Source organism: Amblyraja radiata, unplaced genomic scaffold, assembly GCF_010909765.2.
Source record: "Amblyraja radiata isolate CabotCenter1 unplaced genomic scaffold, sAmbRad1.1.pri S47, whole genome shotgun sequence".
Lineage (NCBI taxonomy): Eukaryota > Metazoa > Chordata > Chondrichthyes > Rajiformes > Rajidae > Amblyraja > Amblyraja radiata.
The window spans coordinates 375936-520114 of NW_022630153.1; the positions used below are offsets into that span (position 1 = coordinate 375936).

General features: G+C 48.0%; 1 protein-coding gene across 3 annotated transcripts; it reads right to left on the minus strand.

The window, feature by feature from the left end:
- Positions 1–68317: 68317 nt before the first annotated feature.
- On the minus strand, positions 68318–109007 carry LOC116969464 (myelin-associated glycoprotein-like). Of its 3 annotated transcripts, XM_033016358.1 has the most exons (6): positions 108924–109007; positions 87237–87596; positions 85893–86183; positions 77933–78193; positions 69545–69641; positions 68319–68546 (listed from the first exon to the last, which is right to left on the minus strand). In XM_033016358.1, exons 1-5 carry the CDS (start codon positions 108961–108963, stop codon positions 69556–69558), a joined length of 1038 nt encoding a protein of 345 aa, XP_032872249.1. In that variant the 5' UTR covers positions 108964–109007; the 3' UTR covers positions 68319–68546; positions 69545–69555. The 3 variants fall into 3 exon arrangements, with proteins under 3 accessions (XP_032872250.1, XP_032872249.1, XP_032872248.1); XM_033016359.1 differs by lacking the exon at positions 69545–69641 and having other exon boundaries at positions 68318–68546; XM_033016357.1 differs by lacking the exons at positions 68319–68546; positions 69545–69641 and adding an exon at positions 69682–69888.
- Positions 109008–144179: the final 35172 nt, after the last annotated feature.

The following is a 144179-nucleotide window of genomic DNA, read 5'->3' on the forward strand; positions in this document are numbered from 1 at the left end:
GAGTACTTAAATCGGGCGCGGGGCTTGCTTTCACAGAGGCCCGGGACCGTTGGAGACAGTGGAGGAGGGTCAGGGCGGTGAGTACTTAAATCGGGCGCGGGGCTTGCTTTCACAGAGGCCCGGGACCGTTGGAGACAGTGGAGGAGGGTCAGGGCGGTGAGTACTTAAATCGGGCGCGGGGCTTGCTTTCACAGAGGCCCGGGACCGTTGGAGACAGTGGAGGAGGGTCAGGGCGGTGAGTACTTAAATCGGGCGCGGGGCTTGCTTTCACAGAGGCCCGGGACCGTTGGAGACAGTGGAGGAGGGTCAGGGCGGTGAGTACTTAAATCGGGCGCGGGGCTTGCTTTCACAGAGGCCCGGGACCGTTGGAGACAGTGGAGGAGGGTCAGGGCGGTGAGTACTTAAATCGGGCGCGGGGCTTGCTTTCACAGAGGCCCGGGACCGTTGGAGACAGTGGAGGAGGGTCAGGGCGGTGAGTACTTAAATCGGGCGCGGGGCTTGCTTTCACAGAGGCCCGGGACCGTTGGAGACAGTGGAGGAGGGTCAGGGCGGTGAGTACTTAAATCGGGCGCGGGGCTTGCTTTCACAGAGGCCCGGGACCGTTGGAGACAGTGGAGGAGGGTCAGGGCGGTGAGTACTTAAATCGGGCGCGGGGCTTGCTTTCACAGAGGCCCGGGACCGTTGGAGACAGTGGAGGAGGGTCAGGGCGGTGAGTACTTAAATCGGGCGCGGGGCTTGCTTTCACAGAGGCCCGGGACCGTTGGAGACAGTGGAGGAGGGTCAGGGCGGTGAGTACTTAAATCGGGCGCGGGGCTTGCTTTCACAGAGGCCCGGGACCGTTGGAGACAGTGGAGGAGGGTCAGGGCGGTGAGTACTTAAATCGGGCGCGGGGCTTGCTTTCACAGAGGCCCGGGACCGTTGGAGACAGTGGAGGAGGGTCAGGGCGGTGAGTACTTAAATCGGGCGCGGGGCTTGCTTTCACAGAGGCCCGGGACCGTTGGAGACAGTGGAGGAGGGTCAGGGCGGTGAGTACTTAAATCGGGCGCGGGGCTTGCTTTCACAGAGGCCCGGGACCGTTGGAGACAGTGGAGGAGGGTCAGGGCGGTGAGTACTTAAATCGGGCGCGGGGCTTGCTTTCACAGAGGCCCGGGACCGTTGGAGACAGTGGAGGAGGGTCAGGGCGGTGAGTACTTAAATCGGGCGCGGGGCTTGCTTTCACAGAGGCCCGGGACCGTTGGAGACAGTGGAGGAGGGTCAGGGCGGTGAGTACTTAAATCGGGCGCGGGGCTTGCTTTCACAGAGGCCCGGGACCGTTGGAGACAGTGGAGGAGGGTCAGGGCGGTGAGTACTTAAATCGGGCGCGGGGCTTGCTTTCACAGAGGCCCGGGACCGTTGGAGACAGTGGAGGAGGGTCAGGGCGGTGAGTACTTAAATCGGGCGCGGGGCTTGCTTTCACAGAGGCCCGGGACCGTTGGAGACAGTGGAGGAGGGTCAGGGCGGTGAGTACTTAAATCGGGCGCGGGGCTTGCTTTCACAGAGGCCCGGGACCGTTGGAGACAGTGGAGGAGGGTCAGGGCGGTGAGTACTTAAATCGGGCGCGGGGCTTGCTTTCACAGAGGCCCGGGACCGTTGGAGACAGTGGAGGAGGGTCAGGGCGGTGAGTACTTAAATCGGGCGCGGGGCTTGCTTTCACAGAGGCCCGGGACCGTTGGAGACAGTGGAGGAGGGTCAGGGCGGTGAGTACTTAAATCGGGCGCGGGGCTTGCTTTCACAGAGGCCCGGGACCGTTGGAGACAGTGGAGGAGGGTCAGGGCGGTGAGTACTTAAATCGGGCGCGGGGCTTGCTTTCACAGAGGCCCGGGACCGTTGGAGACAGTGGAGGAGGGTCAGGGCGGTGAGTACTTAAATCGGGCGCGGGGCTTGCTTTCACAGAGGCCCGGGACCGTTGGAGACAGTGGAGGAGGGTCAGGGCGGTGAGTACTTAAATCGGGCGCGGGGCTTGCTTTCACAGAGGCCCGGGACCGTTGGAGACAGTGGAGGAGGGTCAGGGCGGTGAGTACTTAAATCGGGCGCGGGGCTTGCTTTCACAGAGGCCCGGGACCGTTGGAGACAGTGGAGGAGGGTCAGGGCGGTGAGTACTTAAATCGGGCGCGGGGCTTGCTTTCACAGAGGCCCGGGACCGTTGGAGACAGTGGAGGAGGGTCAGGGCGGTGAGTACTTAAATCGGGCGCGGGGCTTGCTTTCACAGAGGCCCGGGACCGTTGGAGACAGTGGAGGAGGGTCAGGGCGGTGAGTACTTAAATCGGGCGCGGGGCTTGCTTTCACAGAGGCCCGGGACCGTTGGAGACAGTGGAGGAGGGTCAGGGCGGTGAGTACTTAAATCGGGCGCGGGGCTTGCTTTCACAGAGGCCCGGGACCGTTGGAGACAGTGGAGGAGGGTCAGGGCGGTGAGTACTTAAATCGGGCGCGGGGCTTGCTTTCACAGAGGCCCGGGACCGTTGGAGACAGTGGAGGAGGGTCAGGGCGGTGAGTACTTAAATCGGGCGCGGGGCTTGCTTTCACAGAGGCCCGGGACCGTTGGAGACAGTGGAGGAGGGTCAGGGCGGTGAGTACTTAAATCGGGCGCGGGGCTTGCTTTCACAGAGGCCCGGGACCGTTGGAGACAGTGGAGGAGGGTCAGGGCGGTGAGTACTTAAATCGGGCGCGGGGCTTGCTTTCACAGAGGCCCGGGACCGTTGGAGACAGTGGAGGAGGGTCAGGGCGGTGAGTACTTAAATCGGGCGCGGGGCTTGCTTTCACAGAGGCCCGGGACCGTTGGAGACAGTGGAGGAGGGTCAGGGCGGTGAGTACTTAAATCGGGCGCGGGGCTTGCTTTCACAGAGGCCCGGGACCGTTGGAGACAGTGGAGGAGGGTCAGGGCGGTGAGTACTTAAATCGGGCGCGGGGCTTGCTTTCACAGAGGCCCGGGACCGTTGGAGACAGTGGAGGAGGGTCAGGGCGGTGAGTACTTAAATCGGGCGCGGGGCTTGCTTTCACAGAGGCCCGGGACCGTTGGAGACAGTGGAGGAGGGTCAGGGCGGTGAGTACTTAAATCGGGCGCGGGGCTTGCTTTCACAGAGGCCCGGGACCGTTGGAGACAGTGGAGGAGGGTCAGGGCGGTGAGTACTTAAATCGGGCGCGGGGCTTGCTTTCACAGAGGCCCGGGACCGTTGGAGACAGTGGAGGAGGGTCAGGGCGGTGAGTACTTAAATCGGGCGCGGGGCTTGCTTTCACAGAGGCCCGGGACCGTTGGAGACAGTGGAGGAGGGTCAGGGCGGTGAGTACTTAAATCGGGCGCGGGGCTTGCTTTCACAGAGGCCCGGGACCGTTGGAGACAGTGGAGGAGGGTCAGGGCGGTGAGTACTTAAATCGGGCGCGGGGCTTGCTTTCACAGAGGCCCGGGACCGTTGGAGACAGTGGAGGAGGGTCAGGGCGGTGAGTACTTAAATCGGGCGCGGGGCTTGCTTTCACAGAGGCCCGGGACCGTTGGAGACAGTGGAGGAGGGTCAGGGCGGTGAGTACTTAAATCGGGCGCGGGGCTTGCTTTCACAGAGGCCCGGGACCGTTGGAGACAGTGGAGGAGGGTCAGGGCGGTGAGTACTTAAATCGGGCGCGGGGCTTGCTTTCACAGAGGCCCGGGACCGTTGGAGACAGTGGAGGAGGGTCAGGGCGGTGAGTACTTAAATCGGGCGCGGGGCTTGCTTTCACAGAGGCCCGGGACCGTTGGAGACAGTGGAGGAGGGTCAGGGCGGTGAGTACTTAAATCGGGCGCGGGGCTTGCTTTCACAGAGGCCCGGGACCGTTGGAGACAGTGGAGGAGGGTCAGGGCGGTGAGTACTTAAATCGGGCGCGGGGCTTGCTTTCACAGAGGCCCGGGACCGTTGGAGACAGTGGAGGAGGGTCAGGGCGGTGAGTACTTAAATCGGGCGCGGGGCTTGCTTTCACAGAGGCCCGGGACCGTTGGAGACAGTGGAGGAGGGTCAGGGCGGTGAGTACTTAAATCGGGCGCGGGGCTTGCTTTCACAGAGGCCCGGGACCGTTGGAGACAGTGGAGGAGGGTCAGGGCGGTGAGTACTTAAATCGGGCGCGGGGCTTGCTTTCACAGAGGCCCGGGACCGTTGGAGACAGTGGAGGAGGGTCAGGGCGGTGAGTACTTAAATCGGGCGCGGGGCTTGCTTTCACAGAGGCCCGGGACCGTTGGAGACAGTGGAGGAGGGTCAGGGCGGTGAGTACTTAAATCGGGCGCGGGGCTTGCTTTCACAGAGGCCCGGGACCGTTGGAGACAGTGGAGGAGGGTCAGGGCGGTGAGTACTTAAATCGGGCGCGGGGCTTGCTTTCACAGAGGCCCGGGACCGTTGGAGACAGTGGAGGAGGGTCAGGGCGGTGAGTACTTAAATCGGGCGCGGGGCTTGCTTTCACAGAGGCCCGGGACCGTTGGAGACAGTGGAGGAGGGTCAGGGCGGTGAGTACTTAAATCGGGCGCGGGGCTTGCTTTCACAGAGGCCCGGGACCGTTGGAGACAGTGGAGGAGGGTCAGGGCGGTGAGTACTTAAATCGGGCGCGGGGCTTGCTTTCACAGAGGCCCGGGACCGTTGGAGACAGTGGAGGAGGGTCAGGGCGGTGAGTACTTAAATCGGGCGCGGGGCTTGCTTTCACAGAGGCCCGGGACCGTTGGAGACAGTGGAGGAGGGTCAGGGCGGTGAGTACTTAAATCGGGCGCGGGGCTTGCTTTCACAGAGGCCCGGGACCGTTGGAGACAGTGGAGGAGGGTCAGGGCGGTGAGTACTTAAATCGGGCGCGGGGCTTGCTTTCACAGAGGCCCGGGACCGTTGGAGACAGTGGAGGAGGGTCAGGGCGGTGAGTACTTAAATCGGGCGCGGGGCTTGCTTTCACAGAGGCCCGGGACCGTTGGAGACAGTGGAGGAGGGTCAGGGCGGTGAGTACTTAAATCGGGCGCGGGGCTTGCTTTCACAGAGGCCCGGGACCGTTGGAGACAGTGGAGGAGGGTCAGGGCGGTGAGTACTTAAATCGGGCGCGGGGCTTGCTTTCACAGAGGCCCGGGACCGTTGGAGACAGTGGAGGAGGGTCAGGGCGGTGAGTACTTAAATCGGGCGCGGGGCTTGCTTTCACAGAGGCCCGGGACCGTTGGAGACAGTGGAGGAGGGTCAGGGCGGTGAGTACTTAAATCGGGCGCGGGGCTTGCTTTCACAGAGGCCCGGGACCGTTGGAGACAGTGGAGGAGGGTCAGGGCGGTGAGTACTTAAATCGGGCGCGGGGCTTGCTTTCACAGAGGCCCGGGACCGTTGGAGACAGTGGAGGAGGGTCAGGGCGGTGAGTACTTAAATCGGGCGCGGGGCTTGCTTTCACAGAGGCCCGGGACCGTTGGAGACAGTGGAGGAGGGTCAGGGCGGTGAGTACTTAAATCGGGCGCGGGGCTTGCTTTCACAGAGGCCCGGGACCGTTGGAGACAGTGGAGGAGGGTCAGGGCGGTGAGTACTTAAATCGGGCGCGGGGCTTGCTTTCACAGAGGCCCGGGACCGTTGGAGACAGTGGAGGAGGGTCAGGGCGGTGAGTACTTAAATCGGGCGCGGGGCTTGCTTTCACAGAGGCCCGGGACCGTTGGAGACAGTGGAGGAGGGTCAGGGCGGTGAGTACTTAAATCGGGCGCGGGGCTTGCTTTCACAGAGGCCCGGGACCGTTGGAGACAGTGGAGGAGGGTCAGGGCGGTGAGTACTTAAATCGGGCGCGGGGCTTGCTTTCACAGAGGCCCGGGACCGTTGGAGACAGTGGAGGAGGGTCAGGGCGGTGAGTACTTAAATCGGGCGCGGGGCTTGCTTTCACAGAGGCCCGGGACCGTTGGAGACAGTGGAGGAGGGTCAGGGCGGTGAGTACTTAAATCGGGCGCGGGGCTTGCTTTCACAGAGGCCCGGGACCGTTGGAGACAGTGGAGGAGGGTCAGGGCGGTGAGTACTTAAATCGGGCGCGGGGCTTGCTTTCACAGAGGCCCGGGACCGTTGGAGACAGTGGAGGAGGGTCAGGGCGGTGAGTACTTAAATCGGGCGCGGGGCTTGCTTTCACAGAGGCCCGGGACCGTTGGAGACAGTGGAGGAGGGTCAGGGCGGTGAGTACTTAAATCGGGCGCGGGGCTTGCTTTCACAGAGGCCCGGGACCGTTGGAGACAGTGGAGGAGGGTCAGGGCGGTGAGTACTTAAATCGGGCGCGGGGCTTGCTTTCACAGAGGCCCGGGACCGTTGGAGACAGTGGAGGAGGGTCAGGGCGGTGAGTACTTAAATCGGGCGCGGGGCTTGCTTTCACAGAGGCCCGGGACCGTTGGAGACAGTGGAGGAGGGTCAGGGCGGTGAGTACTTAAATCGGGCGCGGGGCTTGCTTTCACAGAGGCCCGGGACCGTTGGAGACAGTGGAGGAGGGTCAGGGCGGTGAGTACTTAAATCGGGCGCGGGGCTTGCTTTCACAGAGGCCCGGGACCGTTGGAGACAGTGGAGGAGGGTCAGGGCGGTGAGTACTTAAATCGGGCGCGGGGCTTGCTTTCACAGAGGCCCGGGACCGTTGGAGACAGTGGAGGAGGGTCAGGGCGGTGAGTACTTAAATCGGGCGCGGGGCTTGCTTTCACAGAGGCCCGGGACCGTTGGAGACAGTGGAGGAGGGTCAGGGCGGTGAGTACTTAAATCGGGCGCGGGGCTTGCTTTCACAGAGGCCCGGGACCGTTGGAGACAGTGGAGGAGGGTCAGGGCGGTGAGTACTTAAATCGGGCGCGGGGCTTGCTTTCACAGAGGCCCGGGACCGTTGGAGACAGTGGAGGAGGGTCAGGGCGGTGAGTACTTAAATCGGGCGCGGGGCTTGCTTTCACAGAGGCCCGGGACCGTTGGAGACAGTGGAGGAGGGTCAGGGCGGTGAGTACTTAAATCGGGCGCGGGGCTTGCTTTCACAGAGGCCCGGGACCGTTGGAGACAGTGGAGGAGGGTCAGGGCGGTGAGTACTTAAATCGGGCGCGGGGCTTGCTTTCACAGAGGCCCGGGACCGTTGGAGACAGTGGAGGAGGGTCAGGGCGGTGAGTACTTAAATCGGGCGCGGGGCTTGCTTTCACAGAGGCCCGGGACCGTTGGAGACAGTGGAGGAGGGTCAGGGCGGTGAGTACTTAAATCGGGCGCGGGGCTTGCTTTCACAGAGGCCCGGGACCGTTGGAGACAGTGGAGGAGGGTCAGGGCGGTGAGTACTTAAATCGGGCGCGGGGCTTGCTTTCACAGAGGCCCGGGACCGTTGGAGACAGTGGAGGAGGGTCAGGGCGGTGAGTACTTAAATCGGGCGCGGGGCTTGCTTTCACAGAGGCCCGGGACCGTTGGAGACAGTGGAGGAGGGTCAGGGCGGTGAGTACTTAAATCGGGCGCGGGGCTTGCTTTCACAGAGGCCCGGGACCGTTGGAGACAGTGGAGGAGGGTCAGGGCGGTGAGTACTTAAATCGGGCGCGGGGCTTGCTTTCACAGAGGCCCGGGACCGTTGGAGACAGTGGAGGAGGGTCAGGGCGGTGAGTACTTAAATCGGGCGCGGGGCTTGCTTTCACAGAGGCCCGGGACCGTTGGAGACAGTGGAGGAGGGTCAGGGCGGTGAGTACTTAAATCGGGCGCGGGGCTTGCTTTCACAGAGGCCCGGGACCGTTGGAGACAGTGGAGGAGGGTCAGGGCGGTGAGTACTTAAATCGGGCGCGGGGCTTGCTTTCACAGAGGCCCGGGACCGTTGGAGACAGTGGAGGAGGGTCAGGGCGGTGAGTACTTAAATCGGGCGCGGGGCTTGCTTTCACAGAGGCCCGGGACCGTTGGAGACAGTGGAGGAGGGTCAGGGCGGTGAGTACTTAAATCGGGCGCGGGGCTTGCTTTCACAGAGGCCCGGGACCGTTGGAGACAGTGGAGGAGGGTCAGGGCGGTGAGTACTTAAATCGGGCGCGGGGCTTGCTTTCACAGAGGCCCGGGACCGTTGGAGACAGTGGAGGAGGGTCAGGGCGGTGAGTACTTAAATCGGGCGCGGGGCTTGCTTTCACAGAGGCCCGGGACCGTTGGAGACAGTGGAGGAGGGTCAGGGCGGTGAGTACTTAAATCGGGCGCGGGGCTTGCTTTCACAGAGGCCCGGGACCGTTGGAGACAGTGGAGGAGGGTCAGGGCGGTGAGTACTTAAATCGGGCGCGGGGCTTGCTTTCACAGAGGCCCGGGACCGTTGGAGACAGTGGAGGAGGGTCAGGGCGGTGAGTACTTAAATCGGGCGCGGGGCTTGCTTTCACAGAGGCCCGGGACCGTTGGAGACAGTGGAGGAGGGTCAGGGCGGTGAGTACTTAAATCGGGCGCGGGGCTTGCTTTCACAGAGGCCCGGGACCGTTGGAGACAGTGGAGGAGGGTCAGGGCGGTGAGTACTTAAATCGGGCGCGGGGCTTGCTTTCACAGAGGCCCGGGACCGTTGGAGACAGTGGAGGAGGGTCAGGGCGGTGAGTACTTAAATCGGGCGCGGGGCTTGCTTTCACAGAGGCCCGGGACCGTTGGAGACAGTGGAGGAGGGTCAGGGCGGTGAGTACTTAAATCGGGCGCGGGGCTTGCTTTCACAGAGGCCCGGGACCGTTGGAGACAGTGGAGGAGGGTCAGGGCGGTGAGTACTTAAATCGGGCGCGGGGCTTGCTTTCACAGAGGCCCGGGACCGTTGGAGACAGTGGAGGAGGGTCAGGGCGGTGAGTACTTAAATCGGGCGCGGGGCTTGCTTTCACAGAGGCCCGGGACCGTTGGAGACAGTGGAGGAGGGTCAGGGCGGTGAGTACTTAAATCGGGCGCGGGGCTTGCTTTCACAGAGGCCCGGGACCGTTGGAGACAGTGGAGGAGGGTCAGGGCGGTGAGTACTTAAATCGGGCGCGGGGCTTGCTTTCACAGAGGCCCGGGACCGTTGGAGACAGTGGAGGAGGGTCAGGGCGGTGAGTACTTAAATCGGGCGCGGGGCTTGCTTTCACAGAGGCCCGGGACCGTTGGAGACAGTGGAGGAGGGTCAGGGCGGTGAGTACTTAAATCGGGCGCGGGGCTTGCTTTCACAGAGGCCCGGGACCGTTGGAGACAGTGGAGGAGGGTCAGGGCGGTGAGTACTTAAATCGGGCGCGGGGCTTGCTTTCACAGAGGCCCGGGACCGTTGGAGACAGTGGAGGAGGGTCAGGGCGGTGAGTACTTAAATCGGGCGCGGGGCTTGCTTTCACAGAGGCCCGGGACCGTTGGAGACAGTGGAGGAGGGTCAGGGCGGTGAGTACTTAAATCGGGCGCGGGGCTTGCTTTCACAGAGGCCCGGGACCGTTGGAGACAGTGGAGGAGGGTCAGGGCGGTGAGTACTTAAATCGGGCGCGGGGCTTGCTTTCACAGAGGCCCGGGACCGTTGGAGACAGTGGAGGAGGGTCAGGGCGGTGAGTACTTAAATCGGGCGCGGGGCTTGCTTTCACAGAGGCCCGGGACCGTTGGAGACAGTGGAGGAGGGTCAGGGCGGTGAGTACTTAAATCGGGCGCGGGGCTTGCTTTCACAGAGGCCCGGGACCGTTGGAGACAGTGGAGGAGGGTCAGGGCGGTGAGTACTTAAATCGGGCGCGGGGCTTGCTTTCACAGAGGCCCGGGACCGTTGGAGACAGTGGAGGAGGGTCAGGGCGGTGAGTACTTAAATCGGGCGCGGGGCTTGCTTTCACAGAGGCCCGGGACCGTTGGAGACAGTGGAGGAGGGTCAGGGCGGTGAGTACTTAAATCGGGCGCGGGGCTTGCTTTCACAGAGGCCCGGGACCGTTGGAGACAGTGGAGGAGGGTCAGGGCGGTGAGTACTTAAATCGGGCGCGGGGCTTGCTTTCACAGAGGCCCGGGACCGTTGGAGACAGTGGAGGAGGGTCAGGGCGGTGAGTACTTAAATCGGGCGCGGGGCTTGCTTTCACAGAGGCCCGGGACCGTTGGAGACAGTGGAGGAGGGTCAGGGCGGTGAGTACTTAAATCGGGCGCGGGGCTTGCTTTCACAGAGGCCCGGGACCGTTGGAGACAGTGGAGGAGGGTCAGGGCGGTGAGTACTTAAATCGGGCGCGGGGCTTGCTTTCACAGAGGCCCGGGACCGTTGGAGACAGTGGAGGAGGGTCAGGGCGGTGAGTACTTAAATCGGGCGCGGGGCTTGCTTTCACAGAGGCCCGGGACCGTTGGAGACAGTGGAGGAGGGTCAGGGCGGTGAGTACTTAAATCGGGCGCGGGGCTTGCTTTCACAGAGGCCCGGGACCGTTGGAGACAGTGGAGGAGGGTCAGGGCGGTGAGTACTTAAATCGGGCGCGGGGCTTGCTTTCACAGAGGCCCGGGACCGTTGGAGACAGTGGAGGAGGGTCAGGGCGGTGAGTACTTAAATCGGGCGCGGGGCTTGCTTTCACAGAGGCCCGGGACCGTTGGAGACAGTGGAGGAGGGTCAGGGCGGTGAGTACTTAAATCGGGCGCGGGGCTTGCTTTCACAGAGGCCCGGGACCGTTGGAGACAGTGGAGGAGGGTCAGGGCGGTGAGTACTTAAATCGGGCGCGGGGCTTGCTTTCACAGAGGCCCGGGACCGTTGGAGACAGTGGAGGAGGGTCAGGGCGGTGAGTACTTAAATCGGGCGCGGGGCTTGCTTTCACAGAGGCCCGGGACCGTTGGAGACAGTGGAGGAGGGTCAGGGCGGTGAGTACTTAAATCGGGCGCGGGGCTTGCTTTCACAGAGGCCCGGGACCGTTGGAGACAGTGGAGGAGGGTCAGGGCGGTGAGTACTTAAATCGGGCGCGGGGCTTGCTTTCACAGAGGCCCGGGACCGTTGGAGACAGTGGAGGAGGGTCAGGGCGGTGAGTACTTAAATCGGGCGCGGGGCTTGCTTTCACAGAGGCCCGGGACCGTTGGAGACAGTGGAGGAGGGTCAGGGCGGTGAGTACTTAAATCGGGCGCGGGGCTTGCTTTCACAGAGGCCCGGGACCGTTGGAGACAGTGGAGGAGGGTCAGGGCGGTGAGTACTTAAATCGGGCGCGGGGCTTGCTTTCACAGAGGCCCGGGACCGTTGGAGACAGTGGAGGAGGGTCAGGGCGGTGAGTACTTAAATCGGGCGCGGGGCTTGCTTTCACAGAGGCCCGGGACCGTTGGAGACAGTGGAGGAGGGTCAGGGCGGTGAGTACTTAAATCGGGCGCGGGGCTTGCTTTCACAGAGGCCCGGGACCGTTGGAGACAGTGGAGGAGGGTCAGGGCGGTGAGTACTTAAATCGGGCGCGGGGCTTGCTTTCACAGAGGCCCGGGACCGTTGGAGACAGTGGAGGAGGGTCAGGGCGGTGAGTACTTAAATCGGGCGCGGGGCTTGCTTTCACAGAGGCCCGGGACCGTTGGAGACAGTGGAGGAGGGTCAGGGCGGTGAGTACTTAAATCGGGCGCGGGGCTTGCTTTCACAGAGGCCCGGGACCGTTGGAGACAGTGGAGGAGGGTCAGGGCGGTGAGTACTTAAATCGGGCGCGGGGCTTGCTTTCACAGAGGCCCGGGACCGTTGGAGACAGTGGAGGAGGGTCAGGGCGGTGAGTACTTAAATCGGGCGCGGGGCTTGCTTTCACAGAGGCCCGGGACCGTTGGAGACAGTGGAGGAGGGTCAGGGCGGTGAGTACTTAAATCGGGCGCGGGGCTTGCTTTCACAGAGGCCCGGGACCGTTGGAGACAGTGGAGGAGGGTCAGGGCGGTGAGTACTTAAATCGGGCGCGGGGCTTGCTTTCACAGAGGCCCGGGACCGTTGGAGACAGTGGAGGAGGGTCAGGGCGGTGAGTACTTAAATCGGGCGCGGGGCTTGCTTTCACAGAGGCCCGGGACCGTTGGAGACAGTGGAGGAGGGTCAGGGCGGTGAGTACTTAAATCGGGCGCGGGGCTTGCTTTCACAGAGGCCCGGGACCGTTGGAGACAGTGGAGGAGGGTCAGGGCGGTGAGTACTTAAATCGGGCGCGGGGCTTGCTTTCACAGAGGCCCGGGACCGTTGGAGACAGTGGAGGAGGGTCAGGGCGGTGAGTACTTAAATCGGGCGCGGGGCTTGCTTTCACAGAGGCCCGGGACCGTTGGAGACAGTGGAGGAGGGTCAGGGCGGTGAGTACTTAAATCGGGCGCGGGGCTTGCTTTCACAGAGGCCCGGGACCGTTGGAGACAGTGGAGGAGGGTCAGGGCGGTGAGTACTTAAATCGGGCGCGGGGCTTGCTTTCACAGAGGCCCGGGACCGTTGGAGACAGTGGAGGAGGGTCAGGGCGGTGAGTACTTAAATCGGGCGCGGGGCTTGCTTTCACAGAGGCCCGGGACCGTTGGAGACAGTGGAGGAGGGTCAGGGCGGTGAGTACTTAAATCGGGCGCGGGGCTTGCTTTCACAGAGGCCCGGGACCGTTGGAGACAGTGGAGGAGGGTCAGGGCGGTGAGTACTTAAATCGGGCGCGGGGCTTGCTTTCACAGAGGCCCGGGACCGTTGGAGACAGTGGAGGAGGGTCAGGGCGGTGAGTACTTAAATCGGGCGCGGGGCTTGCTTTCACAGAGGCCCGGGACCGTTGGAGACAGTGGAGGAGGGTCAGGGCGGTGAGTACTTAAATCGGGCGCGGGGCTTGCTTTCACAGAGGCCCGGGACCGTTGGAGACAGTGGAGGAGGGTCAGGGCGGTGAGTACTTAAATCGGGCGCGGGGCTTGCTTTCACAGAGGCCCGGGACCGTTGGAGACAGTGGAGGAGGGTCAGGGCGGTGAGTACTTAAATCGGGCGCGGGGCTTGCTTTCACAGAGGCCCGGGACCGTTGGAGACAGTGGAGGAGGGTCAGGGCGGTGAGTACTTAAATCGGGCGCGGGGCTTGCTTTCACAGAGGCCCGGGACCGTTGGAGACAGTGGAGGAGGGTCAGGGCGGTGAGTACTTAAATCGGGCGCGGGGCTTGCTTTCACAGAGGCCCGGGACCGTTGGAGACAGTGGAGGAGGGTCAGGGCGGTGAGTACTTAAATCGGGCGCGGGGCTTGCTTTCACAGAGGCCCGGGACCGTTGGAGACAGTGGAGGAGGGTCAGGGCGGTGAGTACTTAAATCGGGCGCGGGGCTTGCTTTCACAGAGGCCCGGGACCGTTGGAGACAGTGGAGGAGGGTCAGGGCGGTGAGTACTTAAATCGGGCGCGGGGCTTGCTTTCACAGAGGCCCGGGACCGTTGGAGACAGTGGAGGAGGGTCAGGGCGGTGAGTACTTAAATCGGGCGCGGGGCTTGCTTTCACAGAGGCCCGGGACCGTTGGAGACAGTGGAGGAGGGTCAGGGCGGTGAGTACTTAAATCGGGCGCGGGGCTTGCTTTCACAGAGGCCCGGGACCGTTGGAGACAGTGGAGGAGGGTCAGGGCGGTGAGTACTTAAATCGGGCGCGGGGCTTGCTTTCACAGAGGCCCGGGACCGTTGGAGACAGTGGAGGAGGGTCAGGGCGGTGAGTACTTAAATCGGGCGCGGGGCTTGCTTTCACAGAGGCCCGGGACCGTTGGAGACAGTGGAGGAGGGTCAGGGCGGTGAGTACTTAAATCGGGCGCGGGGCTTGCTTTCACAGAGGCCCGGGACCGTTGGAGACAGTGGAGGAGGGTCAGGGCGGTGAGTACTTAAATCGGGCGCGGGGCTTGCTTTCACAGAGGCCCGGGACCGTTGGAGACAGTGGAGGAGGGTCAGGGCGGTGAGTACTTAAATCGGGCGCGGGGCTTGCTTTCACAGAGGCCCGGGACCGTTGGAGACAGTGGAGGAGGGTCAGGGCGGTGAGTACTTAAATCGGGCGCGGGGCTTGCTTTCACAGAGGCCCGGGACCGTTGGAGACAGTGGAGGAGGGTCAGGGCGGTGAGTACTTAAATCGGGCGCGGGGCTTGCTTTCACAGAGGCCCGGGACCGTTGGAGACAGTGGAGGAGGGTCAGGGCGGTGAGTACTTAAATCGGGCGCGGGGCTTGCTTTCACAGAGGCCCGGGACCGTTGGAGACAGTGGAGGAGGGTCAGGGCGGTGAGTACTTAAATCGGGCGCGGGGCTTGCTTTCACAGAGGCCCGGGACCGTTGGAGACAGTGGAGGAGGGTCAGGGCGGTGAGTACTTAAATCGGGCGCGGGGCTTGCTTTCACAGAGGCCCGGGACCGTTGGAGACAGTGGAGGAGGGTCAGGGCGGTGAGTACTTAAATCGGGCGCGGGGCTTGCTTTCACAGAGGCCCGGGACCGTTGGAGACAGTGGAGGAGGGTCAGGGCGGTGAGTACTTAAATCGGGCGCGGGGCTTGCTTTCACAGAGGCCCGGGACCGTTGGAGACAGTGGAGGAGGGTCAGGGCGGTGAGTACTTAAATCGGGCGCGGGGCTTGCTTTCACAGAGGCCCGGGACCGTTGGAGACAGTGGAGGAGGGTCAGGGCGGTGAGTACTTAAATCGGGCGCGGGGCTTGCTTTCACAGAGGCCCGGGACCGTTGGAGACAGTGGAGGAGGGTCAGGGCGGTGAGTACTTAAATCGGGCGCGGGGCTTGCTTTCACAGAGGCCCGGGACCGTTGGAGACAGTGGAGGAGGGTCAGGGCGGTGAGTACTTAAATCGGGCGCGGGGCTTGCTTTCACAGAGGCCCGGGACCGTTGGAGACAGTGGAGGAGGGTCAGGGCGGTGAGTACTTAAATCGGGCGCGGGGCTTGCTTTCACAGAGGCCCGGGACCGTTGGAGACAGTGGAGGAGGGTCAGGGCGGTGAGTACTTAAATCGGGCGCGGGGCTTGCTTTCACAGAGGCCCGGGACCGTTGGAGACAGTGGAGGAGGGTCAGGGCGGTGAGTACTTAAATCGGGCGCGGGGCTTGCTTTCACAGAGGCCCGGGACCGTTGGAGACAGTGGAGGAGGGTCAGGGCGGTGAGTACTTAAATCGGGCGCGGGGCTTGCTTTCACAGAGGCCCGGGACCGTTGGAGACAGTGGAGGAGGGTCAGGGCGGTGAGTACTTAAATCGGGCGCGGGGCTTGCTTTCACAGAGGCCCGGGACCGTTGGAGACAGTGGAGGAGGGTCAGGGCGGTGAGTACTTAAATCGGGCGCGGGGCTTGCTTTCACAGAGGCCCGGGACCGTTGGAGACAGTGGAGGAGGGTCAGGGCGGTGAGTACTTAAATCGGGCGCGGGGCTTGCTTTCACAGAGGCCCGGGACCGTTGGAGACAGTGGAGGAGGGTCAGGGCGGTGAGTACTTAAATCGGGCGCGGGGCTTGCTTTCACAGAGGCCCGGGACCGTTGGAGACAGTGGAGGAGGGTCAGGGCGGTGAGTACTTAAATCGGGCGCGGGGCTTGCTTTCACAGAGGCCCGGGACCGTTGGAGACAGTGGAGGAGGGTCAGGGCGGTGAGTACTTAAATCGGGCGCGGGGCTTGCTTTCACAGAGGCCCGGGACCGTTGGAGACAGTGGAGGAGGGTCAGGGCGGTGAGTACTTAAATCGGGCGCGGGGCTTGCTTTCACAGAGGCCCGGGACCGTTGGAGACAGTGGAGGAGGGTCAGGGCGGTGAGTACTTAAATCGGGCGCGGGGCTTGCTTTCACAGAGGCCCGGGACCGTTGGAGACAGTGGAGGAGGGTCAGGGCGGTGAGTACTTAAATCGGGCGCGGGGCTTGCTTTCACAGAGGCCCGGGACCGTTGGAGACAGTGGAGGAGGGTCAGGGCGGTGAGTACTTAAATCGGGCGCGGGGCTTGCTTTCACAGAGGCCCGGGACCGTTGGAGACAGTGGAGGAGGGTCAGGGCGGTGAGTACTTAAATCGGGCGCGGGGCTTGCTTTCACAGAGGCCCGGGACCGTTGGAGACAGTGGAGGAGGGTCAGGGCGGTGAGTACTTAAATCGGGCGCGGGGCTTGCTTTCACAGAGGCCCGGGACCGTTGGAGACAGTGGAGGAGGGTCAGGGCGGTGAGTACTTAAATCGGGCGCGGGGCTTGCTTTCACAGAGGCCCGGGACCGTTGGAGACAGTGGAGGAGGGTCAGGGCGGTGAGTACTTAAATCGGGCGCGGGGCTTGCTTTCACAGAGGCCCGGGACCGTTGGAGACAGTGGAGGAGGGTCAGGGCGGTGAGTACTTAAATCGGGCGCGGGGCTTGCTTTCACAGAGGCCCGGGACCGTTGGAGACAGTGGAGGAGGGTCAGGGCGGTGAGTACTTAAATCGGGCGCGGGGCTTGCTTTCACAGAGGCCCGGGACCGTTGGAGACAGTGGAGGAGGGTCAGGGCGGTGAGTACTTAAATCGGGCGCGGGGCTTGCTTTCACAGAGGCCCGGGACCGTTGGAGACAGTGGAGGAGGGTCAGGGCGGTGAGTACTTAAATCGGGCGCGGGGCTTGCTTTCACAGAGGCCCGGGACCGTTGGAGACAGTGGAGGAGGGTCAGGGCGGTGAGTACTTAAATCGGGCGCGGGGCTTGCTTTCACAGAGGCCCGGGACCGTTGGAGACAGTGGAGGAGGGTCAGGGCGGTGAGTACTTAAATCGGGCGCGGGGCTTGCTTTCACAGAGGCCCGGGACCGTTGGAGACAGTGGAGGAGGGTCAGGGCGGTGAGTACTTAAATCGGGCGCGGGGCTTGCTTTCACAGAGGCCCGGGACCGTTGGAGACAGTGGAGGAGGGTCAGGGCGGTGAGTACTTAAATCGGGCGCGGGGCTTGCTTTCACAGAGGCCCGGGACCGTTGGAGACAGTGGAGGAGGGTCAGGGCGGTGAGTACTTAAATCGGGCGCGGGGCTTGCTTTCACAGAGGCCCGGGACCGTTGGAGACAGTGGAGGAGGGTCAGGGCGGTGAGTACTTAAATCGGGCGCGGGGCTTGCTTTCACAGAGGCCCGGGACCGTTGGAGACAGTGGAGGAGGGTCAGGGCGGTGAGTACTTAAATCGGGCGCGGGGCTTGCTTTCACAGAGGCCCGGGACCGTTGGAGACAGTGGAGGAGGGTCAGGGCGGTGAGTACTTAAATCGGGCGCGGGGCTTGCTTTCACAGAGGCCCGGGACCGTTGGAGACAGTGGAGGAGGGTCAGGGCGGTGAGTACTTAAATCGGGCGCGGGGCTTGCTTTCACAGAGGCCCGGGACCGTTGGAGACAGTGGAGGAGGGTCAGGGCGGTGAGTACTTAAATCGGGCGCGGGGCTTGCTTTCACAGAGGCCCGGGACCGTTGGAGACAGTGGAGGAGGGTCAGGGCGGTGAGTACTTAAATCGGGCGCGGGGCTTGCTTTCACAGAGGCCCGGGACCGTTGGAGACAGTGGAGGAGGGTCAGGGCGGTGAGTACTTAAATCGGGCGCGGGGCTTGCTTTCACAGAGGCCCGGGACCGTTGGAGACAGTGGAGGAGGGTCAGGGCGGTGAGTACTTAAATCGGGCGCGGGGCTTGCTTTCACAGAGGCCCGGGACCGTTGGAGACAGTGGAGGAGGGTCAGGGCGGTGAGTACTTAAATCGGGCGCGGGGCTTGCTTTCACAGAGGCCCGGGACCGTTGGAGACAGTGGAGGAGGGTCAGGGCGGTGAGTACTTAAATCGGGCGCGGGGCTTGCTTTCACAGAGGCCCGGGACCGTTGGAGACAGTGGAGGAGGGTCAGGGCGGTGAGTACTTAAATCGGGCGCGGGGCTTGCTTTCACAGAGGCCCGGGACCGTTGGAGACAGTGGAGGAGGGTCAGGGCGGTGAGTACTTAAATCGGGCGCGGGGCTTGCTTTCACAGAGGCCCGGGACCGTTGGAGACAGTGGAGGAGGGTCAGGGCGGTGAGTACTTAAATCGGGCGCGGGGCTTGCTTTCACAGAGGCCCGGGACCGTTGGAGACAGTGGAGGAGGGTCAGGGCGGTGAGTACTTAAATCGGGCGCGGGGCTTGCTTTCACAGAGGCCCGGGACCGTTGGAGACAGTGGAGGAGGGTCAGGGCGGTGAGTACTTAAATCGGGCGCGGGGCTTGCTTTCACAGAGGCCCGGGACCGTTGGAGACAGTGGAGGAGGGTCAGGGCGGTGAGTACTTAAATCGGGCGCGGGGCTTGCTTTCACAGAGGCCCGGGACCGTTGGAGACAGTGGAGGAGGGTCAGGGCGGTGAGTACTTAAATCGGGCGCGGGGCTTGCTTTCACAGAGGCCCGGGACCGTTGGAGACAGTGGAGGAGGGTCAGGGCGGTGAGTACTTAAATCGGGCGCGGGGCTTGCTTTCACAGAGGCCCGGGACCGTTGGAGACAGTGGAGGAGGGTCAGGGCGGTGAGTACTTAAATCGGGCGCGGGGCTTGCTTTCACAGAGGCCCGGGACCGTTGGAGACAGTGGAGGAGGGTCAGGGCGGTGAGTACTTAAATCGGGCGCGGGGCTTGCTTTCACAGAGGCCCGGGACCGTTGGAGACAGTGGAGGAGGGTCAGGGCGGTGAGTACTTAAATCGGGCGCGGGGCTTGCTTTCACAGAGGCCCGGGACCGTTGGAGACAGTGGAGGAGGGTCAGGGCGGTGAGTACTTAAATCGGGCGCGGGGCTTGCTTTCACAGAGGCCCGGGACCGTTGGAGACAGTGGAGGAGGGTCAGGGCGGTGAGTACTTAAATCGGGCGCGGGGCTTGCTTTCACAGAGGCCCGGGACCGTTGGAGACAGTGGAGGAGGGTCAGGGCGGTGAGTACTTAAATCGGGCGCGGGGCTTGCTTTCACAGAGGCCCGGGACCGTTGGAGACAGTGGAGGAGGGTCAGGGCGGTGAGTACTTAAATCGGGCGCGGGGCTTGCTTTCACAGAGGCCCGGGACCGTTGGAGACAGTGGAGGAGGGTCAGGGCGGTGAGTACTTAAATCGGGCGCGGGGCTTGCTTTCACAGAGGCCCGGGACCGTTGGAGACAGTGGAGGAGGGTCAGGGCGGTGAGTACTTAAATCGGGCGCGGGGCTTGCTTTCACAGAGGCCCGGGACCGTTGGAGACAGTGGAGGAGGGTCAGGGCGGTGAGTACTTAAATCGGGCGCGGGGCTTGCTTTCACAGAGGCCCGGGACCGTTGGAGACAGTGGAGGAGGGTCAGGGCGGTGAGTACTTAAATCGGGCGCGGGGCTTGCTTTCACAGAGGCCCGGGACCGTTGGAGACAGTGGAGGAGGGTCAGGGCGGTGAGTACTTAAATCGGGCGCGGGGCTTGCTTTCACAGAGGCCCGGGACCGTTGGAGACAGTGGAGGAGGGTCAGGGCGGTGAGTACTTAAATCGGGCGCGGGGCTTGCTTTCACAGAGGCCCGGGACCGTTGGAGACAGTGGAGGAGGGTCAGGGCGGTGAGTACTTAAATCGGGCGCGGGGCTTGCTTTCACAGAGGCCCGGGACCGTTGGAGACAGTGGAGGAGGGTCAGGGCGGTGAGTACTTAAATCGGGCGCGGGGCTTGCTTTCACAGAGGCCCGGGACCGTTGGAGACAGTGGAGGAGGGTCAGGGCGGTGAGTACTTAAATCGGGCGCGGGGCTTGCTTTCACAGAGGCCCGGGACCGTTGGAGACAGTGGAGGAGGGTCAGGGCGGTGAGTACTTAAATCGGGCGCGGGGCTTGCTTTCACAGAGGCCCGGGACCGTTGGAGACAGTGGAGGAGGGTCAGGGCGGTGAGTACTTAAATCGGGCGCGGGGCTTGCTTTCACAGAGGCCCGGGACCGTTGGAGACAGTGGAGGAGGGTCAGGGCGGTGAGTACTTAAATCGGGCGCGGGGCTTGCTTTCACAGAGGCCCGGGACCGTTGGAGACAGTGGAGGAGGGTCAGGGCGGTGAGTACTTAAATCGGGCGCGGGGCTTGCTTTCACAGAGGCCCGGGACCGTTGGAGACAGTGGAGGAGGGTCAGGGCGGTGAGTACTTAAATCGGGCGCGGGGCTTGCTTTCACAGAGGCCCGGGACCGTTGGAGACAGTGGAGGAGGGTCAGGGCGGTGAGTACTTAAATCGGGCGCGGGGCTTGCTTTCACAGAGGCCCGGGACCGTTGGAGACAGTGGAGGAGGGTCAGGGCGGTGAGTACTTAAATCGGGCGCGGGGCTTGCTTTCACAGAGGCCCGGGACCGTTGGAGACAGTGGAGGAGGGTCAGGGCGGTGAGTACTTAAATCGGGCGCGGGGCTTGCTTTCACAGAGGCCCGGGACCGTTGGAGACAGTGGAGGAGGGTCAGGGCGGTGAGTACTTAAATCGGGCGCGGGGCTTGCTTTCACAGAGGCCCGGGACCGTTGGAGACAGTGGAGGAGGGTCAGGGCGGTGAGTACTTAAATCGGGCGCGGGGCTTGCTTTCACAGAGGCCCGGGACCGTTGGAGACAGTGGAGGAGGGTCAGGGCGGTGAGTACTTAAATCGGGCGCGGGGCTTGCTTTCACAGAGGCCCGGGACCGTTGGAGACAGTGGAGGAGGGTCAGGGCGGTGAGTACTTAAATCGGGCGCGGGGCTTGCTTTCACAGAGGCCCGGGACCGTTGGAGACAGTGGAGGAGGGTCAGGGCGGTGAGTACTTAAATCGGGCGCGGGGCTTGCTTTCACAGAGGCCCGGGACCGTTGGAGACAGTGGAGGAGGGTCAGGGCGGTGAGTACTTAAATCGGGCGCGGGGCTTGCTTTCACAGAGGCCCGGGACCGTTGGAGACAGTGGAGGAGGGTCAGGGCGGTGAGTACTTAAATCGGGCGCGGGGCTTGCTTTCACAGAGGCCCGGGACCGTTGGAGACAGTGGAGGAGGGTCAGGGCGGTGAGTACTTAAATCGGGCTCGGGGCTTGTTTCACAGAGGCCCGGGACCGTTGGAGACAGTGGAGGAGGGTCAGGGCGGTGAGTACTTAAATCGGGCGCGGGGCTTGCTTTCACAGAGGCCCGGGACCGTTGGAGACAGTGGAGGAGGGTCAGGGCGGTGAGTACTTAAATGGGGCGCGGGGCTTGCTTTCACAGAGGCCCGGGACCGTTGGAGACAGTGGAGGAGGGTCAGGGCGGTGAGTACTTAAATCGGGCGCGGGGCTTGCTTTCACAGAGGCCCGGGACCGTTGGAGACAGTGGAGGAGGGTCAGGGCGGTGAGTACTTAAATCGGGCGCGGGGCTTGCTTTCACAGAGGCCCGGGACCGTTGGAGACAGTGGAGGAGGGTCAGGGCGGTGAGTACTTAAATCGGGCGCGGGGCTTGCTTTCACAGAGGCCCGGGACCGTTGGAGACAGTGGAGGAGGGTCAGGGCGGTGAGTACTTAAATCGGGCGCGGGGCTTGCTTTCACAGAGGCCCGGGACCGTTGGAGACAGTGGAGGAGGGTCAGGGCGGTGAGTACTTAAATCGGGCGCGGGGCTTGCTTTCACAGAGGCCCGGGACCGTTGGAGACAGTGGAGGAGGGTCAGGGCGGTGAGTACTTAAATCGGGCGCGGGGCTTGCTTTCACAGAGGCCCGGGACCGTTGGAGACAGTGGAGGACGGTCAGGGCGGTGAGTACTTAAATCGGGCGCGGGGCTTGCTTTCACAGAGGCCCGGGACCGTTGGAGACAGTGGAGGAGGGTCAGGGCGGTGAGTACTTAAATCGGGCGCGGGGCTTGCTTTCACAGAGGCCCGGGACCGTTGGTGACAGTGGAGGAGGGTCAGGGCGGTGAGTACTTAAATCGGGCGCGGGGCTTGCTTTCACAGAGGCCCGGGACCGTTGGAGACAGTGGAGGAGGGTCAGGGCGGTGAGTACTTAAATCGGGCGCGGGGCTTGCTTTCACAGAGGCCCGGGACCGTTGGAGACAGTGGAGGAGGGTCAGGGCGGTGAGTACTTAAATCGGGCGCGGGGCTTGCTTTCACAGAGGCCCGGGACCGTTGGAGACAGTGGAGGAGGGTCAGGGCGGTGAGTATATAAATCGGGCGCGGGGCTTTCTTTCACAGAGGCCCGGGACCGTTGGAGACAGTGGAGGAGGGTCAGGGCGGTGAGTACTTAAATCGGGCGCGGGGCTTGCTTTCACAGAGGCCCGGGACCGTTGGAGACAGTGGAGGAGGGTCAGGGCGGTGAGTACTTAAATCGGGCGCGGGGCTTGCTTTCACAGAGGCCCGGGACCGTTGGAGACAGTGGAGGAGGGTCAGGGCGGTGAATACTTAATTCGGGCGCGGGGCTTGCTTTCACAGAGGCCCGGGACCGTTGGAGACAGTGGAGGAGGGTCAGGGCGGTGAGTACTTAAATCGGGCGCGGGGCTTGCTTTCACAGAGGCCCGGGACCGTTGGAGACAGTGGAGGAGGGTCAGGGCGGTGAGTACTATAATCGGGCGCGGGGCTTGCTTTCACAGAGGCCCGGGACCGTTGGAGACAGTGGAGGAGGGTCAGGGCGGTGAGTACTTAAATCGGGCGCGGGGCTTGCTTTCACAGAGGCCCGGGACCGTTGGAGACAGTGGAGGAGGGTCAGGGCGGTGAGTACTTAAATCGGGCGCGGGGCTTGCTTTCACAGACGCCCGGGACCGTTGGAGACAGTGGAGGAGGGTCAGGGCGGTGAGTACTTAAATCGGGCGCGGGGCTTGCTTTCACAGAGGCCCGGGACCGTTGGTGACAGTGGAGGAGGGTCAGGGCGGTGAGTACTTAAATCGGGCGCGGGGCTTGCTTTCACAGAGGCCCGGGACCGTTGGAGACAGTGGAGGAGGGTCAGGGCGGTGAGTACTTAATTCGGGCGCGGGGCTTGCTTTCACAGAGGCCCGGGACCGTTGGAGACAGTGGAGGAGGGTCAGGGCGGTGAGTACTTAATTCGGGCGCGGGGCTTGCTTTCACAGAGGCCCGGGACCGTTGGAGACAGTGGAGGAGGGTCAGGGCGGTGAGTACATAAATCGGGCGCGGGGCTTGCTTTCACAGAGGCCCGGGACCGTTGGAAACAGTGGAGGAGGGTCAGGGCGGTGAGTACTTAAATCGGGCGCGGGGCTTGCTTTCACAGAGGCCCGGGACCGTTGGAGACAGTGGAGGAGGGTCAGGGCGGTGAGTACTTAAATCGGGCGCGGGGCTTGCTTTCACAGAGGCCCGGGACCGTTGGAGACAGTGGAGGAGGGTCAGGGCGGTGATTACTTAAATCGGGCGCGGGGCTTGCTTTCACAGAGGCCCGGGACCGTTGGAGACAGTGGAGGAGGGTCAGGGCGGTGAGTACTTCAATCCGGCGCGGGGCTTGCTTTCACAGAGGCCCGAGACCGTTGGAGACAGTGGAGGATGGTCAGGACGTTGAGTACTTAAATCGGGCGCGGGGCTTGCTTACACAGAGGCCCGGGACCGTTGGAGACAGTGGAGGAGGGTCAGGGCGGTGAGTACTTAAATCGGGCGCGGTGCTTGCTTTCACAGAGGCCCGGGACCGTTGGAGACAGTGGAGGAGGGTCAGGGCGGTGAGTACTTAAATCGGGCGCGGGGCTTGCTTTCACAGAGGCCCGGGACCGTTGGAGACAGTGGAGGAGGGTCAGGGCGGTGAGTACTTAAATCGGGCGCGGGGCTTTCTTTCACAGAGGCCCGGGACCGTTGGAGACAGTGGAGGAGGGTCAGAGCGGTGAGTATATAAATCTGGCGCGGGGCTTGCTTTCACAGAGGCCCGGGACCGTTGGAGACAGTGGAGGAGGGTCAGGGCGGTGACTACTTAAATCGGGCGCGGGGCTTGCTTTCACAGAGGCCCGGGACCGTTGTAGACAGTGGAGGAGGGTCAGGGCGGTGAGTACTTAAATCGGGCGCGGGGCTTGCTTTCGCAGAGGGCCGGGACCGTTGGAGACAGTGGAGGAGGTTCAGGGCGGTGAATACTTAAATCGGGCGTGGGGCTTGCTTTCACTGAGGCCCGGGACCGCTGGAGACAATGGAGGAGGGTCAGGGCGGTGAGTACTTAAATCGGGCGCGGGGCTTGCTTTCACAGAGGCCCGGGACCGTTGGAGACAGTGTAGGAGGGTCAGGGCGGTGAGTACTTAAATCGGGCGCGGGGCTTGCTTTCACAGAGGCCCGGGACCGTTGGAGACAGTGGAGGAGGGTCAGGGCGGTGAGTACTTAAATCGGGCGCGGGGCCTTGCTTTCACAGAGGCCCGGGACCGTTGGAGACAGTGGATGAGGGTCAGGGCGGTGAGTACTTAAATCGGGCGCGGGGCTTGCTTTCACAGAGGCCCGGGACCGTTGGAGACAGTGGAGGAGGGTCAGGGCGGTGAGTATATAAATCGGGTGCGGGGCTTTCTTTCACAGAGGCCCGGGACCGTTGGAGACAGTGGAGGAGGGTCAGGGCGGTGAGTACTTAAATCGGGCGCGGGGCTTGCTTTCACAGAGTCCCGGGACCGTTGGAGACAGTGGAGGAGGGTCAGGGCGGTGAGTACTTAAATCGGGCGCGGGGCTTGCTTTCACAGAGGCCCGGGACCGTTGGAGACAGTGGAGGAGGGTCAGGGCGGTGAGTACTTAAATAGGGCGCGGGGCTTGCTTTCACAGAGGCCCGGGACCATTGGAGACAGTGGAGGAGGGTCAGGGCGGTGAGTACTTAAATCGGGCGCGGGGCTTGCTTTCACAGAGGCCCGGGACCGTTGGAGACAGTGGAGGAGGGTCAGGGCGGTGAGTACTTAAATCGGGCGCGGGGCTTCCTTTCACAGAGGCCCGGGACCGTTGGAGACAGTGGAGGAGGGTCAGGGCTTTTACCAAAACTCGTGACGTTCCACACTTCATAGGCAGGGTTCTGGTGGAAGCCGCTGATTGGCGGAAGCAGACTAGAGGAAGCAGCTGGTTGGGTGCAACCTCAGGTTAGCATTTCTGCTTTCTGGTTAAAGGTACAGTGCTTTAGTAAAGGTACAGTGGGCTAAAGGTACAGTGCTTTTCGTTTATATAATAAAGGTGCAGTTTAAAGGGCAAGAGGGAGCAGCTGTTTGTGTCAGATACCTGCTGATTTCTCCCAGCAGTTTCTATTGTATTATACTGGTATCGGATCCAGGGTAAGGCGAGAAAATGACAGTCAGAGCAGTGTACTGTTCTGGATGTCAGATGTGGGAGGTCATGGTGTCGGATGGCCCTCCAGACGTCCACATCTGCACCAGGTGCAGAGAGATGGGGCTCCTAAGGGACCGTATTAGGTTCCTGGAGCAGCAGCTCGATGACCTCTGTCTGGTCAGGGAGAGTGACGAGGTCATAGAGGGGAGTTATAGGGAGGTGGTCACTCCAAAACCACGGGACAGAGACACGTGGGTCATGCTAAGGAAGGGCAAGGGGCAGAAGCAGGAACGAGGGAGTACTCCAATGTCGGTACACCTTGCAAATAAGTACTCCTGTTTGAGTACGGATGGGGGTGACAGCCTACCCGGTGGTAGCAACAGCGGACGGGCCTCCAGCACAGAGACCGGCCCTGTTGCTCCGAAAGGTAGGGAAAAAAAGAAGAGGGCAATTGTAATAGGGGACTCTATTGTTAGGGGGTCGCATAGACGTTTCTGTGGACGCAGTCGGGAGACCAGGATGGTGGTCTGCCTCCCTGGTGCCAAGGTCTCGGATGTGTCTGAACGCATCCAAGATATCATGAAATCAGAGGGAGAGGAGCCTGAGGTCGTGGTACATATTGGTACAAATGACATAGGTAAAAAAAGTGAAGAGGTCCTGAAGGGAGGATTTAGGGAGTTGGGAGGAGAGTTAAGGAAAAGGACCAAAAAGGTAACAATCTCAGGATTACTGCCTGTACCACGCGACAGTGAGAGTAGGAATGGAGCGAGGGGGAGGATAAATGCGTGGCTGAAAGACTGGTGCAGAGGGCAGGGATTCAAGTATCTGGATCATTGGGACTTCTTTCGGGGAAGGTGGGACCTGTACAGAAAGGATGGGTTGCACTTGAACACGCGGGGGACCAATATCCTGGCGGGGAAATTTGCAAAGGTCACTGGGGAGACTTTAAACTAGAATGGTTGGGGCGAGGGACTCAAATAGAGAAAGGTAGTAGACAGAATGGGAGGCAGGAAGCAGAAAATGGTAGCACTCGGACACAAGAGGAGAAAGGAAAAAAAGGAAATAAACAGAGAAGAAGAGACGGGGGGTTTCTTAAATGTGCATATTTTAATGCTAGGAGCATTGTAAGAAAGGTGGATGAGCTTAGAGTCTGGATAGACACCTGGAAGTATGATGTTGTGGCGATCAGTGAAACATGGTTGCAGGAGGGCTGTGATTGGAAACTAAATATTCCAGGATTTCGTTGCTTCAGGTGTGATAGAATTGGAGGGGAAGAGGTGGATGTGTTGCATTGCTAGTCAGGGAAGATATTACAGCAGTGCTTTGGCAGGATAGATTGGAGGGCTCATCTGGGGAGGCTATTTGGGTGGAACTGAGAAGTGGGAAAGGTGTAGCAACACTTATAGGGGTGTATTATAGACCGCCAAATGGGGAACGAGAATTGGAAGAGCAAATATGTAAGGAGATAGCAGATATTAGTAGTAAGCACAAGGTAGTGATTGTGGGAGATTTCAACTTTCCACACATAGACTGGGAAACACTTTCTGTAAATGGGCTGGATGGTTTGGAGTTTGTAAAATGTGTGCATGATAGTTTTTTGCAGCAATACATAGAGGTACCTACTAGAGGAGGGGCAGTGCTGGACCTCCTGTTAGGAAATGAGACGGGACAGGTGGCGGAAGTATGCGTTGGGGAGCACTTCGGGTCCAGTGATCACAATACCATTAGTTTCAATATAATTATGGAGAACGTCAGAACTGGACCTAGGGTTGAGATTTTTGATTGGAGAAAGGCTAACTTTGATGAGATGCGAGATGATTTAAAAGGAGTGGTCTGGGACATTTTGTTTTATGGGAAAGATGTAGAAGAGAAATGGTGGACATTTAAAGGGGAAATTTTAAGAGTACAGAATCTTTATGTTCCTGTTCGGTTGAAAGGAAACAGTAAAAATCGGAAAGAGCCCTGGTTTTCAAGGGAAATTGGACATCTTGTTCGGAAAAAGAGGGAGATCTACAATAATTATAGGCAGCATGAAGTAAATGAGGTGCTTGTGGAGTATAAGGAATGTAAAAAGAATCTTAAGAAAGAAATTAGAAAAGCTAAAAGAAGATATGAGGTTGCTTTGGCAAGTAAGGTGAAAATAAATCCAAAGGGTTTCTACAGCTATATTAATAGCAAAAGGATAACGAGGGATAACATTGGTCCATTGGAGAAACAGAGTGGGCAGCTATCTGCAGAGCCAAAAGAGATGGGAGAGATATTGAACAATTTCTTTTCTTCGGTATTCACCAAGGAGAAGGATATTGAATTATGTGAGGTAAGGGAAACGAGTAGAGTAGTTATGGATACTATGAGTTTCAAAGTAAAATAAGTACTGACACTTTTGAAAAATATAAAAGTGGATAACTCCAGGTCCTGACAGGATATTCCCTAGGACATTGAGGGAAGTTAGTGTAGAAATAGCCGGGGCTATGACAGAAATATTTCAAATGTCATTAGAAACGGGAATAGTCCCCGAGGATTGGCGTACTGCGCATGTTGTTCCATTGTTTAAGAAGGGTTCTAAGAGTAAACCTAGCAATTATAGACCTGTTAGTTTGACTTCAGTGGTGGGCAAATTAGTGGAAAAGATACTTAGAGATAATATATATAAGCATCTGGATAAACAGGGGCTGATTAGGAACAGTCACCATGGATTTGTGCCTGGAAGGTCATGTTTGACTAATCTTCTTGAATTTTTTGAAGAGATCAGGGATCTGTGTTGGTTCCTTAGTTGTTTGTCATGTACATCAATGATCTGGATGAAGTGGTGGTAAATTGAATTAGTAAGTATGCAGATGATACCAAGATAGGGGGTGTTGTGGATAATGAAGAGGATTTCCAAAGCCTGCAGAGTGATTTAGGCCATTTGGAAAAATGGGCTGAAAGATGGCAGATGGAGTTTAATGCTGATAAATGTGAGGTGTTACACCTTGGCAGGACAAATCAAAATAGGACGTACATGATAAATGGTAGGGAATTGAAGAATACAGTTGAACAGAGGGATCTGGGAATAACCGTGCATAGTTCCTTGAAGGTGGAATCTCATATAGATAGGGTGGTAAAGAAAGCTTTTGGTATGCTAGCCTTTATAAATCAGAGCATTGAGTATAGAAGCTGGGATGTAATGTTAAAATTGTACAAGGCATTGGTGAGACCAAATCTGGCGAATGGTGTACAATTTTGGTCGCCCAATTATAGGAAGGATGTCAACAAAATAGAGAGAGTACAGAGGAGATTTACTAGAATGTTGCCTGGGTTTCAACAACTAAGTTACAGAGATAGGTTGAATACGTTAGGTCTTTATTCTCTGGAGCGCAGAAGGTTAAGGCGGGACTTGATAGAGGTCTTTAAAATGATGAGAGGGATAGACAGAGTTGATGTGATCAAGCTTTTCCCTTTGAGAATAGGGAAGATTCAAACAAGAGGACATGACTTCAGAATTAAGGGACAGAGTTTAGGGGTAACATGAGGGGGAACTTCTTTACTCAGAGAGTGGTAGCGGTGTGGAATGAGCTTCCAGTGGAAGTGGTGGCGGCAGGTTCGTTGGTATCATTTAAAAATAAATTGGATAGGCATATGGATGAGAAGAGAATGGAGGGTTATGGTATGAGTGCAGGCAGGTGGGACTAAGGGAAAAAGTTGTTCGGCACGGACTTGTAGGGCCGAGATGGCCTGTTTCCGTGCTGTAATTATTATATGGTTATATGGTTATATGAGGCTCTCACTAGGGTCCTCGATATGCCGCAGCTGCGCATTTGCTCCCCCTTTACTCCCCCTTTACCCCTCCCCCCCACAGAATCCTCCGTGTCCTCATCTTCCACCCCATGCCGTCACGTACGGCATTTAATTCACCAACATTTTTACCACCTCCAACGCGATCCCACTAGTGGCCACACCTTCCCAGCTACACCCCTTTATGCTTTTTACAGACACCGTTCCCTGCGCAACTCCCTGGTTAACTCGTCCCTACCCACGCAAAACCACCTCTTCCCCAAGTACTTTCACCGGCAACCGCAGGAGATGCAACACCTGTCCATTTACCGACCCCCTCGACTCCATCCAAGGACCCCGACAGTCTTTTCAGATGAGGCAGAGGTTCACTTGCACCTCCTCCAACCTCATCTACCGTATCCGCTGTTCCAGGTGTCAACGTGTGGACATCCGTGAGACCAAGCGCAGGGTTGGCGGTCGTTTCGCTGAACATCTCCTCTCAGTCCGCGTTAACCTGCACAATCTCCCGGTTGCTCAGCATTTTAACTATCCCTCCCATTCCAAATCTCACTCTGACAATGGAGGAGGCCCAGCGCAAATTGAAGGAATAGCACCTCATATTTCGCTTAGGTAGCCTACGGCCCAGCGGTATATGGACCTCGCTAACTTCAAATAGCCATTGCTTCCCCACTCTCTACATCCCCTCGCCCTTCCCAGTTATCCCCCCAGTCTTACTGTCTCCGACTACATTCTATCATTGCCCCGCCCACGCCCGTGAAATCAGTCTGAAGAAGGGCCTTTTTTTAAAAATACATTTTTATTAAAGGCAACTGCATATCATAATCTAAACCAGTACAGACTGTGTTTAACAGTTACATATTAAATATCCAGGTTTCCAGGGACCCAGTTACCAAAGTAGCTGGGATCCTCCTTTATCGGTTACCTATTAACATTGCCTCTAATTATTTATTTATATTTATAGATAGGAAAAATAAAGGAAAAAAAGAAAGAAATTAGAAAAACAGGATAAACTATCAATAATACAACTTGGGAGATAGGCCCGTAGGTCAGAGAACATAACTATGCATCTAGTCCTGGGTTCAGGCTTCAGTCCGGCCTGCGCGTCGGTCCAATCTACCCCTTCAAGTAATCTATAAATGGAGACCATATTCTAATAAATAATTCTGGTTTATCAATTAAGACATATCTATTTTTGTCCAAATGTAAGGTCGCCGACATCTCCATAATCCACATCTTGTTTGTGGGGGTTGTTGGGTTTTTCAACATTTTAATATCAATTTCCCCCAATTATTATACTGTCATCAAGGAAATGTCTTTGGTTTGTTGTGAGTCTTAGGTATTGTTCTGAAATGCCCAATATTATTAATTTGGGATCGGGATCCAGTTTGATATTGACGACTACAGAGATTATTTAAAAAATATCCATCCAGTAATTTTAAATTTTAATACAGTTTACAAAAGTATGGGTTAAATTAGCCACGTGGTATTGACATTTATCAGAGATAGGAGAGATATTAAGAAAAATTCTATTTACTTTTGTTTTAGAATAATGCAGTCTATATAGTACTTTAAATTGTATTAAAGAATGTCTGGTATTTAACGAACATTGGCGTATATGTTGTAGGCTTTCCTCCCAAATATCTTTCGTTGTAGTTTGAGCTAAATCCTTTTCCCATGCTTGACTGTATAATTCCGTCGACGGATTCTCACTGTCTAAAAAAGTATTATAAATGTAAGATATTAATTTGACTGTGTTAGGGTGTTTATTCTAATATTCATCTAAAATCTCTGGTTCTCTGGTTCTGTATTCTCGTGTATGTGTTTTAACATAATCTTTAAGTTGTAAATATCTAAAATGTTGAATGTTATCCGTAATTCTGTTGTAACTCCTGAAACGTGAGAAAAAATACAATTTCTATAAAAATGTCCCATATTATTAATTCCATGATTTTTCCATTGTGCAAACCCTTTATCCAACACGAAGGGTTTAAATGAGGGATTTTACTTCGGAGTCACGTGAGTAACTACGTGAGAACCTGTCCAGCACGCATGCGCGCCATGAGCGTTCACGCAGATGCAACAGCGACGAACGGGAGCACGGGTGCTCCCGCTACAAGCCTGAAGGAACGGACCGTTAGGTAAGTAATTACCCACAGATTCGAGTTCACAACTTTGCCCCTCGTTGTGTACCAGGGGAAACTGGAGCAAACCAGCAGAGGGAAACGGCCCCCGAGAAGGAACGTTCCGTCAGTGGAGGGGGGAGAGGCGGCACCTGGACCGCACACGCTGCGGACCACAGTCAGGGTACTGAGCCGATCCCCAGTCCGCTAACAGCTGTCTGACCAACAGCAGCGGACTGGAGGGAAATTCAAAAACCGGCCGGTAATCCCTGCATACACCCGACAAGGAGACTCGCCACCTGAGAACCGCAGATGTCGCCCGGAAACGGTAGGCAGCCTCCAGCAGCAAAGTCAGCAACCAAACCTCGGGCTGGAGCCAGACACGGAAGATGGAACCGGCACTTCAAACTACCACCCGAGAGCGAGTAAGTGTCTGTTTTCCAAGCCTAGAGAAAGGTCATGGAGTAAAAACTCCAGCGAGACTTGCCTCGGGAGCTGGGGCAAGCTCGCCAACGGAGCATAATACTCCCGCTCCAGTGCACTAATAGCACTGTCCATCTCCCTTATCGAGGGATCGATGGCGACCAGGGCTTGGCAGGTCAAGAAGAGGGGTCACTGTTTGAACAACATCGGGAGTATGCTTGAGGTACAGGATCAGGAAGAGCTGATGGGTGTGGCCGCTACGTGGCTGCACCACGAGCGAGATGGCCCTTTCAGTCTAAACTGACGGCCAGCTTACTACCTGTCTCTCAAAAAAAAAAAAAAAATGTCCAAGACAGGTAGTCATGAGGCGTTGGATTTTATCACGCCTCCCCAAAATTGCATTTACTCAAAGTGCCTGCCATTATTGGGGGTACATTGAGCAGCGCATTTAAAAACCCAATTATCTTAAATTGCATTTGATACCCCTGACGTCATTTCCGCATGCTCATTCCAGAGAAGCAGGGTAGTATGGCAAAACACCTGACCCTACTGTTCAACACAGTATGCTCCGCAACTTTTCGAAGGAAGTCATAAGACCTGCCCTCAACCTAAAAAATTCACAGGACTGTGAGTACGCCGACCTCACAACCACAGATCCTGCTATCTGGCAAAGTTACCAAATCAAGCCTAAAAACTGGACGAAATGTTCAAGATATTCGGCATCGTGGGGGCAGGGCCTGGAATGAGCAAACCACACAAAACTAGACAGCAGTACCTCCACGCGTCCACCAGTAAGCGTCCACTTAATGGTACTGGTGAAAGCTCGGGGCCCGCATGCCAGCCCCCGTAAGCCTTTTCAGGCCAGGGTCCAGAGCGGGCCCCATGGAAAATGCGCCACCCCCCAACAACACCATCCCGACAGACAAGGAACAAGAAACCGAAGAAATGAACACCACTAAACAACAGTGAAGGCAGATGAGTATGATTCCTACCGTCACATGCAAGGTGAAGGGGTTGTACTAACAGGGGGGTGGAATCACACCTGGGTTGGAAGCATGAAGAAATATCACACTTGGTAGTTATATACCAAAAGTATTCAAGGATAACAATTGAATTAAGGAACGTGCCACCAGTTCAGCATGCACCCCAAAGGGGTTTACCCTCCCAGTAAAAAAGAACACGCGGGACTAGCTAATTCGATAAGATATACAAAAGGGTCATAAAGAAGTCTAATATGAACCTTTGGTACCAAAAAACCATAGATGGTGAATGTCGCACCATCATTGATTTAACCACTTGAATATTTTCACCAGGTTACACACTTTATGGAAACTTGTAACTGCTAACCGTGAATTTTCTAGGATGCCTTATTGTAGACATCGACTTAAAAGATGTATACTATTCAGTACCCATTCGTAAAAGATCTTCGGAGATACCGCAATTTACCTGGATGGGGTAACTATGGCAGTATAAATTATTGACAATTGCTAAATATGAGCCAAAACTGTCTCCCAAGATATTCAAACCAGCCCTGACACTATTAAGGAACATATCGTCATGGCATGTCTCTATGATATTAACGACAGACAAAACCATGGATATAGCTAAATCAGCAGCATTAGCTAACAAAACCTATTTAGCCTGGGCTCTCTCATACAATCCAGATAAATCTACGTTGACACCATCCATAACTATTGACTATCTGGTATTCAATTAACTCTATCCACTTGTCTATAACATTGCCAAAAGGAGAGTCAGCGTATGGCACAACCTGTAACAATTAATTATAACAATCAACCAACCATTCAACAAAGTGGCAAGAGTAATTGAGAAATTAGTAGCAGCATTACCAGCTACTTAACTTGAACCTTTCCATTAGAGCAAAGGTGCTAGTGTTTAAACAAAATAATCCATACCCAGAACAGGTGGCAAATTAACTAATCTGGAGTCGTCATCACTACAGACACTGGGCATAAACCTAGTTGGAAATATTGAGTACGTTCTATGGGTAAAAGCATATTGTTCAGTAGTGCACCATTTTGCATGTTTGTTTAAAAATTAACAACATCACAGTGGTGGCATATACCAAACCACTTGGGCGGAATAAAATCGATATCATGTGACAATATATTTAACAATTGGTAACCGTATGTCGTCAAACATATTTGACCATCAGCAACTTACCTACCAGGTGAGCTAAATACTGTAAACAGACATATTAAACCAAAGTATTTGCTGAAATTACAAAGCAATATGGAACACCAGATATCGATTTCCTTGTATTCCAATTGAATCACCACGTACTGATGTATGTCGCATGAAACCAGACCTTGAGGCAGCGGCAATGGATACGTTCCCGCTGAACTGGGGGGGGGGGAGGTCTAATCTCTATGTTCTCCCCTTTTCGACATCATCAGTCAGGTACTACGGCCTCATCAGTCGGGTACTACGCAAAATACAGATGGACTCTGCTTCAGGTATTTTGATAGTACCCGACTAAACCTACACAGTCATGGTTCCCAGTGCTCGACATGGTCATTTAAACCCTAATGATTCCCAGTAGCCCAGACTTATCAACTCACCCAGTATCAGGCATAAACCACCCATGCCACGATAAATTAAACTACTGGATTGCAGATTTGAAAGACCACTGCTGGGCCTGGGTTGCAGAATTGGGAAGACCACTGTTGGGCTTGGATTGTCAGACAGCACTATCGACACGATGACAGCATCCCATCCCATATCCACAAGGCAACATACTTGGCGAACATCAAGAAGTGGGAAGATTCTGTTCAAATACCGGAACTACATATTCAACTACAACAAACCATGTACTGGAGTTCCTGGCAGGTCTTCACCACAATGAAGGACTCAGCTACAGCGCCATTAATACAGCCAGTAGTGCTCTGTCAGCCTACTTAACTCAGACACCAGGAAAACAGGCCATAGGGTACCACCCTCTGGTGATAAAATTCAGGAGAGGCACATTCAACTCTAATCCCCCATCCTTAGGTACATCCAAATCTGGGATGTCAGTGTGGACCTGACGTACCTTAGGTGATGGTCACCAGCCAGATCCCTCACCCTGGAACAGCTTACCCTGAAGACGGTCATGCTGATAGCCTTGTCTCAGCACAAAGAGTCCAGTTCCTCCATCTACTACGATTGGACAATATGGTTATAACACCAGACCATGTCACATTTACCATTCAGGGGCTGGTCAAACAGAGCAGACCAGGAACATCAGGTCCAGTCATGGAATTCCGGGCATACCCACCTGAACCACGGTTATGTGACATGACCCACTTATTGAATTACATCGACACAATAAGAAATCCCCGAGGGAGTGAAAAAGCCTTATGGGTCAGCCACAAGAATCCTCATGGTCGGGTGACGAGCCAAACTATCTCAAGTGGCTCAAGCAGGTACTGGGAGTTGCTGGAGTAAATACTAACGTGCATAAATCTTACTCCACCAGGACGGCATCCACATCGGTGACAAGAGGATGGACGTGCCTATGAACCACATCCTGACTACAGCGGGGTGGTCTAGGCAGTATACGTTCCAAACTTTATAACAAGCCGCTGGCAGAACCTGTATCGTTTGCAGAAAAAGTATTAGAATCTGCAAATATATAATTTAAGCCGGGGGAGCATGTTGGTCTTGTTATTGTTAATATCACCATTATTGTTTTACAAACAGATTCATGGTTGATTACGATAACATACTTCCTCCCTCGAATGACTTCGGCAGCGAGTGAAGTATGAACTGTTACACGGTTTGAAATCACAGAGCTTTAAAATATTCACGTAGTCACTCACGCGACTCCGAAGTAAAATAGTAAGATTAAACGAGAACTTACCAGTTCGAAGTTTGATCTGTATTTTATGAGGAATTACGATGAGGGATTACGTGCCCTCCGCTCCCACCCTCAATTATAGATATCGACTGGTATTTAAATTCTACTTTTCTTTACTATGTTTATTTCAATTATTGTGTCTTCTGTGATTCCACACCGCTGCTTTGAAGTTGACGCGCATGCGTGCTGGACGGGTTTTTCACGTAATCCCTCATCGTAACTCCTCATAAAATACAGATCAAACGTCGAACTGGTAAATTCTCGTTTAATCTTACTATAATTTGCAATGGGGAGAGAAAGTGATGAATTGTCCAGTTTTAATGTATTTTTTAATTGTTTCCAAAATCGAATACCACTGTATACCGGAAGTGGCGGCGCTGTTAACAGCTGCGACTCGCCTGCAGTCCGTCTGTTTTTAATTTTTTCTGTAATTTTTTTTGTCTTGTTTTGGTTAAGTTTTAGTTTGTTGGGTTGTGTTAGAGGCGGTGAGACATGTTCCCTGTCTCTTCCTTCGGGCGAATGCGACTTTTTCGTGTGGTATCCCCTTCTCTGCCTCCGTCTGCGCTGAGGCCTAATGGTGGAGTTGGCGGCCTCCAACCTGCGACCGACCCCGAGGCTCCGGAGGCAGAGCCAGCCAGGACTCACCAACGAGAGGCTGGCCGTCTTCGGGGCTAAGGTAGCGGTGGCCCCGACTTGCTGGTGCGGCGTTCTGGCTTTCGGCGGCGGCCTGGAGCTGATGCAGCAGGGCTCGGAGATGGGGCGGCTGCCCGGAGCTGGGGCGGCGGCCCGGAGCGGTGACTGCGGGACCTGGAGCGGCGACTGCGGTACCCGGAGCTGGGGCAGCGGCCCGGAGCGGAGACTGCGGGACCCGGAGCTGCGGCAGCGGCCCGGAACGGAGACTGCGGGACCCGGTGCTGGGGCGGCGGCCTGGAGCGGAGACTGCGGGACCCGGAGCTTGGCCGGCAGCCTGGAGCTGGGGCCGCGGCCTGGAGCTGGGGCGGCGGCCCGGAGCTGGGGCGGCGGCCCGGAGCGGAGACTGTGGGACCTGGAGCTGGGGCGGCTGCCCGGAGCTGATGCTGTGGAGGGCCGTCTCGGAGCGGAGACGGCGTTCCGGCTTTCGGTGGCGGCGACATCACCACGGAGGTCCGCTGGACTGGAGAGCGGCATCTCCGTCCTGGATCGATCGCCTCAGCGCAGAAGGAGAACAAGGAGGGAAGAGACGGAGACTAAGACTTTGCCTCCATCACAGTGAGGATGTGCTTGGTGAACTCACTGTGGTGGATGTTTAATATGTGTTTATTGTATGTTTTGTTATTATAGATTCTGCGTATGACTGCAGACAATAAAGGATCTATCTATCTATCTATCTATCTATCTATCTATCTATCTATCTATCTATCTATCTATCTATCTATCTATCTATCTATCTATCTATCTATCTATCTATCTATCTATCTATCTATCTATCTATCTATCTATCTATCTATCTATCTATCTATCTATCTATCTATCTATCTATCTATCTATCTATCTTGTAGGGTTTTCACTATATATTTTTTAATTCAATTTTGTGGGAGCTAACGGAATCGGACCAATTTCAAAAAGCAAACAGTCTTCCTTTTTCCATCTTTAACCAGTTTGATTGTTGATCCATATCTTCCAACCAAAAGTTCATATTTTTGACATTGACTGCCCAGAAGTAAAATAAAAAATTGGTAAAACTAATCCTCCTTTGGTCTTATATTTGCATAAGTGTTTTTGCTTATTCTATGGTTCTTATAATTCCAAATAAAACTTGTCACTATAGAGTCAACTTTTTAAAATAATTTATTTGGGATATATAGAGGAATTGATTGAAAAAGGTATGGCAATTGCGGAAGGAAAACATTTTTATAGCGTTAATTCTACCGAGCATTGAAATGAGAAGTGTTTTCCAATATTGAATATTCTTATGCAATTTATTATGTAAAGGCATAACATTTGATTTAAATAAAGAAGTATATTTCTTGGTCACATAAATTCCTAGGTATTTAATTTTTTCATTTAATATTCTGAAAGGTGATTGTTGCAATATGTATAACTTAGGTTCCGTTATTGGCATAATCTCACTTTTATTCCAATTAATGCTATATCCCGAAAATAAACCAAATTGAGTTATAAGATTTAACAAGTTTGGAATGCTGATTTCTGGGTGTGTAATATATAGTAATACATCGTCTGCATATAAAGAGATTTTATTAATTGTATTTTTAATATTATACCCATATATTTCTGGATGTGCTCGAACACTTTCTGCTTGTGGTTCAATAGCAAGGGCGAATAATAACGGAGATAACCGGAATCCTTGTCTGCAACCTTTAGATAAATCAAATATTGATGATAACATTTGATTTGTCATTATTCTAGCTGTTGGGTTGGTATATAATAACTTAACCCATGTGCAAAACATCTCACCCAGTTGAAAATGTTCCATCACCGAAAATAAATAGACCCATTCCACTTGGTCGAATGCTTTCTCAGCGTCTAACGAGATGACTGCTAGATCTACATTAGTTATTCTGTTTGAGTATATAATATTAAATAGTCGTCTCAGATTATAATATGAGTAGTGTTTTGGAATAAAGCCTGTTTGGTCGGTGTGTATTAATTTATGAATCACTAAACTTAATCTATGGGCTAAAATTTTGGTTAATATTTTCTGGTCGGTGTTTTAGAGTGCGATTGCACTAAATGGCCCCGGGTCTTCCTGGGTCTTCAGGGTCCTTATCCGTTTTGGGTATGAGTAGTATTGTTGATTAATTTAAAGTTTCTGGTAGTTTCTGTTGCGTGAAGGCATGAGTGTATAGTGTCCATAGGCGTGGGCAGACCAGATCATGGATTTGTATATAACATTCACTATTTAAACGTGGCCTTTCCATTTTTTAAAGAACTAATAGATCCTTCAATATCTTTTACTGATTTTCGGCCCCTAATAATTCCCTCTCTTTCAGATCTAAAGCTGTAAGATTACATTTCTGTAAAAATGATTCCATTCCTGCAGACCCCCCTATCGTTTTGGTTGAGTAAAGTGTTTGATAGTATTGAGAAAATCTATAATTAATATCCTTCGGTAATGTTAGCATTTCTCCCGTATCTAATTAAATGTTATAGATTGTTTTTTTCCCCCTCCTGCTTCCGAAGTTGGCGTGCTAGTATTTTTTGTGGTTTATCACCGAACTCAAAGTGTAGTTGTTTAATATTTTGATAAAGTTTTCTGATTTGATCTGAATATATTTGATTTAACTTATCTTTGAGTGTAGCAATTTTATTACGTGTTATCGAGGAGCGCGTAATTGCATTTTCCATATCTAATTGCCTTATCTCCCTTTCCAATGCCTGTTGTTTGGCGCGATTTTCTTTATTACGAAAAGCTTGCGCAGAAAGTAACGCACCTCGTATAAATGCTTTAAATGTTTCCCGAAGAATGGAGGCAGGTATTTCAGGGCAGTCATTAGTCTCGAAAAACATATTTATCTGTGTAATAAGCTATTCATAACATGCTTTATCATTTAAAATTTGAAGATTAAGTCACCGACAGTCTTTTCAGATGAGGCAGAGGTTCATTTGCACCTCCTCCAACCTCATCTACTGTATCCGCTGTTCCAGGTGTCAACTTTTGGACATCGGTGAGACCAAGCGCAGCGTTGGCGGTCGTTTCGCTGAACACCTCCTCTCAGTCCACGTTAACCTGCACAATCTCCCGGTTGCTCAGCATTTTAACTACCCCTCCCATTCCAAATCTCACTCTGACAATGGAGGAGGCCCAGCGCAAATTGGAGGAATAGCACCTCACATTTCGCTTGGGTAGCTTACAGCCCAGCGGTATATGGACCTCGCTAACTTCAAATAGCCATTGCTTTCCAACTCTCTACATCCCCTCGCCCTTCCCAGTTATCCTCCCAGTCTTACTGTCTCCGACTACATTCTATCATTGCCCCGCCCACGCCCGTGAAATCAGTCTAAAGATGGGTCTTGACCCGAAATGTCACCAATTTCTTCTCTCCAGAGATGCTGCATGTCTCACTGAGTCACTCCAGCATTTTGAGTCTACCTTCGATTGAAATCAGCATCTGTATTTCTTTCCTACACACCATTCTTGTAAGCCTCCTCTGAACTCTCTACAGAGCCAGCACATCCTTCCTCAGACATGGTGCCCAACATTTCTCACCGTATTCCAAATGTGGCCTGAGCAGCGGCTTATAGAGATTCAGCGTTACAACCATGTTTTGCATACAAGCCTTCATGAAGGCAACAAAGTCCAGCTCCAAGAGGACTGGACTTGGTTGCCTTCCCTCACAGTGGGAACCATTGTGGGGTGATGTTTTTATGTTTTATGTTAAATTATTTAATGTTGTGTCTTATTTTTATTGCTATGTTGCAGATAGCTCGGATAACATGGCTACTGGAGGCGAGAGTGAACGCTAACGCGTTTGGCTGGCGATGCTCTCTCTCCGAATTGTGTATTGTTGCTGTATATGTTGTTTTTGTTTCATGCTTATATTAATTGTAAGGTGTCCTTGAGAGTCCTGAAAGGCGCCTTATATATAAAATGTATTATTATTATTATTATTATAAAAGGTGCAGGTCCAGCTGCAATTCCCCTGTCCCTCACTGGGGGCAGCACCGGATATCCGGCTTCAGCGGCAACACCGCCTATCCGGGTGACGTGACAGCAGGCAGGGCCGCCTCTGACGTCACAGCCCGCTCGGCCCGTTGGGGTTTAAAACCGGTGCGCGGCCGTTTAAAGAGGAGGGCGGGAGATATTCCGGTCCCCAGGGAGGTGCAGTTTACTCCCCGAGATGTTGACACGTCCGCTCTCAGTCCGATCCTGGGTTACTACAGCGACCGCAGTTCCCTCTTCCCGGTCGCACTGAATTCATTCGCCCTCAGCCTGAAATAAATCCAGGATTATAGAGGAAATACCCAGATGCTAAACGAAATGGCCCAGTCTGTCCATGCAGTTGTAGAAGATCTCCCCTGTGGACCCGAAGCGTGGCCGAGTCCTTTTCAATATGTTCATCATTACGATTTTTTTTAAAATTCAGATAACGAGATGAGGTTGCATTTCGCTCCCGCAATCCCAGGCCTGTTATTCACAAACATGGTTACCTCTGGGTCAAGTTGCTCGTTAGAGGAAGGGAGGAGAGAGTGGATGGTTGAACTGCTATCTGTACTTTGAGAGAGCTGAGCGGAGGATGACAAGTAAGGCTGTAGCAATTCGTTATCAGCAAGCTGATGTTGTAACAAGTGCAAACTCAGCCTTGAGACGGATTTTGTCGCACGGGTACGGCAACATATTGCAATGTGGTTGCATTTCTTGCAGAAATTAAAGGTTTTACCATAGCAATACAGGATTCTCGACAAGTAGCATGAACCTAGTTGCAATTGGGACATCGAGCAGCAGACTTTCTCTGCTGCCAGGCCAGTGAAGGCTGCGGACGCATGTTACGACAGGGGGCGTTTGTAAGATTGACAGTATACAGCACACGCTGGCCTGAGATCACAGACTTAGTGTGAGAAGATGTTATCTCAGCAATCCGACAGGCGTGCTCGGCTTGTTCGCACTTCTGACACCATATAATGAGTCGAGTCTAACACACATCAAGATACAACACATGTGTATTAAAGTCCACTTACAGCATCGGTCTGCAAGACATTACGGTTCCTAGCAGCTACTCAGACTTAATGGCATAGGCAAGCTCTTGGTAAAATGAATCGCATATTAGGCGGGACAACTACTAACAAGCACTTCAATTGGTTAGTAGGAAATAACCAATCTACAAATACCTTGGAGTGGACCTGGGCAGTAAACTGGGCTGGTCCAGGAACGTTGAGGCCCTGTACAAGAAGGGACAGAGCCGGCTATACTTTGTGTGAATACTCCGCTCCTTCAACTCCTGCAGTAAGATGTTGCAGATGTTCAACCAATCGGTGGTAGCCAGTGTCATCTTCTTCGCTGTCGCGTGCTGGGGGCAGCAGGGCTAAGGCCGCGGACGCCACAGGATTAACAAACGCATCAGGAAGGCTGGCTCCGTCCTGGGGGCGGAGTTGGATTCATGGGAGTTTGGTCTTGGAGGGAGAATGCTCCTTAAACAGCGGAGCATCTTGGACAATATGTTTTGATTCGTCTTTTATTATTTTAATTTTAATCTTAAAATGAACGCATTTAAAATACCAAAGAGTAAAAGAAGATTCAACTAAATAATCCTCCCCGACTGACCGCCATAATTAAAACATTAGTAAGTCATAAGGGCTATTTTAACAAAATAATGTACATTTTGAAGCAAATCAGTTTCTTGGATGCGGCCTTATTAGATTACAGCTAACGTAATGCGGCATTTCAACGAAAAGGTTCCCCACCCCTGCATTAGCCCCTAGAGTTCTATCTAACTCTCTCTTCAATCCATCCAGTGACTTGGTCTCCAGTGCCTTCTGTGGCAGGGAATTCCACCAATTAACAACTCTCTGGGTGAAAAAGTTTGTTCTCACCTCAGTCATAAACAGCATCCCCTCTATTCTAACACAACGGCCCCTGGTTATGGACTCGCCTAACATTGGGGACATTGTTCATGCAGCTAGCTTGACCAGTCCTTTTATAATTTTATATGTGTTTATAAGATCCCCTCTAGACGTGGTCTTACCAGAGCCCTATACAACTGCACGGGTTGAGAGGGAAACAGAGATCAGCCACAGTGGAATGGCGGAGTCGACTAGATGAGTCGAATTGCTTTATTTGGCTCCTATCACATCTGAACATGAATTCAAGTGATGTTGATAAAATACAGGAGAGCGAGAGAGAGAGAGAGAGAGAGAGAGAGAGAGAGAGAGAGAGAGAGAGAGAGAGAGAGAGAGAGAGAGAGAGAGAGAGAGAGAGAGAGAGAGAGAGAGAGAGAGAGAGAGAGAGAGAGAGAGAGAGAGAGAGAGAGAGAGTTTAAAAAAGGGAGGGAGAGAGAGGGGAGGAAAAGGCAAGGACAGGGAGACAGAGCGAGAGAAGGAGAGAGAGTGAAATAAAGAGGTTTAATTCAGAGACACAACACACCATTCGGTACATTCAGTCTTCCCCCACCTGCTTTCCGTACCTCTCGCATGAATGAGGGGAGAAAGTGGGAGTTGGGAGAGTAGGAGGAGAGAGGGGGGGGGGGGGGACGGCGAGAAGGAGGAGGGAAAGGGGAAAGAAAGAGAGAGAGCGGGTATTTGAGACAGAAGACAGAGAACGGACGAAGGATGACAGAGTCAGACATCTCCTCAAGAGAGGAGGACGAGAGGAGCAGAACGAGAAGAGAGAGACGAGAAGAGAGAGATGATATCGGGATAGAGAGGAGAGTAGAGAGAGGAGAGAGGAGAGAGAGAGCGGAGGAGGAGGGAGATCAGAGATAGAGAGAGACATAGAGAGCAAAATGGGAGGGAGGGAGAGAGGGTAGAGAGATAAATAGAGTGAAGAGGGATAAAGAGAGGAGAGAGAAAGATAGGTGTGACAGAAAGTGAGGAGAGAGAGAAAGAGAGAGGGGAGAGGGATGGGGATCATTGCGTTATTTTGGGTGGAGTGCTGGCCTGTGCAAGGGGTATGGAATACAAATATAACATATAACAATTACATCACGGAAACAGGCCATCTGGGCCCTACAAGTCCGTGCCGAACAACTTTTTTTCCCTTAGTCCCACCTGCCTGCACTCATACCATAACCCTCAATTCCCTTCTCATCCATATGCCTATCCAATTTATTTTTAAATGTGACCAACGAACCTGCCTCCACCACTTCCACTGGAAGCTCATTCCACACCGCTACCACTCTCTGAGTAAAGAAGTTCCCCCTCAAGTTACCCTTAAACTTCTGTCCCTTAATTCTGAAGTCATGTCCTCTTGTTTGAATCTTCCATATTCTCAAAGGTAAAAGCTTGTCCACATATAACCATATAACAATTACAGCACGGAAACAGGCCATCTCGACCCCTCTAGTCCGTGCCGAACACATCATCTCCCCTAGTCCCATATACCTGCGCTCAGACCATAACCCTCCATTCCTTTCCCATCCATATAACTATCCAATTTATTTTTAAATGATAAAAACGAACCTGCCTCCACCACCTTCACTGGAAGCTCATTCCACACAGCTACCACTCTCTGAGTAAAGAAGTTCCCCCTCATGTTACCCCTAAACTTCAGTCCCTTAATTCTCAAGTCATGTCCCCTTGTTTGAATCTTCCCTACTCTCAGTGGGAAAAGCTTTTCCACGTCAACTCTGTCTATCCCTCTCATCATTTTAAAAACCTCTATCAAGTCCCCCCTTAACCTTCTGCGCTCCAAAGAATAAAGCCCTAACTTGTTCAACCTTTCTCTGTAACTTAGTTGCTGAAACCCAGGCAACATTCTAGTAATACTCCTCTGTACTCTCTCAACATCAACATGTACATCAACTCTTCCTCTCCCTCTCATCATTTTAAAGACCTCTATCAAGTCCCACCTTAACCTTCTGCGCTCCAGAGAATAAAGACCTAACTTATTCAACCTATGTCTGTAACTTAGTTGTTGAAACCCAGGCAACATTCTAGTAAATCACCTCTGTACTCTTTCTATTTTGTTGACATCCTTCCTCTAATTGGGCGACCAAAATTGTACACCATACTCCAGATTTGGTCTCACCAATGCCTTGTACAATTTTAACATTACAACCCAGCTTCTATACTCAATGCTCTGATTTCTAAAGGCTAGCATACCAAAAGCTTTCTTTACCACCCTATCTATATGAGATTCCACCTTCAAGGAACTATGCACGGTTATTCCCAGATCCCTCTGTTCAACTGTATACTTCAATTCCCTACCATTTACCATGTACGTCCTATTTTGATTTGTCCTGCCAAGGTGTAGCACCTCACGTTTATCAGCATTAAACTCCATCTGCCATCTTTCAGTCCATTCTTCCAAATGGCCTAAATCACTCTGTAGACTTTGGAAATCCTCTTCAATATCCACAACACCCCCTATCTTGGTATCATCTGCATACTTACTAATCCAATTTACCACACCTTCATCCAGATCATTGATGTACACGACAAACAACAAAGGACCCAACACAGATCCCTGATGCACCCCACAAGTCACCTGCCTCCAACCCGACAAACAGCCGTCCACCATCACCCTCTGGCTTCTGCCATTCAGCCACTGTTGAATCCATCTTGCTACTCCTGCATGTATACCCAACAGTTGAACCTTCTTAACCAACCTTCCATGAGGAACCTTGTCAAAGGCCTTACTAAAGTCCATATAGACAACATCCACTGCTTTACCCTCGTCAATTTCCCTAGTAACCTATTCAACAAATTCAAGAAGATTAGTCAAGCATGACCTTCCAGGCACAAATCCATGTTGACTGTTCCTAATCAGACCCTGTTTATCCAGATGCTTATATATATTATCTCTAAGTATCTGTTCCATTAATTTGCCCACCACTGAAGTCAAACTAACAGGTCTATAATTGCTAGGTTTACTCTTAGAACCCTTTTTAAACAATGGAACAACATGCGCAGTACGCCAATCCTCGGGGACTATTCCCGTTTCTAATGACATTTGAAATATTTCTGTCATAGCCCCGGCTATTTCTACACTAACTTCCCTCAATGTCCTAGGGAATATCCTGTCAGGACCTGGAGACTTATCCACTTTTATATTTTTCAAAAGTGTCAGTACTTCTTTTACTTTGAAGCTCATAGTATCCATAGCTACTCTACTAGTTTCCCTTACCTCACATAATTCAATATCATTCTCCTTGGTGAATACCTAAGAAAAGAAATTGTTCAATATCTCCCCATCACTTTCGGCTCTGCAGATAGCTGTCCACTCTGTCTCTCCAATGGACCAATTTTATCCCTCGTTATCCTTTTGCTATTAATATAGCTGTAGAAACCCTTTGGATTTACTTTCACCTTACCCGCCAAAGCAACCTCACATCTACTTTTAGCTTTTCTAATTTCTTTCCTAAGACTCGTTTTACATTCCTTATACTCAAGCACCTATTTACTTTATGCTGCCAATAATTATTGTAGATCTTCCTCTTTTGTCCAATTTCCCTTGAAAACCAGGGCTCTTTCCAATTTTTACTGTTTCTTTTCAACCGAACAGGAACATAAAGTGTCTGTACTCATAAATGTCCCCTTTAAATGTCGACCATTTTTCTTCCACATCCTTCCCATAAAACAAAATGTCCCAGTTCACTCCTTTTAAATCATTTCGCATCTCATCAAAGTTAGCCTTTCTCCAATCAAAAATCTCAACCCTAGGTCCAGTTCTGACCCTCTCCATAATTATATTGAAACTAATGGTATTGTGATCACTGGACCCGAAGTGCTCCCCAACGCCTACATCCGCCACCTGTCCCGTCTCATTTCCTAACAGAAGGTCCAGCACTGCCCCTCCTCTAGTAGGTACCTCTATGTATTGCTGCAAAAAACTATCCTGCACACATTTTACAAACTCCAACCCATCCAGCCCGTTTACAGAATGTGTTTCCCAGTCGATGTGTGGAAAGTTGAAATCTCCCACAATCACTACCTTGTGCTTATTACTAATATCTGCTATCTCCTTACATATTTGCTCTTCCAATTCTCGTTCCCCATTTGGCGGTCTATAATACACCCCTATAAGTGTTGCTACACCTTTCCCACTTCTCAGTTCCACCCAAATAGCCTCCCTAGATGAGCCCTCCAATCTATCCTTCCAAAGCACTGCTGTAATATCTTCCCTGACTAGCAATGCAACACCTCCACCTCTTGCCCCTCCAATCCTATCACACCTGAAGCAACGAAATCCTGGAATATTTAGTTTCCAATCACAGCCCTCCTGCAAACATGTTTCACTGATCGCCACAACATCATACTTCCAGGTGTCTATCCAGATTCTAAGCTCATCCACCTTTCTTACAATGCTCCTAGCATTAAAATATGCACATTTAAGAAACCCCCCGCCTCTTATACTCTGTTTATTTCCTTTTTTTCTTTCTCCTCTTGTGTCCGAGTGCTTCCCTTTTCTGCTTCCTGCCTCCCATTCTGTCTACTAGCTTTATCTATTTGAGTCCCTCGCCCCAACCATTCTAGTTTAAAGTATCCCCAGTAGCCTTTGCAATTTTCCCAGCCAGGATATTGGTCCCCCTCGGGTTCAAGTGCAACCCATCCTTTCTGTACATGTCCCACCTTCCCCAAAATAAGTCCCAATGATCCAGAAACTTGAATCCCTGCCCTCTGCACCAGTCTTTCATGAACAGGAATGGGATGTGGACAAAATAACAGGAATGGGAAGAGTATCCCTGCGGGATGGTTTGCAATTGCGACACATTATACCCCGTGTCAGTCGCTGGTAAGGTTAGGAAAATAAGGATGGATGCACTCGTGGCTGAGTAGTGGGTGCTGGGTGCACAGATTAGTTTTTTCTTCGATCATTGATGGCCTGTGTAAGGGGTATGGAGAGCACATGGAACAGGAATGGGAAGAATATCCCTGCGGGGTGGGTTGAAATTGCTACTCGAGAAGTTTGAAACTGGTGTGGCAGGGAACGGGATCTAATCGTGTATGAGGTTGCTGCCAGGCTGGAAGTCGGTACAGAAGTCAATGAGATTAGGTTCAGTAGGTTGGACTGGCCGCGGCACGACAGTGTGCGAGGAAAATCGGTTGGATTAACTTGTATGTATGTCACTGTTAAAAGTCGCACAGGTTGGCGGATAAACCCAGGGCTTGTGTTCACGCTGTGACTGGTACATCAGAGTAATTCCTGAAAACAAATTTGAAAGAGGGACATAACCAGTAAAATAATGTTGCAGGTTATATATGCGACAGGCGATATGGAGGTGAGGGTAAAATAGTAGTGTTGCTTCATTAATTCAAGACAATATCCGAGATTGTAAAAAGGTGGTTAGTCCAATGAGGCTACACGGGGAGAGCCGAGAAACAAGAAGGGAATATTCATCTTGTTGTCAAATAGTAAACGGTAATAAGGAGAAATAAATATATTATTTCCCTAAATAGACCAGGACTGCCAGAGTGCCAAACTTTAGATGGGATACATTTTTTCAAATACGTTCGGTAACGTCTACTTGGGAAATATGCAGGAATCCTCCAATGGAAAATCCAAAACTTAACCTACTGTTATGCGATTAGCCTGGACAAGTTATTGGAGTGGTTGATCATGTCGTGCCCAACGATCACAGTTCATTTAGCTTTCAAATGGTTATGGATAACTTCCACATGTTAGTTTTAAATTAGGACAATGCCACTTCATAACAAGAGGATTTCAGTATAGTGAAGAGGTTCTTCTGCAGTTGTATAGGGCTCTGGTAAGACCACATCTAGAGTATTGTGTACAGTTTTGGTCTCCTAATTTGAGGAAGGACATCCTTGTGATTGAGGCAGTGCAGCGTAGGTTCACGAGATTGATCCCTGGGATGACGGGAAGATTGAAAAGACTAGGTTTGTATTCACTGGAGTTTGGAAGGATGAGGGGATATCTTATTGAAACTTACAAAATTATAAAAGAACTGGACAAGCTAGATGCTGGAAAAATGTTCACAATGTTGGGCGAGTCCAGAACCAGGGGCAATAGTCTTAGAATAAAGGGGAGGCCATTTAAGGCTGAGGTGAGAAATCACGTTTTCACCCAGAGAGTTGTTCAATTTATGGAATTCCCTCCCTCAGAGGGCAGTGGAGGAAAAATCACTGGATGGATTTAAGAGAGAGTTAGATAGAGCTCTAGGGGCTAGTGGAATCAAGGGATATGGGGAGAAGGCAGGCACGGGTTATTGATAGGGGATGATCAGCCATGATCACAATGAATGGCGGTGCTGGCTCGAAGGGCCGAATGGCCTCCTCCTGCACCTATTTTCTATGTTTCTATATTTCTATGCAATCAGAACTCGTGTATTCACCATTTGAGACAAAGTCCACCCAGGGCAGTTTATCATAGTCCCTACCTGAAGCACACTATGCCTTACTCATTCTGGTTTAAATGTAGGCTTTATTGTGACGACAGTAACACAATATGCATTTAAATATCATCTATATTACTAAAAGTCTGTTCTTGACCGGTTTTGGTCTACTGTGCTGCGATTTTCTAGAGAAAGCCGCCACTTACGGCTGTCATTTTTGGCCACCTCGCTCAGAGCCCCCTCCGCCGCATGTGTGCCGAGGATTTTACCCGTCGATGAAAAATGACAGAGATATTAATCTTTTTACAAAATTCCCCATTCTGTCTGCTGCCCCCGCTGGCAGCAGGGGGGAGGGAGGGACTATAAAACCCGAAAATGTCCTGCTTCATTACTTTCTGCCGGATCACGAAGTGAAAGGGTCACGGCTCTCTGAGCTGCGGCTCTACTCCAAGGTTAGTGGGCCAATGGAGGGGCCATGTGCTTTTTCAGCCAATTGATATATGTGTTGTTCACCATGATCTGATGTTTCTTGGCATTTTGTTGGAAAGAGTTTGCAAATGTGTCTATCTATATTGTCTTTAAAATGAATGTGTAATGAACATGAAATGCATTTGCAAATTTGTCTATCAATATTGTCTTTGAAATGAATGTGTATTGAACATGAGATGCATTTGTAAATGTGTCTATCTATATTGTCTTTGAAATGAATGTGTATTGAACATGAAATGCATTTGTACATTTGTCTATCTATATTGTCTTTGAAATGAATGTGTATTGAACATGAAATGCATTTGTACATTTGTCTATCAATATTGTCTTTGAAATGAATGTGTATTGAACATAAAATGCATTTGTTATAAAGCATTTGCAAATTTGTTTCTCTTGGGTTTTAAAATGGTTGCAACCGTTTTCAGGTGACTAAAGGAGGATGTCTGTATTGTCTTTGAAATGTTCATGGAAAATAAAGGAGATTTGTTGCAACCGTTTTCAGGCGGTTAAAGCATGAATAAAGCTTTTTATTTGACCAGAACTGTGTTTAAATTTAAAATTGTCGCTCATTTTGTGATTGTGGCGGTTGCAAGATGGCGACGATTACGTCATTTCCGGTGATCGGGGAGCCGGCGGCGATGACGTCATTTCCGGTCGGATCCCACAGAGTGCACGAGGTGTTGAACAATATAACAGAACTGGTAATTGTTTGTGTGTTTGTTGCAGCCACAGCGGCACCGTGTTGCAGCCACGGCGGCACCGTGTTGCAGCCACGGCGGCACCGTGTTGCAGCCACGGCGGCATTGTGTTACAACCAAAGCGGCACCGTGTTGCAGCCACAGCGGCACTGTGTTGCCTGCTGTAGACACGGAGTTGCACGAGCTGTTGAACAATTCCACAGAGCTGGTAAGTGTTTGTTTGATACAACATTGTGTTTCAGCCCCAGACTACAGCAGGATTTGAAGATTCGGTCAAATATTCGGCTGCTTTCTCCATGGTAAGTCTGTGTTTGTTGGACGTTATTTAAAAGCAGCATTTTGTTTTAGCAAAAGACTCAACAGCAGGATTTGAATATTCGTTTTACACAGTGTATTTTAGTGTTGTGTGTATGTGAATATATATATATATATGTGTGTGTGTGAATGTGTGTGTGTGTGTGAATATATATATGTGTGTGTGTGTGTGTGAATATATATATGTGTGTGTGTGTTGGAATATATGTGTGTGTGTGTTTGAATACGTGTGTGTGTGTGTGTGAATATGTGTGTGTGTGTGTGAATACGTGTGTGTGTGAATATATATGTGTGTGTGTGAATATATATATGTGTGTGTGAATGTGTGGGGGAAAATGGAGGAGGACTGGCCAAGCTCTGTGCCTTCCACCACAGTGATGAATGCTGTGGTGGATGTTTGTGTAAATTTTTTATTGTGGTTGTGTTCTTTATTATTGTACCGCTGCTGGCAACCCAAATACCACCGACCTTGGTTGTGTGGCAATTAAATTATTTCATTTCAAATTATTTCAATTAAATTATTTCAATGTGTGTGTGTGTGTGTGTGTGAATATGTGTGTGTGTGAATATATATGTTTGTGTGTGTGAATATATATGTGTGTGTGAATATATATGCGTGTGTGTGAATATATATATGTGTGTGGGTGTGTGTGTGAATATATGTGTGTGTGTGTGAATATATATGTGTGTGTGAATATATATGTATGTGTGTGTGTGAATATATATATGTGTGTGTGTGAATATATATTTGTGTGTGTGAATATGTGTGTGTGTGTGTGTGTGAATATATGTATGTGTGTGTGTGAATATATGTATATGGGTGTGTGTGTGTGTGTGAATATATATATGTGTGTGTGTGTGTGTGTGTGTGTGAATATATGTGTGTGTGTGGGTGTATATGTGTGTGTGTGTGTATATATATATATATGTGTGTGTGTGTGAATATGTGTGTGTGTGAATATATATGTGTGTGTGTGTGTGAATATATATGTGTGTGCGTAGATATATGTTGTGTGAATATATATATGTGTGCATATATGTGTGAATTTCCAAAGTCTACAAAGTGATTTAGGCCATTTGGAAGAATGGGCTCAAAGATGGCAGGGAATTTAATGCTGATAAATGTGAGGTGCTACACCTTGGCAGGACAAATCAAAATAGGACGTACATGGTAAATGGTAGGGAATTGAAGAATGCAGTTGAACAGAGGGATCTGGGAATAACCGTGCATAGTTCCTTGAAGGTGGAATATCATATAGATAGGGTGGTAAAGAAAGCTTTTGGTATGCTTGCCTTTATAAATCAGAGCATTGAGTATAGAAGCTGGGATGTAATGTTAAAATTATACAAGGCATTGGTGAGACCAAATCTGGAGTTTGGTGTACAATTTTGGTCGCCCAATTATAGGAAGGATGTCAACAATATAGAGAGAGTACAGAGGATATTTACTGGAATGTTGCCTGGGTTTCAGCAACTAAGTTACAGAGAAAGGTTGAGTATGTTAGGTCTTTATTCTCTGGAGCGCAGAAGGTTAAGGGGGACTTGATAGAGGTCTTTAGAATGATGAGAGGGATAGACAGAGTTGATGTGGACAAGCTTTTCCCTTTGAGAATAGGGACGATTCAAACAAGAGGACATGACTTCAGAATTACGGGACAGAAGTTTAGGGGTAACATGAGGGGGAACTTCTTTACTCGGAGAGTGGTAGCGGGGTGGTATGAGCTTCCAGTGGAAGTGGTGGAGGCAGGTTCGTTGGTATCATTTAAAAATAAATTGGATAGGCATATGGATGAGAAGGGAATGGAGGGTTATGGTATGAGTGCAGGCAGGTGGGACTAAGGGAAAATAATTGTTCGGCACAGACTTGTAGTGCCGAGATGGCCTGTTTCCGTGCTGTAATTATTATATGGTTATATGGTTATATGGAATGCGTGTGTGTGAATATATATGAATGTGTGTGAATATATATGAATGTGTGTGTGAATATATATTTATGTGTGTGTGAATATATATGTGTGTGTGCGTGAATGTGCGTGTATATGTGTGTGTGTGTGTGAATAGGGGGTTGCACGTAAGGTCACAAGGTCATTGGACTTGACGCACGGGGCCGCTCAATCCATCTGGAAGACATCCGTCGCTTCCAGTGTATGTTATTAATGCAAGAAACGCGTACTTTCCTGTCTGTTAAAAACCGCCAAAATGTTGAATTGTTGCTCTGAAAAAAATTGTGGAAGTTAGGGTAAGTGTGAGAGACATGTACCCAACATTAGAATTCCAAATGTGAAATGAAATGAAGGTAAAGAGAAGCGAGAATTGAAGGGACAACAGCAGCTAAAGTGCTTGGTAAACATTGGCTGTGCAGATATGGTGATTGAAAATATCGGAATTATCGTGTTTGCTCACTGCATTTCATCAACAGTAAGGCATTATTCGTGTTTTTTCTTGATTCGTTTGGTATTTAAAATTCTCAGAAGTGATAAATCTGGCTGTAAATTTTTCTTCAGATGCGTTTTCATTTTGTGCGTAAAAACCTACTTGAGAACCATGGGCGATTTAAAAAAAAATACAGCCAGATTTATCACTTCGGAAACTTTTTAGATGCCGAAGGAATCAAGAAAAAACACAAATAATGCTTTAGTGTTGATGAAATGCAGTGAGCAAACGACCAATGTTCGCTAAGCACTGTCTGTTGTCCCTTCAGCTCTCACTTCTATCTACCGTCATTACTCCTCACTTTTGGAATTCTGAAGTAGGCTAAATGTCTCACATGCTCATCCCGATTTCCATCATTATTTGCAGCGCAAAAATTGACATTTTCGGCGGGTTTTAACGGGCCCGCTACGTTCAGATTCAGATTCAGATTCAGATTCAAGTTTAATTGTCGTTGTCAGTGTACAGTACCGAGACAACGAAATGCGCTTAGCATCTGTGCGTAGCGCTGTTCAGCAGGGGTCATGGTACGGGACGCGTAGGAGACTGGCAGTTGCAGGCCGTCATGGAGCTGCTGGCAAGCGGCACCGAGCCCGAACTGAAACGCGTCGCAGGTGATAATAATGGGACGCCGCAGGTCAAAACATTTAAGTGTGGGGGTACTGATCAGCTTGGACTTAAGGATGTCGAAAGCTATTTGGTGTTGCGGGAACCAAGCCCAGGCCGTGTCCTTCTTTATCAATTCCCTCAGGGGTGCACTCAGCTCGCTGAGGTCGGGGATGAACTTCCCCAGGTAGTTTACGATGCCCAGGAAACGTTGCAGGCTGGGCACATCAGTGGGTGATGACATCTCGGAGATGGCAGTCGTTTTCTGTGGGTCTGGTTTCAGCCCCGAGGCTGTGAATACATGTCCACCATATGTGACCTCGGGGACGCGGACTCGGCACTTCTTGGGGTTGAGTTTCAAGTTGATCTTCCGGGCCCGGTCTAGGACTTGGCGGAGGTTGAAATCGTGTTCAGCGGCATCCTTACCGTAGACCAGGATGTCGTCAACGATGATGGCACACGGTAGACCGGCAAACAGTTGCTCAATTGTACGTTGGAACACCTCGCTGGCAGAGTTAGTTGATTCCGAATGGCATTCGGAGGAACTTAAACCTGCCGAAGGGGGTGCTGAAAGTTGTCAGGCTGGAGGAATGCTCGTCAAGCGGTATCTGCCAGAAGGAGCTCTTGTCATCGAGGACAGAAAAGATTGTCCTATGAAAGTTTCCCAATCCTCTGGCTTCCGGCTACAGTTTGCTGTGTTATACATCTTTTATTTTAGTCTTATTCTATCCCTAACTGCTCTTGTCGGCCACGGTTGCCTTTGTATTGAGAGTTGCTCTTGTTGCATTCTTACGAAGAAAATTTATTTCGAAGTGTGCATTGCACAAAATGGCCAAAGCATCCTGCTGTATATCAGACAGGGGCGCCCCTTCGATTGATCTTGCAAAGGCAGCAATGCCTGACCCCAGCAGCTTTAAGATCTTTTGGAACCTAAATTCCTGTGCTCTGATGCTTGCACCCATATGCCCCCAGATGGCCTGGTTAACAGTGGGCACTTTGATTGAGACACAGTTGGCAGGTTTCTTATATCTTTTCGCCGTTACACCCACCGTTAACTCCTATACTCTCAATTGAAGGAAGGTCAGCGCGCCCCCTGGACAAAATCCAGAACAGTCTGAAGAAATTCCACACCACATCGAGCAACTGGGTACACATTGCTATGGACAGGCGCTCCTGTGGGAAATCTGTGCTGGACGGAGCTGCACGTCATGAAATGAAACTACGCCGTGTCGCAAAGACAAAGCGACAGCACCGTAAGGACAGTGAGAAGGGGCCTCAACGACTAGCAACCACCGCCAGTCTCCACTGCCTACGTTGCACCGTGTGTGGATTGCGGATCGCCCTATAGAGACGTCTGCAGACCCCACAAGTGGACATATAATCATAGAAACATAGAAAATAGGTGCAGGAGTAGGCCATTCGGCCCTTTGAGCCTGCACCGCCATTCAATTGGATCATGGCCGATCATCCAACTCAGTATCCTGTATCTGCCTTCTCTTCATACCCCCTGATCCCTTTTGCCACAAGGGCCACATCTAACGCCCTCTTCAATATAGCCAATGAACTGGCCTCAACTGCCTTATGTGGCTGAGAATTCCACAGATTCACCACTCTCTGTGTGAACAATGTTTTTCTCATCTCGGCCCTAAAATACCTTCCCCTTATCCTTAAACTGTGACCCCTTGTTCTGGACTTCCACAAATTCGGGAACAATCTTCCTGCATCTAGCCTGTCCAACATCTTAAGAATTTTGTAAGTTTCAATAAGACCCCCCCTCAATCTTCTAAATTCTTGCAAGTACAAGCCGAGTCTATCCAGTCTTTCTTCATATGAAAGTCCTGCCATCCCAGAAGTCAGTCTGGTGAACCTTCGCTGTACTACCTCTTTGGCTATAATGTATTTCCTCAGATTAGGAGACCAAAACTGTACACAATACTCCAGGTGTGGTCTCACCGAGGCCCTGTACAACTGCAGTAGAACCTCCCGGCTCCTATACTCAAATCATTTTGATATGAATGCTAACATACCATTCGCTTTCTACACTGCCTGATGCACCTGCATGCCTACTTTCAATGACTGGTGTAACAAGAACCCCAGATCTCGTTGCATCTCCCATTTTCCTTATCGGCCACCATTCAGATAATAGTCTACTTTCCTGTTCTTGCCACCAAAGTGGATAACCTCACATTTATCCACACTTTACTTGGGAGTCACGTGAGTGATTCCGTGAAGAAGCCCCGCCAGTCCGCAAGCGCGTCATTACGTCGGACGCATGGCGCAACGACGGGCTGGCAGTGTGCAACTCCACCAGCGGTAAGTTAAAAACCCGCAGGTAAGTTTTTAAAAACTCACTGTGGTTGGCTTCTGCTGTCTGTACGTCTGGTTTACAGGATCTAGCAGGACTATGGAGAAGACGTTGAAAGGAAGGTCGAGGCGTGCCGCCGGGAAGTCAGCTGAAAAGACCGCGGGAGTGCGGGCAGCGGGCGGGCGCCCATTTCGACTTCCAAGTCGTTGGCAGCACGGCCAGCGGCAGCTATTAAGGTGCCGATTGAAAGCACCGTGGCTACTCCTGCAGGGAGAAAACCCACCAAAAAATCAGTAAGGCCCGTGGACTCTGATGAGTCGGGCCAGGAGGATTCCCACTCTGAGTGACGTCTCTGGGCGTCTGGCATAGATGGAGCACCTGATGGAGAAGATGCTCCATCGCAACATGTTCCAGGAGGAACTTTATATCCGTGGGTCACCCCAAGGGCCCGTTCCTGCAACGTCTTCTAGAGGGATTTATAGGGAAGATCTGCTCCGTGAAGAGGAGCCTTATATCGGCGGGTCTTCTTGGGGGCCAATGGCAGCAGCACCTTTAGAAGGGCTGCATGATGTCTCCCTCGTGGAGGAGGTGAGCTCACCGCGGCAGTTTTGTTCTGACCCTGAGGTTGGAGGTATTGTGAAGCGGCATACCCCAAGGCATGAGAGCCAAGAGCCAGGAGAACCAGACATGCCATCTAGAGTCGCATACCAATGGGAACTAGTCAGCTATTGGTAGATAACCTGGCCAGAACCATTAATTATATGGCTTCAGAATTTCTTCAGACTGTTCTGGATTTTGTCCTTGAAGCGTTTCTTTGGCCCGCAGGGGGCGCGCTGACCTTCCTTGAATTGAGAGTACAGGACTTGGTTAGGGTCATTTGCACAAGGATACACTATTAAACGATGTAACCTAGCATTCGGCATTGTGAGAACGCAGTAATGACCTTAAAATTATAGCTTTTAAAATGTCCTTCGCATTTCGAAATCTTGCAAGAATTATAACTTTGATATTGCAAGTCTTAATGTTTCGAGCTGTTAACAACCATTTCAAACAGACACAATTGTGTTTTGCAATGTGGTTGTCAGTAACGTGAGATTTTCTGGACACGGGACTATCTAGCATAGCCTTGGTTTAATTTATTCATACATGAAAATGGAATTGTGGGTGAAATCAGCTGTTGTCGGATTCTTCAGCATTTTCTGATTGATTTCCAACGTCTTCATTCTCCTGACTTTGTGGCGAGGGTTGGGTCAAGTCAGCGCGCCTCCCGCGGTGGTCATCGCCAGCGCTCTGGCCCTCGCCAATGTTACCACCATCCGCGTGGCGCTGTTGGCAATGGCCGTGGACTTCATTCACAACTACTGCGAGATCCAGCAAAAGGTCGCCGAGTCCTTCCTCGCGCTCTCCTACTCCCTCAGCTTTTGGGTCAGCGCTCTCTTCTGTTTCTTCTACTGCCTGAAAATCGTTAGTGTCCATCGGCCCAACGCCAAGAAACTAGCCCAAGTGATCAGCGGCAAGGTTTTCCTCTGGGACGGTGCGACGGCGTTATTCAGCTGCGCTCTGGGAGCGTTGGATCGCTATGTCGACAATGCAGCGTTAACCTGCCATTACCTGAACGGATCTTATCATTTTGGATCGACAAACGAGTCGCAGGAAATGAACCCCGAAGCAACTGAAGAATTAAACATATACATGAGCCTAATCCTTGCAACTGCGCTCCCCGCTCTGTGGATGGCCACTTCTTGTATTTATCTCATCTCCGTCTTATGGAGACATCGGTGATCATCATAGCAGCTCGCCCTCAACGTTAAACGTCCCAAGAAGGGGGATCATCACGCGCATAATAGCAATGGTTGTTTCACTTTATCTGCTTTTTCTTGCATTTCTCTTTATGAGAATTATATTTTTGTTGTGTGCGATATCCCAATCGTCGCAATGATCATTTATGATGGACAAGTTACTTGAGTTTTCGTATCTTTACGACGGCTTCTCCTACGCAATATTGAATCCCGTGGTTATCGTGTTTGGTGTATGTAAGCCTCGCGATGCGCTACACAAATTATGTTGCAAATGGAACACTTCCCTGCTGGCTGACGATGGAGTAATTCCGCCTGCAAGCATAGTCGGCAAGGCTGAGGAGCGACTCCGGACTGTCAAAGCTGTCACAGCCATACATAAAAACAGCTTTTTTTCCACGAGTAGTAGCTCTACTCAATAAATAAAACTCTGTAGCCTCCTTTTGCTCTGGTATTTGATTTAAATCACATGTTTAATCAATAATGTTTTATTATTAATGTTTCATTCTTAACTGACGCTGTATGTCATGTTGTCATTTGTAGGCGGTGCAACACGGCAAGTTCCTTGATTGTGAATACTACCAATAAACTTTTTAATTCAATCATATTAGCTATTGCTGTCGCGCGTGCCGAGAAACACAGATACGTTTGTTTGCATACTATCCATGTAGAGGGGGGCACGGTGGCGCATCGGTAGAATTGACGCCTTACAACACTTTCAGCGCCAGGGAGCCGGGATCCATCTTGACTCCGGGTGCTGTCTGTACCGAGTTTGCACGTTATCCCCATGACCTGGAGGGTTTTCTCCCAGATCGTCGGTTACTCACACACTCCGAAGACCTACAAGTATTGTTTTTTTTTTACTAAGTATGAGTTTACAATTGTCCCTCGTGTGCGTAGACATGTGTTATTGTGCGAGGATTGATGATCAGTGCCGACTCGGTGGACAGAAGGGCCTGTATCCGCGCTGTATCTTTAAACTAAACTCTACTAAAATAGACCAGACATGAGTGCAATCAAAAGATAGATTGGGAACCTCGTAACCTGGTGCACAGCCAACAACCCCTCACTCAACGTCAACTAAGACAAAGGATATTGTGATTGACTTCAGGGAGCAAATAATTACAGACACCGCGATCACGGTATACACTGATGGCGGCGAAGACCATATGAACATAGAAAAATAGAAAATAGGTGCAGGAGGAGGCCATTCGGCCCTTCGAGCCAGCACCGCCATTCATTGTGATCATGGCTGATCGCCCCCTATCAGTAATCTGTGCCTGCCTTCATATGACAGTTCCGCCATCCCAGGGATCAATCTCGTGAACCTACGCTGCACTGCCTCAATCACAAGGATGTCCTTCCTCAAATTATGCTCGAAAGGTTAAAGTTCACCCTATCTCCATCTAAGTTACCCAGGTTCATATTCAGGGATTCCGTAGCGAACCTGAATGAGTTCAACGATGCCGTGACTGACTTCGCCAGCGAGTGCGTGGGCGGCTGTGCGCCGACGAAGTAAATCGAAGATGGGGAATTCAATAAACCACGAATGAACCGCGAGGTCCGAAGAAAGGTCTCGACACGAAACGTCAACTATTCCTTTTCCCCAGGGGTGCTGTCTGACCCGCTGAGTAACCTCAGCTTCTTGTGTCTATCGTGAGGTACATTTACAGGTTAAGGTCGGGTTTGCTGCGAAAAAAACCTCAAAGGATTCCGAGTGGGACATGAAGGCCCGATTTGATCTCCGCATAGCCATCAATGATGCCAAGAGACAATATCCGGACAAATCGGAGTCCTAGTGTAATCACTCGGACACACACGGATAATGTGGCGAGGTCTGAATACGATAATTGGCAGCAATGCAAGGTCAAGCAGCGTCATTGGTGATAGTCCGACCCGAAGCTTCGAAAAGAAGGCCAAGTGATCGCCTGACACTTTAAACTGCAATGCGCGCCTCCCCAGAATGATGATAGCAGACATTAGATGGGCCTTCCTCAGTGTAAACCCACGAAAAGTAACTGGCCCAGACGGGTTTCCTGGCCGTGTACTTGGTAGGAGTACGAACCACTCAGCGGACATCTTTCATCTCACCCATCACCGTTCGCAGCTATCCACCTGCTTCAAGAAGACCACCATGCTACCAATGCTGAAGAATAGCTAAATCTGATGCCTAAACGGCTACCCTCCAGTGACCTTGACATGTATCATCGTGAAATGTTTTGAGAAACTAGTTATGGAACGCATTACATCTAGACTTATCAGCGGCCTTGACCCACTGCAGTTCGCCTACCACCACAATAACTCTATGGACGATGACACCGCTCTAGCTCTACACTCATTCCTATAACAACTGGATAAGAGCGATACCTAATTCAGTTATTTATTCACAGACTGCGCCTCTGTCTTTAATACCATTATACCATCCAAGGCTATAACCAAACTCGGAAGATTTGGTTTCAGTCCTGTTCTCTGCAACTGGACCCTCGACTTCCTGACCAGCAGACCGCAATCAGTAAAGATCGGGGACAAATCATCCTCTACGACAATCACCAACACGGGCATTCCGCAAGGATGGTTTCTCAACCCCCTTCTTTTCTCCTCGTACACCCACGACTGTGCAGCCATGTACAAATCTAAATCAATGATCCCATTCGTGGCCGACATCACCATTGTAGGAAGGATATCAAATAATGATGCGACATAGTACAGGAAGGAGATTGAAAACATCATTTCCTGGTGGCGAGACAACAACCTTTCTCTCAATGTCAGCAAGATAAATGAGATTGTGACCTTCAGGATGTAAAGAGCTATGCATACCCCCAGATTACATGGACGGTGCCGAGGTAGAGATGGATGAACACTTCAAATTCCAAGGAGTCAATATCACCAACAAATTCTCCTGGCCCACCCATATTGAAGCAACGACCACGAAAACACACCAAACGCATCTAATTCCTTAGAAGGCATCGGAAATTCGGCATGTCACCAACAACTATCACCAGGTTCTACAGATGCATCATAGGCATCATTGTATAACGATACATCGTAGTGGTTTGGGAACACTTCCGCCCAAGACCGCAAAACATTACAGAGAATTGTGGACGCAGCCCAGACCATCACACTAATCAACGTCCCTTCGTTTGACTCCATTTATACCCACGCTTCCTCGGCAAGGCCAGCAGCATAATCAAGAACGAGTCGCACTCTGCCCACTCCGTCGTCTCCACATTACCATCAGGCAAACATAAAGTAGTGTGCAAACGCACACTTACAGATTCAGGGACAGGTTCTTCCGAGCTGTTCTCAGACAACTGAATCATTCTCCCACAAAGAGAGCGAAGTGCTGTACTACTGCCTACCTTCTTCGTGTCCCTCGTACTATCCTTTATCGGGCTTTGCTGGCTTTACCTTGCACTAAACGTTATCCCCTTATCATGCATCTATACACTAAATGGCTCGCATGTAATCATGTATCGTGTTTATGCTGACGGGATAGCACGCAATAAAGTATTTTCACTGTACCTCGGCACACTTGACAATAAAGTAAAATGAATTGAGAATAAAAATTGTTAGGATTAACTATTTCCAGCACTTGGACCAGTCACAACGCCCAATATGTCATAACATCGCCACTATTTTGTTATAGAAGGTTTAGTAAGTTCTCAAGAAGGAACTGCAGATGCTGGAAGATCGAGGGTACACAAAAATGCTGGAGAAACTCAGCGGGTGCAGCAGCAGCTATGGAGTGAAGGAAATAGGCGACGTTTCGGGCCGAAACCCTTCTTCAGACTGATGGGGGAAGGGGGGGGGGGAGAAGAAAGGAAAAAGGGAGGGGGGATGGGAGGAGACAGCTCGAGGGTTAAGGAAGGGGAGAAGACAGCAAGGGCTAGCAAAACTGGGAGAATTCAACGTTCATGCCATCCGGACGCAAGCAACCCAGGCGGAATATGAAGTGCTGTTCCTCCAATTTCCGGCGTTGCTGACTCTGGCAATGGAGGAGACCCAGGACAGAGAGGTCGGATTGGAAATGGGAGGGCGAGTTGAAGTGCTGAGCCACCGGGAGTTCAGGTAGATTATTGCGGACTGAGCGGAACGATCGCCCAACCTCCGTTTAGTCTCCCCGATGTAAATCAGCTGACATCTAGAGCAGCGGATGCAGTAGATGAGGTAGGAGGACATACAAGGTGAACCTATGTCGCACCTTGAATGGAGTCGAGGGGGGAGGTGAAGGGACAGGTGCTGCATTTCTTGCGGTTGCAACGGAAAGTGCCCGGGGAGGGGGTCGTACGGGAGGGAAGGGAAGAATTGACAAGGGAGTTGCGGAGGGAGCGGTCTTTGCGGAAGGCAGACAAAGGGGGAGATGGGAAGATGTGGCGAGTGGTGGGGTCACGTTGGAGGTGGCGGAAATGGCTGAGGATTATGTGTTGTATTTGCCGGCTGGTGGGGTGAAAGGTGAGGACTAGGGGGACTTTTAATAAGTTCTGTATGTTCCCATCAAACCCCCAAAACACCCACAGATGCGCCGTACAAAGCAACTTCTCGGTGTGCAACGCAGAAAGTTTGAGGAACAGCTGCATCCGAGACCGCTAGAAAATGCAGAGAATTGTGGGCGTAGCCCTGACCATCACGCCAAACAAACTCCGTTCCATAGACTCCAGCTACATTTCACGCTGCATCGGCATGGTCACAATCTTAATCATGGACCGGTCTCACACAATTCATTTCCATCAGACAAGAGGTAGACATGTTTGAAAACGCAAACATCCAGATTCAGGGACAGTTCCTTCACAGGTGTTATGAGACTACGGAACCGTCCTCTCACCAGTTGTAGGGCGTTCCTGACCTCCCATCTACCTCATTGGACACATTTACCTATCTTCAATCAGATTTTACTTAAATCATATACTCTTTATCCTGTATCTGTGCACTGTGTACAGCTTCATTGTAATCATGTATAGGCATTTTGTTGACTGATTAGCAGGCAACAAAACACTTTTCAATACATCTGTTAGATACGGGTCAATACCAACTGAAAATAAACTACCACTCATTAATCATTCCACAGAAAGTAATTTATCTTCCTGTCTATTTCCTGTCTATTGATCAAGACCCATCAACCTACTCTCCCCCGCCTTTTCATGTTATCCGAGATACGTCAGATCAGGCCCAGTTGACTTATCCATCATAATGCTCTTCAAGAGGTACACCTCCACCTCCTCCTTGATCTCAATTAGCATGTCATAATAGTATTCCCTCCTTTGATTCCACTGACATTCTCCTTGATGACTGTCAAAGCAAAGTAGTGGTTTCGTCGCTGGCCTGTATCTTCGGACTCCAAACTTTAATCTGGAGAAATTATACCCTCTTCCCAGTTACCCACTTGATGTTTAATATGTGTATAATATGCCATAGGATTTATTTTACTTTGACTTGGTAATGCCTGTTCACGACGTTCCTTAGGCCCTTTTTTACGTCCTGCATGAGTGATTTCTGCCTTTGTTTACAATCCTCAAAGTTACTGTCTGAATTCATCTTGCCAAACCTTCATTTAGTTACCATTTTGCTAATTGTATTTGTTCTCATCCAATATTCGTTTATTTTAGCATCCTTGAAACTTACCCTCTTGGATCTGAACGTTGATCAACTGGTATCCGTGCGTACGTCATGATGGCTGCTGCAACAAGTATTTGTTCACTTGGCCCATTTACTGGATACACTCCTCCCATGCAACTGTGCCCGGCCAGGTTTGCAAGTTCTTGGAACTGACCCTGATAGGTCTTGCAATAAACATATTTCTGCTGTTCGAGCTAATTTGCATTTGGCATCGATTAACATAGTTGGGCAACATGGACACAGGCCTAATTCACGAATGCTGAGGAAGCTAGTTAACTGGTCTACGTCCATCAGTCCTAGGATTCACCCCGCAATATATGTCCACACAATGGCCCTTGCAATGACCGATCCTTCCACTAAACCCTTCTCCCATCAGCTGGGCTATGGTCCCATTTTTCCAATCTAATTCAAAGCGAATCTTGTATTCTTTTTAATCTCTACTTTTTCTGCAGCTGTAACGCTATAAGTCCGTCACACTATATTGTGGCGGTGCCGTGGTGGTGTACCTGAACAGCTGTTGATTTACAATGCCAGAAAACCGACTGCGGTATTGACGACGTATGCTAACTATGCGGATTTTGCACGATCTCCCAGTGAAACGCGCGAGTTTTCTCCTGGAGCTGCGGTTTCCTCCCTCATTGCAAAGAAGTATAGGTCATTGAATAGGAATCTGAGGGGTAGCTTTTTCACACAAAGGGTGGTGGGTGTATGCAACAAGGTGTCAGAGGCAGAGACAATCCCAACATTGACAACGGACACCAACGTACGGATCCAGCGCGCGCACAGAGCTTTGGCTCGCAAACCGGAAGGTAATTCACCACCTAGGTCTATAGTGGTAAATTTCCTGGAGTTTGATACCAAAGAAATGGTATTGAAAAAGGCCTGGGGAAAGAAGATAATGATTGATGGGCGACGTCTATCATTTGACCACGACTATGCAACGGAGGTTGTCCAGAAGCGCAAGGAATATAAGGGAATAAAGAGGGCCCTGAAGGAGAGAGGTGTCCGCTTCCAGACCCCGTTGGACAAGATGCGTATTCACTGGGACTCAGGAACATGTACATATCATAGTGCACAAGACGCAGTGCAGGAATTGAGGAGGAGAGGCTACTCCGTGGAGACACCTGTTTACAGCGCTGAGTTGCTGGCGGACCCATAGATGGAGCGTCTTCTCCAGGTTTTGACATGGCAGAGAGTTGGAAAGAGGAGCGAAGATGAGAGTGAGACAGCAAGAGAGCGACTACAGGAGTCTGAGCAGACCCCATCCAACTAGCTTTTATTGTGTCACAAATTATTTTGGACTAAAAAATAAGTGCTATCGGATGACGTTGGACGATACTAGGATGCGTGAAATGGAGTGTTTCACCTCTAGTGATGGGCCCTCTGGGAGGAGGCTTTCCCCTATACCTGCCAACGGGGACTCAGGGTGGAAAGGAATTACCCTTGCTTGGAAGTCAACTGTTTTTTCTTTTCTTTTCTTTTTTTTATTTGGCACATGTTGTCCAGGTGTTCAGACCTGCACAGTTTCAAGTTATCCGGAGATTTATGAATGCAAGACAGGAGTAGGTAAATTAAATGGCACGTAATACTATCAAATTGGTGTCACTCAATGTAAATGGGATGAATAATCCAGTCCTGGCTAAACTGAAAAAAGAAAAGTCCCAGGTACTATTTTTTACAAGAAACCCACCTGCCTCAACAAGAACATGAGAAACTAAAACGCTTTGGCTTTAGAAATGCATTTTATAGTTCCTATGAAACTAGCCAAAAGAGGGGAGTGGCTATCCTTATTACAAATGCAGTCCAATTTGAATGCCAGAAAGAAGTCAGGGACAAAGAGGGAAGGTATGTATTAGTTAAAGGAAAGTTGGAAAAGAAAATCGTGACACTGATCAATGTATATGCCCCCCCAGAGAGTAGCAAATGTTTTTTTCAAAACTCTGTTTGACATAATTGCTTTAGAGACTGAAGGTATTTTGATATGTGGAGGGGATTTCAATGTGGTCATGAATCATAATTTGGATACAACAAGCCTAAAAAAAACCAAGATGCATCTGACCAAGTTTATTAACACATCAGTACAGGAAATGGGCCTAATTGGTGTTTGGAGAGAACTTCACCCTTTAGAAAGACTACACACACTATTCAGTACCTCACTCAGTCTACTCCAGGATTGACTACTTTTTAATGAATACGGGAGAAAGTCACAGGATCACAGAGTGTAAAATCGGGGTGGCAGATGTATCTGATCACAGTGCGATCAGCTTAACAGTACACCTGAATAGTAGAAAAAGAAATACTGTTTGGAGGCTCAATGTGGGAATTTTGAATAATAAGGCAAAATGTGGAACAAATAAGGGAAGAGATAAAAAGGTACATAGAAGAGAATGATAACGGGGATGTGGATCCTGTAATACTGTGGGATGCTATGAAGGCAGTTATACGTGGAAAGCTGATCGCCCTGACATCATCACAAAAAAAGGCCCGGCTAGCTATGTATGAACATAAAGTAGAAAAACTGAAAGAATTGGAGAAAAAACATAAAAACATACCGGACCTGTTGGTACTAAAACAGATTAAGGAAAAAAGGGGGGAGACAGATGAGATCCTCAGGGGAGATATGGAAAAAAGGGCAAGATTCGTAAAGCAGACCTATTATGAAGCAGGTCCAAAAGCAACTAGACTCCTGGCCAGACGCCAGCGTAAACAGCAGGCCTCTCATACAATTCATAAAATAAGAGATCCTAAAACCAATCAATTATCCCATGAGCCAGATGAGATAGAAAGAATATTTGAAGAATACTATAAGAAACTCTATTCTAAACCACCATCAGCGGACGAAAGGACAATGAGAAGTTTTCTTAACTCACTTGACCTGCCATCCATTGGTGAGACACAAAATAATACCATTACGTCACAATTTACGGTTAAGGAGCTGGAAGCTGCAATCAGTAGTCTCAAGGCTAGTAAATCACCAGGCAGCGATGGGTTTCCACCAGAATGGTACAAGGCCTTTAAGAAAGAGCTAACACCTCTGCTCCTGTCTTGCTTTAACTGGAGCCTTAAAGAGGGCAGGGCTCCCTCATCATGGAAGGAAGCAATTATTACCATTTTACCCAAGGAAGGCAAAGACAAAGAGAAATGTAAACATTTCAGGCCAATCTCAATTTTAAATGTAGACTACAAACTATTTACCTCAATCATTTGCAAAAGACTAGAGACTTTTGTACCAGATCTGATTAATGAAGACCAAACTGGATTTATTCGGTTGCGTCAAACACAGGATAATATTAGAAGAACCCTCCACATTGTGGATAATGCTAAAAAAAAAGGATACAAATATGGTCCTGGTCAGTTTAGATGCAGAAAAAGCCTTTGATAGTGTTAGTTGGGTATTCTCTTATGAAGCACTGAGGAGATTTGGTTTCAATGAAGATGCAATTTGGTGTATTAAAACAATATATCAGGAGCCTACAGCTAGGATTAAGGTAAATGGAAACATATGGATACTACTCAGGGTATAAATTGAATATAACAAAAACACAAATTCTTTCATTCAATTATTCTCCATTCCAACAAATCAGAGATGCATATACTCTGAAATGGAACACTAAAACGGTGCAGTATCTTGGTGTAACTATAACCAAAACACTTTCCAACTTGTTTGAAACTAATTATAACAAAATTGAAGAAAACATCAAAAATGATGTTGAGAGGTGGTCGACCCTTCCTCTAGACTTCAGTGCCAGAATACAAACGGTAAAAATGAATATCCTACCTAAACTACTATATTTATTCCAATCTCTCCCAATTAATGTTCCCCGAGATAAATTCATAGCCTGGGATAAAATAATCTCTAGATTCATTTGGAATAGCAAAAAAACAAGAATAAAATTAACAACACTTCAACTGCCGAAAAGCAAGGGTGGAATAGCTTTGTCAAATCTGAAGAAATACTTTTATGCAGCTCAACTCAGACCTCTGGCTTGTTGGTGTAGATCTGATTATGAATCTCGATGGAAAGAAATGGAAAGGGAGATACAGGGTTACCAGACCCAGATGTTGGTGGGATATCTGAGAGGGGCTGTGAGACGTGCTATGGATCCAATAGTTGCATTTACGTTAGAAATATGGAATGTTATAGTGGAAAAATACAAATTAAAAAGAGGGGTTCACGCATTGAAGTGGTTCGCATATGACTCAAAGTTTAAGCCAGGGGTGTATGATTCAAAATTCAAAGAATGGGCACAAAAAGGCATAACGGCAATGTATACAGTTTCAGAAAATGGCTAGTTTATGAGCTTCCAAGATTTAAAGTCAAATTATGGTCTCGAAAACAAAGATTTTTTTAGATACTTGCAATTAAGAGACTACTTTATAAAAAAGATAAGGCCAGAACTAGACGAAACTTCAAATAATGTGATCAAGGTGAATGTGGATGCATACAAACAGAAGAGGTCTCGGGTCATCTCTGCTTTCTACCAAGCTCTGGTGGAAAGCGGGGGAGAATCAACGCTCTACATAAAAACAAAATGGGAAGCAGAATTAAAGATTCAAATAACAGAAGAAGAATGGTATCAAATGTGTGAAACACAATGTTCATCCAGAAGCTCACTAGTATGGAGAGAATTTTGCTGGAAGAATCTATCTCGCTTTTTTATAACACCCAAAATAAAAAGCAGACAACTTGCTGTCCAACAACACTGTTGCAGGCTGTGTGGGAGTACGGAGGCAGACCACTCGCATATTTTCTGGAACTGTGTAAAGATAAGGCCATACTGGGAAAATGTTAATGCAGCTGTAAATAACATCTTGGGTTATAAAATCCCAAATACCTGCCCTGTGTGTGTATCTGGGGCGTATTAAAGATAGTGTAAAAATAGAAGATACATATTTGATTAAAGTTTTGCTTGCAGCAAGTAAGAAGGCCATTACCAGGCAGTGGCTTAATGAAAAAAGTCCAAAACAGGAACAGTGGTTAGACATTGTGCGAGACATCTTTAATATGGAGAAATTGACATATTCCTTGAGAGCCAAGGAGAATTCATCTGAGAAGATCTGGGAAAAATTAACTGTTTATTTGAGCCATGACACCAATTAGATAAATGCCGAGCTAGATATGGGAAGATTGCGTTATATAGAACTAGATGGTACGTTTGTATGAATGTTCAATTGTCTCCAGATAACTGATCAATGTAATGGTTTTTCTTCTTTTAATTTGGTAAGTGAACCACACGGTCTTATTCCAATTTTATTTTGTTATTTACTTTTATTTTTTTCCCCCCATCTACTTATTTTTTTATTTTGATTGCTGTTTTTCTTACTTTGTTTTATTCATGGTTATGGTGTTGCACTGTTTTGAAAATATCTCTTAAAAATCAATAAAAATTTAAGTGAAAAAAAAGAAAGAAATATTATGACTCGGCGATCTAAGTTCAGCGTTGGCTCGTTGGGCCGAAGGTTCTGTTTCCATGACAACCGTCAGGCTGTTTCACACTGCGGCACAGTGACGAGGCGGGTAGAGTTGTTCCAAAGACCCTGCTTCGATCCTTACCTCGATTGCTGTCTGTGTGGAGTTTGCATGTTCTCACTGTGTCCTCGTGTGATTCTTCGTGAGTTGTCGTTTCCTCTCGCATTCCAAAGACTGCAGCTTTGATAGGCCACCGTAAATTGCCGCCTATGTGTAGAAAATGGATGGAGCTAACTAACGTAAGTGGTATAAGACGTTGGTGAGGCCACATTTAGAGTATTGTGTTCAGTCCTTGGCAACAAGTTATTGGAAAGATGTCAAGCTGGAAAGGGTACAGCGCAGATTGACGAAGATATTGCCAGAACCAGAGGGTCTGAGCTGCAGGGATGGGTTGAGATGACTGGGATTCTATTCCCTGGCGCGCATGGAGGATGAGGGGTGATCTTATAGAGGTCTATAAAATCACGAGAGGAATAGATCGGGCAGATGCACATAGTCGCTTGTCCAGAGTAGGTGAACCGAGAACCAGAGGACATAGGTTTAAGTCGATGATGAAAATATTTAATAAGAATCTGAGGGGGAACGTTTTCGCACAAATATTGGTCGGAGTCTTTGGTTGCACTCATTTTGTTTATTTCACTTGTATTGTGATAATTACATTATTGGTTGTTTGCTTCATTGATATCATCTATTAGCGTAGAGCATGAAGATCTGTTATGCCGCTGCACAAAAACGAATTTCGTTGTTCCATTGACTGTGCATACGACAGTTAAATCCTTTTGATTCTTAATTCATGATATTGGTTTATGTGACGCTTTTCATTCAATTCTTATCTCACCTTCTCCTGGAATCGAAACAGAAATAGCAATGCTACAGTTGAGAAATTCTGGATTTAATGTGTTATGCTGGGGTGGAAATTTCCACCTGCAATTGATGTCATAAACTATTGACACTGAAAGGTCGATAGTTGCGAGTTTGTGAACAGGACACGGTGTTTGTGTCAGTTTTGGCAACAGCGCTGACTGATTGCGTGCCTTCTGAATATTTACCAATGTCAGAAGCAGGTCAAGGGGCTGCAGTCATGATGCTCTTGTTCCCTTCCCACTCGCCCTGACGCTTTCTCTCTCTATTCCAGTATTTATTTCAAAATGTTCTAAACTGAGATCTAACTCTATCTTTCTCCCTTTCGCCCTCCCTCTCCTCCTCAAGGAGAGAGAGCAGAAAGGGAGAGAGAGAGAGAAGGAAGGAGAGAGAGAAGGAGGGATAGAGAGAAGGATAGAGAGAGAGAGAGAGAGAGAGAGAGAGAGAGAGAGAGAGAGATAGAGAGAGAGAGAGAGAGAGCGAAGAGAGAGAGCGAGAGAGAGAGAAGAGAAGAGAGAGAGAGAGAGAAGAGAGAGAGAGAGAGAGAGAGAGAGAGAGAGAGAGAGAGAGACGAGAGAGAGAGAGCTCTCTCTCCGCTCATCTCTCTCTCTCTCTCTCTCTCTCTCTCTCTCTCTCTCTCTCTCTCTCTCTCTCTCTCCGTTCTCCCGCCGTCTCCATCCCTCCCGCCCTCCTTCCCTCCCTTTCTCTCCCCCTTCACCTCCCACTCTCTCTTCCTTTCTCTCCCTCGCTCTTTCTCCCTTCTCCCCCCTCCCCCCTCCCCCCCATAAAGAAAGTCAGGACTTGAGGCCTCAGTCCGACAAATTCCCATTAATACTTGTCCTCTACGAATACCAGATTATTCGTTCCACATTCCCATCAATTTCCCGGCAGGTCCCGCAACTCAAGTCCACGCACACCAGGAGCGATTAACAGTATCCAATTAACCCAACCCAGTACATCGATGGATGTTTTGAACCTCACTAGTTATGACGTCAATACTGTTTCTGGGCGAGCACGGCACAATCTGAAAGGTAATGTTGAGCAGCAGGAGATCTTCGTCCAATTTGTAGCCACCGACCTAGACGGGAATAGTTACGAGGTCATGTAGAGTGAAGATAGGGAATTAAGAAACAATGGGAAGATCAGGGTCTCTTGAACTGTAGTCTCGGGATTGCTGTGTCACCTTCTAGTGAGTGTGGAGAGAAAAATATTAGGTGAACGAGTGTGTGGCTGAGGGGCAGGTGCAGGGGGGAGATTTCTGGTTCTTGGAGCATTGGGATATCGTTTGTGGCAATAGTGACCCGTAGAACTGGAATGTGTTGCACCTGAAAAAGAGGGAAACTAAGTTTGTACGACGAATGTAAGACACCTCTTTCCTTGCACACAAATGGTGGTGCGTGTATGGAACAAGCTGCCAGAGGAGGTAGTTGATGCTGGGACTTTCATGACGGTTAAGACACCGTTAGACAGGTGCGCGGACAGGACAGGTTTAGTGGGATATGGACCAAACGCAGGCAGGTGGGGCTAGTGTAGCTGCGATAGGTTGGCCGGTGTGGGCAACTTGTGACGCAGGGGCTGTTTCCACGCGTTATCACTCTACGACTCTATGACATACTCTGCCAGCTGGCGGTAATCGCGTCATTTCCTTTACACAAATACTTGGGATAGAGCTCGTTAGACTTTGCAAGCCATCCAGCTTAATGTTCTTGAAAACCAACACCACATCTTTCCAAATATCATCACTTCTTCGACTACCGCCTTAGATTGACCTTATCTTTCTTAAATATCTTTACAACCTACTCTTATACCACCTCTGGCTCTACGCGTGCATTCCCCCTTTGTCTTTCAGTGACCCTGTCGTCTCCTCGGTTACCCTATTGTTTGTAACGTATGTGTACCATCTAGGCCCATTTAAATGTCTGTAAAGTAAGCTGTGTGTGGAACAACGGGAAATTGGAGAGGATGTAAATGCATCCCTCTCTTCTGTATTAGCGGTTAAGAAGAAACTAACAGCTACTGATATCAGAAGAGGGGACAGTGCTATCCAGAAACAAATATCAACATTGCAAAAGAAAGAGCGTTGGAAAAAACGTCTGATCAATTTCCTCGGCCTGACGAGATCCATATCAGGATGTCCGCTCTATAGCACCGAACCTGACCGTTATGCGCAGTGGGGAAGGGTATGTCACGCGGGGAGTCTTCGTGGCAGGAGACTCGTTAGTTATGGCGGGCGAACAGGGGATTCTATGGAGGCAATCAAAGTCCAGATGAGTTGCTTCCCTGTGGCCAGGATCCTGGATGTCTCCACACAGCTACATAACTTTCCCAAGGGGGAGGTTGGGCAACCAGAATTAGTTGCCCACGCTAGCACACACGACCTGGATAGGAAAAGTGATGAGCTGCATATAGGGATGTAGGCAAAGGGTTAAAAGCAGGACATACAGGGTAACTCCCGGCGCTATGTGCTTGTGGGGGTGGGAACAGAAATATTGGAAAGATTAATGCATGGCTGAGAAATTGGTGCAGATGGCTGGGATTCAGGATTTTGAACAATTAGGATTATTTCTCACCTTGTCATTAGGTCATAAATAATAGAGTACAATTGGACCATTCGGTTTAGCGCCTATTGCGCCTTTATGGCGGATCTATCTTTCTCTCCTCACCCAATTCCCCTGCCTTCCCATAACCTCTGACCCTATACTAATCAAAACTTTATCTGTCTCTGCCTTAACAATATCCACTGACGTGGCCTCTACATTATTCTGTGGCAAATATTTCTACAGATTCACCACCCTCTGAGTAACCAAATGTCTCCTCAAATTAAACGTCCTTTAATACTGAGGCTATGAACTCTAATCCTAGGTCACCACATGTGGAAACCTCCTCTCCACATCCACTCTATCCAAGCCTTTTATTATTCTGTATGTTTGAAAGAGACCCCCCCCCCCTCCTCTCATTCTTCAAAACTCCAGCGAGAATAGGCCCAGTGCCTACACACGCTCATCATAGGTTAGTCCAGTGATTCCCAACCTGGGGCCATAAGCCCCAAAGGGGCCAAGGGAAATTTCAGGGGGGCCACAGAAATTGAGCCTCAGCATTACATCCCAGTTTTTGTATACAAGCCCTCTTGAAATACATTTTAGCATTGAATTTGCTTTGTTCACTACCGTTTCAACTTTTTGGGAATCCTGCACCAGCACTCCCAAAGCTATTTGTACCTCAGATTTCCGGTTCAATCTCTGTTCAAACTCTGAACATTAATAGCACATTATCTGTTATTTGCATCTTATCAGTTTATTTATTCATGTGTGTATTTACGTATATAATGGTATATGGACACACGGATCCGTTTTGTTGTCAATGCCGATTATGTTCTGTTGTGCTGAAGCAAAGCAGGAGTTTCATTGTCCTGTCAGGAACACATGACAACAAATTCTCTTGACTCTTGTCTCTTGACATGGTTTCTCCCCCCATTTAGAAAAAAAAGTCAAGGCATTTAATCCTGCCACCAAAAGGCATGACTCCACACTTTGCTACGCTATATGCCATCTGCCACTTCGCTGCCCACACTCCCGACTTGTCGAAGTACTTCTGCAGAGGCCCCTCTTCTCTGCCCTACCTGCCTTTCCACCCGTTTTCGTATCAACCGCAAACTTGGCCTTCAATCCCCTCGTCCAAATAATTAATATACAAGATATTTAAATTAATTTCTCGGATAGTCCTTATCTCTTCAAGAGTGACGAGTTGCACCTGAACCGGTGTGGAACCAAAATCCTGATAAATAGGTTAACTAATGCTACATGGGTGGTTTTAATGTAGATGGACCAAAACAGGACAGTTGCAGGTGAGAGGCTGCAAGTCGGCTTGGAAGATGTTGAGTGAAATTTAAGTGGCCAGTCCAGGCTGGAGAACGGCAAAGAGCGAGGAAGGACTGTTGGATTGAGTTGCATTCATTTTAGTTCGAGGGATTTTACGGGTAAGGCGGACAAACAGGGCACGTGGATAGGTACGAGCGACTGGGATGTGGCAGCCATTACGAAAACACGGTTAAGGGGAGACTAAGGCAGGAAGCGTATTGCTCCGCGGCCGTGGTTCTTCAGGAGAGATAGATGAAGATGGAAAGAGGAGGAAATGTTGCTTTACATCTAGGAGTTCGGGTGCATAGTTCCATTAAAGTAACATCACAGGTAGATAGGGTGGACAAAGGGGGGGTTGAACCTTGGCCTGCATTAGTCACAGCATTGAGGAAATAACTCGGGAGGTCGTGTAGCAGATTTCTAAGATGTTGGTGAGACCGGATTCAGAGTATCGTGTTCGGTTCTGGGCACCATGTTACAGCAAATATGTTAACAAGTTGGAAATTATACAGATTGGATAGATCTATTGCCCAGAGTACGGGAATCGAGAACCAGACAATCTAGATTTAAGGTGAAGGGGGAAGGAATTAATAGGATTCTGAAATAGAAAATCAGTAACTTTTTCATACGAAGGTTGGTGGGTATATGGACCGAGCTGCCCGAGGAAGGAGTTGAGGCAGGGACTATTGCCAATTTGAAGAAACAATTAGACAGGTACATGGATAGAACAGGTTTAGAGGGATATAAACAGGTGGGATTAGTGTAGATGGGACATGTTGGGAACTGTGGGCAAATTAGATAGAAGGTCCTGTTTGTACGCCGCATATCTATATTCCTGTATGTTGCAAAACATACTTGGCGAATAATGTGTGATTCTGATTTTGATTTTGATATATGTTTCTATGTCTATGAGAATTTCATGGCAGTAGTCTGAGGTGGCAAAATTAATGCTTCTTCCGGCGCTGCTGTAAGGGTGGAATTGGAAACAAATAAGGGAATGTTAATCGTGTTGCGAGTGCACTAAGGCAAACATTCAACGGGGATTACAAAAACATATTTCCCAGGAGGTAGTAGGCATTTGCAGAGATAATAGGATTGTCATTGCAGGGAATTTCGAACTTTGCAATGTGGACAGGGACTGTCATAATACGTTTCACTTCGTTGAGTGGAATTTGTCAAATGTTTCCATGATTGCTTCCTCGGGCAGTATGTCGAAGGTCCTGCAAAGGATTGGGCAAAACTTGATTTACTTTTGATACATTGGGAAGACTAAGTGACTGAAGTGTCCGTGAGCGAGCTTTATGATACCAGCGGTCACTCTTCTATCAGCTTTAGAACACACACGAATGACGACATGTAACGTGTCCACAAGATAAAATTGTGAATTGGGGCAACGGCATATTTTATGATATTTAACAGAAACTTGTTAAAATTGACTCGAGTGGGTTGTTTGCGATTAATGGAACGTCCAGGTCGTGTGATGCTTTTTGTCGTGTGATGACAAGAATGTTATGGCATGCATGTTCATGTTAGAGTGAACGTCAAAGTAGGTGCGAGTGTGGAAGCTTGGAATGCGAGAGAAATTGAAGCTCTTCTCAGGAAAACTAAGAAGTCCTGGGGCAGTGTTGGCAGCTGAGAGGAGTTTCGAGAACTGAGGAGCATAGTTAGTTTAGTTTAGAGAAACAGCGTGGAAACAGGCCCTTCGACCAACCGAGTCCGCGCCGACCAGCGATCACCCCGTGCACAAATACTATTGTACAGTTTTACTGAAGCTAATTAACCTACAAACGTGCACGTCTTTGGGGTGAGGGAGGAAACCGGAGGACCCTGAAAATACCCACGCAGATCCCAGGGATAACGTACGAATTCCGTACAGGCATGCACCCGTGGTCAGGATCCAACCTGGGTCTCTGTCGCTGAGATGCAGTACTCTACCGCTGCGGCACTGTGCCGCCAGAGTTAAGAAGGAAATCAGGAAGGCAAACAGGTGCAGGGGAGTTTGAACATGAAGGACGATCTCCGCACACTAACATTATCCTACACGTTAGGGACAATTTACATTTAAGCCAAGTTAATTGACTCACACACCTCTGGCGTGTGGGAGGAAACCGGATCTCCCCACATAAAACCTACACAGGCCACGGGGAGAAAGTGCAGAGAGCGCCCGTACCAAAACCCTTTGATGCTCTGTAGCTTGTAGAATGTAGCTCTACCGCTCCACCACCTACACATCCCTCTTGTGTGTCCTACACTCCAACAAAAACGGGATTAGACTAGAGAAAATGTAGAAAAGATTCACCGCTATGTTACCTGAAATGAAGTACTTGAGTGAATAGGCTACTGTTTCCCATCGCCTCAATAGGCCACCCGTCTGTTTCCCACACTCCCACCCAATGCAACTCATCCGTACAATCCAAGGATCATAAATTCAGGTAACACACTGATACATCTAATCGATCTATATCCGATCTTAACCCAAACTATACCCCGAATGATTTACCTGCTTGCCTCCTCTAATCTAATAAAACATTCTCTCGTCATAACCAAACTGCTCCATCACAGGGTCTTGCCAATGTCTGTCTCTTACCAGCTTTAACATGTGCACGAAGGAAACTTCCTATCCGCTGCATCGTAACTTGATTTGCCAACTTAACCGTCGCAAGAAACTGCAGGGAGATGTGGATATAGCGCATTTCATCACAAATATCAACATCCTCACCATTGGCACCTTCTTGGTTCATCAGCCATGGAAGCAAAATGAGGGCAATTGGCCCATCGTGTCTACTCCGTCATTCAATAATGGCTGATCCGTCTTTCCCTCTCAAACCAAATCTCGTACCTTCTCCCCATAACCTTTGACACCTTTAGAAACCAAGGATCTATCAACCTCCGCTTCTAAAATACCCAACGACAGCCTCCACAGTCGTTTGTGGCAATGGTTTCCACAGATTCACCACCATCTGATAAAATAAATGTCCTTTCCTTTATAAAGTCACGACATTTTATATTGAGGCTGTGCCCTCTTGTCCTGGACTCTTTCAGCAGTTGATACATCTTTCCAATATCCACTGTATTCGTGCCCTTCATTGTGTGGTAAGTTTCAATTAGCCCCCTACCCCCCCCCCCCCCGTCCTAATATGCAGCGAGTGGAGGCACAGAGCCGTGGAACGCTCGTCATACTTTAGACCAATCAACCTCAACATCATTCTCGTAAACCTTCTATGGAACTTGTGCGAAGCAAGCGCAACTCCCCTCAGATGTGCTTAGAGATGCCCCAAATTGCTGACAATACTACAAATGCTGTCCGGCCAGTGTCTTATCAAGCCTCACCATACGTGCCAGTTTTGGGAGAAAAAAAATAGTCCTCACAAAATAGATGAGAACATTGCATTGACTTACTTACTACGGATTCATTTTGCAAATTATCAATTTGTTAATCCTGCACCAGCTCTCCCAAGGCCCTTTACACCTCCGGTTTCTGGATCCTCTCCTCATTTCGAAAATAGTCTAGGCCTTTACTCCCACTCGGAAACTGCATGACCGCGCACTTTGCTGCGATGTATAAATCTCACACGCAGTCACACGGAGAACTAGCAAACTCCACACAGACAACGGCGGAGGTCGGAACCAACCCGAGTCTCTCGAGCCGCAAGGGGAGCCAGATTTACGTGCGTTGTTTGAAATAGCAAGAGGGTGGAATACCTGGTGCTACTCCAATTTGCCACGTTCTCCTCGCGCCAACCACAACCTCTTCCAATTCCGTCGCATTCATCTTTACACTCAGTTCTTACCGTCTCCATTACCATCGTCTGTCTGGACCTCCAGCTCAGCCTGCAAAGGGACCAGCCACATAGGGTTGGATGCCGAGAAGTTCACAGTCTCCACCGTCAGGTTTACCCCGCGGACGATCAGTGTGTTGAACACCAGCGAACCGACGCGAACGCAATTTGCCTGGACGCCCCCGGCCGTGTCCGTCATCGTGATGGTCCGGTTCAGGAATCCCCATGTGACGTTGACGGGGGAGTTGGATTGCACAATGCCGCGGCAGGTCACGTTGGTGGGATACCTCGCGCATCGCGCCCAGGACACAACGGCAGCTTCATCTGCAAGGTCTTGGGATAAAACACGAGTTTATACAATCGTCCTCCATTAATGCAAATGTCCATTCGTTGATTGATCTAGAAAACTATGAGAGGCATCCATCGTGTGAAATTAAGGACCTTTTTCGCAAAGAGGAAATGGACGAGAGAACATATGTTTCGGGTTCGGAGCTTTAAACGTTCCAGTAAACAAACCCCATGTTTGTCCTTGGACGTAAGTGTAGGTAGGTAAGTGTGTACATTTCCAAATGTCGCAGAAATTGTGGCGCTTTGGAAACTGATACTGCGGGAGAAGGGTTCCGAATCCTACTGAAAGGGACTCTAAATGCTGACCAACCAATATGAACTCCTCCTCCCCTTCAACTATTCTCCAGGTTTCTCCACCCTATTGTAACCAATCTGACTTGTTCTCCACCGCTGCTTTTCCAGCTTTCTCTCCCATGTGCTCACTACAATCGTTGAAGAAATGTCCGGACCCGAAACGTTTGTTATCCTCTCTCCATATATACTGCCGGATCTGTTAAGTTACACCAACCAATACACATGTTGTTTGATAGGTCAATTGGACGATGTAGGTTGTCTCCGGCGCATAGATGAGTGGTGTAATCTGGCCATAATTGTACAATAGGGATAGGGAACAATGACCCAGGCAATTCGGCCGAGCAAACGCATGTCGACCATCAATTGCCCATTTACGCGAAATACAATTGAATGTGCTTACATTTTCATCAATGGCCCAAATTATACTACTCATTCAACATCTAGTGGAACCGAAGCGTTGATGGGAATGTGGAATGAAATGAATTGAGCAATGATCAGTGTACAATTCGAGGCTTGATGTTTAGGGCGTCAAAGGGCCTGATCTATGCTGTATTGTTCTCTGATCAACCTGGTATATTACCCATACCTCTTCTCCACAGATGTTGTCTGACCCATTGATTTACACCAGGATGCTCTGCCTATCTGCTGACCGATCAGAATGGCATTAAGGGATATAGGTTCTGCGCAATCATGTGTACGACATGGTAAACTAAAGGGTCCTAATGATATCGCCCTGTGTCTAAGTATTGTTACTAATCGATTCGGTTTGTTTGAGTTTTATTGACAGTTAATCGCCTTGGGGGCGATAGGTGGAGCAATGTGTGGAGTTGGTTCTCAGACTAAAACCAGTATCCGGGGGGGGTGGGGGGGCAGTAGAAAAGGCACCAGTGAATGTTTTGGTTATTTCTGTACTTGTGTCACCGTTTTTCCAAAGCACTCTGTGAGGAATTATTGGATAAGCTGCGTCAAACCGGTAGATGGTTAGCATAGACGGAAATTGACATTTATCGGAGGAAGTCCTCAGCTCAAATACCAAGTAACCGAAGGCTCGGTCATCCGTGATGGAGCAACCCGTCACAACAAATACTCACGGTGCCTGTGGACTCGCACGGGCGCGGACCGTGAGCTCCCAAGAGCGTTTGTCGCCGTGCAGCTGTAGGATGTAGTTGCCTTTACCGACTCAAGGTGAACGGTGATATTTTGACTTCCCCGCCTTAGATCAGTCTCAACGCCATGGGTGACCTTGAACCAGGAGAAACTAGTGACACTGGGGTTGGCGTCACTGGAACAACGTAGGGAAATCGTGTTGGCTTCTTTGAAGTTCCACTCGACCACCGTGTTCCGAGGGGAATCTTGGAAACACAACGTCATCAGCATGTTAGCGGGATAGAAATGTCGTGTCGTGTGTCTTGCAACCGCCAAACAACGAGGACAAGCAGTTCAGTTAACTGCCACAATATCCACCAGCCAAACAGCGACACTGCCTCCGACAACAATCATTTATGTTCACTCTTTCAACCTCTTACAGCATGTAAGTTGTTAACTATTGAGACCGCAAGCTACGTCTTCTACCGCCAATATTGACCGAGGATTCGGACGCAAGGGAGAGGAGCTCCTACATTTTACTCGCGTCCCACATCACTTTGGAAATATATCATCAGCTCCCTATAATAGAAGGGCCTTCGTCGCAAAGGCTTGACCTGTTCAACGGGGTAAAACTGTCATAATCGCAAGGACATTTACCAATAGGTAAAGCGTACCAGGAATCAGGATCCAAAATCAGGATACTCTGAGAGAGAGTATGTTGCCCCTCAGGATCTAAATCTAAAACTTGCTAACTTGCTGCGCTCCAAAAAATAGAGACCTAGCATGCACAACCTTTGCCTGTAACGCAGGCCCTCAAGTCTTGGGATCATTCTCGTAATTCCATCCTGTACTATTTCCAGCATAACGGCACAATGACACGTCAGCTGCGATCTAAGCAGTGTTTTCAATCTGATGGGAATATACGAGGTATGATAAATATGTTTGGGGATATCACTGTACCATGGTCATGTCAGAGATAACGAAGATATTTATAAACAACTAGACCAAGTGGGACCCGTTGGGCCCCGTTCCCCAACGCAGTATTCCACCACTCACGCATAGCCCCAAAATACGCAGGCGCGGCTCATTTCCCCTCATTCCCCAACACTACCCCGTCCTCTTCACCCTTCCTCTTCTATCCCTTCTCCTCATCTCCTGCTCCACTCCCTCACCTCTCCCTCCCTCTCATTCCCCCTACCCTCAGTCACTCTCTCCCTCCATCTTTCCATAACCCCTCTCATCTCCCTTTCCCATTTCCTCTCCCTATATCACTCTGCTCCCCCACTCATCACTTCTCCCGTATCCGACTCCACCACTAAATACAATGTTTAAATAATATTTCCCCTCCTCCCTTCCCCAATTCCTCCGGCTCCTAGCAACAATGTCACAGATCTCTCACTGCACTGGGTGGAACACCGATGATGGGCACTTTATGTAAATTATATTACATTGTGATGTAATTGTCGGGTGAAGCAATGCTCAAGGGCAATTTGTGTAAATGAGATCCCATTGTGACATCATAGTTGGCAACTTCCACTACATCTGCCACAACAAGTTCAAGTGATTCTTTCTCAAACTAGATTATGTGAAGTTAAAAATGAATAACTTGTAAAATATATCATAACTCTGAACGAAACTTGGTAAAAACGTAAGATAATTGTGAGTAAGGTGGTACAAAAATTGCAGCGCTATCGTGTAGTTTTTGGCATAGTTCCTGGAGCACTTTGGCACGCACACAGACACGCACGCACACAGAATCATAAAGAAGATGAGAGTTTTAGTAATATGTAGACTACAGCAGAAACTTGACCATTTGGGGAAGTGGGCGGATGAATCGTTAATGATATACAATGCAGATAAATGCGAGGTGTTGCATTTTGGTAAATCAAATCAGAGCAAGATCCACACGGTAAAAGGCAGGGTGCTGGGCAATGTCTTAGTGCAAAGGTGTGTAGGTACATAGTTAACTAAACGTGCCGTCACAGGTATTTACGTTGGTCAATAAGGCTGTCGGTACATTGGCCTTCATCGGTTTGGGTTATGCCTGTAGAAGTTAAGATGTTATGTTATTAATGTGCAACATGTTGGTGCGGCCCCATTTCCGGAACTGTTTAGTTATGGTCACACCGCTGTAGGAAGATGTTGTGAACCTAGAAAGAATGTAGAGATGACTCACAAGTATATTTTCAGGACTATATTGCCTGTGCGAAAAAGGAAATGTTGGGCAAGCTAGGACTAGTTTCGTTGGTGCAAAGGAGAACGAGGGATAATAATAATAATAATAATAATAATAATAATAATAATAATAATATATCTTTTATTGTCATTGCACGTCAGTGCAACGAGATTTAGTGTGCAGCTCCACTGACGTACAAGAAAGGTAAATAAATACAATACATAAATAAGCAAGCTGAATTGATTGACGTGACCATCTGAGGGAGACTGTCCAAAGGGAGTGGGTGGGGGGGCACTCATTAGGGCCGGTTCAGAGCCGCTATAGCTCTTGGGATAAACTGTTCCTGAGTCTAGAGGTTCGGGCGTAGAAGGCCTTGTAACGTCTCCCGGAGGGAAGTAGTTGAAACAGACCGTGGCAGGGGTGTGATGAGTCCTTATGGATGCTGAGGGCCTTCCTGAGGCACCGCGTGTGGTAGATGCCCTCCAAGGCTGGTAGCTCTGTCCCGATGATCCGCTGCGCTCTGTTGACGACGCGCTGAAGAGCTCTCCTCTCCGCCTCCGTGCAGCTGAGATACCACACAGAGATGCTATACGTTAGTATGCTCTCTGTGGTGCAGCGGTAGAACGTTGTCAGCAGCTGTTGGGGCAGACCAGTCTTTTTTTAATGCCCTCAGGAAGAACAGTCGTTGCTGTGCCTTCTTGCCCAGCGTGGCGGTGTTTGTGGACCATGTGAGGTCTTCTGAAATGTGAGTGCCCAGAAACTTAAAGCTGGACACTCTCTCCACACTTTCCCCGTAAATGGAGATTGGGGCGTATTGTCCAGAATGGGACCTCCTGAAGTCAATAATCAGCTCCTTGGTCTTGGAGGTGTTTAGTGCCAAGTTGTTATTGGCGCACCAGTCCGCCAGGTTCTGCACCTCCGCTCTGTAGTTTGTTTCATCACCGTTGGTGATCAGCCCAATCACTGTTGTGTCGTCTGCAAACTTCACGATGGTGTTGGTGTCGAATGAAGGGACACAGTCGTGAGTGAAGAGGGAGTAGAGCATGGGGCTTAGTACACAACCCTGTGGTGTGCCGGTGCTCAGGGTGATGGTGGAGGACAGGTGCGGGCCCAGTCTCACTGCCTGCGGTCGCTCCGTGAGAAAGTTCAGGATCCAAGCGCCTATCGGTGAGCTGAGGCCTAGCTGGTGGAGTTTGGTGGTGAGCTTGGTGGGGATGACCGTATTGAATGCAGAGCTATAGTCAATGAAGAGCATCCTCACATACGTGCCCTGTCTGTCCAGGTGAGTCAGGACAGTGTGAAGGGCCAGAGAGATGGCATCCTCTGTCGATCTATTTGCCCTGTGTGCAAATTGATGGGAGTCCAGTGAGGCAGGGATGCTGGATTTAATATGGGAGAGGACCAGCCTTTCGAAGCACTTCATAGGGATTGGAGTCAGGGCAACCGGCCGGTAGTCGTTGAGGTTGGTGATTTTGGACTTTTTCGGCACCGGCACTTTGGTGGCTGTTTTCAGGCACTTGGGGAACGTTGCCAGAGATAGAGATAGATTGAAGATTCTCGTGAATACCTTCGCCAGCTGTCCAGCACAGTCCTTTAATACTCTTCCCTGTACTCCATCTGGGCCTGCAGTCTTGCGTGGATTGATCCAACGCAGAGTGCACTGTACCTCCTGAGTGCTCAATGTTAAGGCCTGTCCCTCCGCTATGGCCGGGGCTGCTCTTGTAGTCAGTAATGTCCCTGACACCCTGCCACATGCTTCTGGTGTCCGCGGTATTGAAGTGGCCTTCTACCCTTTGCCTGTGGATGACTTTGGCCTTTCTTATGCCTCTGTTCAGGTTCGACCTGGCCGCACTGTAAGCAGAGTGTCCCTGGATTTAAAGGCGTTGTTGCGTGCCCTTAGCAGATCCTGAACCTCCTTGTTCATCCAGGGTTTCCGGTTTGGGAACATCTTTATTTGCTTGTCCACTGTGACAGTCTCCACACAGCAGTTGATGTAGGAGAGCACAGTGGATGTGTACTCCTCCGAGTCTATCTCTGTACCACTGGTAGCCTGTTATGCAAACGGGTCCCAGTCGGTGCGATCAAAGCAGTCCTGGAGTTGTAGGGTGGCGTCCTCGGGCCATATTTTGACCGTCCTTATTGCAGGTTTGGTCTTGCGGATGAGGGGTCTGTATGCAGTCAGTAGAAACAGTGAGAAGTGATCGGATTGTCCAGCGGGGGAGAGCTCTGTATGCGTCCTTGATGTTGGTGTACACGTTATCCAACGTGTTTGAGCCCCTGGTAGGGCACTGCACATGCTGGTGGAATTTGCGGGGTGTGGCACGTAGGTCGACCTGGTTAAAGTCCCCTGCAACAATGAAGGCACCGTCGGGGTGAGCATCCTGCTGCTTACTGATGGCCGAGTGCAGCTGTGCTAGCGCTAGGTTAACATTAGCCTGTGGTGGGATGTATATGGCCATGATGATAACCACAGTAAACTCCCGAGGCAGGTAAAACGGTCTACATTTAAGCAGTAGGTATTCCAGGTCTGGGGAACAGTAGCTCTCTATTGCAGTGTGGTTAGTGCACCAGTCATTGTTGATGTAGATGCAGAGCCCGCCACCCTTGCTCTTACCGGAGTCCTTTGTTCTATCACCACGATGTAGTGACCGGTTGGTCAGGTCCACAGCCCCATCGGGAACCAGCGCGCTGAGCCAGGTCTCTGTGAAGTTCAGCACACAGCAGTCTTCCAGGGATCGCTGGGTGTTGATCCAGAGCCTTACCTCATCCAGCTTGTTGGTGAGTGACCGGACATTCGCCAGAAAGACGCTTGGGAGCGATGGTCTTTGTGGAGCCCTCCGTATCCTGTCCTGCACCCCCGCTCGCCTTCCACGTTTCTGCTTCCGTTCCCGGCGCTTGCTCCGTCTCCTGCCCTCCGGAGTGGTGATCCAAGGGGCTTTCCTGCCCAGCTCCGGGACGATAAAGGTACTGTAGTACTCACACGCCAGTGTCTCGCAGCCACGTCCGATGCTGAGTAGTTCCGAGCGGCTCCATGTGCGACCAGTCGGGATTGCGATGCGGGTCTTGGATTCCATCGTCCTGTAGGTCAGTTTCTTCTTATGGTTCCTGGGGTTTCCGGGGTTACTAGGGTTCCTATGGGTTCTAGGGGTTCTGGGGTTTTTAATTACCTTGTTTTTCCAGCCGCGTTCGGTACCGGGCTGCTCCGAGTAAACTCGGGCTTGGGAGCGCAAAGCCGCTGCGTCTGGACGCGCCGCCATCTTCATGATCCTAGCTCCTGATGATCTTATACCCGTGAGATCGATCATGTGGGGAATAGGTAGAATAAATGCACTGAGTCCCTTCTCCTAAGTAAGGGTACACGAACCAGAGAACGTACGTTTAATGTGTGAGGGGAAGAAAATAATAGGAAACCGAGGGACAACTGTTTACATGGTGGATGGTAGGTGTAATGAACGAGCGACCGCAAGAATTGATTGAGGCAGAAATTCGAGCACCATATAAAAGGCATTTTGACAGGTAGATAGATAGGAAAGGTTTATATGATTAAGGGGTAAATGCAGGCAGGTGGAACGAGGATAGGTGAACCATCATTGTAGACAGGGGTAAGTTATGCCGATCGGGCTGTATGACTCTAACTTAATCCACCACAATCCGTGTATTCTATTCGTGTCCGGTACTTTGGTGTGGTCTAACCATGACATATGACATTTAAAATAAAATGTAATGCGCTGAATATGATCTAATCAAAGACCTCAAGGACGGGAGATGTGCACATTCTTCCAAGAGCAGCCGTAAATCAAAGGGTAGAAAGGAACTGCAGAAGCTGATTTAACCAGATGATGGACAGAAATGTTTGAGTAAATCAGTGGGACTGCAAGCATCACCGGAGAGAAGGAGTGGGTGCCGTTTCGGGTCGAGACCCTTCTTCAGACTAGTTAGGGGAAAGGAAAACGAGAGATATAGGCAATGATATAGATGATGTAGAGAAATTCATTGGTCAAATGAATGAAATATATTAAAATGTTACAGTGTTAGAGGAAACAGGCCGTTAGCTGCTTGCGTGGTGAGAACGGAAACCGTGTGCAACGAGTGGGGGAAGGATGGAGAGTGAGGGAGTGCAAGGTTACCGTTTCACCAACTGTGCCATATTCACGTACCTTGCTTTTTCTTTGTGATGCTCTATATAACCATATAACAATTACAGCACGGAAACAGGCCATCTCGGCCATTCTAGTCCGTGCCTAACACTTATTCCCCCATAGTCACATCTACCTGCACTCAGACCATAACCCTCCATTCCTTCCCCATCCATATACCTATCCGATTTATTTTTAAATGATAAAATCGAACCTGCCTCCAGCACTTCCACTGGAAGCTCATTCCACACAGCTACCACTCTCTGAGTAAAGAAGTTCCCTCTCATGTTACCCCTAAACTGCTGTCCCATAATTCCCTCTTTGAAGGAATATGTTTCACAATACAGATAATACTCTGGCAAGTGTTAGCTGTTTCAATTTCATATGTCAAGCCAGGGCTGGATTTATAGATTCTCTGAGAGTGCAACAGAACATAGAGTTCTCGGACAAGATGTGTAGTGCACAATTCCCGGTATGGGAATTATAGCGCAGTTCCCTTAAAGTGGTCTGTGTTTATGTGGATAGATTGGCAAGAGACGTTTGGCACGATTGACCGCATTTGGAATGATATTGACGACAACTTTTGGGATACCACGATGCAGCTGTTGGTGTCATAAGTGCACATGTTATAGGTGTACAATTAGGCCATTCGCCTCATCGAGTCTACCCCGCCATTCAATCATGGCTGATCTCATCCCATTTTCCTGCCTTCAGCGCAAAACCCTTGACACGCGTTCTGATCAAGAATATCTTCAAATATCCACTGACTTGGCCTCCACAGCCCTATGTGGCAATGAGTTCCATAGATTAACTACTTTATAACTAAAGATGTTCCTCCTCACGTCAATTCTAAAAGGACGCCCTTTAATTCGGAGGCTAAGACCTTTGGTCTTAGACTTTCCCACCAGTGGCAACATCCTGTCCATATCCACTCTGTACATGCCTTCCATTATTCTGTACATTCCAATGAGGTCCCCCTTCAACCTTCTAAACTCCAGCGAGTAGAGGTTGAGTGCTGTCAAACGCTCATCATATGCTAGCCCATCTATTCCTGGAATCATTCCTATATGCCTCCTCCGGACCCAGCACATCCTTTTTAGATAAGGGTTTCACATGTTCTCTCAGTACTCCAAATGCGGTCTGATCAGCGCCTTATAGAGCCTCAGCGTTACCTATCTCTTTTTTTTATTCCAATCCTCTTGACATAAATGTTCATCATGGGCGTTGATGTGCACACCTAGAGGTTTTGCCCAGAAATTGAAGGAGATAATTACGATGGAAAATGTGCAGAAGGGATTCACTCGGGATGTCAATTGCGTGTAAAGGGTTGGATTATGGCGGTAGACTGACGGCTGATTGTATTTTAGTGCACGCATACATTTAACCTGTGGAAGAGGATTCTAAAACTGGACGATCGCAGATTGTAATCCGTATCTGAAACTCTTTGCCTGGGGAAGCTAAGAAGTAAAATTATAACTTTTCAAATACGGCTTTGCATATATATGGATGGGAAGTATTTCGAGGGATAGGGATCGACGTGACGACCAAAGAAAGCCCACCAGATTCCATGGAAAAGGTTGAAGGAATGTTCCGTTTTTCTGCTGTACGGATAGAATACTCTTTGACTATAATACTTTATAAAACAATACTTACATGTTACATTCAGGGTAACGGAGTTTGCCAGTCTGTGACTCGTATCAAAGTAGTCAACCGTACAGCGAACAGTTTGCCCGTGATGAGCGACGGAAGGAGTAAAATTCAAGACAGTGGAAATGTCTCCGCTAGTTTTCTCCCCAAGCACAATGATGGTGGAATCAGACAGCTCACTCCAGGTGAGAGATGGGCGTTGATCGGGACAGGGGTAGAGGGCTTTGCAGAGAATGCTCACCGGGGTCCCTTCGCTGAGAGTTTCCGGGATTGAAATCTCGGGTTTGTCAGGTACATCTGGAGATTGGAAAGATTTACAGTGAAACATCATGTAGGTCTGAAGTGGGAGGGGGGTGGGGCTGGTGATGCGAATTATATCTTAGACTCAAAACGCACTGCCCTGGAGGGAGCAAAGAACAAACTATTGATGGAACACCACCTGCTGAGCAGCATTTGTGGAGGGAAAGAGATGGTATGGAAGGCACAATCTCAACCCAATTGTACACCATCATTTTGACTCCATTGATGTTGCTCGCTGAGTCACTCCAGCAATATTTTGTGTTCTCTTGCTCCTGAATTCACCATCTGTAGCCACTTATCTGACCAAGAGAGTGGGGCATGCTATTATTCTCCGATCATTTGAAAAACCACCTGCCATCCATCTATCCACCCATCTGTCCAGCACCTGACCACCATCCGTCCGCCTCTCCAACCATCCATCTATCTATCCATCTACCGAAACATCTAACCACCCATCTATTCATCGATCTATCCATCTAAATATTCTCTATATGTACTAATCACATTTACTAAGAGTGTCGCCGAGAACAAATCGCCATGGCTCCAGTTTATACTGTGTAAGGTCCGAGGAATTACAGCAGTTCATCCGGTGGATTTTCACCAGGGGGCTTTCAACGGTGTTTTACCTCTCTGGCCAATTAACCTACAAACATGTACGTCTGAGGAGTGCGGCAGTAAACTGGAGCAACCGAAGAAATCCCACGCACTCCCAGGGAGAACGTGCAAAGATCACGTAGAACACACCCGTAGACAAGATGGAACCCCCGTCGTTGGCGCTGTGAGACAGCGACTCTACCACTCGCTAGAACCACACTTGTTGGCCGCCAAGCCGTTACTGGCACCTCTCTCTCCTTGAACATTTCGCCCTCTGTAATGTCGCTGTCCCAATACGCGTTCACATTGCTGTGCAATTAACCAATGCTGCACACTTCCTACGTTCGTTCTAAATCTCGCGACTGAGAAAGGATCGAGAAAGGAAATTTCAAAACGTAGCGAAACCAACTCTGAAGGACGTGTGCATAGCGGACGTAAACTTTGAAGGGGCCTCACCCAGTACGTGCAGTTGGACGGGAGGTGTGTAGGTGTACGTTTCAAAGCCGTCCAGTTCCACGTAGAAGTAGTACACATCAGAGTCTTCTGATCTGAGGTGATTGATCCTCAGCGAGCAATCTTTCTCTCCCAGGTTACCAACGATTTCAGCCCTCCCCTTGAACCCGGCCATCCCGTAGTTGTGATCTCTGGTGTAATACACGGTGTACTTCCAGTGGTTCCAGTACTTGAACCACGCTCCGTGGACGGCGGTGTAAGGACGCGAAGGGAAGTCGAACGTACAGGGTATCACCACGCAAGACTTCCTGATGGCCCGACGGGGCAGAGCCCGCATTGTCCATTCTCCCGACTGCACGCCTGCAATGGTGGAGCAGATTAATTGACGACAGTGTTAAATGGTGCGACAGGAACCACTAAAACAGCACTAGACAATCTACTGTAATGATTCATAGCTACATAGTCAACAGAACAAATACAATTCTGACCTGTTGCACATTTAATACAATTACATAGCTTACATAATTAAAAACAATTCAGAAAATAACATTTCTACTTCCATATGTTTAAGGTGAAGGGGGTACATTTAATATGAATCTGAGTGGTACCTTTTTCCAAAAAAATGTTTCGTTTAGTTCAATTTAGTTCAGTTACAGAGCGGTAACAAAGGTTCAAAGATTCAAAGGTTATTTTATTGGCCACATACACCTAGGTGTAGTGAAATGCTTCTTGCCAATGCAGCACATAAAGAAAGAATACAGACATAACAGTAATAAAGACATTTAAACATAAAGACATCCCCCCACAATGGTTCCCATTATGAGGGAAGGCACAATGTCCAGTCCCCATCCCCAGTTCACCCATAGTCGGGCCTATTGAGGCCTCCACAGTTGCCTCCACGGAGGCCCGATGTTCCAGGCCGTTCTCGCCGGGTGATGGTGCTCCGGCGTCGGGAGAATCCTCTCAGCGGCATGGGACATCTGGAACGGCCGTTCCGTACAGGCCCTTAAGCCCTCAATATCCGTGCTGACCAACGATTCCCGCACACTAACACTATCCAACACAGTAGGACTATTTTCAATTTTACAGAAGACAATTAACCTGTACTTCTTTGGCGTGGTAGGTGTACAAAACGACAGAGGAAGTAGTCGACGCAGGGATTATTGCAACGTTGATAAAAATATTCGACAGGCACATGGGAGATACGGGACCTGAACGTGTGGCTGAGGAACTGGTGTACGGGGCAGGGATTTAGATTCTTAGATCACCGGGATCTGTTTTGGGGTAAGGGGGAACTGTACAAAAGGGACGGATTGCATCTTAACAGGTGTGGGACCAGCATTCTGGCAGGCAGGTTTGCCACTGCTACACGGGTGGTTTTAAACTGAATAAGGAGGGTGGGGTGTCGAATGGGCTAGTGGAGGATGGAGTTAAAGGGAAAGGTTTTCTTAAATGTGTGAGCGTAGAGACAGAGGGGTGTAAAATGAGGGTAGAAGCAATAGGTAGCAAGGTGAAAAGTAAAATTGGCAGGCCGGAAAATCCAGGGCAAAAATCAAAAAGGGCCACTCTTCAACTAAATTGTATAAGGGGTAAGAGTGTTGTAAAAACAAGCCTGAAGCCTTTGTGTCTCAATGCAAGGAGCATTCGTAATAAGGTGGATGAGTTGAATGTGCAGATAGCTCTTAATGACTATGATATAGTTGGGATCACGGAGACATGGCTCCAGGGTGACCAAGGCTGGGAGCTGAACATCCAGGGATATTCAATATTCAGGAGGGATAGAGAGAAAGGAAAAGGAGGTGGGGTAGCGTTGCTGATTAGAGAGGAGATTAACGCAATGGAAAGGAAGGACATTAGTTTGCAGGATGTGGAATCGGTATGGGTAGAGCTGCGAAACACTAAGGGGCAGAAAACGCTGGTGGGTGTTGTGTACAGGCCACCTAACAGTAGTAGTGAAGTTGGAGATGGTATCAAACAGGAAATTAGAAATGCGTGCGACAAAGGCAAAACCGTGATAATGGGTGACTTCAATCTACATATAGATTGGGTGAATCAAATTGGCAGGGGTGCTGAGGAAGAGGATTTTTTGGAATGTATGCGGGATAGTTATCTAAATCAACATGTAGAGGAAACAACGAGAGAGCAGGCTATTTTAGACTGGGTATTGAGTAACGAGGAAGGGTTAGTTAGCAGTCTTGTTGTACGTGCCCCCTTGGGCAAGAGTGACCATAATATGGTTGAGTTCTTCATTAGGATGGAGAGTGACATTGTTAATTCAGAAACAATGGTTCTGAACTTAAAGAAAGGTAACTTTGAGGGTATGAGACGTGAATTGGCCAAGATTGACTGGCAATTAATTTTAAAAGGGTTGACGGTGGATATGCAATGGAAGACATTTAAAGACTGCATGGATGAACTACAAAAATTGTTCATCCCAGTTTGGCCAAATAATAAATCAGGGAAGGTAGTGCATCCGTCGATAACAAGGGAAATCAGGGGTAGTATCAAAGCGAAGGATGATGCGTACAAATTAGCCAGAAAAAGCAGCATACCGGAGGACTGGGAGAAATTCAGAGACCAGCAGAGGAGGACAAAGGGCTTAATTAGGAAAGGAAAAATAGATTATGAAAGAAAACTGGCAGGGAACATAAAAACTGACTGCAAAAGCTTTTATAGATATGTGAAAAGAAAGAGATTAGTTAAAACAAATGTAGGTCCCTTGCAGTCTGAAACAGGTGAGTTGATCATGGGGAACAAGGATATGGCGGACCAATTGAATAACTACTTTGGTTCCGTGTTCACTAAGGAAGACACAAATAATCTGCCGGAAATAGCAGGGGACCGCGGGTCAAAGGAGTTGGAGGAATTGAGTGAAATCCAGGTTAGCCGGAAAGTGGTGTTAGGTAAATTAAATGGATTAAAGGCCGATAAATCCCCAGGGCCAGATAGGCTGCATCCCAGAGTACTTAAGGAAGTAGCTCCAGAAATAGTGGATGCATTAGTAATAATTTTTCAAAACTCTTTAGATTCTGGAGTAGTTCCTGAGGATTGGCGGGTAGCAAACGTAACCCCTCTTTTTAAGAAGGGAGGGAGAGAGAAAACGGGGAATTACAGACCAGTTAGTCTAACATCGGTAGTGGGGAAACTGCTAGTCAGTTATTAAAGATGGGATAGCAGCACATTTGGAAAGTGGTGAAATCATTGGACAAAGTCAGCATGGATTTACAAAAGGTAAATCATGTCTGACGAATCTTATAGAATTTTTCGAGGATGTAACTAGTAGCGTGGATAGGGGAGAACCAGTGGATGTGGTGTATCTGGACTTCCAGAAGGCTTTCGACAAGGTCCCACATAAGAGATTAGTTTACAAACTTAAAGCACACGGCATTGCGGGTTCAGTATTGATGTGGATAGAGAACTGGCTGGCAAACAGGAAGCAAAGAGTAGGAGTAAACGGGTCCTTTTCACAATGGCAGGCAGTGACTAGTGGGGTACCGCAAGGCTCAGTGCTGGGACCCCAGCTATTTACAATATATATTAATGATCTGGATGAGGGAATTGAAGGCAATATCTCCAAGTTTGCGGATGACACTAAGCTGGGGGGCAGTGTTAGCTGTGAGGAGGATGCTAGGAGACTGCAAGGTGACTTGGATAGGCTGGGTGAGTGGGCAAATGTTTGGCAGATGCAGTATAATGTGGATAAATGTGAGGTTATCCATTTTGGTGGCAAAAACAGGAAAGCAGACTATTATCTAAATGGTGGCCGACTAGGAAAAGGGGAGATGCAGCGAGACCTGGGTGTCATGGTACACCAGTCATTGAAAGTGCGCATGCAGGTGCAGCAGGCAATGAAGAAAGCGAATGGTATGTTAGCTTTCATAGCAAAATGATTTGAGTATAGGAGCAGGGAGGTTCTACTGCAGTTGTACAGGGTCTTGGTGAGACCACACCTGGAGTATTGCGTACAGTTTTGGTCTCCAAATCTGATGAAGGACATTATTGCCATAGAGGGTGTGCAGACAAGGTTCACCAGACTGATTCCTGGGATGTCAGGACTGTCTTATGAAGAAAGACTGGATAGACTTGGTTTCTACTCTCTTGAATTTAGGAGATTGAGAGGGGATCTTATAGAAACTTACAAAATTCTTAAGAGGTTGGACAGGCTAGATGCAGGAAGATTGCTCCCGATGTTGGGGAAGTCCAGGACAAGGGGTCACAGCTTAAGGATAAGGGGGACATCTTTTAAAACCGAGATGAGAAGAACTTTTTTCACACAGAGAGTGGTGAATCTCTGGAACTCCCTGCCACAGAGGGTAGTCGAGGCCAGTTCATTGGCTATATTTAAGAGGTAGTTAGATGTGGCCCTTGTGGCTAAGGGGATCAGATGGTATGGAGAGAAGGCAGGTACGGGATACTGAGTTGGATGATCAGCCATGATCATATTGAATGGCGGTGCAGGCTCGAAGGGCCGAATGGCCTACTCCTGCACCTAATTTCTATGTTTCTATGTTTCTCTAGGACAGGGTTGGAGGGATATGGGCCAAAGGATTGCAGGTATGAGTAGTATACAATGACATGCGGCCGGTGTGGGCAATGTTGTCCTAAGGGCCTGTTTTTCTTTATTCATTCATTCATTCATTCAATCATTCATTCATTCATTCATACAATCAATCAAACAATCAATCAATCAATCAATCAATCGATCTATAGTCAATCAATCAATAAACCAATCAATCAATCAATCACGCAATCAATCAATCAATCTATCTATCATTCAATACATCAATCGACCGATCAACAAATCAACCAATCAATCATCCAATCAATAAATCAACAGATCGATCATTTAATCGATCGATCACTCGACCAATCAATCAGCAAGCAACCACCAAATCTATCAATCAATCAATAAGCATGCACTTAAATAAATAAATAAATAGATACGTTAATTGATAGATCAGTAGACAGAGAGGTGGATCGATAAATAAATAGACAGATATATAAGCACGTAAATACATTGGAAGTAAATAAAAAAAAATAAACAGATAACTTATCATATTTATTATAAAATAGATAGATTAACGGATAAATAAATATATAAACAAATAAACAGATAAATAGGATGGATAAATAGATAGATTAATAGATAAATAAACAATTGAAAATATAAACTAATAAATAAATAAAATCATGAAAAAAAATAAAGAGTTATCTGTAAAAATAAATAAATAAAAAGAGCAATGGATAAATAAATAGATAAATATACAAACAAATAGATAGATAAATCAATCAATCAATCAATCAATTAACTCACCGATCCATCGACCCATCGATCAATCGATCAATGGATCATCTGACCAATCGCACAATCAACCAACCAATCAAGCAAACAATCAATCAATCAACGAATCAATCAATCAATCAATCAACGAATCAATCAATAAATCAACGAATCAATCAATCAATCAATCAATCAATCGATCAATCAATCAATCAATCAATCAATCAATCAATCAATCAACCAATCAATCAATCGATCAATCAATCAACCAATCAATCAAGCATTTATCCAATTGACCAATCAATCAACCAATCAAACCAGTAACCTCGATCAATCAATCAACCAACCAAACCATTAACCTCGATCAATCAATCAACCAATCAATCAAACTATCAACCAGTCATTAAATCAAAAATCAAACAATAGACAATGGACAATAGACAATAGACAATACGTGCAGGAGTAGGCCATTCGGGCCTTCGAGCCAGCACCGCCATTCAATATGATCATGGCCCAATCATTACCCCATGCTGCCTTCTCCCCATATTCCCAGACTACGCAATTTTAAAGAACCTTATGTAGCTCTCACTTGAAAGTATCCAGAGGACCGGTCTCCACCGCCCTCTGACGCAGAGAATTCCACAGATTCACAATTCTATGTGAGGAAAACGTGTTTCATCGTCTCCGTTCAAAATGGCTTACTCCTTATTCTTAAACTGTGGCCCCTGGTTCTGGAATCCCCCAACATCGGGTACATGTTTCCTGCATCTAGCGTGTCTTAACTATCTTATATACGTCAATAAGATCCACTCTTATTCTTCTAAACTCCAGAGTATACAACGCCAGCCGCTCCATTCTCTCTGCATGTGACAGTCCCGCCATCCCGGGAATTAACCTAGGCTGCACTCCACCTACAGAGCTGCTGTAGATTTGGAAGCAACAGCAGGAGAAGTTAAGAGAAAACACTGATTGGCTACAGCCCAAGTGGGAGGAGAGAAGTGAGTTAGAGCAGGGAAAACAGTTGAAAACTGAGGAATTTGGTTTGTAAATTGGTATATTAGGCAATTAATCAGTCAATATAAGCAAGATTGCTCTTAGGGAGCGGCAGTGAGGGAAGTGCCCTGTGAGTAAAGTGTGAGTCTTTGGCTCGAGAGTCTTCGGAGAGCAGGCTACGCAAAACACTGCAGAGGGAGAGACGAAAGAAGGAGATGTCAAGCAAGCTGATTCAGTGTGATGCTTGTCGTATGTGGGAGGTCAAGGACACTGCTGGTGCCTCTGGCTGCTACACATGTGAGAAGTTCATCCAGGTACAGCTCCTGAAGGACCGTGTTGGGGAACTGGAGAAGCAAGTGGATGACCTCAGGTTCGTCCAAGAAACGGAGTCGTTCCTCGACAAGTCCTACAGTAAGATTGTCACACCTAAGGTACTGGAAGAGAGAAGATGGGAGACAGTGAGAAAGGGAGGGAAGCATGGAATGCAAACGTCCCCGGGTGTTGTACCTCTTGTGAACAGGTTCACCCACTTAGAAGCTGTCGGGACAGAATACGTTTATACACTGAGCTGCGGACAGGCTTGCGAAGCAAAAAGGGTTGTTGAGCCAAAACCAAAGAGGCCAACGTCAGGCAACGCCATTGTAGAGGGATACTCCATTGTGAGAGGTGCGGACAGGGGTTACTGCGGCAACAGACGGGATTCGAGTTTGGTGTGCTGCCTTCCTGGTGTCAGGGTCCAGGATGTCACGGACAGAGTGCAGACAATCCTCAAGGACGAAGGTGAACAGCCGGAAGTGGTAGTGCATGTCGGCAGAACCGATGTCGGAAAGAAGGGGATGAATATTCTGCAGCGTGACTTTAGAGAGCTCGGAAAAATGCTGAAAAGCAGGACCTCCAGGGTTGTTATCTCCGGTTTGCTTCCAGTTCCTCGTGCTGGCGAGAGCAGGAACAGGGTGATACGGGACCTGAATGTGTGGCTGAGAAACTGGTGCACAGGGCAGGGATTTAGATTCTTAGATCACTGGGATCTGTTTTGGAGTAAGGGGGAACTCTACAAAAGGGACGGATTGCATCTTAACAGTTGGGGGACCAGCATTCTGGCAGGCAGGTTTGCCACTGCTACACGGATGGTTTTAAACTGAATAATGGGGGTGGCGTGTCAAATAGATAGTTGAGGATGGTGTTAATGGGAAAGGGTTTCTTATATGTGTGAGCGGAGAGACAGAGGGGTGTAAAATGAGGGCAAAAATCAAAAAGGGCCACTTTTCAACATAATTGTATAAGGGGTAAGAGTGTTGTAAAACAAGCCTGAAGGCTTTGTGTCTCAATGCAAGGAGCATTCGTGATAAGGTGGATGTGCAGATAGCTATTGATGACTATGACATAGTTGCGATCACGGAGACATGGCTCCAAGGTGACCCAGGCTGGGAGCTGAACATCCAGGGATATTCAATATTCAGGAGGTGGGGTAGCGTTGCTGGTTAGAGAGCAGATTAACGCAATAGAAAGGAAGCTTGGAGGATGTGGAATCGATATGGGTAGAGCTGCGAAACATTAAGGGGCAGAAAACTCTAGTGGGAGTTGTGTTCAGGCCACCCAACAGTAGTGGTGGAGTTGGGGATGGCATCAAACAGGAAATTAGAAAGGCGTGCAACAAAGGTAAAACAGTTATAATGGGTGACTTCAATCTACATATAAATTGGGTGAATCAAATTGGAAAGGGTGCTGAGGAAGTGGATTTCTTGGAATGTATGCGGGATAGTTTTCTAAACCAACACGTAGAGGAACCAACGAGAGAGCAGGCTATTCTAGATTGGGTATTGAGTAATGAGGAAAGGTTAGTTAGCAGTCTTGTTGTGCGTGGCCCCTTGGGCTATAGTGACCATAATATGGTTGAGTTCTTCATTAGGATGGAGAGTGGCATTGTTAATTCGGAATCAAGGGTCCTGAACTTAAAGAAAGGTAACTTTGAGGGTATGAGACGTGAATTGGCCAAGATAGACTGGCAATTGATTCTTAATAGGTTGACGGTGGATATGCAATGGAAGGCATTTAAAGACTGCATGGATAAACTACAACAATTGTTCATCCTAATTTGGCAAAAAAATAAATCAGGGAAGGTAGTGCATCCGTGGATAATAAGGGAAATCAGGGATAGTATCAAAACAAAAGATGAAGCGTACAAATTAGCCGGAAAAAGCAGCCTACCAGAGAACTGGAAGAAATTCAGCGTCCAGCAGAGGAGGACAAAGGGCTTAATTAGGAAAGGGAAAACAGATTATGAAAGAAAACTGGCAGGGAACATAAAAACTGACTGCAAAAGCTTTTATAGATATGTGAAGAGAAAAAGATTAGTTAAAACAAATGTCTGTCCCTTGCAGTCAGAAACGGGTTAATTGATCATGGGGGACAAGGACATGGCAGACCAATTGAATAAGTACTTTGGTTCTGTCTTCACTAAGGAAGACATAAATAATCTGCTGGAAATAGCAAGGGACCGGGGGTCAAATGACATGGAGGAACTGAGTGAAAACCAGGTTACCCGGGAAGTGGTGTTAGGTAAATTGAATGGATTAAAGGCCGATAAATCCCCAGGGCCAGATAGACTGCATCCCAGAGTACTTAAGGAAGTAGCCCCAGAAATAGTGGATGCATTAGTGATAATGTTTCAAAACTCTTTAGATCTGGAGTAGTTCCTGAGGTTTGGAGGGTAGCTAATGTAACCCCACTTTTTATAAAAAGGAAGGGAGAGAGAAAACGGGGAATTACAGACCATTTAGTCTAGCGTCGGTAGTGGGGACACTGCTAGAATCAGTTATTAAAGATGGGATAGCAGCACATTTGGAAAGTGGTGAAATCATTGGTCAAAGTCAGCATGGATTTATGAAAGGTAAATCATGTCAGACGAGTCTTATTGAATTTTTAGAGGATGTAACTAGTAGAGTGGATAAGGGAGAACCAGTGGATGTGTTATATCTGGACTTTCAGAAGGCATTCGACAAGGTTCCACATAGGAGATTAGTATACAAACGTAAGGCACACTGTATTGGGGGTTCAGCATTGATGTGGATAGAGAACTGGCTAGCAGACGATAAGCAAAGAGTAGGACTAAACGGGTCCTTTTCACAATGGCAGGCAGTGGCTAGTGGGGTACCGCAAGGCTCAGTGCTGGGACCCCAGCTATTTACGATATATATTAATGATTTGGACGAGGGAAATAAATGCAACATCTCCACATTTGCGGATGACACGAGGCTGGGGGTATGTGTCAGCTGTGTGGAGGATGCTAGATGGCTGCACGGTGACTTGGATAGGCTGGATGAGTGGGCAAATGCATGGCAGATGCAGTATACTGTGGATAAATGTGAGGTTATCCACTTTGTAGGCAAAAACAGGAAAGTAGACTATTATCTGAATGGTGGCCAATTAGGAAAGGGGACGATGCAAAGACACCTGGGTGTCATGGTACACCATTAATTTTACTTCGGAGTCACGTGAGTGACTACGTGAAGAACCCGCTCAGTGCGCAGGCGCGGCATTACGCCAGCAGTGCAACAGCGGCTGCCACTCTGTCCGTGACATCCTGGACCCTGGCACCAGGAAGGCAGCACACCAAACTCGAATCCCGTCTGTTGCCGCAGTTAGGCTGTCCCGTTACAGGATGAACCGGACCGTCAGGTGAGTACCCTGAGGTCGGGTTTTCTTTTACAGGTGAGCCTTTTTCTGCTTGTGTTTTTTACAGGCAGAGCAAAAGGCTCTGGATAAAACTGTCCCCCGTTTTCCCGTTGGGGAGGGGGGCAGCAACAGGCGGTAGGAGCGTTACCCGGTGTTCCGTAATTCCCCGACACCGTGCCGAGACCAGCCCGCTAGTACCTGAAGCAGCGGGCTGGACGCATAGCCACTCGAGAGGCATCCGGCAGGTGTTCCCGATGTCGGACGGGACGTCTCTCCACCCGCACGGGGGGAGAGAGAGCCGCCTGAGCCGCTGGAGCGGCTCACGGAGCAGGTACCTGCGAGACGCGCTGCTTGAGGGGCGCTCTCGCATCTACAAGGCAAAAGCTCCAGAAGAACCTGTCCCCCGCTCGACTCCAGCCGAGGAGCGTTCCATTGCAGGGGGGCCAGCAACAGGCGGTAGGAACAATTACAGGTCGCCCCGCTATCCCCATCACCGCGCCGAGCCCAGTCCCGCTAGTGCCTGAACTGCGGGCTGGATGTCTAGCCATCCGAACAGGCATCCGGCCGGTGGCGTCCGATTTGTCGGACGGGGACATGTCTCCACCTAAATGGAGGAGAGACAGCCGCCTGAGCTGCATCCAACAGCAATTGGAGCAGCTCCAGCGAGATGCGCAGAAAGAGAGCTCTCGCGGAGGGAGGTCAGGCACACCCTCCACAGTGCCTCATGCACTGACCTCTGCTCCCTCATTACTGGAGGCTAGCATTGGTGACCAGGGCTGGGCTGGTCTGGAACAGGGGCAGGCGGACGAATTCGGGAGTATGCCAGGGGTGCAGGAACATGAAGAGCTGTTGGGTGTGATGGACCGCTTGTAGCAACCCCACGGGCTGGAGCACCGCTGGAACCAAGAATGGCGGCCAGCATCAACCATTACTGGAAAAGGTGCTCGCTGAGGAGCTGAAACAACACAGCACCAGAAAACGGTGAGGCCCTCAAAGTAAAAAGTGTCAACAGCCAAATCTGGGGGCATGTGGGTCACACATCCAGACCCAAGAACTCAAGCTACAGCGGATCCTAAGGCTCCTGACGTCAGCCATCACAGCCTTTGCTCGTTCCGTGGAGACCACGGAGATGGATACCTGCCAGCAGGATGTGCTGGCATTAATGTGTACCACACAATTTGAGATCAACAATCTCCAGAGGGAAACATAAGACCTGCCCTCAATCCCAAATTTGCTGGCTTGTGTAAAGCCCCAGCTGCGGAGACGGACGCGCTGCTATTTGGGAAATATTTCAATAAAAACTGAAGGAGATGCAGGAAGCATCAAAAACCTTCGGCCTAATGAGGGCAAGCCCCGGGACGAGCAAACCAAGACCTCCGATACCCAAGTGGCAGCAACCCACGGCATCCACCAGTCGACGTCCGCAATATGGGACTGGTGAACGCTTGGGGTCCGCACATTATCCCCAAAGATCTTTCAGATCAGGGCCCGCAGCGGACCCTCTGGAAAATGCGCCTCCCCCCAACATCGCCAGCACGTCAGAACAAAATCTTCAGGAAAATGAAGAAACAGAATCGCCAATAACCATGGAGGTAGTTGGGTCTGGTCCCTACCAGCATATAGAGAATAAGGGTGCTTTATTAACAGGGGGGAGATTACACTTGTTTAAAGAAGCATGGGGTATGGTCACGAGTGACAAGTATATACTCAACAACATTACAGGATATAAAATACAATTCATGTCAGAAAAAACGCCGCCAGTTCAACAATGGCCCCAAAGGGTATTTCTCCCCCGTCAAAGAGAAACGTGAGGGGCAAGCTGAACTGGTGAGACGTATCACAAAGGGGGTCATCGAAAAGACCAAACATGAACCTTTGGAAATTGTATCGAATATATTCACTAAAACCAAAAAAGATGGTGTCTGTCGCATCATCATTGACTTAACATCACTAAACAAATTTGTTAAGTATATACATTTCAAAATGGAGACATATGTTACTGCCAAACAACTGAATTCCAAAGGACACTTCATGGCAAGCATTTATCTTAAAGATGCTTACTATCTAGTACCCATATACAAGGATCATCGCAGATACCTAAAATGTATCTGGATGGTACAAAGCATTGCCCTATGGGCGAACTTCAGCCCAAGAGTATTCAACAAAATATTGAACCCAGCAATGGCAATACTAAGAAAACAAAAACATATTATCATCGCATATCTGGAGGATATTCTCATAGTAGGGAAAACGATGGAATTGGCTGTGGCAGCAGTATCAGCTACAAAACAGCTCCTCGAAACTCTGGGGTTCGTCCTACATCCAGATAAATCTAAGTTGAAGCCATCCACTATCATGGACTACCTGGGCTTCACAATTAACTCAGTCCATATGACTGTTACCTTGCCAAAGGCAAAAATGGTTGAATTAGCACAATCATGCAACAAATTAATGGTCAACGAGCGACCAACTATTCGACAAGTAGCAAGAGTAATTGGGGAAATGGTAGCAGCATTTCCGGCTACACAATTCGGACCTTTGCACTATCAAAAAATTTACAGAGAGCAAAGGTACGGGCAATAAAACGACATACAGGTCACTATGATCGTGTCATGAACTTACCCACTGAAGCAATATCAGAGCTACAGTGGTGGGCAGAAAACGTTTGGCATAGTTTCAGCCCTATCTTTATCACTAACCCTACTTTAGTTATTCAAACAGATGCCAGTGCTCAAGGCTGGGGAGCGACTAGCTCCATATCCAGCACAAGTGGTAGATGGACTAAACTAGAGTCATCATTACTACTTACACTGGGCATTAACTATCTAGAGATGTTGGGCGCCTTTATGGTTTAAAAGCATATGTATCTAATATGCAGCACTTGCATGTTCGGTTACAAATTGATAAATACTACGGTGATGGCTTATATTAACCATATGGGTGGCATAAAATCATTATCATGCGACAAATTGGTCAACATGATTTGGCAATGGTATGTCGAAAGACATATTTGGCTATCAGCTACTTACCTACCAGGTAAGCTAAACACCCATGCCATGAGAAAATTAAACGCCTGGGTTGCAAGTTTGAACAGACCTTACCTGGAACTGGGATTGTCCAAACAAACCATCACCACAATGTCGGCATCCCTTCGAACATCCACCAAGAGGCAGTACTTAACCAGCATCAAAAAAGGGAGAAGTACTGCCAGGAAACATGGACAACATACGCAACAGCTACAGCCACCAACATACTGGAGTTCCTGGCCATCTACACCACGATGTAGGGATCAGCTACAGTGCCATCAACACAGCGCAGAGTGCTCTTTCTGCTTATCTCAAACCAGCGGCAGGACAACAGGCGATGGGATCCCATCCACTGGTGGTAAAACTGATGAAGGGCATTTACAATATCAAGCCCTAAGCCCAGGTATACCCATATTTGGGATATCAGTGTGGTCCTGACATATCTCAGGGAATGGCCACCAGCCAGATCCCCCGGACTCGAGCAAGCTACACTAAAGACGCTTAGGTTGATGACACTTGTATCCGCTCAGAGGGTCCAGTCACTACACCTATTGCGACTGGACAACATGATCACAGCTCCAGACCAGATCTGTCGTTATCCAGCGACTGGTCAAACAGAGCAGACCAGGAACACCTAATCCAGTCGTGGCTTACCCACCAGAACCACGGTTATGTGCCATGACCTACCTACTATCCTACATAGACACAACCAGAATATTCGAGGGAGATGAAAAGCCTTGTGGGTCAGTCACAAAAACCTTATGGTGGGGTACGAGCCAAACGATTGCGAGATGGCTCAAGCAGGTGCTAGAAACTGCTGGGATAAACACTAACATGTACACATTTTATTCCACCAGGGCAGCATCCATGTGACGGCATCCATGTCGACGTCACCTCAAAAACATAGCAAGATTAAGAGGACTCATGTCAGCTCATGATTTAGAAAAACTTGTCAATGCCTTTATTAATAGTAGGCTAGATTATTGCAACGGTCTCCTTGCAGGTCTTCCAAAAAAAAACTGTCAGGCAGCTACAGCTTGTTCAGAACGCTGTTGCTAGAGTTCTAACAAAGACCAAAAAATTTGAGCATATTACACCAATTCTTAAATCCTTACATTGGCTCCCTGTATGTCAGAGGATTGATTTTAAAATCCTGCTGCTCACCTATAAATCACTACATGGTTTAGGGCCAAAGTATATCACTGACATGCTTCCACTATATAAGCCTTCTAGACCGCTAAGATCTTCTGAAACCAATCTGCCAGTGATTCCCAGAGTAAATACAAAACATGGGAAAGCAGGATTTAGTTACTATGCAACAAATAGCTGGAATAAACTTCCTGAAGATTTAAGACTTGACTCAACTTTGACCACTTTTAAAACAAGACTGAAAACTTTTATGTTTACTTTAGCTTTCAGCTAAATCTTAACTACATTGCACTTTTAACTTTTGCACTTTTTATAATGCCTTTTTAATTTTGCTTTTCTTTTCTTTTAGTACTTCTATTTTATTTCATTTTATTATTTCATTTATTGTATGACATGTTTTTATGTGAAGCACTTTGAGTCTGCCTCGTGTATGAAATGTGCTATATAAATAAAGTTGCCTTGCCTTGCCTTGCCTAAAGAATGGACATGCCTATACACCACATCCTGGCTACAGCAGGATGGTGGGAAGGGAAAAGACCGTTCAGAAATTTTATAATAAGCCGTTGGCAAAACCTGGTTTATTTGCAGTAAAGATTTACGAACTGCAAATATTTAATTTAAGCCCAGGGGAGCAACTTAATACTTTGTTGTTATTGTTTAAAAAATACCATTGTGTTTTTCTACAAATAGACTCATTGGTTCATTACGATAACACTTCCTCCCTCAAGAACTTCGGCAGTGAGTGATATGAAACTGTTACACGGTTTGAAATCACAGAGCTTTGAAATCTTCACGTAGTCACTCACGTGACTCCGAAGTAAAATAGTAAGATTAAACGAGAACTTACCAGTTTGAAGTTTGATCTGTATTTTATGAGGAGTTACGATGAGGGATTACGTGCCCTCCGCTCCCACCCTCATTATATGGATCAAACTAATAAATTGATGTCTCCTTATCTTTACTATGTTTACTTCAAAATAACTGTGTCTAACTGTGATTCCACACCGCTGCTTGGAAGTATGCCGCGCCTGCGCACTGAGCGGGTTCTTCACGTAATCCCTCATCGTAACTCCTCATAAAATACAGATCAAACTTCAAACTGGTAAGTTATCGTTTAATCTTACTATTAAAAGTAGGCATGCAGGTGCGGCAGGCAGTGAAGAAGGCGAATGGTATGTTAGCAATCGTAGCAAACGGATTTGAGTATCGGAGCAGGGAGGTCTACTGCAGTTGTACATGGTTCTGGTGAGACCATATCTGGAGTATTGCGTACAGTTTTGGTCTCCTAATCTGAGGAAGGACATTCTTGCCATAGAGGGAGTACAGAGAAGGTTCACCAGACTGATTCCTGGGATGTAGGACTTTCATATGAAGAAAGACTGGATAGACTCGATTTGTACTCGCTAGAATTTAGAAGATTGAGCGGGGATCTTATAGAAACTTACAGAATTCTTAAGGGGCTGGACAGGCTAGATGCAGGAAGATTGTTCCCGACGTTGGGGAAGTCCAGAACAAGGGGTCACAGTTTAAGGATAAGGGAGAAATATTTTAGGACCGAGATGAGGCAAACATTTTTCACACAGAGTGGTGAATGTCTGTAATTCTCTGCCACAGAAGGTAGTTGAGGCCAGTCCATTGGCTATATTTAAGAGGGAGTTAGATGTGGCCCTTGTGGCTAAAGGGATCAGGGGGTATGGAGAGAAGGCAGGTTTAGGATACTGAGTTGGATGATCAGCCATGATCATATTAAATGGCGGTGCAGGCTCGAAGGGACAGAAGTTTAGGGGTAACATGAGGGGGAACTTCTTTACTCAGAGAGTGGTAGCGGTGTGGAATGAGATTCCAGTGGAAGTGGTGGCGGCAGGTTCGTTGGTATAATTTAAGAATAAATTGGATAGGCATATGGATGAGAAGGGAATGGAGGGTTATGGTATGAGTGCAGGCAGGTGGGACTAAGGGAAACAAATTGTTCGGCGCGGACTTGTAGGGCCGAGATGGCCTGTTTCCGTGCTGTAATTGTTATATGGTTATATGGTTATAAGGGCCGAATGGCCTACTCCTGCACATAGTTTCTATGTTTCTATGTTTCTATAATAGTAAGAATGCCGTTCCTCAAATTTGGGGACCAAAACGTTTCACAATACACCAGGTGGGGTCTTACAGGGGCCCTGTACAACTGCAGAAGGACTTATTTGCTCACTATACTCGACTTCTCTTGTTAAAAAGCTTTGCTTTCTTCACCGCCTGCTGTTCCTGCATGCTTACTTTCATTGACTGATGAACAAGGACTCAGATCCCGTTGTACTTCCCCTTTTCCCAACTTGACGCCATTTAGATAGTAATCTGCCTTCCTGTTTTTTACACTAAATTGGATAACCTCACATGTATCCACATAAAACGTAATCTGCCACCATCTGCCCACTCCCCGAACCTGTCCAAGTCATCGTGCATTCTCATAGCATCCTCCTCACAGTTCACACTTCCACCCAGCTTTGCGTCATCTGCAAATTTGCTAATGTTACTTTGAATCCCTTCATCCAAATCATTGATGTCTATTGTAAATAGCTGCGGTCCCAGCATCGAGCCTTGCGGTACCACACTAGTCACTGCCTACCAAGCTGAAAGAGACCAGTTAATCCCTATACTTTGTTTCCTGTCAGCCAAGCAATTTTCTTCCATGTCGCCACTCTACCGCCAATACATTGTGCCCTAATTTTGCTCACTAATTCCATACGTAGGACATTATCAAATGTTTTCTGAAAGTCCCGGTACACTACATCCACTGGCTCTCCCTAGTCCATTTTCCTAGGTGCATCCTCAGAAAACTGCAGAAGATGAGTCAAGCATGATTTCCCCTTCGTAAATCCATGCTGACTCATACCGATCCTGTTACTGCTATCCAAATGCACCGCTATTTCATCATTTATAATTGACTCCAGCATCTTCTCCACCATCGATGTAAGGCTAACTGGTCTATAATTCCCTGTTTTCTCTTTCCTGCCTTTATTAAAAAATGGGATAGCATTAGCTACCATCCAATCCACAGTAACCATATAACCATATAACCATATAACAATTACAGCACGGAAACGGGCCATCTCGACCCCTCTAGTCCGTGCCGAACACATAATCTCCCCCAGTCCCATATTCCTGCGCTCAGACCATAACCCTCCATTCCTTTCCCATCCATATAACTATCTAATTTATTTTTAAATGATAAAAACGAACCTGCCTCCACCACCTTCACTGGAAGCTCATTCCACACAGCTACCACTCTCTGAGTAAAGAAGTTCCCCCTCATGTTACCCCAAAACTTCAGTCCCTTAATTCTCAAGTCATGTCCCCTTGTTTGAATCTTCCCTACTCTCAGTGGGAAAAGCTTTTCCACGTCAACTCTGTCTATCCCTCTCATCATTTTAAAAACCTCTATCAAGTCCCCCCTTAACCTTCTGCGCTCCAAAGAATAAAGCCCTAACTTGTTCAACCTTTCTCTGTAACTTAGTTGCTGAAACCCAGGCAACATTGTAGTAAATCTCCTCTGTACTCTCTCTATTTTGTTGACATCCTTCCTATAATTAGGCGACCAAAATTGTACACCGTACTCCAGAATTGGCCTCACCAATGCCTTGTACAATTTTAACATTACATCCCAACTTCTATACTCAATGCTCTGATTTATAAAGGCCAGCACACCAAACGCTTTCTTTACCACCCTATCTACATGAGATTCCACTTTCATGGAACTGTGCACAGTTATTCCCAGATCCCTCTGTTCACCTACATTCTTCAATTCCCTACCATTTACCATGGACGTCCTATTTTGATTTGTCCTGCCAAGATGTAGCACCTCACACTTATCAGCATTAAACTCCATCTGCCATCTTTCAGCCCACTCTTCCAACTGGCATAAATCTCTCTGTAGACTTTGAAACTCTACTTCATTACCCGCAACCCCACCTATCTTAGTATCATCTGCATATTTACTAATCCAATTTACCACACCATCGTCCAGATCATTGATGTACATGACAAACAACAGTGGACCCAACACAGATCCCTGTGGCACCCCACTCGTCACTGGCCTCCAACCTGACAAACAACCATCCACCATTACTCTCTGGTATCTCCCATTCAGCCACTGTTGAATCCATCTTGCTACTCCACCATTAATACCCAACCATTGAACCTTCTTAACCAACCTTCCATGAGGAACCTTGTCAAAGGCCTTACTGAAGTCCATATACACAACATCCACTGCCTTACCCTCATCAATGTCCCGAGTAACATCTTCAAAAAATTCAAGAAGGTTAGTTAAACATGTAACTGATCCGGAATCTATAGAACATTGGAAAATTATCACCAATGCATCCACGATTTCTAGAGCCACTTCCTTAAGTGCCCTGGGATGCAGGCCATCCGACCCTCGGGATTTATCAGCCGTCAGTCCCATCAGTTCACCCAATACCATTTCCTGACTAATTTGGATTTCCTTCAGTTCCTCTGTCACCCCCGATCCTCTGGCCACTACTATATCAGGAAAATTGTTTGTGTCCTCCTTAGTGAAGACGGATACAACGTACCTGTTCAACTCATCTGCCATTTCCTTGTGCCCCATAATAAATTCACCTTTTTCAGTCTTCAGTGGTTCAACTTTGATCTTAACTATTCTTTTTTGCTCTTCACACACCTAGAGAAGCGTTTTCTATCCTCCTTTTTATTCTTGGCTAGCTTACCTTCGTACCTCATCTTTTCTCCCCATAAATATTTTTAGTTATCTTCTGTTGTTCTTTCAACACTATCAAATCCCCTTGCTTCCCGCTCATCTTTGCTATGTTGTACTTCTTCTCTTATATGATTCTACTGTCCCTGACATTCCTTGTGAGCCATGGTCGTCCCTTTCTCCCCTTGGAATCTTTCATCCTCTTTGGAATGAACTGATCCTGCACCTTGTGTATTATTCCTAGAAACACCTACCGTCGTTGTTCCACTCTCATCTCGATTTGTCCAGTCAACCTTGGCCAGCTCCTCCCTCATGGCCCCAATGTCCCATTTATTCAACTGTAACACTGACACCTCCGATTTACCATTCTCCCTCTCCAACTGTAGATTAAGCCCGGTCATATTATGGTCACTGCCTCCTAATGGCTCCTTAATCTCAAGTTCGTTTATGAAATCCGGTTCATTACATAGCTCTAAATCCATAATTGCCTTCTCCCTGGTAGGCTCCAATACAAGCTGTTCTAAGAATCCATCACGAAGGCATTCCACAAACTCCCTTACTTGGGGTCCAGTACAGAATCATTCCGCAGCAGCTGCTGGAGAAGTTGGAGCTATTGGGAGTTGATGCTGACACATGTAACTGGGTCCTGAACTTTCTATCGCGACGGCAGCAGACAGTCAGGGTGGGCAGTAGGACAGCAAAAACCATAGCCGTGAGTACTGGCTCGCCCCAAGGCTGTGTCCTAAGCCCCCTGCTGTTTAGTCTGCTTACACACGACTGTACTGCTAGATTCAATAACAACTTCATCAACAAGTTCGCTGAAGACACAACAGTGGTGGGTCTCATCAGTGACAATGATGAGTCGGCGTACAGGATGGAGGTGGAGCTACTCACAGGATGGTGCAAATCCCACAACCTAATTCTCAACGTGGGAAAAACTAAGGAGATGGTGGTTGACTTCAGGAGGCCTGGAAAACAACACTATACACCTCTGCACATCGATGGAGATGATGTGGAAAGTGTCAGCAGCGTGAAGTTCCTAGGACTCCACCTGTCAGATGACCTGACGTCCACCACCAACAACACAGCACTGGTCAAGAGAGCCCAGCAGCGACTACACCCTCTCCGAAGACGACGGAAAGCAGGTCTCACCACTACACACCTACGAACTTTTTATAGGGGGACCATCGAGAGCACATTAACCTACGGCATCACTTCCTGGTTCGGGAGCTGCAAGGCGTACGAACGGCAACAACTAGACAGGATTGTGAAGACCGCCAGCAGGATTATTGGTGCTCCACTCCCTTTCCTGCTGGACATATACAGGAAGAGATGTATCAGCAGAGCCATCTCCATAATCAAAGACCCCTACCCACCCATCGCATCACATATTCTCCATCCTGCCATCTGGGAAGAGGTACGGAGCATTAGCTGCAAAACCAGCAGGATGCTCCTCAGCTTCTTCCCGCAGGCTATAAGACTGATAAACGTACTTGCCCCCTGCCAAAGTATCGCACACCAACCATCAGTAGAGTGTTTAATTTGTTCATGATATATGTATTTTATTTCAATTTATTTTTTACTGCACACTGAATGGACACTGGTTGAGCAACGTTTTTTTGTTTCCTCTGGGTATGTGAGTACTCAGGAAAATGACAATAAAGATATACTACTAACCTGATTTTCGCAGTCTACCTGCATGCTGAAATCTCCCATAACAACCACAGCATTACTTTTACTACATGCCAATTTTAACTCCTGATTCAACTTGCATCCTATATCCAGGCTACCGTTTAGGCGCATGTAGATAAGTCCCATTAGGGTATTTTACACTTACAATTCCTTAGTTATATCCATACTGACTCCACATCTCATGTGTAAATGTCATCCCTTGCAATTGACTGATTTCATTCCTCACCAACAGAGCTACTCCACCCTCTCTGCCCACCGCCTGTCTTTGCGATAGGAGGTATACCCTTGAATATTCTATTCCCAGCCCTGGCAATCTTGCAGCCATGTCTCAGTAATTCCCACTACATCATACTTGCATCATGGATCAATCAATCACTTACAATCAATCAATCAAACAACAAATCAATCAACAATTATCCAATCACTCAATCAACAATCAATCAATGAATCAATCAACCAATCAATCAATCATATCTCCCCTACATCTTATACTTTATACCTCCCACTCACTCAAACGCGTGAAGTGCCTCGACCCGGAAACATCGTTTGTTCAGTTCTCTGCACAATGGTTGCCTGATCCGCTGGGAAAACCAGAAGATTGTTTGTTGATCCACAACATTCTCCCCTGCAAATGTCCGAGATCGCTGTCCCAACGATGGGCTCATGTGGATTGTTTATTTCTCATCCATCTCACCGCAAACATAGAACCGTACACAAGAGGAACGAGTTCCCTGAGCCAACATTCCTGTGCCGAACGTTATGCCACATCAATCTCCCCGCCTACACAAACATCATCACACCATTCGCTGCATATCTATGGACCTATTTAAAATAATTGTAAATGCCACTATCGTGATACCCTCCACCACTACCCCCAGCTGTACATTCTAGGCACTCGCCGTTCTCTGTGCACAAAACGTGCCCAGTGAAACTGCTGTTGGCGAAGTGGCAGGAAGGAATAATGATCACAGGATGGATGATAGACGATGATTCCGACAATTGAGATGTTGAACTAATTGGCTCCATGGCCTCAACGGCGGTGGCCGACTCGTGTGCGTTACCACACTGGGGCCATGCTGACATTAGCCCCATCGTATCACTATTATAATCTGCAAGGAATGTAAGCAATACGTGCGAAACTTTGCCGGTTTTACCTTGCAGAAGTAACAGTGGGAAGCAATATTGCCAGATCATTGTGTTTTCTTGAATATATCGTCCTTTACTGGATCTGTAAAAAAAAGATCAATCAAATAATATTATTATGGGCGGCACGGTGGCACAGCGGATAGTTGTTGCTTTACAGTGTGGAGAGAACCGGGTTCCATCCTGCCTTCGGGAACTGTCTGTCCGGAATTTGTACGTTCTCCACATAACCTGCGTGGGTTCACGGTTGGAGCTGCGCTTTCCTCCCACACTCCAAAGACGTAGTGATTTGTTGACTATTTGGCATCAATAATATTGTAAATGTCGGCTAGTGTGTGTGGGATGATGTCAGTCGGCGCGGACTCGGCAGCCCGAAGGGCATGTTTCCGCGCTATATCTATGCATTAACCTAAACTAATTCTTAATAAATATATTCTCGTTTTGCCGTTTTGCGCCTCAGAAATACGAAGGACAAATATTCATAACTTAATCGATATACCAACAGATCGCAGGAGATCCCGAACAAAATCCAGGCAGTTCACTGCACCCGTAGTCGGGATCGAACCAGGTTAAAGCAGCAAATCCACCGCTGCGCCACCGTGCCACCGTATAGTTATATGAAGAGGAAAGTTACATGGCAGTTAAGGTTCTGAGATCGGGTAATAGAAGAGCATAGAAAATAGAAATGCACGTGAACAAGCTTGTTGACCTATAATGTTTGTGCTGAACGCGATGCTGATGTTCAAACAATCTCACCCCGGCTACACGAGGCACAATTTTCCATATCTTCACCATTCCTTGATCATCGTTACATTTTGCAATGTTTTAATTCATGTGCTCTCTATCTCTCTATATCATCTGCTATATATCTCGTTTCTCATTCCCCTAACTTTCAGCCTGAAGAAGAGCCTCGACACGAAGAAGGGTTTCGGCCCGAAACGTTGCCTTTTTCCTTCGCGCCATAGATGCTGCTGCACCCGCTGAGCTTCTCCAGCTTTTTTGTGTACCTTCGATTTTCCAGCATCTGCAGTTCCTTCTTAAACAATAAAAAACACCCAATGATCTTGGCTCAAAAATAAATGTTGTTTTATTTTATTTTAATTGCGTTATTGGCTGTCAACACGCTGATTCCCCAACTAAATGGCTCAATCGCCCAGGGCCAGAACCGTTAGTTGCCCCTCCCTTTACCATCCACAAGACTCCTGGGACATTCAGCAGTGATGATTTTGCCTTTCAGCTCTGCTGCGGGATTTGTAGCCAAATTAATTTGGCTGGATAACGATATTGCCACATCTGCGTGAGGCCCCGTTGCAACACTTGTACCAGAAACAAAGTCGAAAGCAGACTTCACAATGAAACGTTCATGTATTGTGACATTCGGAGATTACTATAACTTCACAAAAAATGGGAGCGGAAAAGTTAAAATTTCCCCAATGGATTTCAGAGAAGTCAGGTGGACATTTTATTTTAGCAAGGAGGCAAGAATGCAGAGTATACACACAGACTTGCACCAACGCACGCACGCACACACACACACAAACACACACACACACACACACACACACACACACACACACACACACACACACACACACACCACACACACACACACACACACACACACACACACACACACACACACACACACACACACACACACACACACGATGTCACGGCGAGCGGTCACCGAGATCGAAGGGGGACAAGAAGGGGATGGTGAGAACACATAGATCACAGCATATACATAACACAGACGCCTTCAATAAACGCACTCATACACAGGTGCTCTCGTACATAAAACTCATGCACTCCTTCCATAAACACACAGCTCGAAGTCGTACGCGCATACACACGTAGCAGCAGCAGTAATTGCTGGAGCGTAGTTTATTAGAAACCACAGATCCGGGAAAAGAACTGGCCAACGATTCGCCTGGTGGTACTGTAAATAAAGTGGTCTTCGGTCTTCTTTTTGTATGTTTGTTCGTTTACTTCTGTAGTTTTGTTCTGTAGCCTTGCTCTGTAGATATGTTCAGTAGGATCGGCAGTGATTCTGCAGGTTTGGTCACTTCTGTTCGAAAACCTTCGCACCTGTAAATTTCTGATACAGCAGCGTTAAAACCTGACACTGCGCCTCTTATCTCCACAGAACCGATGTTGGTTTTGAAATGTCGAAATGAGCCGGATCGATCGGCTTCTGTACTAGCAGGGCCAGTTGAAGGGAAACGGACGTGGGACGACTACTAGCCACGTCAGAGAGGCGGCGATTGGACGTCCTCTTAGAAGGTGTTTCCGTGCCCATATTTGAAACAGTTGCCGGAATGATTGAAAACCCGTTAAACCTAAGACATTTTAATCAGTTGATACACTATTTGGAAACCACACGAGAAGTGAAAATACAATATTCTGTATGAATCGCCTTGCAAATTCAGTGAACGATCAGACTGTGTCCATGGTCATTTATAATGATGGTCATTTATAATGTTACCTGCTTGGAAAATATGAAGCGAGGAGAATCGTAAGTGAGTAATACGGGAAGCGATGAATTTAGTTTAGTTTAGTTTGATTTAGTTTAGTTTAGTTTAGTTTAGTTTAGTTTAGTTTAGTTTAGTTTAGTTTAGTTTAGTTTAGTTTAGTTTAGTTTAGTTTAGTTTAGTTTAGTTGAGTTTAGTTTAGTTTAGTTTGATTTAGTTTAGTTTGGTTTAGTTTAGTTTAGTTGAATTGAGTTGATTCGGTTTAGTTGAGTTAAGTTTAGTTTCGTTTACTTCAGTTCAGTTTAGGTCAGATTAATTTAGTGATACAGCGGGGAACCAGGCCCTTTAGCCCACCGAGGTTCAATAACCATATAACCATATAACAATTACAGCACGGAAACAGGCCATCTCGGCCCTACAAGTCCGTGCCGAACAATTATTTTCCTGTAGTCCCACCTGCCTGCACTCATACCATAACCCTCCATTCCCTTCTCATCCATATGCATATCCAATTTATTTTTAAATGATACCAACGAACCTGCCTCCACCACTTCCACTGGAAGCTCATTCCACACCGCTACCACTCTCTGAGTAAAGAAGTTCCCCCTCATGTTACCCCTAAACTTCTGTCCCTTAAATCTGAAGTCATGTCCTCTTGTTTGATTCTTCCCTATTCTCAAATGGAAAAGCTTGTCCACATCAACTCTGTCTACCCCTCTCATCATTTTAAAGACCTCTATCAAGTCCCCCCTTAACCTTCTGCGCTCCAGAGAATAAAGACCTAACTTATTCAACATTTCTCTGTCACTTAGTTGTTGAAAACCAGGCAATATTCTAGTAAATCTCATCTGTACTCTCTCTATTTTGTTGACATCCTTCCTATAATTGGGCGACCAAAATTGTACACCATATTCCAGATTTGGTCTCACCAATGCGTTGTACAATTTGAACATTACATCCCAGCTTCTATACTCACTGCTCTGATTTATAAAGGCTAGCATACCAAAAGCTTTCTTTACCACCCTGTCTATATGAGATTCCACCTTCAAGGAACTATGCACGGTTATTCCCAGATCCCTCTGTTCAACTGCATTCTTCAATTCGCTACCATTTACCATGTACGTCCTATTTTGATTTGTCCTGCCAAGGTGTAGCACCTCACATTTATCAGCATTAAACTCGATCTGCCATCTTTCAGCCCATTCTTCCAAATGGCCTGCATCACTATGTAGACTTTGGAAATCCTCTTCATTATCCACAACACCCCCTATAACCATATAACAATTACAGCACGGAAACAGGCCATCTCGACCCTTCTAGTCCGGGCCAAACACATAATCTCCCCTAGTCCCATATACCTGCGCTCAGACCATAACCCTCCATTCCTTTCCCATCCATATAACTATCCAATTTATTTTTAAATGATAAAAACGATCCTGCCTCCACCACCTTCACTGGAAGCTCATTCCACACAGCTACCACTCTCTGAGTAAAGAAGTTCCCCCTCATGTTACCCCTAAACTTCAGTCCCTTAATTCTCAAGTCATGTCCCCTTGTTTGAATCTTCCCTACTCTCAGTGAGAAAAGCTTTTCCACGTCAACTCTGTCTATCCCTCTCATCATTTTAAAAACCTCTATCAAGTCCCCCCTTAACCTTTTCCGCTCCAAAGAACAAAGCCCTAACTTGTTCAACCTTTCTCTGTAACTTAGTTGCTGAAACCCAGGCAACATTCTAGTAAATCTCCTCTGTACTCTCTCTATTTTGTTGACATCCTTCCTATAATTAGGCGACCAAAATTGTACACCATACTCCAGAATTGGCCTCACCAATGCCTTGTACAATTTTAACATTACATCCCAACTTCTATACTCAATGCTCTGATTTATAAAGGCCAGCACACCAAAAGCTTTCTTTACCACCATATCTACATGAGATTCCACTTTCAGGGAACTGTGCACAGTAATTCCCAGATCCCTCTGTTCACCTACATTCTTCAATTCCCTTCCTTTTACCATGTATCCCTACCATTTACCATGTATCTTGGTATCTTGGTATTATCTGCATACTTACTAATCCGATTGACCACACCTTCATCCAGATCATTGATGTACATGACAAACAACAAAGGACCCAACACAGATCCCTGAGGCACCCCCCTGGTCACCTGCCTCCAACCCGACAAACAGCCATCCACCATTACCCTCTGGCGTCTCCCATTCAGCCACTATTGAATCCATCTTGCTACTCCTGCATTTATACCAAACAGTTGAACCTTCTTAACCAACCTTCCATGAGGAACCTTGTCAAAGGCCTTACTAAAGTCCATATAGACAACATCCACTGCTTTACCCTCGTCAATTTCCCTAGTAACCTCTTTTAAAAATTCAAGAAGATTAGTCAAACATGACCTTCCAGGCACAAATCCATATTGACTGTTCCTAATCAGACCCTGTTTATCCAGATGCTTATATATATTATCTCTAAGTATCTTTTCCATTAATTTGCCCACCACTGAAGTCAAACTAACAGGTCTATAATTGCTAGGTTTACTCTTAGAACCCTTTTTAAGCAATGGAACAACATGCGCAGTACGCCAATCCTCGGGGACTATTCCCGTTTCTAATGACATTTGAAATATTTCTGTCATAGCCCCGGCTATTTCTACACTAACTTCCCTCAATGTCCTAGGGAATATCCTGTCAGGACCTGAAGACTTAACTAATTTTATATTTTTCAAAAGTGTCAGTACTTCTTTTACTTTGAAACTCATGGTATCCATAGCTACTCTACTAGTTTCCCTTACATCACATCATTCAATATCCTTCTCCTTGGTGAATACCGAAGAAAATACATTGTTCAATATCTCCCCCATCTCTTTTGGCTCTGCAGATAGCTGTCCACTCGGTCTCACCAATGGACCCATTTTATCCCTCGTTATCCTTTTGCTATTAATATAGCTGTAGAAATACCTTGGATTTACTTTCACCTTACTCGCCAAAGCAACCTCATATCTTCTTTTAGCTTTTCTAATTTCTTTCTTAAGATTCTTTTTGCATTCCTTATACTCCTCAAGCACCTCATTTACTTCATGCTGCCTATAATTATTGTAGATATCCCACTTTTTCCGAACAAGATGTCCAATTTCCCTTGAAAATCATGGCTCTTTCCAATTTTTACTGTTTCCTTTCAACCGAACAGGGACATAAATATTCTGTACTCTTAAAATTTCCTTTTAATTGTCCTCCATTTCTCTTCTACATCCTTCCCATAAAACAAAATGTCCCAGTTCACTCCTTTTAAAACATTTCGCATCTCATCAAAGTTAGCCTTTCTCCAATCAAAAATCTCAACCCTAGGTCCAGTTCTGACAATCTCCATAATTATATTGAAATTAATGGTATTGTGATCACTGGACCCGAAGTGCTCCCCAACGCATACCTCCGCCACCAGTCCCGTCTCATTTCCTAACAGGAGGTCCAGCACTGCCCCTCCTCTAGTGGGTACCTCTAATAATTGCTGCAAAAAACTATCCTGCACAAATTTTACAAACTCCAAACCATCCAGCCCATTTACAGAATGTGTTTCCCAGTCTATATGTGGAAAGTTGAAATCTCCCACAATCACTACCTTGTGCTTACTACTAATATCTGCTATCTCCTTACATATTTGCTCTTCCAATTCTCGATCCCCATTTGGCGGTCTATAATACACCCCTATAAGTGTTGCTACACCTTTCCCACTTCTCAGTTCCACCCAAATAGCCTCCCTAGATCAGCCCTCCAATCTATCCTGCCAAAGCACTGCTGTAATATCTTCCCTGACTAGCAATGCAACACCTCCACCTCTTGACCCTCCAATTATATCACACCTGAAGCAACGAAATCCTGGAATATTTAGTTTCCAATCACAGCCCTCCTGCAACCATGTTTCACTGATCGCCACAACATCATTTTTCCAGGTGTCTATCCAGACTCTAAGCTCATCCACCTTTCTTACAATGCCCCTAGCATTAAAATATGCACATTTAAGAAACCCCCCGCCTCTTATTCTCTGTTTATTTCATTTTTCTTCTTTCTCATCTTGTGTCCGAGTGCTTCCCTTTCCTGCTTCCTGCCTCCCATTCTGACTACTAGCTTTCTCTATTTGAGTCACTCGCCCCAACTGGGGAGACTAGTTTAAAGTCTCCCCAGTAGCCTTTGCAAATTTCCCCGCCAGGCTATTGGTCCCCCTCGGGTTCAAGTGCAACCCACCCTTTCTGTACAGGTCGCACCTTCCCCAAAAGAAGTCCCAATGATCCAGAAACTTGAATCCCTGCCATCTGCACCAGTCTTTCAGCCACGCATTTATCCTCCACCTCGCTCCATTCCTACTCTCACTGTCGCGTGGCACAGGCAGTAATCCTGAGATTATTACTTTTTGGTCATTTTCCTTAACTCTCCTCCCAACTCCCTAAATCCTCCCTTCAGGACCTCTTCCTTTTTTTAACCTATGTCATTGGTACCTACATGTACCACGACCTCAGGCTCCTCTCTATCTGATTTCAGGGTATCTTGGACGCGTTGAGACACGTCCGAGACCTTCGCACCAGGGAGGCAGACCACCATCCTGGTCTCCCTACAGCGTCCACAGAATCGCCTATCCGACCCCCTAACAATAGCGTCCCCAATTACTATTGTCCTCTTCTTTTTGTCCCTACCTTTTGGAGCAACAGGGCCGGTCTCTGTGCTGGAGGCCCGTCCGCTGTCGCTACCCCCGGGCAGGCTGTCACCCCCATCCGTGCTCAAACAGGAGACCTTATTTGCAAGGTGTACCGACTTTGGAGTATGCACTCGTCCCAGCCTCTGCCCCTTGCCCTTCCTTAGCGTGACCCATGGTTTTGAAGTGACCACCTCCCTATAACTCCTCTCTATGACCTCATCACTCTCCCTGACCAGACAGAGGTCATCGACCTGCTGCTCCAGGATCCTAATACGGTCCATTAGGAGCCCCATCTCGATGCACCTGGTGCAGATGTGGACGTCTGGAGGGCAATCCGACACCATGACCGCCCACATCTGACATCCAGAACAGTACACTGCTCTGGCTGTCATTCTCCCGCCTTACCCTGGAACGGATACAAGTATAATACAATAGAAACTGCTGGGATAAATCAGCAGGTATCTGACTCACAACAGCTGCTCCCACTTGACCTTTAAACTGTACCTTTATTATATAAACAAAAAGTACTGTACCTTTACTAAAGCACTGTACCCTTAGCTCGCTGTACCTTTACTAAAGCACTGTACCCTTAGCTCACTGTACCTTTACTAAAGCACTGTACCTTTAACCAGAAAGCAGAAATGCTAACCTGAGGTTGCACCTAATCAGTTGCTTCCTCTAGTCTGCTTCCACCAATCAGCGGCTTCCACCTGAACCGTCACTGTGGAGTGTGGAACGTTACATATTTCGGTAAAAGCCCTGACCCTCCTCCACTCGCTCCAACGGTTCCCGGGCCTCTGTGAAAACAAGCCCCGCGCTCGATTTATATACTCACAGCCCTGACCCTCCTCCACTCGCTCCAACGGTTCCCGGGCCTCTGTGAAAGCAAGCCCCGCGCTCGATTTAAATACTCACAGCCCTGACACTCCTCCACTCGCTCCAACGTTTCCCGGGCCTCTGTGAAAGCAAGCCCCGCGCTCGATTTAAATACTCACAGCCCTGACCCTCCTCCACTCGCTCCAACGGTTCCCGGGCCTCTGTGAAAGCAAGCCCCGCGCTCGATTTAAATACTCACAGCCCTGACCCTCCTCCACTCGCTCCAACGGTTCCCGGGCCTCTGTTCAATGGACCATCACTTGTTCTGTCACGAAAGTTATACGTTATCTCACGTTTACGCATATTTCTTTACATTACCGACAATTTCCCCCAGGAGCAAACGATTCAAACCACGGCTACCTATTTAAACCTACCGTTCGCACGTTGCTCCTCCAGCACCAACGGTTCCTGGGCACCTGGAAGTAACAAGGCCGAATACAACACGTGGGAATTGTATACATATATTATATATACATATATTAACAACGGTAGATAGAGCATAGTAATGTACAGTACAGAAAATGTATTTTCGGTCCACAATGTCCATGCGGACCGATGCCAAGTGAAACTCATCTTCGCTGCCTTCACACAATCCATACTTCTCCATTCCCTAAATATCCACCTGCATATCAAAGGTGTTTTAAACACCATTATCGTTTATGCCCCAACCACCTCACCTGACAGCGCGTTCCAAGCACCCACCATCATCTGGGTATTTAAAAAAATTCACCCGCACAGCTACATTGAATTCCACCCCTTTCAGCTTGATGCTGTGTACCCCAGTGTTGCCACAGACCCCCAGCCTCAATAACAACCCTCTGTCTTCTCAGTAAATCAGTACTGAATTAATCGGACCACGTTGCTGTGAAACATGTGCATTCTCTTTCTGCACTTACCAGACCACTGAAATATCCACTGTTGAGGGGCGGCCTGTAGGGGGACACAGTTCAAGTTTTGACAAACTATTTAATTTCGGACGTTGGACGTGGATCACTTTATGTTGAGAAACTATATTCACCACTCTCTTTGCTTTATCTGCCGGAGTTGCACTTGGCTTGATTGTATTATCTGATTTGTTTGGATAGCGCGCAAACAATATATTTTCACTGTATCTCGGTACATTTGACAATAATAAGTGTCCGCACAGTAGCGCAGCTAGTAGCGCCGCTGCCTCACGACGCCAGTGACTCGCGTTTGAATCTTACCACGGCTAATCTCTGTGGAGACCTGTGCCGACGTGGGTTTCCTCCCACGTCCCAAAGACATGCGGGCATGTACGTTAATTGGCCTCGGTAAATTTGCCCCAAAATGTGGATCTCGAGATTACATAGAAATAATGTGAACGGGAGATCGATTCATGATCGACGTGGACTCGGTGGCCGAAGGGACTGTTTCCATGTTGCGTTCGAATTCTGTCCTCGAAACTAAAAGCTAAAGAGTAAGAATAAGTCTAGTTTAATGTCGTAACGGTGTATTGTATCCAAGGGTGTCGACATTGTGTCTATCCAGAATCAAGAAGAGAATGCACCCGTGGGATTGAACAGTGGGAGAGGGACAATTGTTGCGACTTACCGCATAGTTTAGATGCCGCAGGGAATGAGGTACAGCCACAGCCTGGGGGGCATTGTCAGGGCAAGGCGGGGATCGCAGCCAGGTCTACCTCTGTGCGGTGTGTATAGATCCGGCACGTGGCCTGACAGGAACCCGCTGAGCGGAGCGCCTCACCTCCGATATGTGGTCCGTCTTTTAGCAGAATGAGGTGGTGACACTCCAAGTGCAGCTATCGTTGGAGGAAAACATACAACCCTTGATAATTCCATTATTTCTATTCATCACAGCTCGTCTAATGTATTCAATGACTGAGCTCCTGGAAAGGTGGGGTGATTCGCAGCTGCTCCAATTGACAAATCATTACCGCGAGAGGCTGGAAGAGGCGATTCAAGAGATGGTGCAGAATGTCGTCTGTGTTCCAGCATATAAGAGATATATCAGTGAGCAGGAATATGAGCTATGGAGATGAATGGGGAGCGACTACTTGAGCTGATTATCAAATGTTTTCATGCACGAATATTGTGGGCCGAAGTGTCCATTCTTGTGCTGTACTGCTCTCTATAATTAGAGCTCAGTACGGCGCAGTCACAAAGAGTATCCCGTACGGTGGTGTTGAGTTTCTCTAACACGTCATTATAGTCAGGATGTGGTGCACTACACTGAGACACCTCAAAGCGTTTCAATGATTCACATCGCTAGCAAATTTTCAAAACATTCGCGACACAGTAGTTATATGCGCATTTTACATTTGTGGGATATTTAGCAGGTGATCAACTTCTCTTTACAGTCTTACATCCTTGTTTTCCCCCAGTCATCTTTAATCCTCTCCGCCAAATGGATACAATTAAAGGTCTTCTGTTATCTCCTGGTGAATCTTATTAGCTCCATCCTGGTTTACAAACTCCTATGTTTATCTTTACCCCGGCCAGCTATGCTTTACAATCCAAACACTTTCTGAAACTGCAATTGCTTTCCCCAGAATAACGTATAAATAGTAAGATTAAACGAGAATTTACCAGTTTGAAGTTTGATCTTTACCATAACAAATTACCATACCAAATTACCATACCAAATATGAAAATATTTTACTGAGAAAGAGACCTTCAGCAGGTTAGAACATACCTTTATGCATTAAATAATAAACATATTGGGAAAATGATTGTGAAAAATAGTGTTTATTAGATTAAAAGACATGGTTTCCATACGTCATTTTACAAGGAAGATTCCTCTTGGTATTTTTGTTTAAAAGGTAGTATCATTTTGTACTCAAGCTGCATCATTTCCATCATCATTTGAAATAATACTGACATAATAAATGATCTCCAGAAAGCCATGCTAAAAGTGGGTCTTCTTGACAATTGATTTAGGTTAGCTTTGCTTTATACATTATTCTTGACTCTAGACTATGGGCATTGTGAGTACAGCTCTAGGTACCAAAGTTACATTTGTTCCACAGTAACAAAAGGACTTGTTTCCTGACTTGTTCTTCAGTCTCAATATATAACGTTCTCATCTTTCATGTTTGTAATTTCATGGAAAATATGTCAGAATGTAACATTTATAGCACAGAGTCAGGTCATGTAGCTGAACAGATATATGTTGGTACTCCACAGTTCCATTCTCTTGCTTTGTTTTATCGTGTTCCATCAAGACTTGCTATTTCAGTCTTCCTTGTGCATTTAACTGACATCCTTAAATATAACCATTTTACCAAGGAGACACTGTGAATACGTGTTTGACCTATTAGTAAATCATGAAGTCAAAACAAGTTATAATTCAATAAAAACATGTAATAACACATTCCTTAGGCAAAGTTACTAATTTTGTATGGTTAGCCGCACAAAGATAATTTATGACAATAACATTTTGGTTCCAGTCCCTTCCATAAATCCAGCAACTTTATTTTTATACTTTAGAACAATTGAAGAAACTTGATGTATGGGGAATCACCAATGCTTCAGATAAAATCACTGTAAACCTACTTTTTTTTACTGCAGAATTCTTTCAAATGTCAATGCATTTTGTAATTTACAGGCAATTGTCAGAATCAGATCTTGGCTGAGACAGTAGATTAATTAAAAAAATTAAAAAACAGTTTAATAGTGTTGAAATACAGTCAGTGATTAATATTAATACATTAAGATAGTCCACAAATAGTGAAGGAGAAAAAATGATCAAAATACTTGCATTCTCAATCAAAGAATATTCAAGCTTACACTTCTAATTTTAGGTAAAGTCCATTTCCCCTCAAACCAAAGCCTTCTTGCAGAGTGTAAGCAGTTTTTGGCATTTCTGTAGAGTCAGTCTACGATCAAAAAAAGCACAACCATGAATGCAGTCCTGGAATATATTCAATGGGATACATTTTGTCTGTTCCTAAGATAGGCGATCATTAGTAATGGTAATAAACACTTCAAAATCACTCAGTGAAAACTCTTAATCATGTTATAAAATATGAACAGTATCAATCACATAATTAAATGCTAATCAAATCTTGTATATATAATGATCATTTGATTGAATTAAAACTAAATCAAAACAAATTATTTTGATTGCACCAATGAGTAACTTACCCTTGCTAGAAGTTGTGCGGATGTCTGATAAGGTCTAAATTCCAGGGCTGAGTAGTGATGTATTTGCAATGCTGCTCCTTGTATTCCAACCCTAAACCCCTGTATGGAATGCTCATGATTATCATGAGATCAAGGCCTGACCAACAAGATTTTTGTTTTGCTCTTATTGACATGAATATTGACAGCAGACCAGCATGAAAAAAATGACAACTGTCGGCATTTTCAAGCTTAATCTGCCTATTTCACAGTCACAAGGCAGAAATTCAGTTCTAAAACCAAACAACACCACCCTGTGGCCGTTTCTAGTACATAACTTCTTCAGTGAAGCGTGTACAGCATCACTGTTTAATGTTACAATGCTTAATTTAGAATTATGTAATGACACAGAAACAAGTTAAACATTGTTAATTATTAAAAAGTACGTGGTCTACACAGTGTTAGTCTGTAGGCTTTAATATGAAAGGAACAATGTAAGTTGTGAGTTAGGTATTGTGATTTTGAAACATGATATAAAATCCAGATTGTATTGAGGATGGTTTACAGTGGACAGTGTATCAGTGTATCGAGTGAGATATCAGATTTCAAGTGTGCATCAGCTGAGGCTTTAGACATTAGAGATACAACGTGGGAACAGGCCCAGCGAGTCCCTGCCACCCAATGATCACCCGTACACTAGCACTATCCTACAGTCTAGAGACAATTTACAGAAGCTGACCAACCTGTACTTCTTTGAAGTGTGGGAGGAAACCGGAGCATCCTGAAAAATCCACACAGTCACAGGGAGAACGTACTAACTCCATACGGACAGCACCCGTAGTCAGGATCGAACCTGGGTCTCTGGTGCTGTAAGGCAGCGATTCTACCGCTGTGCCACCCATTGACTTTCTTGGAGTTTTTAATAGTTCGGTCTCTGCAATTAATGCCGAAAGGCACTTGCCTGACAAAGAGTTGTGGATATAAGTCATAGTGAGGTGCAGCTCGCGGTTAAACTCTGGTTTTACCAACAACCATTTACTCTTTTCTGATGCCAAACTTGACTTATGCAGTCAATGTGATTGGATTTGTTTTTATAACAATCCTGCACAACTCTTTATATTTTCAACCTCCAAGTCCACTTTATTACTGAACATCGCTTTTGATTTTTATTGTGAAAGTGTTTTACTGATCGTTATATCAGAACAACGTTTCTAAGTTCTGCAAATATAAATTTGTCCATTGCATAAATTTATGGGAGAGGCAAGGTCTTCCCAGATTCATCACATCTTTGGTCTCCAAAGGAGTTCCTTCTTCACTGTGATGGAGTGAGGTCATGAAGGGACTATTAGGTGCTTGTTGACTCTGAGATGATAAATATATTAATAAGTACACCACAGAATATGACTGCTGTTTCCAGAAATGGATAATGCAATGATTAATGCAAGTAAGAAAAAAAATGAAATATGGTTTGCAAATGTATAAACTGGCTATAACTGTTGCTATAACTGACCATTCTGACCATTATCTGATAAAAAAAATCAGCTGTTTCTTTCTACACCGATAGAAATAAATAACTCACCTGCTATGTATTTTTAGTATTTCCTGTTTTATTTCAGACTTCCAACATCTATAGCATTTTGCTTTTGGACTGTTTTGGAAAAATAATGTATTTTCATATCAAACTGTCAAGGTTTTTTTTGCAGCAAATGTTTTAGGCTAATCTTCAATGTCTATGAAATACAATAGTTAATGCAAATACATACTGAAAACTGTATGTAATGCCTGCAGTAAACTAAAGGGCCTGTCCCATGAGGTGATTTTTCAGGCGACTGCCGGCGACTGTACGTCGCCAAATACATGGCGACTGGACCGGCGACTGTATTTAAGGGCCTGTCCCACAGGTGATGTTTTGGACGACTGCCAGGATCTAGGACAATGGAATTCATCGAAGACTGCACCGTCGCCAGCTTATGACATCCTGGCGACAACCTCCATCAGCCTGGCGACAACCTAAGAAAACCTATGACAGCAATTTATAGAAAGCCAATTAACCTACAAACCTGTAAGATTTGAGTGTAGGAGGTCTCTCCTACCGAAGATCTCTAAAAAATCCCATGCAGGTCATAGGGACAACATACAAACGTACAGACAGCACCCGTAGTCGGAATTGAACCCGGGATAGACTCGGCTTGTACTCGCTAGAATTTGGAAGATTGAGGGGGGATCTTATAGAAACTTACAAAATTCTTAACGGATTGGACAGGCTAGATGCAGGAAGATTGTTCCCGATGTTGGGGAAGTCCAGGACAAGGGATCACAGTTTAAGGATAAAGGGGGAAATCCTTTAGGACTGAGATGAGAAAAACATTTTTCACACAGAAAGTCTTGAATCTCTGGAACTCTCTGCCACAGAAGGTAGTTGAGGCCAGTTCATTGGCTATATTTAAGAGGGAGTTAGATGTGGCCCTTGTGGCTAAAGGGATCAGGGGGTATGGAGAGAAGGCAAGTACAGGATACTGAGTTGGATGATCAGCCATGATCATATTGAATGGCGGTGCAGACTCGAAGGGCCGAATGGCCTACTCCTGCACCTATTTTCTATGTTTCTATGTTTCTATGTTTCTATGTCTCTGGCGCTGAAATGCTGCAAGGCAACAACTCTACCGCTGCGCCACCATGCTGCCCTATCATTCCACAGTTCCATTGCTCTATTTTCTCTCCCGTGTCCTCATTCATCTTCATGTTTACACCTCTATCAGGCAGATTACTTCATGTCTTCTCCACCCTTTCCCAGACAGCACTCACACCCTGTCTCCACTTGAGCATAAGGTAGACACAAAATGCTGGAGTGACTCAGCGGGTCAGGTAGCATCTCTGGAGAGAGGAAATGGGTGACGTTTCAGGTCGAGACGTTTCTTCACACAGCTGACGAGAGTTGCACTTGAGCATAGATATTTCCATTGTTCTCTTCACCCTCCCGTCCTCTGTCACGTTAAAAACTATGAGGAATACTAGATATTCCTGGAGATATTAACTATGTTTCTCTCTCCACAATTGGTGCCTGACTTGCTGAGCACTTCCAGTATTTCCTGTTTTTATTTCAGATTTCCAGCATCTGCAGTTTAGTGCTTTCAGCTTTTAACGGTTCCTTTGCAAGTTTTCTTGATGGAATAAACTGTTACTTTATTGTTTTTCAATAAATTGGCTTCTGGTCATTAACCTTGAAACTGCAAAATCAGGTCCACAAACAAAATCTACCTGGTGTATCAAGTATCCATCATGTGTCTTGACGTACCAGCAGAGGATTATCATAAGGATTGCGATTATTACCAGAATCGCAAAGCCAACAGCCCTGAAAAGAAGAAAAGGGGATGTTAATTCATACCATTATTCAAGTTTCATCTACCCTCTATCCTGATTTTTTTTTCATTTAATTTTTTAATTAATTTCAATAATTACTAGCAAATTATTGCACATAAATCTTGATTATATCTGATCATATTCTGGCATCTTGACCCTGTTTAGGGATTAGAAAATGTAGTTGCTTGAGCCTGAACTACTGTATGCTTATATCTCAGCTGTTTTGCCTTAATTCTATCTACTTACATTAGTTTTGTAACATTTCATTATATCATAATATCATTACCTTTCATCAATCTCAGTCTTATTTAGTAAAGTTGGCCGTCATATTTTTCCTCCATTTTTTTGGGTTGATAACCTGTTCCAGATTCTGATTAACTGTTGTGTGAAAAAATGTTTTGTTATGTTTCCCTAATATCTAATTTAAAGATTATTTCTCCTTGCTCTGGTTTCTTCGGATATGGTTTATCGTTTATTAATCGTAAGTATTTTTTTCAAAATCTTCCTTTGATTTGATTTTCCTTTGATAACATAGTATTATTTATGGTTTCAATGTTTTGATTGAAAGCATTTGTACAAATATTTGACAATTTTACAGCTTTGTGAACAGCTTCAATTTTAACACTTACCAAAAAAGACATTAAATAAAAAAGAGAAAGAAGAAGAGAAAAACAAAGTAAAAAGAAACGAGGGGAGATATACCAGTCATCCCACCAATACGGTTGCTCATCCAGCCCTACGAATAATTTCAAATTTGTGTTCAAATATTGAATTGAATCGAATTGAATTGAATTCCTTTATTGTCATTCAGACCTTTCGGTCTGAACGAAATTTCGTGCCTTCAGTCATACATATAATAATAAATAACAAAAACACACAATAAACACAAATTTAACATCCACCACAGTGAGTTCACCAGGCACCTCCTCACTGTGATGGAGCCAAAAGTCTTTTGTTGTTTGATATTATGTTGTTTGAGGAAATCAATAAACAGTGACCATATTTTTAAAAATTGCTTCAGTTTATCCTTCAAGATAAACCTAATTTTCTCTAGATGTAATGTGTCCGTCATTTCTGTAATCCACATCTTCACTAGGGGAAATTCAGCATTTTTCCAGAATTTAAGTATGAGTTTTTTTGCTGATATTAGTCCATAGCCGACAAAGCGTCGCTGAAAAACAATCAATTTACTACATGCCTCTGATATTCCCAGTATTATCAGTTTTGAGTCTGACTCTAATGGGATTTTCAGTATATTGGAGAGGATGCTGAATACTTCCGTCCAAAAACTTTCTGTTTTTTATAAAGTACAAAACTGTGGGTTAAAGTGGCTTCTAGGAAGTGACACTTCTCGCAAAGTGGAGAAACACTGGGGAAAAATTAGTTCCGTTTGTTTTTAGTAGTATAACCTGTGTAACATTTTAAACTGTATCAGGCAATGTTTGGAATTTAAGGAGCAGGTATGGATATAGTGCAAGCTTTCGTCCCATATATCATTTGAGATTTGTTGACCCATCTCATCTTTCCATGCACGCCTGTAAACCTCAGATGATGGGGTGTTGATGATTTGAATAACATTGTAAATGAAGGATATCAATGTCTCTGTATATACATGTCTATTCAAACATTCATCGAGTTTATCTGGACTTACAGTGTTGAAGTCTTGCATGTATGTTTTCACATAGTCCCTAACCTGAAGATATCTGAAAAAAATATTAGTATTCAAATCGTATTGCTCCCGCAACTCTTGGAAGGAGGAAAAAGTCCCCTTCCAATATAGGTTTCACACAGTGTTGATTCCTTTGTTCTTCCATTGGGTGAAAACACCATCTAAAGTAGAGGGTTTAAAAGAGGGGTTGTTTGCAATAGGAAGAAGGAGAGACATGTCTCTCAATTTGAGACTGAACTTCAACTGTTTCCAGATACGAATAGTACCATGTATTGTAGGGCTATGATCATACATTGACTTATTCAGGGGTATTGGAAACAGAACAATCGAACCTATGGAGAAAGGCAAGCAATCTTCTCTTTCCATTTTTAGCCAATTAGCCTGTTGGTGTGAATCATCCAACCAGAAGATTATGGTTTTAATATTCATTGCCCAGTTGTAAGAGAGGAAATTGGGTAATGCTAGTCCTCCATTCTCTTTGGATTTGCACAGGTGTCGTTTATGTATTCGGTGGCTTTTGCAGTCGCAAATGAAGTTAGTAACAATGGAATCAATTATTTTAAAGGACGATTTGGGAAGATATTTCGGTACTGTCTGAAATAAAAATAAAAGCTGCGGGAGAAAGATCATCTTTAAGGCATTCAATCTGCCGAGAAGGAAAATAGGCAGTGTTTTCCAAAACTGAATATAAGTATGAAGTTTTGTGATTAATGAGGGAAATTTGTTTTGAACAGGAGGGAATATTTCCCAGTAACATAAACTCAGAGATATCTGAATTATGTCAGTTACAATTCTAAAATGGAACTGTTGGAGCCGGGTGACGTCTTGTTTGTTTATTAGCATAAATTCGCATTTATTCCAATTAATTCTGTAGCCAGAGAAAGTGCCGAATTGGTCCATAATGGATAGTAAATTTGGGATACTTGTCAAGTCTTCTAATGTTTTTGCAGATTCCCCGCTTGAAAGGGATTTGATTTATCTACCCCAAAATGATGAACTGGATTCACTCAGACCAAACACTTCTTTTCCACATTTTTTATTTTCTCCTTCTTTTATTTTGGCAGATTAGTCTTTAGCAGTTTTTAGCAGTTTTAGTCTTTACCAGTTTTGGTCTTGATCAGGTGAAAAACCTTTAGACACAAAGGCAAAAAATATACACATTACTGTAACCAAATATAAATAACAGAAAATGACATGTATTTAACATTCCAACATAGCAGCCATTTTGTTTTTTAAATAATTTTCACACTTCATTAAATGAAAAATACAAATAATGCCCACTACTGTTACCAATTTTTTAGCTTAATATCATATGAATCTTTACTGTTTTTTAACACATTTTATCATATTTTTTAAAGTGCAATTATTTAAACTAACACCACACATAGCATATGTATTAGAAATTAGCTCACATTAGCCCTTAACATATGCACTTTACAGAGACAACAAACACTATCATCACCCTGTCATCTTGGTTAACAAACACCACCAATATTTCAAACTTTCTCAATCAACACGTTAGCCAGACAAGTTTCTCAGATATTAAAGGGTTAAACAGAGTCTCTGGGGCTGCAGTCTTCGGCTCAGTCCATTTAGAGTTCAGTCCTTACCGGCTGCCAATCGGGTCTGTAGAAAATCAGTCCTGCTTGCCTTTTCTGGCTATCGCGACAGTCTTTTTGGACAGTCCTTTTGATTTACTGTCCAAGTTTTACCGCCCGCAAGTCTCTTGTATCTTCTTCACTGGCTTCTGGTGCTGTGTGCCCTTTTGACCTCCAGGCAGACTCGGCAGGCTGGGGTTCCGCCCACTTTAATCACTGTCTCGTGATTTCAATGTAGCATTTATCTGCACCTGTTCTTTCATTTTAGTTTGACTTGACACCTCCCACTCGATCTTCCAATGGAACCACTTGGGAGATCGACGCTTTAAACTCAAACTTTGAAGTCTAGGTTTGAACTTGGTCTTTATAGGCTACCAGTCGATCTGTTGTGGTGCTTGGGAAAGTTGTGCCCAATTGCGCAGCACAAAAAATGTCTTTTAGAGCATTTCTTGTTCTCTTACTGTAATGACTCCTGTCAGAGATGGCCTCCCACTTTGGATTGTTTAGGGCTTTGTTCTTGCCAAGAAACCTCTTCGCTTCTCTCCAAATCCATGCGACTGTCTTGATCAGTCGTGTTAGAATGCTGAACCGCTTGACATCAACAAGGTTCTGAATAGCTGACCCTGCAGGTGGTCTCTTTGGGTTTGTTGGTTCCGGTTCTTGGTTCTCTACTTTGCCTCTTGATAGTGCTGCAACAAAAGCTTTCTTCTGTAACTTGTTGATGTTCTCTCTGGCAGTGGCAGCCAGTTCTTTAGCTGATTTTATTGGCCACTCACTCACAGGCAATACCAGGAACTTCGGTCCATTTTGCCACTCTGAATCCTGATCAAGCTCTTGAGGGCTGGCACCTCTGGTGATTACATCAGCGATGTTTTGTGGGCCAGGAATCCACTGCCAGTCCTGAATGTTGGTGCTTGTTTGAATCTCTCCAATCCGATTGGCGAAGAATGTCTGAAATCCGTAGCTTTCTCGCTGTATTGCACCAAGGATTGTTTGGCTATCCACAAGATACCACTTTTCCACTTGAATTCGACTGTGTAGCTCAAAATACTTATTTAAGCATGAGGCGAACACTGCTCCGCACATCTCTGCTTCAACAGCGTCTCCTCTGTGGTCCAAGGGAGTTAACTTGGCCTTGGATTCCACAAGTCTGACAATTGGGCCATGGTCTGAATCCCATCTCAGGTACATCACTGCCCCGTAGGTGTGCTCACTTCCGTCAGAAAAGGTGATTCCTAAGGGTTCAGTTGCGGAGCAAGAGGGAGTCAGTGCCCTGACGAACTTGACTTTTCCAAGTTGTACGTACTCTTCAAAGAGCTTAATTGCATCCTCCCTGAGTCCATCTGAGAGTGCCATGTCCCATGTGTCTTTGACCGAACAGCTTCCCTCTTTTGCTTCTTGGAAAGCTCTGCGTACTAGAATCGCTCCCTTTTGCTTAACAGGAGCCACTATGCCGATGGGGTCATATAGCCCTGCTACCTGGCTGAGAAGCTCTCTTCTTGTTAGGGGATTTGGCGTCTGAGTTTTGATTTGCTCTTGTAGAAGGCCTTGACCAAGCCGCATCTTTTTCTTTCTCTTGGAGAAATTGATTCCCACCATAACGTGGAGCATGTCCTCTTCAACAATGTAGCCCAGACCAAGTGCCTTGTTATCATCATCATGCATTTGGTTTGGTAGGATCATGCTTTTTGTTTTGCTTTTCTTTAAAGCATCATTGTCCTCCTTCCTCCCACTTTGGCCAGACAGAACCCAAGGCTTGAGCTCAAACCCACCAGCTTTTAGGATTTGTTCCACATTTGCTGTGATGATTCTCAACTGGTCGAGGCTGTTGTGAGATGTGAGGATGTCGTCAACATAGCTGTCTTTCTGGAGTACTTGCTGCTCATCCTTGAGGTGGGTAAAAGAAGGAAGATTAGCAGTCTCACGCATTGCCAACTGTGCAATGCACCCCGCAGGTTTGTCTCCGATGTTCACTCTTGTGATAGCATACTCTCCCAGCTCCTCGTCCTCGGAATCTCGCCAGAGGAATCTGTGTAAGTGTACTTCACGGTCCTCCAACCAGACTGAGTTATACATCTTCTCTATGTCTCCCAGAGCAGCATAGATTCCGCCTCTGAATCTGAGGAGGACGGCGCGAATTTGGTTGAGGACGTCTGGACCTTTCATCAGCAAATCATTTAAGCTGACACCATTGCACTTTTGGCTGCTGTTCCACACTAGTCTCACTGGGGTTGTGACAGAGTGGGGGTTTGGAGCAATAAGGTGACTCACATACCACACTGGTCCCTTCCAGTTTGCAATCATGTCTTCGGACAATTTGATTGCAGCCTTTCGGTCCACCATGTCGTGCACCTGAGCTGTGTAGGCACTTTTCCATTCATGTTCCCTGGATAGCTGCCTCTCCGTCCTGAGAATTGTGGCTTCCACTGTCCTTTTATTATTTGGTAGAGAAGCTGGGTCTTCCAACCAAGGATAGCTAGCATGCCAATGTGGGTCTTTACTGTGACGGTCTCCTGTTACGTAGGTGAGGCCTTCCCTTACTACTTCGAGCTCTCTCTCTTCAGCAAGTCATTTCTTTTCCGCCTGGCTGGCAGTTTCCACAGCGGCAACCCCCGCACTTTGGCTCGCATGCTGCTCCAATGCTATCCCACTTCCACCAATCCAAGAAGTCCCGATTGGCGGTTGATGTACGTGACTTCTGAACTTTGACGGCGACCTGTCCGTTTGGTGAAAGCTCCTCAGGGACTGGGGCAGTGAGCTCCTCATACTTTAAAGCAGCTGCTCTCATTGATCTTGCGAAGTGTGTTTTGGACATGTGGGCTGACATGGTAAGCTTCTCAAATAGCTCAGGGTGACAACCTCCAACAGTCTTTCCCAGTGGTCCATCCCACAGAATGAGATCTCCAACAGTTCTAATCCTCTGAGGCGCTAGCTGACCTTCTCTATGGCTTATGAGCAAATGTATCTCTTTTGGTCTCACAATTTCCTCAAGTGGGACGTCTGGAAAGAACTTTTGCAGCTGCTGTGGTGTCACATGTTTGTGAACATCTGCAATGCTGTCCAATCCATAACAAACTAACTGGTGCGACTTGAGTGTGCCCTTGGGAGTCTTCACTTGGATCTTTAGAAGGTAGCGCCTCGTCTCTACGTGGACCTTCACCCCCCCAACTCCATGGATGATAAGCGTGATGTCTTCACTCCTAAGGTTCAGTCTACTCGCAGCCTTGTGAGTTGTGTAGTTGGTATCTGAAGCCAAGTCAATTAATGTCCCAACCTTTTGTCCAGCATTTGCTACGACCTCCAGAAGCATCATAATCACTGGATGCTCTTGCAGTCCACCTTCCTTTAGGAGGCTTGGCTGATGCTTTGCAGTGTTGAAGGCTCTTGATGCAGTGTTGGAGAACACATCTCGGCATTGTTTTGCCAACTCTGGTGGAAGTTTGCTGAAAAACTCCTCTTGGTGCACTGTATATTTCTTTTTGCCTTTATCTTCCTCTGGACCAAATTTACTCCTTCTCTGATCCACACTGCTTTTCCTCATCTCATTATTGGGGCACAGATAAAAATGATGCTCAGGAGTCTGTTCATCCTTGCAGATTTGATTTTTACACAGATATGCAGGTTTGCAGTATGAACCATCATCATGAACTTCAAGACACTTTTTGCATGCTCCCAACTTCTTTACTGAAGCTCTTTTCTCTGTCAGCTTTAGCCCTCGAAACTGCTTGCAGATGTACAGCTTCCTTTTATGCTTTACGTCCCCACAGACTACACAACTTGTGTGGTCATTTCCTGACTTGGAAGACTTGGTTCTGGCATGTCTTGGTTCAGACCAAGTTTCCTTTCTACTCGGCTCCTCGTCCCTCAGTTGCTGGAGCTGTTCGTATATGCTCTCCTGCTCTTTGAGAAATGACAAGAGACTGTCAAACCGTTTCTCTGGTGCCACAGCATTCCTCTTGTCAGCTACATAAACCAGCCATTCCTTCTTGAGGGTTTCTGGAAGCTTGGTTTCAATTGATTTTGTCGTCAGTGGATTTTTAATAGCGCCTGTGTCTCCGAGATCGCTCAAGTCCTTAAGCGCCTTTTCCACAGCTTGAATTAATTCCACTTCCTTTAACCCACACACTAACCCCCCTCCCCCACACACACAGTAACCCCCCACACACACACACACTAACCCCCACACACACACAGTAACCCCCCTCCCACACACTAACCCCCCTCCCCCACACACACAGTAACCCCCCCACAGTAACCCCCCCCACACACTAACCCCCCCCACACACACTAACCCCCCCCCCACACACACAGTACCCCCCCACACCCAGTAACCCCCCCACACACACAGTAACCCCCCACACACACTAACCACCCCCCCAACACACACTAACCCCCCCACACACACAGTAACCCCCCCCCACACACTAACCCCCCCCCCCCCACACACACAGTAACCCCCCCACACACACTAACCACCCCCCCCACACACACAGTAACCCCCCCACACACACAGTAACCCCCCCACACACACATTAACCACCCCCCCCCCCACACACCCCCCCCCCCCACACACCCCCCCCCCACCACCCCCCCACCCACCCCCCCCCACCACCCCCCCCCCACACACCCCCACCCCCCCCCCCCCCCACACCACCAACCCCCCCCCCCACCACCACAACCCCCCCCCACCACACCCCCCCCCCCACACACCCCCCCCCCCCCCCCCACACACACACCCCCCCCACCACCCCCCCCCCCCACCCCCCCACCACACCCCCCCCCCCCCACCCCCGTAACCCCCCCCCCCCCCCCCCCCCCCCCCCCCCCCCCCCCCCCCCCCCCCCCCCCCCCCCCCCCCCCCCCCACACCCCCCCCCACCCCCCCCCCCCCCCCCCCCCCCCACCCCCCACCCACCCATTCCCCCCCCCCCCCACCCACCCCCCCCCCCCCCATTCCCCCCCCCCCCCCCCCCCCCCCCCCCCCACCCCCCCCACCCCCCCCCCCCCCCCCCCCACCCCCCCCCCCCCCCCCCCCCCCCCCCCCACACCCCCCCCCACCCACCCCCCCACACCACCCCCCCCCCCCCCCCCCCCACCCCCCCACCCCCCCCCCCCCCCACACAAACCCCCCCCCCACACACCCACCCCCCCCCCCCCCCCCCCACCCCCCCCCCCCCACCCCCCCCCACCCCCCCCCCCCCTTCCCCCCCCCCCCCCCCCCACCACCCCCCCCCCCACACACACCCACCCCCCCCCCCCCACACCACACCGTACCCCCCCACCACACTACCCCCCCCCCCCACACACACCCCCCCCCCCACTAACCCCCCCCCACCCACACACCCCCCCCCCACCCACCCACCACCCCCCCACCCCACCCACCCCCCCCCACACACACCCCCCCCCCCCCACCCCCCCCCCCCCCCCCCCCACCCCCCCCCACACACATTAACCCCCCCCACACACACACTAACCCCCCCCCCCACCCCCCCCACACCCACACATTAACCCCCCACACACCAACCCCCCCCCCCCCACACACACCCCCCCCCACCACACACACCCCCCCCCACACACCCCCCCCCCACACACTTAACCCCCCCCCACACACACACTACCCCCCCCCCACACCCACCCCCCCCCCCCCACCACACACCCCCCCCCCCACCCACCCCCCCCCCACCCCCACCCCCCCCCACACACCCCCCCCCCCACACCCCCCACCCCCCCCCCCACACACATTAACCCCCCCCCCCCCACCACCCCCCCCCCCCCACACACATTAACCCCCCCCCCACCCACCACCCCCCCACCCCCCCCCCCCCCCCCCCCCCCCCCCCACACACACCACCCACCCCCCCCCCACCCCCCACCCCCCCCCCCACCCCCACCCCCCCCCCCCCACCCCCCCCCCCCCCCCCCCCCCCACCCCACCCCCCCCCACACACCCCAGTAACCCCCCCCCCCAACACACTAACCCCCCCCCCCCCAACACACATTGTCAAGTCAAACTGAAATGAAAAAACAGGTGTGGGGGGGGGGTTACTGTGTGTAACCCCCCCCCCCAATAATAAATAACAAAAACACACAATAAACACAAATTTAACATCCACCACAGTGAGTTCACCAGGCACCTCCTCACTGTGATGGAGCCAAAAGTCTTAAAGTCTTTTGTTGTTTGATATTATGTTGTTTGAGGAAATCAATAAACAGTGACCATATTTTTAAAAATTGCTTCAGTTTATCCTTCAAGATAAACCTAATTTTCTCTAGATGTAATGTGTCCGTCATTTCTGTAATCCACATCTTCACTAGGGGAAATTCAGCATTTTTCCAGAATTTAAGTATGAGTTTTTTTGCTGATATTAGTCCATAGCCGACAAAGCGTCGCTGAAAAACAATCAATTTACTACATGCCTCTGATATTCCCAGTATTATCAGTTTTGAGTCTGACTCTAATGGGATTTTCAGTATATTGGAGAGGATGCTGAATACTTCCGTCCAAAAACTTTCTGTTTTTTATAAAGTACAAAACTGTGGGTTAAAGTGGCTTCTAGGAAGTGACACTTCTCGCAAAGTGGAGAAACACTGGGGAAAAATTAGTTCCGTTTGTTTTTAGTAGTATAACCTGTGTAACATTTTTAAACTGTATCAGGCAATGTTTGGAATTTAAGGAGCAGGTATGGATATAGTGCAAGCTTTCGTCCCATATATCATTTGAGATTTGTTGACCCATCTCATCTTTCCATGCACGCCTGTAAACCTCAGATGATGGGGTGTTGATGATTTGAATAACATTGTAAATGAAGGATATCAATGTCTCTGTATATACATGTCTATTCAAACATTCATCGAGTTTATCTGGACTTACAGTGTTGTAGTCTTGCATGTATGTTTTCACATAGTCCCTAACCTGAAGATATCTGATAAAAATATTAGTATTCAAATCGTATTGCTCCCGCAACTCTTGGAAGGAGGAAAAAGTCCCCTTCCAATATAGGTTTCACACAGTGTTGATTCCTTTGTTCTTCCATTGGGTGAAAACACCATCTAAAGTAGAGGGTTTAAAAGAGGGGTTGTTTGTAATAGGAAGAAGGAGAGACATGTCTCTCAATTTGAGACTGAACTTCAACTGTTTCCAGATACGAATAGTACCATGTATTGTAGGGCTATGATCATACATTGACTTATTCAGGGGTATTGGAAACAGAACAATCGAACCTATGGAGAAAGGCAAGCAATCTTCTCTTTCCATTTTTAGCCAATTAGCCTGTTGGTGTGAATCATCCAACCAGAAGATTATGGTTTTAATATTCATTGCCCAGTTGTAAGAGAGGAAATTGGGTAATGCTAGTCCTCCATTCTCTTTGGATTTGCACAGGTGTCGTTTATGTATTCGGTGGCTTTTGCAGTCGCAAATGAAGTTAGTAACAATGGAATCAATTATTTTAAAGGACGATTTGGGAAGATATTTCGGTACTGTCTGAAATAAATATAAAAGCTGCGGGAGAAAGATCATCTTTAAGGCATTCAATCTGCCGAGAAGGAAAATAGGCAGTGTTTTCCAAAACTGAATATAAGTATGAAGTTTTGTGATTAATGAGGGAAATTTGTTTTGAACAGGAGGGAATATTTCCCAGTAACATAAACTCAGAGATATCTGAATTATGTCAGTTACAATTCTAAAATGGAACTGTTGGAGCCGGGTGACGTCTTGTTTGTTTATTAGCATAAATTCGCTTTTATTCCAATTAATTCTGTAGCCAGAGAAAGTGCCGAATTGGTCCATAATGGATAGTAAATTTGGGATACTTGTCAAGTCTTCTAATGTTTTTGCAGATTCCCCGCTTGAAAGGGATTTGATTTATCTACCCCAAAATGATGAACTGGATTCACTCAGACCAAACACTTCTTTTCCACATTTTTTATTTTCTCCTTCTTTTATTTTGGCAGATTAGTCTTTAGCAGTTTTTAGCAGTTTTAGTCTTTACCAGTTTTGGTCTTGATCAGGTGAAAAACCTTTAGACACAAAGGCAAAAAATATACACATTACTGTAACCAAATATAAATAACAGAAAATTACATGTATTTAACATTCCAACATAGCAGCCATTTTGTTTTTTAAATAATTTTCACACTTCATTAAATGAAAAATACAAATAATGCCCACTACTGTTACCAATTTTTTAGCTTAATATCATATGAATCTTTACTGTTTTTTAACACATTTTATCATATTTTTTAAAGTGCAATTATTTAAACTAACACCACACATAGCATATGTATTAGAAATTAGCTCACATTAGCCCTTAACATATGCACTTTACATAGACAACAAACACTATCATCACCCTGTCATCTTGGTTAACAAACACCACCAATATTTCAAACTTTCTCAATCAACACGTTAGCCAGACAAGTTTCTCAGATATTAAAGGGTTAAACAGAGTCTCTGAGGCTGCAGTCTTCGGCTCAGTCCATTTAGAGTTCAGTCCTTACCGGCTGCCAATCGGGTCTGTAGAAAATCAGTCCTGCTTGCCTTTTCTGGCTATCGCGGCAGTCTTTTTGGACAGTCCTTTTGATTTACTGTCCAAGTTTTACCGCCCGCAAGTCTCTTGTGTCTTCTTCACTGGCTTCTGGTGCTGTGTGCCCTTTTGACCTCCAGGCAGACTCGGCAGGCTGGGGTTTCGCCCACTTTAATCACTGTCTCGTGATTTCAATGTAGCATTTATCTGCACCTGTTCTTTCATTTTAGTTTGACTTGACACCTCCCACTCGATCTTCCAATGGAACCACTTGGGAGATCGACGCTTTAAAGTCAAACTTTGAAGTCTAGGTTTGAACTTGGTCTTTATAGGCTACCAGTCGATCTGTTGTGGTGCTTGGGAAAGTTGTGCCCAATTGCGCAGCACAAAAAATGTCTTTTAGAGCATTTCTTGTTCTCTTACTGTAATGACTCCTGTCAGAGATGGCCTCCCACTTTGGATTGTTTAGGGCTTTGTTCTTGCCAAGAAACCTCTTCGCTTCTCTCCAAATCCATGCGACTGTCTTGATCAGTCGTGTTAGAATGCTGAACCGCTTGACATCAACAAGGTTCTGAATAGCTGACCCTGCAGGTGGTCTCTTTGGGTTTGTTGGTTCCGGTTCTTGGTTCTCTACTTTGCCTCTTGATAGTGCTGCAACAAAAGCTTTCTTCTGTAACTTGTTGATGTTCTCTCTGGCAGTGGCAGCCAGTTCTTTAGCTGATTTTATTGGCCACTCACTCACAGGCAATACCAGGAACTTCGGTCCATTTTGCCACTCCGAATCCTGATCAAGCTCTGGAGGGCTGGCACCTCTGGTGATTACATCAGCGATGTTTTGTGGGCCAGGAATCCACTGCCAGTCCTGAATGTTGGTGCTTGTTTGAATCTCTCCAATCCGATTGGCGAAGAATGTCTGAAATCCGTAGCTTTCTCGCTGTATTGCACCAAGGATTGTTTGGCTATCCACAAGATACCACTTTTCCACTTGAATTCGACTGTGTAGCTCAAAATACTTATTTAAGCATGAGGCGAACACTGCTCCGCACATCTCTGCTTCAACAGCGTCTCCTCTGTGGTCCAAGGGAGTTAACTTGGCCTTGGATTCCACAAGTCTGACAATTGGGCCATGGTCTGAATCCCATCTCAGGTACATCACTGCCCCGTAGGTGTGCTCACTTCCGTCAGAAAAGGTGATTCCCAAGGGTTCAGTTGCGGAGCAAGAGGGAGTCAGTGCCCTGACGAACTTGACTTTTCCAAGTTGTACGTACTCTTCAAAGAGCTTAATTGCATCCTCCCTGAGTCCATCTGAGAGTGCCATGTCCCATGTGTCTCTGACCGAACAGCTTCCCTCTTTTGCTTCTTGGAAAGCTCTGCGTACTAGAATCGCTCCCTTTTGCTTAACAGGAGCCACTATGCCGATGGGGTCATATAGCCCTGCTACCTGGCTGAGAAGCTCTCTTCTTGTTAGGGGATTTGGCGTCTGAGTTTTGATTTGCTCTTGTAGAAGGCCTTGACCAAGCCGCATCTTTTTCTTTCTCTTGGAGAAATTGATTCCCACCATAACGTGGAGCATGTCCTCTTCAACAATGTAGCCCAGACCAAGTGCCTTGTTATCATCATCATGCATTTGGTTTGGTAGGATCATGCTTTTTGTTTTGCTTTTCTTTAAAGCATCACTGTCCTCCTTCCTCCCACTTTGGCCAGACAGAACCCAAGGCTTGAGCTCAAACCCACCAGCTTTTAGGATTTGTTCCACATTTGCTGTGATGATTCTCAACTGGTCGAGGCTGTTGTGAGATGTGAGGATGTCGTCAACATAGCTGTCTTTCTGGAGTACTTGCTGCTCATCCTTGAGGTGGGTAAAAGAAGGAAGATTAGCAGTCTCACGCATTGTCAACTGTGCAATGCACCCCGCAGGTTTGTCTCCGATGTTCACTCTTGTGATAGCATACTCTCCCAGCTCCTCGTCCTCGGAATCTCGCCAGAGGAATCTGTGTAAGTGTACTTCACGGTCCTCCAACCAGACTGAGTTATACATCTTCTCTATGTCTCCCAGAGCAGCATAGATTCCGCCACTGAATCTGAGGAGGACGGCGCGAATTTGGTTGAGGACGTCTGGACCTTTCATCAGCAAATCATTTAAGCTGACACCATTGCACTTTTGGCTGCTGTTCCACACTAGTCTCACTGGGGTTGTGACAGAGTGGGGGTTTGGAGCAATAAGGTGACTCACATACCACACTGGTCCCTTCCAGTTTGCAATCATGTCTTCGGACAATTTGATTGCAGCCTTTCGGTCCACCATGTCGTGCACCTGAGCTGTGTAGGCACTTTTCCATTCATGTTCCCTGGATAGCTGCCTCTCCGTCCTGAGAATTGTGGCTTCCACTGTCCTTTTATTATTTGGTAGAGAAGCTGGGTCTTCCAACCAAGGATAGCTAGCATGCCAATGTGGGTCTTTACTGTGACGGTCTCCTGTTACGTAGGTGAGGCCTTCCCTTACCACTTCGAGCTCTCTCTCTTCAGCAAGTCATTTCTTTTCCGCCTGGCTGGCAGTTTCCACAGCGGCAACCCCCGCACTTTGGCTCGCATGCTGCTCCAATGCTATCCCACTTCCACCAATCCAAGAAGTCCCGATTGGCGGTTGATGTACGTGACTTCTGGACTTTGACGGCGACCTGTCCGTTTGGTGAAAGTTCCTCAGGGACTGGGGCAGTGAGCTCCTCATACTTTAAAGCAGCTGCTCTCATTGATCTTGCGAAGTGTGTTTTGGACATGTGGGCTGACATGGTAAGCTTCTCAAATAGCTCAGGGTGACAACCTCCAACAGTCTTTCCCAGTGGTCCATCCCACAGAATGAGATCTCCAACAGTTCTAATCCTCTGAGGCGCTAGCTGACCTTCTCTATGGCTTATGAGCAAATGTATCTCTTTTGGTCTCACAAGTTCCTCAAGTGGGACGTCTGGAAAGAACTTTTGCAGCTGCTGTGGTGTCACATGTTTGTGAACATCTGCAATGCTGTCCAATCCATAACAAACTAACTGGTGCGACTTGAGTGTGCCCTTGGGAGTCTTCACTTGGATCTTTAGAAGGTAGCGCCTCGTCTCTACGTGGACCTTCATCCCCCCAACTCCATGGATGATAAGCGTGATGTCTTCACTCCTAAGGTTCAGTCTACTCGCAGCCTTGTGAGTTGTGTAGTTGGTATCTGAAGCCAAGTCAGTTAATGTCCCAACCTTTTGTCCAGCATTTGCTACGACCTCCAGAAGCATCATAATCACTGGATGCTCTTGCAGTCCACCTTCCTTTAGGAGGCTTGGCTGATGCTTTGCAGTGTTGAAGGCTCTTGATGCAGTGTTGGAGAACACATCTCGGCATTGTTTTGCCAACTCTGGTGGAAGTTTGCTGAAAAACTCCTCTTGGTGCACTGTATATTTCTTTTTGCCTTTATCTTCCTCTGGACCAAATTTACTCCTTCTCTGATCCACACTGCTTTTCCTCATCTCATTATTGGGGCACAGATAAAAATGATGCTCAGGAGTCTGTTCATCCTTGCAGCTTTGATTTTTACACAGATATGCAGGTTTGCAGTATGAACCATCATCATGAACTTCAAGACACTTTTTGCATGCTCCCAACTTCTTTACTGAAGCTCTTTTCTCTGTCAGCTTTAGCCCTCGAAACCGCTTGCAGATGTACAGCTTCCTTTTATGCTTTACGTCCCCACAGACTACACAACTTGTATGGTCATTTCCTGACTTGGAAGACTTGGTTCTGGCATGTCTTGGTTCAGACCAAGTTTCCTTTCTACTCGGCTCCTCGTCCCTCAGTTGCTCGAGCTGTTCGTATATGCTCTCCTGCTCTTTGAGAAATGACAAGAGACTGTCAAACCGTTTCTCTGGTGCCACAGCATTCCTCTTGTCAGCTACATAAACCAGCCATTCCTTCTTGAGGGTTTCTGGAAGCTTGGTTTCAATTGATTTTGTCGTCAGTGGATTTTTAATAGCGCCTGTGTCTCCGAGATCGCTCAAGTCCTTAAGCGCCTTTTCCACAGCTTGAATTAATTCCACTTCCTTTAACCCACACACTAACCCCCCTCCCCCCACACACACAGTAACCCCCCCCCACACACACACAGTAACCCCCACACACACACAGTAACCCCCACACACACACAGTAACCCCCCCACACACACAGTAACCCCCCCACAGTAACCCCCCCCACACACTAACCACCCCCCCCACACACACTAACCCCCCCCCCACACACACAGTAACCCCCCACACACACAGTAACCCCCCCACACACACAGTAACCCCCCCACACACAGTAACCCCCCCCCACACACACACAGTAACCCCCCCACACACACAGTAACCCCCCCACACACACAGTAACCCCCCCCCACACACACAGTAACCCCCCCACACACACAGTAACCCCCCCACACACACAGTAACCCCCACACACACACAGTAACCCCCCCCACACACACAGTAACCCCCCCCACACACACTAACCACCCCCCTCCACACACAGTAACCCCACCACACACACATTAAACACCCCCCACACACACACATTAACCCCCCCCCCACACACACACACAGTAACCCCCCCCCCCCCCCCACCAACACCCCCACACCCCCCACACCCCTATAACCCCCCCCCACCACACACACCCCCCCCCCCACCCACCACTAACCCCCCCCCCCCACACACCCACCCCCCCCCCCCCCACACACACACACATTAACCCCCCCCCCCACACACACATTACCCCCCCCACACACACACTAACCCCCCCACCACCACCATTAACCCCCCCACCACAGCCCCCCACACACACTACCACCCCCCCCACACACACATTAACCCCCCCCCACCCCCACAACACACATTAACCCCCCCACCCCACACATTAACCCCCCCCCCACACACACATTACCCCCCACACACACCCATTAACCCCCCCCCCCACACACAATAGCCACCCCCCCCCCACACACAAATTAACCCCCCCCCCACACACACATTAACCACCCCCCCCACACACACAGTAACCCCCCCACAGTAACCCCCCACACACAGTAACCCCCCCCACACACACACAGTAACCCCCCCCCCACACACACTAACCCCCCCCCACTCACACTAACCCCCCCCCACACACACAGTAACCCCCCCCCACACACACACTCCCCCCACCCCACCCCCCACACACACCACACTACCCCCCCCACACCACACCAGTAACCCCCCCACACATTAACCCCCCCCCACACACACACACAGTAACCCCCCCCACACACACTAACCCCCCCCCCCCACACACCTTAACCCCCCCCCCACACACACACATTAACCCCCCCCCACACTAACCACCCCCCTCCACACACAGTAACCCCCCCACACACACATTAAACACCCCCCACACACACATTAACCCCCCCCACACACACCTACCCCCCCCACACCCACCTTACCCCCCCCCACACACACACCTTACCCCCCCCACACACCCCCCCCACACACCCCCCCCCCCCCACACACACACCCTAACCCCCCCCCACACACACACCTACCCCCCCCCACACCCCCACCCCCCCCCCCCCCCACCACACTAACCCCCCCCCCACACACTAACCCCCCCCCCCCCCCCCCCCCCACACACACTAACCCCCCCCCCACACACTAACCCCCCCCCACACACTAACCCCCCCCCCCCACACTACCCCCCCCCACAAACCCCCCCACACACACATTAACCCCCCCCCCCACCCCACACACCACCCCCCCCCCCCACACCCATTACCCCCCCCCCCACACACTACCCCCCCCCCCCCCACACACATTAACCCCCCACACACACATTAACCCCCCCCCCCCCCCCCCCCACCCCCCCCCCCCCCCACCGCCCCCCCACTCAACCCCACGCCCCCCCACACCCTCACCACCACCCCCCCAACACACTAACCCCCCCAACACACACACACTAACCCCCCCCCCCCAACACACTAACCCCCCCCCCCCCCAACACACATTGTCAAGTCAAACTGAAATGAAAAAACAGGTGTGGGGGGGGGGTTACTGTGTGTAACCCCCCCCCCCCAATAATAAATAACAAAAACACACAATAAACACAAATTTAACATCCACCACAGTGAGTTCAACAGGCACCTCCTCACTGTGATGGAGCCAAAAGTCTTAAAGTCTTTTGTTGTTTGATATTATGTTGTTTGAGGAAATCAATAAACAGTGACCATATTTTTAAAAATTGCTTCAGTTTATCCTTCAAGATAAACCTAATTTTCTCTAGATGTAATGTGTCCGTCATTTCTGTAATCCACATCTTCACTAGGGGAAATTCAGCATTTTTCCAGAATTTAAGTATGAGTTTTTTTGCTGATATTAGTCCATAGCCGACAAAGCGTCGCTGAAAAACAATCAATTTACTACATGCCTCTGATATTCCCAGTATTATCAGTTTTGAGTCTGACTCTAATGGGATTTTCAGTATATTGGAGAGGATGCTGAATACTTCCGTCCAAAAACTTTCTGTTTTTTATAAAGTACAAAACTGTGGGTTAAAGTGGCTTCTAGGAAGTGACACTTCTCGCAAAGTGGAGAAACACTGGGGAAAAATTAGTTCCGTTTGTTTTTAGTAGTATAACCTGTGTAACATTTTAAGCTGTATCAGGCAATGTTTGGAATTTAAGGAGCAGGTATGGATATAGTGCAAGCTTTCGTCCCATATATCATTTGAGATTTGTTGACCCATCTCATCTTTCCATGCACGCCTGTAAACCTCAGATGATGGGGTGTTGATGATTTGAATAACATTGTAAATGAAGGATATCAATGTCTCTGTATATACATGTCTATTCAAACATTCATCGAGTTTATCTGGACTTACAGTGTTGTAGTCTTGCATGTATGTTTTCACATAGTCCCTAACCTGAAGATATCTGAAAAAAATATTAGTATTCAAATCGTATTGCTCCCGCAACTCTTGGAAGGAGGAAAAAGTCCCCTTCCAATATAGGTTTCACACAGTGTTGATTCCTTTGTTCTTCCATTGGGTGAAAACACCATCTAAAGTAGAGGGTTTAAAAGAGGGGTTGTTTGCAATAGGAAGAAGGAGAGACATGTCTCTCAATTTGAGACTGAACTTCAACTGTTTCCAGATACGAATAGTACCATGTATTGTAGGGCTATGATCATACATTGACTTATTCAGGGGTATTGGAAACAGAACAATCGAACCTATGGAGAAAGGCAAGCAATCTTCTCTTTCCATTTTTAGCCAATTAGCCTGTTGGCGTGAATCATCCAACCAGAAGATTATGGTTTTAATATTCATTGCCCAGTTGTAAGAGAGGAAATTGGGTAATGCTAGTCCTCCATTCTCTTTGGATTTGCACAGGTGTCGTTTATGTATTCGGTGGCTTTTGCAGTCGCAAATGAAGTTAGTAACAATGGAATCAATTATTTTAAAGGACGATTTGGGAAGATATTTCGGTACTGTCTGAAATAAAAAATAAAAGCTGCGGGAGAAAGATCATCTTTAAGGCATTCAATCTGCCGAGAAGGAAAATAGGCAGTGTTTTCCAAAACTGAATATAAGTATGAAGTTTTGTGATTAATGAGGGAAATTTGTTTTGAACAGGAGGGAATATTTCCCAGTAACATAAACTCAGAGATATCTGAATTTGTCAGTTACAATTCTAAAATGGAACTGTTGGAGCCGGGTGACGTCTTGTTTGTTTATTAGCATAAATTCGCTTTTATTCCAATTAATTCTGTAGCCAGAGAAAGTGCCGAATTGGTCCATAATGGATAGTAAATTTGGGATACTTGTCAAGTCTTCTAATGTTTTTGCAGATTCCCCGCTTGAAAGGGATTTGATTTATCTACCCCGAAATGATGAACTGGATTCACTCAGACCAAACACTTCTTTTCCACATTT

Bases quoted from the DNA above. Each gene is read 5' to 3' on its own strand.
- LOC116969464 (XM_033016357.1), bottom strand. From the start codon at position 108,963: ATGATCTGGCAATATTGCTTCCCACTGTTACTTCTGCAAG. The intron at 86,184-87,236 runs GTGAGGCCCCTT...TCCAATCTCCAG, and splicing joins CGTCCAACTGCACGTACTGG to ATGTACCTGACAAACCCGAG. The intron at 78,194-85,892 runs GTAAGTATTGTT...TGTGTTTCCAAG, and splicing joins CGTTACCCTGAATGTAACAT to ATTCCCCTCGGAACACGGTG.